Genomic DNA, 144179 nt, shown 5'->3' with positions numbered 1-144179 from the left:
AATATAACAAATATCATGAAACATTTACATTTTGTAGTCCATTGAAAAATTTAAATAAACATAAATGCAAATTTCGCATGTGGAAAAAGTAAGTACACCCTTGGCTCTCATAGGTGGTATTGCCCCCTTTGGCAAAAACAACCCCAAGTAGGCGTTTCTTATAACTGTCTACCAGTCTCTGACATCGACTGGGAGAAATTTTTGCCCACTCCTCCATGCAGAATTCTTTCAGCTGTGCGATGTTTGAGGGGTTTCTTGCATGCACAGCTCGTTTCAAATCCCCCCACAACATCTCGATAGGATTTAGATCCGGGCTTTGACTTGGCCATTCCAGAACCCTCCATTTCTTTCTTTTCAGCCATTCCTTGGTGGATTTACTGGTATGTTTAGGGTCATTGTCATGTTGCAAGGTCCACCTTCGGTTGAGCTTCAACTTTCCGACAGATGGCCTCACATTATCCTCAAGCACCCTCTGGTACAATGAAGAATTCATAGTGGATTCTATGATGGTGAGCTGCCCAGGCCCTGATGCAGCAAAGCTGCCCCAATCCATTATATTTCCACCACCATGCTTTACAGTTGGTATCAGGTCCTTGTGGTCAAATGCTGTCTTTGGTTTTTGCCAAACATGTCTTCTGGTACTGTGGCCAAATAGCTCTACCTTTGACTCATCTGTCCAGAGCACATTGTTCCAGAAGTGCTGGTCTTTGCCTAGGTGTTCATTGGCAAACTTTAGTCTGGCCCTGATGTTCTTTCTGGACAGCAAAGGAGTCCTCCTGGCACACCTCCCATGTAGATCTAATTTGTGCAGCCTCTTTCTAATGGTAGACTCGTGCACTTTGACATCAACAGTGGCAAGAGCTACCTGTAGGTCCTGTGATGACATTCTGGGGTTCTTAGAGACTTCTTTCAGCATCTTGCGGTCTGCTCTCGGGCTGAACTTGCTGGGGCGGCCTGGCCTGAACAAGTTGGCAGTTGTTTGGAATCTTCTCCACTTGTAGATGATCTTCGGGACAGTCGAATGATTGATTTCAAATTGTTTGGAGATCTTTTTTAATCTCTTCCCAGACTCGTAGGCATCTATAACCTTGTTTCTGAAGGCCTCAGACAGCTCTTTTGATCTAGGCATGGTGACGCCGCACACTTCAACAACAAAGAGCAAACCAAACTAAATGTCTGAGGTTTAAATAAGACACGTACCTCCAAGATCCTCTCCAACGATGTTCTAATCATTTGCACCTGAGTTGGTGCACCTGATTCCAATTTTAGGTATTTGAAGTAGTGATAAATGTAGGGGTGTACTTACTTTTTACACATGCTAAATTTGCATTTTTGTTTATTGAAATTATATAATGGACTACAAAATGTAAATGTTTCATGATATTTGTTATATTATATCACCTTTATCGATCAATATTGTTGAAATGAAGATCAAATAGCTGTATGTTGAAATATGTTGAAAAAGTCAAAACTTTACATGGGGTGTACTTACTTTTTCATGTGACTGTACATACATAAAAACATACATACACTTGCTCCATTATATGTAGCTTATTTAATTGCGATCGCTGTCTATATATGCATCTTGTTCCTTTCTTTTACAACACACAAATACTATTGATGAACCTGACTTGGTCTTGACTCATCCTGCTTGCTCACGATGGCACCATCTGGTGGCTATGTGGCAAATCTGCTCGAGATAGCAATTGGCGTGGTCACAAACCACTAAGTTTTCAGCAACACGGGATACTGGTTGCTCGGCCAGAGTATAACATCTGTTTTGTCTTTACCTCTGCACGTCATTTGCCTAGCACAGAGATTCTCATTGGCATGGTAACCTGACGTTGGGCGCGAGGACCCGGCCGGGAATATATGCGGTGGGCGACGGACGTGATGGCTGTATGACTTGCCAAATTCGGACCACGCATCTGGACCGACCAGTGGATTGTAAATTTCTTTTTATTTTGTTTAGTTTTAAATTTACAGAGCACATTAGGCAGAGCACAGACAGAGCAGGGGGAGCAACGCCAGAGAGGAGTCGGTAGAAGACAGAAAGACCACCAACCTGCCTGCGGTGAGTGAGTGAAAGGCCCTCATAATCAGCTTCATTGCGGGAGATTCCAATGATTCTGAAAGCTTTGGTTTCAACAGCGTGAAGCCGAGCTAGGTGTGAGGAAGGAGCACCAGCCCAGAGGGGAGAACAGTATTCCATTGAGCTACGGAGAAAGCCTTGTATGTGGTGAGGAGCTCAGGTGTGCCAAGGAAGGACTTCACACGACGGAGGATGCCCTGTCGGTGACTGGCGTTGGAGAGCAGCTTGGAAATGTGTTTTTCCCAGGAAAGATCATGGCAGAGAGTGAGACCCAAAAGATTGAGTGACAGAATTTCTTGGAGAGGATTGTTCAGAAAGTAGATGGGAGGGTTTTCCAAACAATCTTTTCAGAGAGACATGGTAAGAGTGTGAGATTTGTCAAGAATGAAAGACATGTTTTCCTGCTTTTGCCTCACGCACGTTCCACCACCAAGTTTGGCCTCGGATTGGAGCGATCCTTGGGGTTTTGGAAATGGCAAAGAACAGTTCATTGAACACAATGTCTGTGTCTTTTGTACCTGAGAAGGTGGAGAAGGTTATTTCAACCCTCGACTCGGACTCTGCTACTGGACTGGAAGGCATCAGCTCATGTGTCCTATAAACCTGCTCTGCTGCTCTGACACATCTCCTCTCCGCCCTTTTCACCCTGTCATTTATGTGAGGTCATATTCTGTCTGCTTAGAAATCCACCAACACCACTGCACTTCATAAAAATGGTACAAAAACTGATCCCCTTGATTACAAACCTGTCAGCTTACTTCCAATCATCAGCAAGGTCATGGAATCCATAATCACAGTTGAAATGAAATCCTTCCTTTTCTTCAACAAACTCATCTCAGATCACCAATTTGCTTTCAGACCAGGTCACTCCACCTTGGACATGCTGCTTATACTTCCCCAACAATGGATGGAGGCCCTCAATGTCAGACATGAGATCAAGGCTGTCTCTTTAGAAATATCTTGTGCTTTTGACACAGTCTGGCATCTTGCCTTGCTCTCAAAACTCTCTGCCTATGACATGCAAGGTCAACTCCGAACAAGGCTTGATGAATTATTCTACTCTCGTAGCCAACGTGTGGCGCTCAACAGAGGGTATCCTTTCATCGCCTCTCCCTGTCAAGGCTCGTATACCCCAGGACATTGTTTTGGAGCCAGTCTTATTCCTGATCTACATCAATGATCTCTCTGACTCTCTGGAAAATCCTCTATTTGCTAATGACCCCACCCTCTGTCACAATATCATTTAGACAGGCAAACTGCAGCTCATCCTTCAGACAGGAAGGCTGCAGCCTCTTCCCTCTCTTCAGACCTTGAAAAAATCACAAGCTGGTCAAACAATTGGAATATGTCTTTCAATCCTGAGAAAATCTCTCTCTCTTTCTCTCTTTCTGTCTCTCCAAAAGGACCATTTTGCATTCTGAAGCAAGTTTTCCTCAAGGAGTTGCCTGTATTTGGTTTTAATGAATTGTTCTCTCTATCTTTACAAGTCTTCCTGTCCCTGCTGCTGAAAACCATCCCCATAGCATGATGTTTCCACCACCATGATTCATGGTAGGGTTGATGTTAGATGGGTGATGAGCTGTGCACGGTTTCTGCCAGACGTAGCGCTTTAAATTCAGGCCAAAGAGTTCAATTTTCGTCTCATCAGACCACATAATCTTTTGTGTCATGCTCAGAGTCTCTCACTTGCCTTTTTGTCTGTCTGGGTTCACCTGAGCTCAATTGGGAGTTTCATAGCAAAGGGGTTGAATACTTATTGACTCAAGATATTTCAGCTTTTCATTTTTAATTATCTTGGAAAAAAATTCTAATAAACAAATTCCACTTTGACATTATCGGATATTATGTGTAGATCAGTGATAAAAAATAATCTCAATTTAATCCATTTTAAATTCAGGCTGTAACAACAAAATGTGAAAAAAGTCAAGGGGTGTGAATACTTTCTATAGGCACTGTATATATATGTACCTGTTACTGGCTCTTCCAGCTAAGGTAAGCTGCATAAATCAACCAAGAAAAGCTACACAAGGTGAGTCCTTTTTGGTGTTTCAAACCAAATTAGGATTCCTCTACAGCTGTTGACATTCACAAGTAGCAAATACATGAAAATCCCAATATGCTACATGCCCCCTCTGCTGACGGATGGGTTTCATCACATGTTGTCATTAGTGACAGTCTAAACTGAAATCCGCACCACTGAGGTTCCTAAGCATGTACCAATGCAAAATCAATAGCAGTTAACATATAAATAACAACACCCAATCATGTCTCTCATCCGTAATTGTAGGGACCAACCAATCAACTCCCACCGAATCAATTACCCCAGGAGGCTAGGATTTCACTTAATTAACCCCAATGTGCTTTCAGCCAAAGAAAGCTACATAAACGAAAAGCTCCACAAAAAGGGCTTATGCTGCTGCACAAAGGGCTTACACACACAAACACACACACACACACACACACACACACACACACACACACACACACACACACACACACACACACACACATACACACCCACAAACACACATTTACACACACACACACACAAACACACATTTACACACACACATTTACACACACACACACACACACACACACACACACACACACACACACACACGTAGGTGGATACATCGAGATCTGGGAGGGCGCTCCATACCCTTTCTGAAACCTACATGGAGAAATAACAAACAATGACACAAACGATCATTTCATTTTTGCTAATCGTCTGGCAAAACGAACATTTGAAACAATTTTTTTTTTGTCAAACCATTAAATCCTCTTTTAATAAACACCATATTTCATAAAGATATTATTTGATGCCGAACAGGTTAATTGTCATGGATCTTGGTCAGTATAACATTCCCAACCCTGCTCATTTTCAGTGATGGGGATATCTGCCTGCCCTTCCTCGTCTGGTATTTGTTGGGACATCAATTAAAATACCACCGATCATAAGGTAATGCTGAAAGTTAAAATAAAACATTAAATTAGCTCATACTCTGGACATGGACTCTACTCTGGACATGCTGCTTCTGCTGTCTCAACAATGGATGGAGGTCCTCAATGCCAAACAGGAAATTAGAGCTGTCTCGCTTGACATATCACGTGCCTTCGATACGGTCTGGCACCCCACTCTGCTCACAAAACTCTCCTCTTTTGGTATCCAAGGAAATCTCCACGCATGGCTTGCGGACTTCCTCTCTGGTCGTAGTCAACGTGTGGCCCTGAATGGGTTTCTCTCATCTCCTCTTCCTGTTCAGGCTGGAGTTCCCCAAGACAGTGTGCTGGGCCCTGTGCTTTTTCTGGTCTTCATCAATGATCTCTCCGACTCTCTGGAAAATCCTCTCTTTCTCTTTTCTGATGACTCCACTCTCTGCCGCTCCATTCCTCATCCCTCAGATCGGCAGTCTGCAGCCGCCTCACTCTCTGCAGACCTGGACAAAATCGGACTGGTCAAACAAGTGGAACATGTCTTTCAATCCTGACAAATCTCACACTCTCACTTTGTTTCTCCGAAAAGACCGACTGGACATCCCTCCCATCTACTTTCTCAACAATTCCCTCCAAGAAGTTCTGTCACTCAATCTTTTGGGTCTCACGATCTGCCATGATCTTTCCTGGGAAAACCACATTTCAAATCTGGCCTCCAAAGCCAGTCGCCGACTGGGCATCCTCCGTCGTGCGAAGTCCTTCCTTGGCACACCTGAGCTCCTCACAACATACAAGGCTTTCATCCGCATCTCAATGGAATACTGCTCTCCCCTCTGGGCCGGTGATCCTGCCTCACACCGAGCTCGGCTTCACGCTGCTGAAACCAAAGCTTTCAGAATCATTGGAATCTCCCGCGATGAAGCCGATTGTGAGGGCCTTTCACTCACTCACCGCAGGCAGGTTGGTGGTCTTTCTATCTTCTACCGACTCCTGTCTGGCCTAGCTCCCCCAGCTCTGTCTGTGCTCTGTCCCCCAAATACTCCTACAGGTCGCATAAGATCTGCCAGCAACCCTCTTCTGGTGAAATTGCCAAAATCAAGACTCTCTGCTCACCTTCACTCTTTCATGCCTCTTTTCTCCCACCTCTGCAACAAACTCCCTCACTCGCTTCAATCCCACTCCTCCCTCCAGGTCTTTAAAACAGCTGTTCACCACCATCTCTTATCTTCCCCCATCGAAAACCTTGAGCTTTTCTACCCCCGTTAATTCACGCCAAGCCCTATACCTCCCACAGATCTCCCGATGTCTGTGCTCTCAAATGTTGTGCTTGTGTGCTTCCCCCTCTCTCCCCATCTTTTCTCCCGTTCTCTTTATTTCGTCTTATGTGTCCGTTTGTTTTTTGTTCTTGTTTTTTGTCATTAATGTTAGCTCTTACACAATCCTCGATCTTGCATCCAAAAATTTTTTAAAAACACCATGGACCATAAATGTTGTTACCCAAACACATGTGCCATCCATCCTGTGTCTTGGAGATGCTGCTGAAACAGTTTTGATGGATGCCATACTTAGCATGGTTTGCCATTGCCTTCCCAGGATAAAATTAATAGGCAGGTATAGTTAGTTGGGTACCATTCAATTGGTAAAATAATATACCATGGGAATGTTAATGCCAACAGACAATGCTTTTCTTGTTCTGCTTTCAGTTTGAAGCAAATGAAGCATCCCCACCCCCACCGCCCTTCCCATGCCTCCTCCCCCCTAGCCCTCTCCCTCCCACAGATCTCCCGATGTCCCTGCTCTCCATCTTGTTCTCCCGCTCCCTTTATCATAAGTTTTATGTGTCAGTTTGTCTTTTTTGTGATCAATGTTATCTCTTACACGAGCCTCGACCTTGTACACAAAAAAAAACAAAAAAAAAAACTGGATGCCATGTCTTCTGCTCTCCTCCAAAGTCTGTTGTTCCCACAGGATTGGTTGCACATCCATTTTCATTCTCAGTCTTTTTTTCTTTTCTTTCTCTCTGTCTCATTCTTTTCTCCTTCCCGATGTTTCTTCTGACCAACTCCTAACAATATATTCTCTTATTCTCTCTCCGTCCTTTCGCTCCGCGCGTTGTCCTGACCTCCCAATCCCACCGCCTTCTCTTATGACCTTTGTGTCGTCAACTCTCCCAAACACTTTCTTTGTTTCTTCATGGACCTCTCCCACCATTCCCACTGGCCAAAGACTGTACGACTTGCCTTGATAGCAGCAGGTTGGGACAGCCTATCCCAGATCCATTACAGGCGGTCACCATCCACCTAGCCCCTGGGAACACCTGCGATTAGACATCTTGTGGAGAAATCCATTGTGCTCGTCACCAACACTATCTTGTACTTATTTATGATCTGCACTCAAAATGGTCTGAGGTTTTTCCCGATGGTGTCAGCCATCCACTTTGAACCATCACTTACACACTGGACACATTAAATTCCTACTGGGGATTGCCACATGCCACGACCACAGATCATAGGCCACAGATGATTTTCTTTTTTCAGTGAAATGGGATTAAACACATTGCTGAAACTACATATCACCCCAAGCCCATGGTGAAGGTGGGATTGGTGTAGGGTGGAAAAAGGTGAAATCAAATACTTAAAAAACATAGGGGCAATACCCCTGGTGCTCACCTGGTAGAATAAACAGTATACTGCACCGACTAAAGGTATTTTAAACCAATTTCAATGGTTGCTCGAAGACAGGGCAGCATGTAGAATCATACAAACATAATCATAAGACTTTAAACAAACAAACAAAAAAAAATACCATTTTGGGGGGCACTCCCCTCCCCCAACCTCATGTACCTCCTAAGACCCCATTTTTTCTAATGCCTTGAACAAACATTGGTACATCATGGGTGATTAAGGTTGGGGTGAAGTTTCATCGAAATTGCATGTGTAGTTTGTGAGAAGAAAACAAATACCTATTTTGGGGGGACCCACTTTGGTCCCCCCAAAATCTGGACCTGGACCCACTTTGGCCTTTGATCCCGGTAAACCCCCTTAGACCTCGGTTTTTTTTAATGCCGTGAAGGAACTTTAGTTACAACACAACAAATATCATTTGTGCCAAATTTGGTCGCAATCCCATCAGCGGTTTCAGAGAAGAAGTTTCAAATGTTTATGACTGTTGGACGGACTGACGGACAACGCATAAGCTCCCTTGTTCCAGGTGAGCTCACTAGAACGTCACTTGGTAGAGCACATACCTTTACCAGGCTGCTCGGTAGAGCGCATACCTTTACCAGGCTGAACAGTTTATGTTTTGTATCCCACTGATAGGCCGAATCTGGATTCGGACCTGAACCAAAATCTAATCGGCTTGTTCTTGTCGCCTAACCAACTCGTCCACCAAGTTTAGTCATAATCCGTCAATAACTTTGAAATATCATCCTGTGGCGGACACAAAAGCCCACTGGCGTGGTGACATCATTCCACGCACCAAGTGGGCGGTGGCCACGCCCGAGGGGTAGGCGTGGCCTCATGATATACACCGGGCGACCAGCCCGAAGGAGTTCAGTGTTACAGTGTAGTCTTACAATAAAGACGTTTATATGTTACCGCTTGTCCGCTTCCTCCTTGCTCACAAGCAGCGCGCGTAACGCCGCGCTTTACTGGTGACCCTCGACGTTGGATCTGCCGGAGCGATCCTTCCACACGCGACGCCATCGCCATGGCCGACTTCGTCAAACTTCCGGAATTTTGGGAGGCTCAGGCCGAAGTCTGGTTCGTCCAGGCCGAAGCCCAATTTCAGCTTCGGCACCTCACCGGCGATGACACGCGCTATTGCCACGTCGTCGCCTCCCTCGGGCCCGGCACGGCCGCTCGAGTTGTGTCCGTCCTTCGCCACCCACCGGACGGCCACAAGTACGAGGCACTCAAGCAGCTACTCCTAGCCACGTTCAGCCTCACGGACGACGCACGGGCCGACCGCCTCCTGGATCTCCCCGAGCTCGGTGAGACGCGCCCGTCGGTCCGAATGGACCATATGCTGTCACTGTTGGGCGACGAAGCCCCCGGTTCGCTATTCCGGGCGCTTTTCCGTCGCCAACTTCCAGCGCAGGTTCGCCTCGCGTTGGCCGGGACCGGGCTAACGGAACCCCGAGCATTGGCGGCCGAGGCGGACAAGTACTTCGCCGCTTCGGACACGCGGGCGAGCGTCGGCGTGGCCGTCACGGCCTTCGACGCTGATGTTCAGCAGCATGTTCCACAGCATCATCTTCTACAGCACGCTGATGTTCCACAGCATCATCTTCTACAGCACGCTGATGTTCAGCAGCATGCTGATACGCACCTCGTGAACGCCGCCACGCCCCGCCCACCGCCGCGGCGAAAACCGCCACCGCGGGGAAACCCATCGACTCCACCGGCCTGGCAGAGCCAGCCGCGCTCCTCCAGCTCCACCACCTGGTGCTGGTTCCACGCCAAGTTCGGCCACGAAGCTCGGCGGTGTCATCCGCCGTGCTCCTTCAACGGGTCGGGAAACGCCCGGGCCGGCGCTCAATTGTGGCGATGAGCGCCGGCCGTTCGAGCAGCCTGCTGTTCATAACGGACACCTTCTCCGGGCGCCGTTACCTGTGCGACACGGGAGCGCAGGTGAGTGTCATTCCCGCCGGCACGTCAGACAAGCACGCCGCGGGTGGGGGCCCCGCGCTGCTTGCCGCGAACGGGACGCCCATCCGTACGTACGGAAAACGCTGCCTCTCTCTGCGGTTTGGAGGGCAGGTTTTCCGATGGACGTTCGTCACCGCCGACGTGCCCATGGCACTGCTTGGCGCGGACTTCCTGTGCGCTAATGAGCTCCTGGTCGACGTCAAGCGCAGACGGCTTGTCCAGGCCGAGACGTTCAGCTCGCTCGCATGTGCGTTGCCCAGCTCAACGAGCGGCTTGCCAAGCGGCTTGCCGAACGATTCGGTTCCGGCCACGTTGGTCTGTACGCTTCCGGCAGCGGACGCATTCACCCGCCTCCTCGCCGGCTTCCCGGCCCTCACGTGGCCCACCTTCTCGGTGGGGGCCGTCAAGCACGGGGTGGCCCATCACATCCCCACCGTCGGGCCACCGGTCTACGCCCGGGCACGCCGCCTCGAGCCGACGAAGCTGGCGGTGGCAAAAGCGGAGTTCGCTACCCTGGAGCGACTCGGCATCGTTCGGCGCTCAGAGAGCGCTTGGGCGTCGCCGCTGCACATCGTGCCGAAGCCCGGTGGGGGATGGCGACCGTGCGGGGACTATCGCCGTCTCAATGACGCCACGACTCCCGACCGCTACCCCGTCCCCCACATTCAGGACTTTTCCGCCCGTTTGGCGGGCAGGTCCTTCTTCTCGAAGGTGGACCTCATACGCGGCTACCATCAGGTCCCCGTCAGGCCGGAGGACGTCCCGAAGACGGCGGTCATCACGCCATTCGGACTCTTCGAGTTCCTGCGCATGCCCTTCGGTCTGAAGAATGCGGCTCAGGCGTTCCAGCGACTGATGGACAGCGTCCTGCGCGACTTGGATTTTGTCTACGTCTACCTGGACGATATCCTCGTCGCCAGCGCGTCCCGCGAAGAGCACCTACGCCACCTCCGCACGCTCTTCGAACGCCTGGGCCAGCATGGCTTGATTGTGAACCCCGCAAAGTGCCGGTTCGGCGCCGCCACAATCGATTTTCTGGGGCACCGTGTCACCAGGCACGGAGCCGTCCCCCTGCCGGCCAAGGAGGAGGCGGTGAAGGGGTTTTCCGCGCCCCCACACGATCACAGGGCTGCAGGAGTTCCTGGGCATGGTGAACTTTTACCATCGGTTCCTGCCCCGTATCGCCCAGCTCCTGCGCCCCCTGCACGAAGCTCTCCGAGGTAAGCCGGGCAAAGGCGACGTTACCTGGACCGAGCAGATGGACACGGCGTTCACGGGCGCGAAGCTCGCCTTGGCTAACGCCACCATGCTCGCGCACCCGGCGCCCGATGCACCGATCGCCCTCACCACCGATGCCTCGGACTACGCGGTGGGCGCGGTGCACGAGCAATGGGTGCGTGGAGCTTGGCAACCGCTGGCGTTCTTTAGCCGGCAGCTTCGCCCGCCCGAACGCCGTTACAGTACCTTCGACCGCGAGTTGCTCGGACTTCACTTGGCGGTCAGGCACTTCCGCCATCTGCTCGAGGGCCGGGCGTTCACTGCCTTCGTCGACCACAAGCCGCTGATCTTCGCGATGGGCAAGGTCACCGAGCCGTGGTCGGCCCGGCAGCAGCGTCACCTCTCGGCCGTGTCCGAGTACACGACGGACATCCAGCACGTCGCGGGGAAGGACAACCCGGTGGCGGATTGCCTTTCCCGGGCCGTCGCCCACGCAGTCCACCTCGGCATCGACTATGCCCGGATGGCAGCGGACCAGGCCGCTGAACCCGACGTCCAGGCCTTGCGGACCGCCGTCACGGGCCTCCGCGTCACCGAGGTGCCGTTCGACGGCGCGGGCGCGGCCCTCTTGTGCGACGTCTCCCTCGGGCGTCCTCGCCCCATTGTGCCCGCGGGCTGGCAGCGCCAGGTGTTTGACGCCATCCATGGCCTGTCCCACCCGGGCGCAAGGGCCTCCCAAAGGCTGATCGCCGACAAGTTCGTCTGGCATGGCCTCCGGAAGGCCGTCCGCGGCTGGGCCAGGACATGCCTCGCGTGCCAGCGCGCCAAGGTGCACCGGCACACCCAGGCCCCGTTGGCCCCGTTCACGGTGCCGGAACGCCGGTTTGACCACGTCCACGTGGACCTGGTGGGACCTCTGCCCCCCTCGCGGGGTTTCACCCACGTCCTCACCATGGTGGACCACACCACCCGGTGGCCGGAGGCCGTGCCCTTGGCGTCGACAACGGCGGCCGATGTCGCGCAGGCTTTCATCGCCACCTGGGTCGCCCGGTTCGGCGCCCCCTCAGACATCTCATCCGACCGCGGCCCCCAGTTCACCTCGGAGCTCTGGGGGGCGGTTGCGCAGGGGCTCGGGGTCCGGCTGCACCGAACCACGGCCTACCACCCCCAGGCTAACGGCCTGTGTGAGCGATTTCACCGCTCATTGAAGGCCGCGCTCCGGGCCACCCTCCGCGACGGCGGCTGGGTCGACAGGCTCCCCTGGGTCCTGCTGGGCCTCCGGACGGCGCCCAAGGAGGACCTGCGCGCATCCGCGGCGGAGTTGGTCTTCGGGCAACCGCTGCGGGTGCCGGGCGAGTTCCTCCCCGACTCCACGGCACCATGGTCCGCGGCACAGCAGCGCTCCGCTCTGCAAGAGACCGCCCAGAGGTTCGCCCCGGTGCCAACGGCATGCCACGGGCACCCACCGACGCACGTCGCCCCGGAGCTTCGCACGGCGGAGTACGTCTTCGTCCGCCACGATGCCCATCGGACACCACTGCGGCCCCCGTAGCCCGTACGACGGGCCTTTCTGCGTGCTGGAGACCGGGGCGAAGCACTTCACCCTGGACATCGGCGGTACTCCTGACCGCGTTTCGGTAGACCGCCTCAAGCCGGCCCACCTCGATGTGGACCATCCACCGCCAGTGGCCCGACCCCCACGTCGGGGCCGCCCTCCTGCGGGCGGACCCCCGGCACCGCCCAGCCCCGCCGCCACGGCGCCCCCCGGTCCTGCACCCATCCCAGGGGCAGCCAGGGGCATCCCACCTGGTATCCCTGCACCCCGGACGCAGCCGATCGCCAGGGGGCGCTTCGGCCGGGTCATTCGTCTGCCCCGCAAACTGGCCCTCCAGGTGCGCGGGAATTCTGGGGGGGCGCGTGTGGCGGACACAAAAGCCCACTGGCGTGGTGACATCATTCCACGCACCAAGTGGGCGGTGGCCACGCCCGAGGGGTAGGCGTGGCCTCATGATATACACCGGGCGACCAGCCCGAAGGAGTTCAGTGTTACAGTGTAGTCTTACAATAAAGACGTTTATATGTTACCGCTTGTCCGCTTCCTCCTTGCTCACAAGCAGCGCGCGTAACGCCGCGCTTTAATCCGATATATAGTTTTTGGCCCAATTACTCAATGGTGAAGAATCACTTGAAAAATTTAAAAACTCTCAGATCTAGATCTATATTTGAATCTTCACCAAAATATAATATATTCTTCCTCGTCACACACCCAACCTATCCACAAAATTTCATCCGAATCTGTCCACAACTTTTTGAGATATCCTGCTATGTATCGTTTTTGGCCCGATCTCTCAATGGTGAAGAATTCACTTACAATTATTGTATCCGGATCCGAATTCAGATCTTCTCACCAAAATTCAATCAATGTGTCCTTGTCTCACCCCCAACCTATCCACCAAGTTTCGTCCGAATCCGTCCATACTTTTTTGAAATATCATGCAATATATCGTTTTTGGCATGATCTCTCAATGGTGAAGAATCAATTAAAAAACAAGAAAGAGCAATCAGAGATTGCAGACCCTCACCAGAATGTGTTATCAGTGGTTTTTAAGGCTTTTGTGTTGAAACAAATATGGCGGCCGAACCACGTGCCTGACAGATGACGTCATCGGTTGTTTATTTTCTCCACCAATTTATCCCTAGATTATGCTCAAGAAATTTCATCTTGATCGGATGAAGTTTTGTACTTATCGAATTATGACGTCATAATGGAGGCACCTATGACATCATCATTAACAGATGTTATTCCATATGGAGAGTTCTTTACAATGAGCCATGTCTCAATTTTTTCTATTCAGCGCTTTCGGAGATAGAGGTGCAAATATTTTCGGTTTTTCCAATATGGCGGCCGAACCATGTGATATGTGACGTCATAATTATCATTTAAAAATTATACCTATGAGTTGCACCTTTGGTGAAAATTTCCTGTGAATCGGACCAACGGTTGCAGAGAAAATCATATTTATTCTGTGCGGACAAACAAACAGACCGACAGACAGACAAACAAACAGACAGACAAATGTACTCAAATGAAATACCCTCTCCTCAGGCGAGGGTAATAAAAACTTCTCAGATCCAGATTCGTATTCGGACCTTCACCAAAATCGAATCAATTCTCCCTCGTCACACAGGACACACCCAACCTGTCCACCAAATGTCGTCCCAATCCATCCACAAGCTTTTGACATATCATACTCACGGACAGAAAGACAAACAGAGAGACAGGGGTGCAAATAGGCGGTGTGGTGGAGGGAGTAAAAACTCACTCGCTACATGTGTTTCATTCATTCATTCATCATCGTGGCTTTAGATTGCCATCTACTGATGAGAAAAAACCCACACGGCCACGGAGTATGGAAAATGGCTTTTATCACACATGCATGTGTGGGTGGGCACAACGCGAGCCAACACCTGTTTTTAAAGCAGTATGTAATAAGTAGACAATGTACGTAAGCATCAGCAATGATGGAGCAGCTCGGTACAAGAACACGATAAGGCAATGAACTAATCAACAGTCAATGAAATTTGAACTTAATGCTTTAGTAATATGTGTAATATGGAAGTACCAAGTTTGCCAAATCTACCAAACAGGGATTGTTTTTACAGTGTACGTATACGGCACAAAACACAATGGTGTGGCGGACACGAAAGCCCACTGGCGTGGTGACATCATTCCGCGCACCAAGTGGGCGGCGGCCACGCCCGAGAGAGAGGCGTGGCCTCAAGATATACACGGGGCGCGCAGCCCGGAGCAGCTCAGTGCTGCAGTTTGAGTACTTTCAATAAAGACTCTTTTATGAACCGCGTTGTCCGCTTGCTCCTTGCGTAAGCATTAGCGCGCGCAGCATCGCGCTTCATATGGTGACCTCGACGTTGGATCTGCCATAGCGATCCTTCCGAACACGACGCCATTGCAATGGCAAACAACAACGCAATGTCAATTAAACTTCCCGAATTTTGGGAGGCCCAGGCCGAAGTCTGGTTCGTCCAAACCGAAGCCCAATTTCAGCTTCGGCGCCTCACCGGCGACGACACGCGCTACTGCCACGTCGTCGCCTCCCTCGGGCCCGGCACGGCCGCTCGAGTTGTGTCCGTCCTTCGCCACCCACCGGACGGCCACAAGTACGAGGCACTCAAGCGGCTACTCCTAGCCACGATCGGCCTCACGGACGACGCACGGGCCGACCGCCTCCTGGATCTCCCCGAGCTCGGTGATACGCGCCCGTCGGTCTGAATGGACCATATGCTGTCACTGTTGGGCGACGAAGCCCCCGGTTCTCTATTCCGGGCGCTTTTCCGTCGCCAAATTCCAGCGCAGGTTCGCCTCGCGTTGGCCGGGACTGTGCTAACGGAACCCCGAGCATTGGCAGCCGAGGCGGACAGGTACTTTGCGGCTTCGGATACGCGGGCGAGAGTCGGTGCGGCCGTCACGGACCTCGAGGCTGATGCTGCTGATGATGCTGATCCACAGCATCAGCTTACACAGCATACGCAGCATGCTGATACGCACCTCGTGACCGCCGCCACGCCCCGCCCACCACCGCAGCGAAAACCGCCACCGCGGGGAAAACCGCCAACTCCACCAGCCTGGCGGAGCCAGCCGCACTCCTCCAGCTCCACCACCTGGTGCTGGTTCCACGCCAAGTTCGGCCACGAGGCTCGGCAGTGTCATCCGCCATGCTCCTTCAACAGGTCGGGAAACGCCCGGGCCGGCGCTCAATAGTGGCGATGAGCGCCGGCCGTTCGAGCAGCCTGCTGTTCATAACGGACACCTTATCCGGGCGCCGTTACCTGTGCGACACGGGAGCGCAGGTGAGTGTCGTTCCCGCCAGTACGTCAGACAAGCACGCCGTGGACGGGGGCCCCGCGCTGCTTGCCGCGAACGGGATGGCCATCCGTACGTACGGAAAACGCTGCCTCTCTCTGCGGTTCAGAGGGCAGGTTTTCCGATGGACGTTCGTCACCGCCGACGTGCCCATGGCACTGCTTGGCGCGGACTTCCTGTGCTAATGGGCTCCTGGTCGACGTAAAGCGCAGACGTCTTGTCCAGGCCGAGACGTTCAGCTCGCTCGCTTGTGCGCTGCCCAGCTCGTCGAGCAGCTCAACGAGCGGCTCGCCGAGCGGCTTGCCAAGCGGCTTGCCGAACGGTTCGGTTCCGGCCACGTTGATCTGTACGCTTCCGGCAGCGGACGAATTCACCCGCCTCCTCGCCGGCTTCCCGGCCCTCACGCGGCCCACCTTCTCGGCGGGGGCCGTCAAGCACGGGGTGGCCCATCACATCCCCACCGTCGGGCCACCGGTCTACGCCCGGGCACGCTGCCTCGAGCCGACGAAGCTGGCGGTGGCAAAAGTGGCGTTCGCTACCCTGGAGCGACTCGGCATCGTTCGGCGCTCGGAGAGTGCTTGGGCGTCGCCGCTGCACATCGTGCCGAAGCCCGGCGGGGGATGGCGACCGTGCGGGGACTATCGCCGTCTCAATGATGCCACCACTCCCGACCGCTACCCCGTCCCCCACATTCAGGACTTTTCCGCCCGTTTGGCGGGCATGTCCTTCTTCTCGAAGGTGGACCTCATACGCGGCTACCATCAGGTCCCCGTCAGGCCGGAGGACGTCCCGAAGATGGCGGTCATTACGCCATTCGGACTCTTCGAGTTCCTGCGGATACCCTTCAGTCTGAAGAATGCGGCTCAGGCGTTCCAGCGACTGATGGACAGCGTCCTGCGCGACTTGGATTTTGTCTACGTCTACCTGGACAATATCCTCGTCGCCAGCGCGTCCCGCGAAGAGCACCTCCGCCACCTCCGCACGCTCTTCGAACGCCTGGGCCAGCATGGCCTGATTGTGAACCCCGCAAAGTGCCGGTTCGGCGTCACCGTAATCGATTTTCTGGGGCACCGTGTCACCAGGCATGGAGCCGTCCCCCTGCCAGCCAAGGTGGAGGCGGTGAAGGGGTTTCCGCGCCCCCGCACGATCAGAGGGCTGCAGGAGTTCCTGGGCATGGTGAACTTTTACCATCGGTTCCTGCCCCGTATCGTCCAGCTCCTGCGCCCCCTGCACGAAGCTCTCCGAGGTAAGCCGGGCAAAGGCGACGTTACCTGGACCGAGCAGATGGACACGGCGTTCACGGGCGCGAAGCTCGCCTTGGCTAATGCCACCATGCTCGCGCACCCGGCACCCGATGCACCGATCGCCCTCACCACCGACGCCTCAGACTACGCGGTGGGCGCGGTGCATGAGCAATGGGTGCGTGGAGCTTGGCAACCGCTGGTGTTCTTTAGCCGGCAGCTTCGCCCGCCCGAACGCCGTTACAGTACCTTCGACCGCGAGTTGCTCGGGCTTCACTTGGCGGTCAGGCACTTCCGCCATCTGCTCGAGGGCCGTTCGTTCACGGCCTTCGTCGACCACAAGCCGCTGATCTTCGCGATGGGCAAGGTCACCGAGCAGTGGTCGGCCCGGCAGCAGCGTCACCTCTCGGCCGTGTCCGAGTACACGACGGACATCCGGCACGTCGCGGGGAAGGACAACCCGGTGGCGGATTGCCTTTCCCGGGCCGTCGCCCACGCAGTCCACCTCGGCATCGACTATGCCCGGATGGCAGCGGACCAGGCCGCTGACCCCGACGTCCAGGCCTTGCGGACCGCCGTCATGGGCCTCCGCGTCACCGAGGTGCCGTTCGACGGCGCGGGCGCGGACCTCATGTGCGACGTCTCCCTCGGGCGGCCTCGCCCCATTGTGCCCGTGGGCTGGCAGCGCCAGGTGTTTGATGCCATCCACGGCCTGTCCCACCCGGGCGCGAGGGCCTCCCAAAGGTTGATCGCCGACAAGTTCGTCTGGCATGGCCTCCGGAAGGCCGTCCGCGGCTGGGCCAGGACGTGCCTCGCGTGCCAGCGTGCCAAGGTGCACCGGCACACCCAGGCCCCGTTGGCCCCGTTCACGGTGCCGAAACGCCGGTTTTACCACGTCCACGTGGACCTGGTGGGACCTCTGCCTCCCTCGCGGGGTTTCACCCACGTCCTCACCATGGTGGACCGCACCACCCGGTGGCCGGAGGCTGTGCCCTTGGCGTCGACGACGGCGGCGGACGTCGCGCAGGCTTTCATCGCCACCTGGGTCGCCCGGTTCGGCGCCCCCTCAGACATCTCGTCCGACCGCGGCCCCCAGTTCACCTCGGAGCTCTGGGGGGCGGTCGCGCAGGGGCTCGGGGTCCGGCTGCACCGAACCATGGCCTACCACCCCCAGGCTAACGGCCTGTGTGAGCGATTTCACCGCTCATTGAAGGCCGCGCTCCGGGCCACCCTCCGCGACGGCGGCTGGGTCGACAGGCTGCCCTGGGTCCTGCTAGGCCTCCGGACGGCGCCCAAGGAGGACCTGCGCGCATCCGCGGCGGAGTTGGTCTTCGGGCAACCGCTGCGGGTGCCGGGCGAGTTCCTCCCCGATTCCACGGCACCATGGTCCGCGGCACAGCAGCGCTCCGCTCTGCAAGAGACCGCCCAGAGGTTCGCCCTGGTGCCAACGGCATGCCACGGGCACCCACCGATGCACGTCTCCCCGGAGCTTCGCACGGCGGAGTACGTCTTCATCCACCATGATGCCCACCGGACACCACTGCGGCCCCCGTACGACGGGCCTTTCCGCGTGCTGGAGACCGGGGCGAAGCACTTCACCCTGGACATCGGCGGTACTCCTGAGCGCATTTCTGTAGACCGCCTCAAGCCAGCCCACCTCGACGTGGACCATCCACCGCCAGTGGCCCGACCCCCGCGTCGGGGCCACCCCCCTGAGGGCGGACCCCCGGCACCGCCCAGCCTCGCCGCCACGCTGCCCCCCGGTCCTGCACCCATCCCAGGGGCAGCCAGAGGCATCCCACCTGGCATCCCTGCACCCCGGACGCCGCCGATCGCCAGGGGGCGCTTCGGCTGGGTCATCCGTTTGCCCCGCAAACTGGCCCTCCAGGTGCGCGGGAATTCTGGGGGGGCGCGTGTGGCGGACACGAAAGCCCACTGGCGTGGTGACATCATTCCGCGCACCAAGTGGGCGGCGGCCACGCCCAAGAGAGAGGCGTGGCCTCAAGATATACACGGGGCGCGCAGCCCGGAGCAGCTCAGTGCTGCAGTTTGAGTACTTTCAATAAAGACTCTTTTATGAACCGCGTTGTCCGCCTGCTCCTTGCGTAAGCATTAGCGCGCACAGCATCGCGCTTCAATGGAAACTTTTCAACATGTCAAAAGCTCCTTGGATTTATCTCTTCTTCATGGTCACCGATCTGGAGCAGCTCTTTCACCAACGTGGCGTTGACTTCAGCAACCATTTTGTGGATTTCCTTTCGTCCAAGATTATGTTCAGTGATTACATTTATAAACTACTAGCAGAAGTACCCGGCGTTGCCGGGGGGGCGGGGGGGGGGGGGAGGGGGGAAGGGGAGTGGCTCACATTTCTGAGTGAATGTGGCTCACGTTTCTGAGTGAATATGGCTCACGTTTCTGAGTGAATATGGCTCACGTTTCTGAGTGAATGTGGCTCACGTTTCTGAGTGAATGTGGTGTGGTGCTATGCACACACAACTCGTTTGCCAAGAAGGTAGGCCACCACGCGTTGAACAAAACCAAACACTTTATTCAAGGCTCGCACGTAAGCACTGGGCGGGCTCGACTTTCGAGCCCGCGTATATATCCCGAGGCCACGCCTCGCCCTCGGGCGTGGCCGGTCGGCCGAAAGGCGGGGCATGTACTCCAGTTCAACCCTGAGCCTCATGACTCTTTTGCCTTGCATCCACACCCGGACACTCGCGTCACCCACTGGTGCGCGGAATTATGACCCGCTGGCATTGTGTCCGCCACACGCGTCCCCCCAGAATTCCCGCGCACCTGAAGGGTGAGCTTGCGGGGAGGCCAGATGACCTGGCCGAAACGTCATCTGGCGATGCGTGCAGGGCTGGGGGTTGGCGGAACAGCGGGGGTGGGGGGTGCCGGGGGTCCGCCCGCCGGGGGACGGCCTCGACGCGGAGGCAGAGCTGCTTGCGGGGGGTGGTCCAGGTCGAGGTGGGCCGGCTTGAGGCGGTCCACAGAGATGCGATCTGGAGTACCGCCGATGTCCACGGTGAAGTGCTTGTCCCTGGTCTCCAGCACGCGGAAGGGCCCGTCGTACAGGGGCCGCAGCGGTGCCTGGTGGGCGTCGTGCCGGACAAAAACGTACTCCGCCGTGCGAAGCTCCGGGGTGACGTGTGAGGCCGGGCAACCGTGGTGTGCCGTTGGCACCGGGGAGAACCTCCTGGCGGTCTCCTGAAGGGTGGAGCGCTGTTGCATCGCGGACCAAGGTGCCGTGGAGTCGGGGATGAATTCGCCCGGTACCCACAGCGGTTGTCCGAAAACCAGCTCCGCCTGAGGACACGCGCAGGTCGTCTTTGGGCGCCGTCCTGAGGCCCAGCAGGTCCCAGGGGAGCCTGTCGGCCCAGCTGCTGTCGCGGAGGCTGGCCCGGAGCGCGGCCTTCATCGAGCGATGGAAGCGCTCGCACAGGCCGTTGGCCTGGGGCTGGTAGGCCGTGGTGCGGTGCAGCTTGACGCCGAGCCCTTGCGCCACTGCTCCCCAGAGCTCCGAGGTGAACTGGGGGCCGCGGTCGGACGAGATGTCCGAAGGGGCGCCGAACCGGGCAACACAAGTGGCGATGAAAGCTTGCGCAACGTCAGCCGCAGCCGTCGCCGCCAATGGCATGGCCTCCAGCCACCGGGTGGTGCGGTCCACCATGGTGAGGAGGTGGGAGAAACCCCGCGAGGGGGGCAGAGGTCCCACCAAGTCGACGTGCACATTGTCGAACCGACATTCGGGCACCGCAAACGGGGCCTGGTTGTGGCGGTGGACCTTTGCGCGCTGGCACGCGAGGCACGTTCTGGCCCAGTCGCGGACGTTCTTCTGGAGGCCATGCCAGATGAACTTTGCCGTGACAATCTTCTGGGAGGCCTTCGTGCCCGGGTGGGACAGGCCATGGATGGTGTCAAAAACCGGGCGCTGCCAGCCAGCGGGCATGATGAGGCGAGGCCGGCCGAGGAAGACTTCGCACAAGAGGGCAGTGCCCGTGACGTCGAACGGTACCTCGGTGACGCGGAGGCCCGTGACGGTGGTCCAAAAGGCCTGGACGTCGGGGTCGGCGGTCTGGTCCGCCGCCATCCGGGCATAGTCGATCCCGAGGTGGACGGCGTGTGCGACGGACCGGGAAAGGCAATCCGCCACCGGGTTGTCCTTACCCGCGACGTGTCGGATGTCCGTCATGTATCCGGACACGGCAGAGAGGTGACACTGCTGCCGGGCCGACCACGGCTCGGCGACCTTGGCCATCGCGAAAACAAGGGGCTTGTGATCGACGAAGGCCGTGAACGGGCGGCCCTCGAGAAGATGGCTGTTGTGTCGGACCGCAAGGTGGAGCCCGAGAAGTTCGCGGTCGAAGGTGCTGTACCGGCGTTCGTGCGGGCGGAACTGCCGGCTAAAAAACGCCAGCGGCTGCCAAGCACCATTCACCCACTCCTTGTGCACCGCGCCCACCGCGTATTCCGACGCGTCGGTGGTGAGGGCGATCGGTACATTGGGCGCCAGGTGCGCCAGCATGGTGGCGTTGGCCAAGGACAGCTTCGTGCCCGCAAATGCCACGTCCATCTGCTCCGTCCAGGCGATATCACCTTTGCCCGGCTTCCCCCGGAGGGCCTCGTGCAGGGGGCGCAGGAGCTGGGCGACGCGGGGCACGAAGCGGTGATAAAAATTCACCATGCCCAGGAATTCCTGGAGACCCTTGATCGTGCGGGGGCGCGGGAAACTCCTGACCGCCTCCACCTTGGCCGTTAAAGGAATGGCCCCGTGCCTGGTGATGCGGTGCCCCAGGAAGTCGATAGCAGTGACGCCGAACTGGCACTTCGCGGGGTTGATTATCAGGCCATGCTGGCCCAGGCGTTCGAAGAGCGTGCGGAGATGGAGCAGGTGCTCCTCCCGGGACGTGCTCGCGGCTAGGATGTCATCCAGGTAGACGTAGACGAAGGACAAGTCGCGCAAGACGCTGTCCATGAGCCGCTGGAACGCCTGGGCCGCATTTTTCAACCCAAAAGGCATCTGCAAGAACTCGACGAGGCCGAAAGGTGTCATAACGGCCATCTTTGGTACGTCTTCCAGTTTGACGGGCACCTGGTGGTAGCCCCGGATGAGGTCCACCTTGGAAAAAATGGTCGTTTTCGCCAACCAGGCGGAAAAGTCTTGAATGTGTGGGACCGGGTAGCGGTCGGGGGTGGTGGCGTCATTGAGCCGGCGGTAGTCACCGCACGGCCGCCATCCGCTGCCGGGCTTGGGCACAATGTGCAGCGGTGAGGCCCATGCGCTGTTGGAATGCCGGACGATGCCCAGTCGCTCCAGCATGGCGAATTCCGCCTTCGCAACGGCGAGCTTCGTTCGGGTCGAGGCGGCATGCTCGGGCATAGACCGGTGGTCCGACGGTGGGAATATGGTGTTCCACCCCATGTTTGACGGCCACCGCTGAAAAGGTGGGCCGCGTGAGCGCCGGGAATCTGGCGAGGAGGCGGGTAAACTCGTCCACTGCCGGAAGCGTACAGACCAACCTCGCCGGGACGGTACCGCTCAGCAAGCCGCTTGGTAAGCCGCTCGGTGAGCCGCTCAGCGAGCTGCTAAACGAGCTGCTCAGCGAGCAAGCGAGCGAGCTGAAGGTTTCGGACTGGACGAGGCGTCTGCGCTTAACGTCCACCAACAGCCCATGCGCACAAAGGAAATCCGCACCGAGCAGGGCCATTGGCACACTGGCGGTGACGAAAGACCATTGGAAGCACTGTTGCCCGAACCGCAGCGAGAGACAACGCTTCCAGAATGTGCGGATGGGAGTTCCGTTGGCGGCGAGCAAGGCGGGGCCCCGGCCCGCGGCTGCTTGCCGGACGCGGAGGCAGGGAGGACGCTTACCTGCACTCCAGTGTCGCACAGAAATCGACGACCAGACGAGGTGTCCGTGATGAAAAGGAGGCTGCCGGAATGGCCGACGCTCATGGCCGCAAGTGAGCGCCGGCCCGGTCGTTTCCCGACCCGTCAAAAGAGCACGGCGGGCGGCACGACCGGGCCTTGCGGCCTAACCTGGCATGATAATAGCACTAGGTTTGCGGTGGTGGCTGCCGCGTCGGTCGTGATGGCGGTGGTGGGTGGGGCATAGCAGCGGCCATGAGGAAATCAGGGGGCGCTGAAGCCTCCGCACCGGGATCCACTCCGGCAGCACTATACGTCAGCCGCATGTCGCAGGCCGCGAAAAATTTGTCCGCCTCTCTGGCCAGGGCGCAGGGTTCCGTTATGGCCGAACCGGCCAGCGCGAGCCGCACCTGCGCAGGTAGCTGGTGGAGGAAAAGCGCTCGGTACAGGAAATCTGGGCATTTGTCTCCAAGAAGGGACAACATATAATCCATCCGAATGGACGGTCGTGTGTCGCCGAGGGCGGGAAGGTCAAGGAGCCGGTCGGCGCTGTCGGCCTCCGTGAGCCCGAACGTGGTGAGGAGAAGCCGTTTGAGCGCCACGTACTTGTGAGTACCCGGCGGGTGCCGAAGGAAGGACACGACGCGGGCGGCAGTGCCGGCCCGAGTGCGGCGACCACGTGAAAGTACATGGTGTCGTCCGCCGTGATGCCCCTGAGCTGGAATTGGGCCTCGGCTTGTACAAATCAAACGTCGGCCTGTGCTTCCCAGAACTCCGGGAGTTTGACGGCGACAGCGTTGGTAGCCATGGCGCGTTCAGGGGTCAGCTACGGCTGAACAAGTCGGGGTCACCAGTGTGGTGCTATGCACACACAACTCGTTTGCCAAGAAGGTAGGCCACCACGCGTTGAACAACACCAAACACTTTATTCAAGGCTCGCACGTAAGCACTGGGCGGGCTCGACTTTCGAACCCGCGTATATATCCCGAGGCCACGCCTCGCCCTCGGGCGTGGCCGGTCGGCCGAAAGGCAGGGCATGTATTCCAGTTCAACCCTGAGCCTCATGACTCCTTTGCTCCGGGCGATGCCCGAGCCTTGCATTCACGCCCGGTCGCTCGCCTCACCCACTGGTGCGCGGAATTATGACCCGCTGGCATTGTGTCCGCCACAGTGGCTCACATTTCTGAGTGAATGTGGCTCACGTTTCTGAGTGAATGTGGCTCACGTTTCTGAGTGAATGTGGCTCACGTTTCTGAGTTACGTGTGATGCCAATCAGGAAGAAGAAGAAGCCGTACTACCAACTTCATACACTTCCGGAATTGTTTGATTTATTTGTATTCAAATGTCTGGTGATTGTTTTGTATTTATTTGTGCGAATATGTATTTGTATAATATAACTGTCATTCATTTTTAAAAGCTTAGGCACTATCGAGCGATTTTTTTTTTTTTACCTCCAAAAAAAACGATCTTTAAAAAAATAATAATAATAATTTTTTTTTGCCTAAAACACGCCCAGGCACTCACTGATGAACCTCTGAAAGTTTGACGAAGATCCGTTCAGTTATCTCTGAGAAAAATGGCGACACAGACAGACAGACAGACATCTCTCTTATTAGTCAGGGCCCTTAGGGATATTTTGGTTCAAATTCTTCCAAAAGCAACAAATTTGGCGCAGATGTTGCCCATGCCATACTCTTTCGATTTTTGACGGGCGCCAAGGGCGGTATGATCCAGGGACCATACCGGTCCATCCCGCCATGTCACCTGACCTATGACGTCATAATTAGGATATGCATCCAATCACATGGCGTACTATAAGTGGTCAAAGTTCAAAATGAATCGATCGAAAAATGAAGGCAGGGATCCATTTTTAAGGTTTTCATAAAATCCAATATGGCCGCCAGGTCACATGACCTATGACGTCATATTTATGACATGTATACAATCATGTATACATGAACCCGGATCATGATCGCACAAAAATTTAACACAAGGATATGGCATACAGTTCATAAAACATCAAAATCCGTACCTTTGTAATTAGACTGATGAACTGCATATGCCTGAAAATTAGGAAATAGACATGTAAATATTTCCTCTAATTGTCAAAAATAAGGTCAGAGTTCGATTACCCAACCCAGAAACATAAAATGGTGAACCTCGCGTAAATCTTGACAAAAAACTCAAAAACCGACATGTTTGACTCAAAAATGACCTTTAAGATGACCTTGAGGGTTGACCTTGACCTCGAATCATCAAAATAACATCATAATTGGATTCCTCGACCTCGAAAACCCCTGAAAAGTGGTATCATACATGATTCCAACCCTTTTGGTTATTTAACTGATTTTCCTCTAATCCGGGTGGTGGCCATTTAGTATTTCGCCAATATGGGGCCCCCGGGGAGGGGGGGGGGCGCCCGTCTTGGCGCCCATCAAAAATCGAAAGAGTATGGCATGGGCAACATCTGGGCCAAATTTGGTGCTTTTGGAAGAATTTGAACCAAACGGCCCCAAAATATCCCTAAGGGCCCTGACTATATATAGTAGAAGATATGGTGTTCAGAGAATACTTACCCTGCGCAGTCAACTTGATGCGAGCCAACTCTTCTGTTTTTGAACGGTTTTTGATTTGATGCAATATGGCTGCCAGACCACATGAGCGATGACATCATAAATTTACATTCTCCAATATAATTGTTGCGTAGATCACGCTCAATAAATTTCAAGCTGATCAGACTAAGCGTTGTCCCTGTGGAATTTTTTACGTCATAATTAAGGCACCAATGATGTCATCGTTAACAACATTTGTTCACCATGAGGAGTTCTTTACAATGAACCACGTTTCAATTTTTTCCATGGAGCGGTTTTGCAGATATAGAGGTGCAACGTTTTTTGATGATGGCGCCTTGCCATTTGACATATGACGTCATAATTATCATTAAAATATTCTACAGGAGGAGGCACTCCTCTGATGAAAATTTTGTGTCCATCAGACCAATAGTTAATCAACTAATCGATTATTTATTTATTTTTCTGGTTTTTCCAAGATGGCGCCTGTACCATGTGACCTATGCCGTCATAATTAGCATTACATATTCTGCAGGAGGAGGTGCTCCTTTGGTGAAAATTTTGTGACCATCAGACCAACAGTTGATCAATTAATCGATTATATTTATTTATTTTTCCAGTTTTTCCAAGATGGTGCCTGTACCACGTGACATATGACGTCATAATTAGCATTAAATATTCCACAGGAGGAGGTGCTCCTCTGGTGAAAATTTTGTGTCCATCAGACCAACAGTTGATCAATTAATCGATTATTTATTTATTTTTCCAGTTTTTCCAAGATGGTCCCTGTACCACGTGACCTATGACGTCATAATTAGCATTAAATATTCCACAGGAGGAGGTGCTCCTCTGCTGAAAATGTTGTGACCATCAGACCAACAGTTGATCAATGAATCGATTAATTATTTATTTTCTGTTAATTAATTTTCAAAACGTTACAGATTCGGATGAAACCCTGGTGGTTTCAGTATGCAATGAGCCAATTGATTAAGAAATTAATTTTTTTACGATTCCTATTTATTTATTTTAATTACGAAATTAATCAATCAATTATTATTGTACATCGCTCCCTCCCAATTCTGTCTCTATGTGCTGCACGGCAGCATTTTCTGGACGTTGGATATGTTATTTATTTATTTGGCATGTAGGCGCTGTACTTTGAATGTATCTTTATTGCCCTCGCCAGAGGAGAGGGTACAGTATTGCATTTGAGTCCGTTTATCTGTCTGTCTGTCTGTTTGTTTGTTTGTCCGCATAGAATAAATATGATTTTCTCTGCAACCGTTGGTCCGATTGACAGGAAATTTTCACCATTGGTGCAACTCCACCTGTGTAATTTTTAAATTATAAATATGACGTCAGAGGTCACGTGGTACGGGCGCCATCTTGGAAAAACCGAAAAATTTTGCTCCTCTATATCTCCGAAAGCGCTGCATAGAAAAAATTGAGACATGGCTCATTGTAAAGAACTCTGCATGGGGAATAAAATATGTTAATGATTGTCATAGGTGCCTCCATTATGATGTCATAATTTGACAAGTACAAAACTTCATATGATCAGGATGAAGTTTATTGAGCGTCATCTCGGGATAAATTGGTGGAGAAAAAGTATATGATGACGTCATCGGTCACGTGGTTCTGCCGCCATATTTGTTTTAACGCAAAAGCCTTAAAAACCACTGAAAATACGTCGTGGCGAGGGTTTGCAATCTCTGATTGCTCTTGCTTGTTTGTGTACTTTGTTTTGTTGCTTGTCTTTGCTTTGCTATTGTTGTACGTTTATCAATATAAGCCATTCTTCACTGGAAGTATGATTCATTCATTTGGTTATTCATCATTTTATTTAGAATCTTTATTTTACTATTAAACATCAGGATGAATAAACAAAATTTCCAAACCTCTCCCTCCCTATGCTTCCCTAAAAACCAAAAGGGGGCTCCTTATATAGCCCCCTGAAAAAGCCCTGCACAGAAAGCTACACCGATTAAGGAAACTTGCACCTGTGCAACTGATGACATAATTTGGTATTAAAGACATCTAGAAAGTCTTGATTACCATCATCCAATTCTGGACAACTCATTGAATCAAGTGACCTGTCAACCCACAGGCCAAAAATATAGGAAGAAAAAAAAGAGGAATCATTATCAAAGTAAACTTTACTTATTATGTTACACTTAAAGTTAAACAATGAGTAGTTTCTAACTACGTCATGCATTTCCATTTCTTCTGGTGTTCATGAATGGAGGGCAAACACCCTCAATGTTCCTCAGATTAAATAGTACTGTCAGTTGTTGAATTCAACAAACTATTTAGAGGAAATAAATTAGATGCAGTCAACAGACTGAACCATTGGGCTTCCAAAAGCAGTTGTTCCTTGGCTAGGAGGCCTAATCCTGGATGGGTCGCCAATCCGACACAGGTTACATGGGAGTGGCTCATTCATTCGCAGTAAGCTGGTACACATTTTGCCCACGTGGTGTTATTAGGGGCTCAAACTCAGGACCCTAAGATCTTAAGCCAACCACATTAACCGTTAAGCCAACACCAGACTTCAATAGACTGATCAGGAGATGGACGCGGCACATTCGTTGCGAGCTGAGGGTGCTGCCCGGTCCCAGGTTGCCAATCTAGACCGAATGCCGGAAAGGTAGAGGGATTGAGGGGGATTGGTGCCAGGCAACGACATCCACAAACACACGTGAGCGTGTTTCCTACCATTACAGACGAGAGTTCTCAGCAAGAAGACACTCTGGATAGCAACTTCACCAGAACCTCATCATACTCCATATTGGCTGCATCAATGAATTTACTCATCTTTTACTTGACTTGATGCATATCCTAAGGATGACGTCATAGTTCGTGTGACCTGGCAGCCATATTCGATTCAATGAAAACCTTTAAAACCATCTCCTTCATTTCTCGATTGATTGAGTTGAAACTTGACAGACACATAGTCCATCTCAAGACGAAGAACGCTCTTTTCTCCGGTTTTCGAATTTTTTGCTGATTAGTCTACCGCGGGTCAATTAAAAATTATGATGTCATCGGTCATTTAAAAAAAATTAATCTTGTGATTCCATTAATTTTGCATCAACCTACAGATCAAACTGTTATGCCTGGTGTTGGTTTAGCGGTTAGGGTGCTTGTTTGGGATCCTAGGATCCTGGGTTCGAATCCCGGTCGATCGCTGAATTAACGCCAAGGGGGTTGACTCAGCCCGTCATCCTTCTGAGGTCCGCAAATTGAGTACCAGTTCATTGGTAATTCCCTGTGTGTCGCAAGAGGTGACTAACAGGGTGGTGGCAGGAAGGGCATCCGGCCATAAAACATTGCTCAAAAAGGGGACCACGGTGCCCAAAAAAGGGACCACGGTGCCCCAAAAAGGCCGACCCCTGCTCTGTGGGGAAAAATGGCCTCTGTAGGTGGTTCTACAGGTCAAACTGTTAGTCAGGGGAACTTGAAACTTTGACCAATTATAGCATGGCACTTGATTGGATGCATATCCAAAATATGACATCATCGGTCATGTGACAATGTGACATTGTGGCCATATTGGATTTAATGAAAACCTTTAAAATGCATCTTTCCCATTTTTCAATCGATTGAGTTGAAACCTGGACCACTTATAGTATGCCCCTTGACTTGAAGTACATCCTCTGGATGATGTCATACGTCACGTGACAAAACGGCCATATTGTATTTCATGAAAACCTTCAAAATGCATGTCCTCCTTCATTTTTCGATCGATTGAGTTGAAACCTGGACCACTTATAGTATTCCCCTTGACTTGATGTACATCCTCTGGATGATGTCATACGTCACGTGACAAGACGGCCATATTGTATTTCATGAAAATCTTCAAAATGCATGTCCTCCTTCATTTTTCGATCGATTGAGTTGAAACCTGGACCACTTATAGTATGCCCCTTGACTTGATGTATATCCCCTGGATGATGTCATACGTCACGTGACAAGGCGGCCACATTGTATTCCATGAAAACCTTCAAAATGCATCTCCTTCATTTTTAGATCGATTCAGTTCAAACTTTGCATCATCGGATCCGGGCTGCCGTTGTCAATGACTGTGACGCACTTGGCCAATCAGAGTGGGGTGTCTTGGACCCTGGGACATCACCTTTAGCAGTTTAAATTATTATTATTTTGTATGTAGCCTGTGGCTGTTGGTTGCATCATTGCTGGGATCTCATATCTTCTATCAAAAAATTAAATATAATTCAGTAATAAGAATGTAATTAATTGGTAATTAAATAAATAATTAAGTAATTCAGCCAAGGTTCAGTAATGATAATTTGTACTGGTGTCAAAGCCAGTGACCAATTAACAGTAAGATTACAAGTACCTCGTTCATACAACTTTTTGGACACTTTGGCACCTTTAAGTGGGGAGGACATTGTTTGGGATTAAAAATGCTCAAAATCACATGCATATCCCACAGAGGCAAAGGGTTCATGGCTTGAACCATGATGAGGTAGGAATATGACACAACTCCTCTGTATTTATCTTGTTTAAGAAAAATGGAAATGAAAAATGTCACCGGTATTCCTGTGGTTTGCCATGGTGAAGATATTCTGTCCATGACCTTCTTGGATCTTGCCAGCTTGATCTGGGAAGCCCCTAAATATACACTTTGATAAATTGTGAAGAACATAGTGTTACAATTATATTGACCAGAAGTGGTGGCAGGATCTTACTGCAGGTACATACACGGACGGACAGTTACAAAAGAACCTGAATCCGGATAAGCTGCTGCATCTTATGCTCCGAGGTGTTAATCAAAGTGGTTTCATTTCCTGATTTTATTTGGAAGAGCTGAACTCTTTGCTATAATTTTAGGCTTGAGAGCGCATTGTCGGTTTCTCACTGACCACTGCTGTTATTTTATTTTCTGACTCCACGTTCGCTTGAGCAACCACCACTTTGGAGGGTTAGATGCACAACTGACCTCATTTGAGACGTCCTCCATTTACATAAGATGGCTAAACTGGTTGGTGGTGCAATTGTGCGAGATATTTACTTTGGAGTTTTTACACCCACCGAAGGTGGACGGAGGTTATGTTTTTACCCCTGTCTGTCTGTGAGCAGGATTTCTCAAAATGTTGTGGATGCATTCAGCCGAAATTTGGGGGAAAGGTTGATTGTGTGACAAGGATGAATTAGTTAGATTTTGATGAAGATACGGATACGGGAATTCCTACCACCCCCTCTCCCGTCCCGCCTCCTTACCCCACAAGCATTTAATTGGGGTGGTAGTAGCCTAGTACTACTACGAGTAATATTGGGCTTGTGGTAGTAGTAGTCGTAGTAGTAGTAGTAGTAGTAATAGTAGTAGTAGTACACTAATAGTAGTAGTAGACTAGTAATAGCATCCTAGTAGTAGTAGTAGTAGTAGTAGTAATAGTAGTACACTAATAGTAGTAGTAGACTAGTAATAGCATCCTAGTAGTAGTAGTAGTAGTAGTAGTAATAGTAGTAGTAGTAATAGTAGTAGTAGTACACTAATAGTAGTAGTAGACTAGTAATAGCATCGTAGTAGTAGTAGTAGTAGGTTAGTAGTAGTAGACTAGTAGTATAGTAGTCGTAGTAGTAGTAGACTAGTAATATGATCCTAGTAGTAGTAGTAGTAGTAGTAGACTAGTAGTATAGTAGTCGTAGTAGTAGTAGTAGACTAGTAGTAGTTGTAGTAGACTAGTAACATCATCCTAGTATTAGTAGTAGATTAGTAGTAGTAGACTAGTCATGGCATCCTAGTATTAGTATTAGTTAATAGTAGTAGCCTAGTAGTAGTAGTAGTCTCGTAATAGCATGCTAGTATTAGTAGTAGCTTAGTAGTAGTGGGCTAGTAGTAGTAGTAGTAGACTAGTAATCGCATCCTAGTATTAGTAGTAGATTAGTAGTAGTGGGCTAGTAGTAGTAGTAGTAGTAGTAGTAGACTAGTAATAGCATCCTAGTATTAGTAGTAGTTAGTAGTAGTAGACTATTAGTAGTAGTAGACTAGTCATAGCATCCTAGTATAAGTATTAGTAGTAGTTAATTGTAGTAGACCAGTAGTAGTAGTAGAATAGTAATAGCATGCTACTATTAGTATTAGTAGTAGTTAATAGTAGTAGACTACTAGTAGTAGTAGACTAGTAATAGCATGCTAGTATTAGTAGTGGGCTAGTAGTAGTAGACTAGTAATAGCATCCTAGTATTTGTAGTAGTTACTTGTAGTAGACTAGTAATACCATCCTAGTATAAGTAGTAGATTAGTAGTAGTAGACTAGTAGTAGTAGTCGACTAGTAATAGCATACTAGTATTAGTAGCAGATTAGTCATAGTAGACGTAGTACATTCGTAGTAGTAGTAGACTAGTAGTAGTAGTATACTGGACTAGTAGTATTGGGCTTGTGGTAGTAGTAGATTAGTGGTAGTAGACTGGTAGTATAGTCATAGTAGACTAGTAGTAGTAGTATTGGATTTGTGGTAGTAGTAGTAGTAGTAGTAGTAGTACTATAATAGTAGTAGGAGACAAGTAGTAGTAGTAGTAGTAGTAGACTAGTAATAGCATCCTAGTAGTAGTACCGTAGTAGACTAGTAGTATAGTCGTAGAAGTAGTAGTATAGTAGTACTAGTAGTAGGTCGTAGTCTATTAGTAGTCGTATAAGTACAAGTAGTATAAATTTTACTTTTAGCCTAATAAGGTAGTTACACCACGGAGAGGTAATTGCTATCAAGTCCAGGTAGGTATACACAGGTATTGTTGGGCAGCTTTTCACGCAAAGACCACGTGATTAGGGCAAGTTGGTGTTTTGATTCGATTCTGATGAAGCAAACACGACATGACACCAAATGACCAAACTCTAAATATACACAAAGAATTAAGTTAAGCACCCCCCCCGTTTTTTTACAACCTCGCACATTACAAGTTTGTTGTCGTCAAAACAGTGTAATATACCCATGATATTGCTATATTTTCTGGAGAAGTGATATTATGGTCACATAAAAACATAACAATCATGCCGTTTTCAATATTTTATTCTGAATAATTTAAGGTGAAATTTTTTGGGAATTTTAGGCATATTTTCACCTCAATTTAAGTATGGAGCTATAGGTCCATCACGGACAGTGTGGATGACGTTTATGTTTTCTAACGTACAGTCATTGTTCTGAGAAGACCTCTAGCGATCTTTGCGTCAATAACGTGTGTAGGACCCACGTGATCGGATCACTGACTCAACCCTACGTCTCATAGACCCTGTAAGCCGTCGTATGCGTTGCTGTGGCAGGTTGAACCCCCTCGAGCACGTTTGGGACATGTTGGGACGACAAATTGCGAAGATGGTCCCTCCAATAGCCAATCTGGATGAATTGGAACGTGCATTACATCGGGAATGGAACAACCTGCCACAGCAACGCATACGACGGCTTACAGGGTCTATGAGACGTAGGGTTGAGTCAGTGATCCGATCACGTGGGTCCTACACACGTTATTGACGCAAAGATCGCTAGAGGTCTTCTCAGAACAATGACTGTACGTTAGAAAACATAAACGTCATCCACACTGTCCGTGATGGACCTGTGGAAGTGTAACTCAGTGTAACATATTGATTGGCCCTGGTAACTTATTAATTAACCTGGTAACAAAGCAGATACATTTTATGTGTATGAACAATGTAATCTCTTGAAACACCTGGTCAAGGCCCCAGGCTAGAGCACCCCCCCCTGCTGTGATTTCCATTTACACAGCAGGAGGGGAGCGAGCTGATGCCAGGACTCGGTGCGATGCATGACCCCGGGACATTAGCGGAGAGGAGATTAAGTCCAGTTTGGCGATATAACGAGAGCAAACGTTGAGTAAAGTACACTTGTCCTCAGAGGCCCTGCCCGACGGAACGATGGAATGAACGAGTACTTGCTACGTGAAGCGCTGACCGAACGGGAGTGTCGGATGGAGAGAAGGACCAGCGAAAAGAGCTAACCTGATCCATTATATTATGCGGTATCATTTTGGTAATTGGATGAAGTGAATACAGTTTAATAAACGAGACCTTTTGTAACCTGTGTCCGGTCTTTGGAGTCCTGTGAGTCCCCCAGTAAATTCCCTGACAATCTTGGAGGCACCGCTGCGATCAATTGTACAAGCAAGTCTTCTTTAAAAGGTGAGTGTGTCTTGTCTTGTTCAATATGATTTATGAACTTGGAAGTTATGGGTACATACATGGGGGAGCAGGTGATCTGGGGCTTCTTTGCGCTGGTTATTAAAGGGCCTTACTGTGACCTGGAAGCGGGCGGAGCAAGTGTGCACCTTGCGACCGCTTGTTTCCAGGACGTGTAAGGCCGGTACACTCGTTTACCCACTCGCACACGGATAAAGTACTACTTTTTTTTGCACTTGTTCGAAGCACTTGACTTGATCGGCGCTCAGCGAGCGACAGGGAACCGGGAAACGGAATTATATTTATATATATATATATTTCCAATATGGTACACCGGCCACAACGATTTTAGCGATTATCCGAGTTTTTTTTTTAACGATTTCTGTAAATACGTATTTTTCCTGCGCTGTGTAATTCTTCTGACACGCGCCACGAAGAAACGCACCACTGATGTGCATGAAGCGACTTGTTTGCCGGTTCGGTAAGGTCCGTCCGTACACGTGTACAATCGTGTACACCCGTTTTAAATAGAGAATTTTTTTTTCAGTTTTCCCGCCATAACTAAAACTTGTTGTATTTTTTTGACGAAATTTGCTAGATAAATAGCATGGGTGACACGGATTAAATGATTTTATGATTATGAATTAATGAGGAAATGATTTTATATTTAAATATAAAAATTGATCTGCTTGGTGTTAATTTAAGGGCTGTTCCAAATTTATCTTGATTATGAGACAAAAACAGCAGAATGGGAATCAACAGACAATGGAACAGCTCGCGACGAGTGTTTGTGGGTAGCAACCACTCTCTGGTCGAGGCTCATAGAAAAAAAATTGATACTTATTGATTTGGCACGCTTACAATAGATATTAATGGCGAGGGTTCTGTGGTCGTTCGTTTTGGCTTTGCGAATGGACCAAAGAGACAAAGTGAGAAAGAGAGACAGACAGAGAGAGATAGACAGAAAAAGAAAGAAAGAGAGACATAGAGACAAACAGAGATAAAGATGATAGTCAGAGTCAGACACATAGAGAGAGACAGACAAAAAGAGATAGACAGAGTGAGACAAAAAGTGAGAAAGAGAGACAGACAGAGAGAGATAGACAGAAAAAGAAAGAAAGAGAGACATAGAGACAAACAGAGATAAAGATGATAGTCAGACACATAGAGAGAGACAGACAAAAAGAGATAGACAGAGTGAGACAAAGTGAGAAAGAGAGACAGACAGAGAGAGATAGACAGAAAAAGAAAGAAAGAGAGACATAGAGACAAACAGAGATAAAGATGATAGTCAGAGTCAGACACATAGAGAGAGACAGACAAAAAGAGATAGACAGAGTGAGACAAAGTGAGAAAGAGAGACAGACAGAGAGAGATAGACAGAAAAAGAAAGAAAGAGAGACATAGAGACAAACAGAGATAAAGATGATAGTCAGACACATAGAGAGAGACAGACAAAAAGAGATAGACAGAGTGAGACAAAGTGAGAAAGAGAGACAGACAGAGAGAGATAGACAGAAAAAGAAAGAAAGAGAGACATAGAGACAAACAGAGATAAAGATGATAGTCAGAGTCAGACACATAGAGAGAGACAGACAAAAAGAGATAGACAGAGTGAGACAAAGTGAGAAAGAGAGACAGACAGAGAGAGATAGACAGAAAAAGAAAGAAAGAGAGACATAGAGACAAACAGAGATAAAGATGATAGTCAGACACATAGAGAGAGACAGACAAAAAGAGATAGACAGAGTGAGACAAAGTGAGAAAGAGAGACAGACAGAGAGAGATAGACAGAAAAAGAAAGAAAGAGAGACATAGAGACAAACAGAGATAAAGATGATAGTCAGACACATAGAGAGAGACAGACAAAAAGAGATAGACAGAGTGAGACAAAGGGAGAAAGAGAGACAGACAGAGAGAGATAGACAGAAAAAGAAAGAAAGATAGACATAGAGACAAACAGAGATAAAGATGATAGTCAGAGTCAGACACATAGAGAGAGACAGACAAAAAGAGATAGACAGAGTGAGACAAAGTGAGAAAGAGAGACACACAGAGAGAGATAGACAGAAAAAGAAAGAAAGAGAGACATAGAGACAAACAGAGATAAAGATGATAGTCAGAGTCAGACACATAGAGAGAGACAGACAAAAAGAGATAGACAGAGTGAGACAAAGTGAGAAAGAGAGACAGACAGAGAGAGATAGACAGAAAAAGAAAGAAAGAGAGACATAGAGACAAACAGAGATAAAGATGATAGTCAGACACATAGAGAGAGACAGACAAAAAGAGATAGACAGAGTGAGACAAAGTGAGAAAGAGAGACAGACAGAGAGAGATAGACAGAAAAAGAAAGAAAGAGAGACATAGAGACAAACAGAGATAAAGATGATAGTCAGACACATAGAGAGAGACAGACAAAAAGAGATAGACAGAGTGAGACAAAGTGAGAAAGAGAGACAGACAGAGAGAGATAGACAGAAAAAGAAAGAAAGAGAGACATAGAGACAAACAGAGATAAAGATGAGAGTCAGACACATAGAGAGAGACAGAAAGTGAGAGAGAGACACAGACAGACAGAAAGAGAGACAGAAAAAGAGAGAACATTTTTGGGAACGTTTTTCACATTACTTTCCTGCAACATTGAAATAATGTTGTTGTAAAACGTTTCCACAACGTCGCCACAACGTTTCACTTTCGTTGTTGCAACGTTTTGCTCCAACGTTTTGGGAACATTCAAATGTTGTGTTTTGCTGATGCTAATTACCTGAGGTAATTACAGTAATTACAGTTCCGGTAATTACAGTAATTACAGTAATCATTACAGTAATTGCAGTAATCTTATTACAGTAATTGCATTACATTAACTCAGGCACCTGTTGAGTGAGGAGGCTGATGTTTGGACATGACACTGACCGGGTGAGGTGGCTGTCAAGGAAAATATTGATTTATTGATTAGTCATTTAATAAATTAACTCGTTGATTTATAAATGACTTATTTAATTAAAAGTCCTCAGAGATACATCTTCGGATGAAATACTTGCAGATTGGTTATGCTGTGAGCCAATTGATTAAGGAAAATATTTTGTGATGGCCATATTGGCAATTTCGTGGCCATATTCGTGGCAACTCAGTTAGTGCCACTGCACCTTTAAAATGCATCCCTGCGTTCATTTTTCGATCGATTGAGTTGAAATTTTGAACAATCGGATCTGGACTGTCATTGTTAACGACTCTAGCACGCACTCGTCCAATCAGGATGGAGCGGTATGGTCCCCGGATCATCACTGCCCGCAGTTTTAATTAATTTTACTTTTTCTCTTGGGCATATAATTTTGAAGACATGCATGTCATGATAGAGGAAATGTTTGTTCTGTTAAACGGAATAAATGTTGTTTATTTGTGTGGGTGTGTATTTTTGTGAACTTGGATATATTTTTCACGACTAATTCCAGTTAACATCCTGCACAATTTGCTCGTTTGCTGGCCGAGTCGAAATTGCGTTGAGTTTCTATGGCATGCGCCATTAAAAGCGCAGTGTAATGGTTGAGCTCCCTTTATTTCGTTTTGGTCATGCGGATGAGCAAACAAAGTGACAAATGCTGCGACTGGAGCAGTAAAGGCGATGTTTTTTAAATGGAAACGATTTTTGTGGGTGTCTATTTTGAGTATTTTGGATATATTTTCACGACTAATTCCAGTTATCGTCCTGCAAAAGGTCTGCTCGTTCTTTTCCTTTGAGTCGTAAATTCCTGTTGAACTCTCATTAAAAAGCGGAATTAAGTACGCTGTGTGATGATGGAGATCCTTGATGACGAATCAGGAATAGTGAATGAGCAGACAAATATCACGGATGGTACACCAGATAGGGAAAATGTAGATGAAACCCCTTTTGCTCAGGTGCTGTGTAGCGCTGCACAAAGATCCATATGAGCAGGGCCTGGGTGCTGTGTAATTAGTACACAAAGAACCAATTACTAGGGTGCTGAATAAACACAAAGATCCATTTTTGGAGCTGGTTCTCCCGGTGCTGTGATTTATTCAAAGAACCAAATCTTGCAAGAATTAAGATATGATTTGTCGACATTAGAAATACTTTAATATATGTAACGATTTTGTAACGATCATCCTGCAAAAGGTCTGCTCGTTCTTTTTCCTTTGAGTCGTAAATTCCTGTTGAATTCTCATTAAAATGCGGAATTAAGTACGCTGTCTGATGATGGAGATCCTTGATGACGAATCAGGAATAGGGAATGAGCAAACAAATATCACGGATGCTGCGGCTAGAGCAGTGGGAGCGATTTTTGAATTGTTCAATGATTATTCGATATTGTTATGACTTATTGTCAATAGGTATACTAAGTGGCCATGAGGTAGCCTGTTGCTATGTACAGTTTTATTCTATTGTTGATTATACCACATAATTGTGGTGATAAAGGAAATGTTCGTTTAAATAGATGATTATGATAGGACCATGACTATAAAATCATGATGATTATTATGAATGATATCATAGGGTTCAAATGCAGAATGATTGCATGAACTTGGGAAAGAACTTTCAAGCCCTATGGGATAAATTGGGTATTACAAGCGATGGAGTTTCAAAATTTAGCATGATTGAAGGAATTTGACAGTCCCATTTCAGGAGTTTTACGAAATTTATATTGCCAAGAGATTTTGGGTACTATTAAAAGGAAAATGATGAGATATTTTTCCCAAAGAACTTTAATATCTGCCATCCATTTTGGCTGTCTCACGAATGAAGGATGAGTTGCCTTTAGTGGTTGCAAAGAAAATTTGTGGAGACCAGGCAAAATGGGAAAATATGTCAGATATGACCCTAGGACAGGACGGCGATTCATCAATTGACATGAGGTACGAATCCGAGGTGACGACCGATGAAATTCGATCTCAGTCAATGGATGGACCTGTCCTGACATCATTGGGGAAAGGGCTTATGCAAGGAGTCATTCAAAATGATTAATTTGATTTATTGATGAATATTGATGAATTAATTGAAATTGAATAATTGATTGAATTGTTAATTGATTGAATCTAATTGATTGAATTTAATTGCATAAATTGAACTGAATAAATTGAATTGAATATATTGATTGTTTGATTGATGAAAATGCGGTCTCAAGAAAGAAGCTTTGATATCTTTGCGAGATATTATCAATGTGGAGACAACCTGGGAAAATTGAGCAAGGTGGTGAGTTTATATACAGATATATATGTGCGGTTACCATTGTGTGATTTCCCCGTCAAACAGAGCGGACACCTGAGGATTCACCCACTTCATACTGACCCTCCGGCTCATCTGCAAATACTGATCTGTGAGATTGGATTGTGCAAAAGCCACAGCTGAGGGAGATTCTCTGGAAATCACCGTGCGAACAGGTGGAGAGATCCTTCCTGGAGGTACGAGTGAAGCTTTAGAGGAACCTGGAACAAGCTACAACACATCCAACGCTACTTTGATAAAAGGCAGAATGGGAAATGGAGCCTGCAAGAACACACAAGGACAACCAGAGATTCCACAAAAAGGTACTTGTACACATCATATGTACGACCGTTATGGTGCCGAAGCTATAAGGCAGGTCGAGAATTGGTATTTGTGGACAAAGGGACATGATGAGGAGTTTCCAAGAGATGGTACATTTGAGCGAAGTCGATTGGAAAGATTGGAACAAAGATTGAAAGCCAGGAAGAGACAGAATCTAACGGTAGACTGGCTTGCATTCCATCTTTGGGATGGTGAATCCAGACAACGGGAACAGCAAGAACGGATAACGGAACTAGAACTTAAAATAAAAAGGATACAGGATACAGTGGAGGAGACAAATGCACAACTGCCCTCGAAATTAGGAATGAAAGTCACAGTTGTCCCATCTGATTTCCAGTTGTCTCCCCAAAAAGGACGGTACAGAGAATTTTTTCGTGTTTCAGGAGATAACGAGAGATTGCAGTGGCAACTCAGGGATGTAGAGATGCAGCCCAGCAATACAAGTGCACAGGTGCACAGATCAGACAACGACAGAAACCGGTGTTTCGAGTGTGGAAAGATGGGACATTGGAGAAGAAGATGTCCGTATGTCAACAGGAAGACAAGGTCATGGGGCAAACCAAGATCAAGGGTACCAGTGCTTACCGGTACCTCAGACAATGATTAGGCCTTCATTGCTGCAAATCCCAAATGATGATTGGCCTCAACAGATTCGATTACTGGACAAACATGAATAACTGTCGATGATTCTTGTGTCTGAAAAGTTTTCAGAGCAAGAATGATTCATTTTTTCTTTTTGCTTGTTAAACAAATTAATAATTAATTGATCAAATGCCAAAATTGGATCTTCTATTTTGGGCACAGCAATTTTAAATTTACAAAGTTTGGAACAATTGCGTTGCAATTTTTTTGGCAAACCAAGTGACAAGAGTCACATGATGATCAGGTGGGAATTTCGGACTATTGTTCCGCACGATTGATAGGTCAATGGTCGACTGACATGCAAATGGGTGTGTAGTCAAAATTTGGATAGATTATTGTGAAGGCTGAAAGGGTAATTTCAATGTGACATCATAAGGGTTTTCTAAGAATGGACTTTTGGTTTATTTGTCTATAAGCATTTTGGATTTGACTGACAAATTTTATGAAATTGAAATAAAATTGACACCCATCTGATCTGTAAATAATGGTTCCAACGCAAACAAATATGCATAATGCATGTGTGTGTGTGTTTTTGTGTATCAATCTTACAAGATTGTTGACACCGACAGTGTGCCTGTCTGGAAATGGATAGTTTTATGTGGATGGGATTGGGATATGTGGATGGGATTGAATATCCAGAGAATCCGTAAAATAAAATAGAAATATAATTTGATTATGAACATTATCTCTTTTGTCAAGGGAAATGGAATATAAAAAATTTGATGTGCTGGGTTATGAGCAGCCATTAATTAATAGTAAAATTGTGAGTAATTTTGGGATTCCATTTTTTTGAATTTTTGAATTTTTGAATTTTATCAGCATATAAATTGTGCTGTATGTATGGATGTGTTTTAGGCATAGATGATATGGGAAAATAGTAAAGAAAATTTTGCTGGTTTGAACTATTGTGGGTTTTCAGTTCTGGAGTTTAAACAAAGTCACTGGTTAACAGATGAGAAAGGATAGTAAATAAATTATTCTCTGCTGGGCAAATTAAGTACGATATTACTAAGACTTATGAGAGCTATTGTTCCGCCTTACAGCAGTGGAAAATTATTGGGAAAAAATTAGATCCAACATAATGAATCTATAAAAGAATGTGATAGGGATAATATCCTCAATTTGTACTAATTATTTGATTGTGGGTAAAGGAATTAAGTCATCGTAGTGGATTGTTAACAGCAGCCTGAAAATGTCCTGAGAGTGTGCATCCATGTAATCAGAAATCCCAGATTTGTTTTTTACAAACAACATTTTGGTAGAGGTCTTGTGTGGAACACTTCCTTGGTAGATAAAAAACGGTACTGCATGCTGGCAGCCACTGTTGCGGCCAGTTAGGCCAAACAAATTGAGAGGAAATTGTAGTTAAATACGTAAGTTACACATGGCTATTTGTAAAAAAGGAAATTTGTTGAGATGGGAAACATTTTTTCGAAGGTTTATTAAGGTGTTATAATATGACATGTGGCAAGGCAAACTATTGGATGGGAAAATTAGATCTGGCTATAGAATAAATTTATTGACCCCTTGAAGTTAATTCTTCGAATCATTGTTTCACTGGCATTTTTTGTTCAAATTGGAAATAGTTTGGTAGAGCTTTGGTTAAAACCTTTGGTTGCGGTATCTTGGAACGAAATGACAAACCATAGGAGATTGATAAGAATAGAAAAAAAAAGATGGACCCAAAATAGAAAGTTGGATTCATGCCCCTCATTGCAAACAAGCACATGGGGCTAAGGTGGACGATCCCACAGAAAATGAGGCTGCACCTAGCAGCCCAGCAGAACATTCAGTGGTAGATAAATGATAGTAGTGATTTACAGTCATTTGAATTACATTTTAACACCCCTTGCATTGATAAACATTACATTTTCAACATGTGATATTCCTACTTGGGATAGTGACATTTATTTGCCTACATGACATACAATTACCTGCTAATATTAATACAACATGAGTGAAAAATGTATCACAACTACACTCATGATCAGGGGATTGAGTTCAACCCCGGGAGATAGGGGGATCAGGGTAAGACAAATAATCTGATTATGTTACATATTAAGGGATTTTCTTTATTTACCTTTTAGGAAGCTTGTTAGTTTGGTATATAATGTTAAATGTCATCGACATATAACTATGTCATAGGTATGAATATATACAAGGAGTAGCAGACTTGTTTGTTGGTTTAGTAGTTATATTGGCAATTATTTTAGTGGTGGCTTGCTTGAAAGCCTTAGTGACGGTGTGTTTGAATAAGGTAACCAACAACACGATGATAACGCATGAAGTGACAAATGAGGAAAGAAATGTGGAACCAGAAAAGGAAGACTTTTATGGCGACATAAACAGTAGAATTAAGATAATGGCATAACGACAATGTTATGAGTTGTGTCAATTACAATATCAAGGAACTCATATCACCACGAGTGACACACTGTTAGGAAAAAAAAAAAAAAAAAAAAAAAAAAAAAAAAAAAAAAAAAAAAAAAGGAAAAGAAAAAGTGGAGAGGAATTATGGTAATACATTATGCTTAATTTGTTGGTTTGGGAAAATTGTTGTTGGGAATTAGGTATTCCCGTTTGTGATTGTAATCATATACAATGCTATTCTTAGTTTAGTAATAAAATACATACCTGATTGAATATTATTTGTGTGACGCATATAAATGAATATAACTTTTTGTGTTAAGGAAAAACAACAAATTGTTGAATGTGAAACTGTCGGAAGATATACATGATTATGCTGATTTCATGGTAAGATGTACCCTATCTGATTCAGTGTGTGTGGAAAGCAGATTCAGATGTGACTGAGCATAAGGATAAGACGAGATCACATTTTGAAGGGAGTGCTAACGGAATTGGGAAGAAGTTCGAGAAAGAAAATTTGTGGCTAAAAAATGAAGTTAATCGTGGCATACACCCTCTTTCTCAAAGAATGATGAAGACATTCTCCCGTGTAACTTGGAGATGAATGCTTACCTTCACCAAGGAAATTTATGTGACCATTTGCCTGGATCACACTGCAACATATGAAAGAAAGGCGATCACTTACTCTTGTTCGAAGACTTCGAACATTCACCACATCAGAAGTTGCAGGACAACGACATTTTACCTGCAACCTCTGTGAAATGCGGGGACATATGTTATTACTTCACCAACGTCCGGGGAACCAGCATGGAGCTGCAAAAAACGGCTGTGCCCTTGTCACAACAGCTGTGCACGATTCTGCTGGTTGCTCCTGGTAAGGACCATGAATGACCTGAACACCATGGTCCCAACATCATTGTGGATGCATCCGGCATCCCTGTTCCACATCTTGCTGGCCAATCAACGTCACACCAATACTTGCTGCCCACTCATAATGAGGGAAGAGGCAAGTCGACTACAACTGGGCGAAGGCCTTGTTCAAGGAATCATTATGGTTCACAGCAAAAAGTGGCAAGAATGCTACATGGAGAGAAGGGTCAGTCTATGACTCCGCAGTGTTACCACAACAGCGAAATCCTACACGAAGTAGTGCAGGAGCTATGAAGACATTAGGAGAAAATGTTTCATACCTGGATTCAAACACAAGTGATCAGCCCTTCCTTTCAAACAAAGTCAACATTTGTGTGGAGGCAAACGTTTTTGTGCCAGATGGTGCAGATGCTTTACAAAACTTGAAAATGAAGTGAAATTGTTGTATCTTGGTGATGGTGAAGTGTTGTTTTGAAAATATATTTGTGATGCAAATGCAATAGATTGAACGATATGGAAGAAGTCAATGACCAACGAAATGTTTTGTGATTCTTGCAGGATGACGGTGTATGCCTAAGGGAATTTGATAACCAAAGTGATTGATTATTTACTTATACTTGTAATGATGTTTACTAGTAGTGATTGATTATTTACTTATACTTGTAATGATGTTTACTAGTAGTGATTGATTGTTTACTTATATTGATGTTTAGATTAATGGTTAATATAAACAAAAACAAAAAGATGAGGGAATTGTGGAAGTGTAACTCAGTGTAACATATTGATTGGCCCTGGTAACTTATTAATTAACCTGGTAACAAAGCAGATACATTTTATGTGTATGAACAATGTAATCTCTTGAAACACCTGGTCAAGGCCCCAGGCTAGAGCACCCCCCCCTGCTGTGATTTCCATTTACACAGCAGGAGGGGAGCGAGCTGATGCCAGGACTCGGTGCGATGCATGACCCCGGGACATTAGCGGAGAGGAGATTAAGTCCAGTTTGGCGATATAACGAGAGCAAACGTTGAGTAAAGTACACTTGTCCTCAGAGGCCCTGCCCGACGGAACGATGGAATGAACGAGTACTTGCTACGTGAAGCGCTGACCGAACGGGAGTGTCGGATGGAGAGAAGGACCAGCGAAAAGAGCTAACCTGATCCATTATATTATGCGGTATCATTTTGGTAATTGGATGAAGTGAATACAGTTTAATAAACGAGACCTTTTGTAACCTGTGTCCGGTCTTTGGAGTCCTGTGAGTCCCCCAGTAAATTCCCTGACAGACCTATAGCTCCATACTTAAATTGAGGTGAAAATATGCCTAAAATTCCCAAAAAATTTCACCTTAAATTATTCAGAATAAAATATTGAAAACGGCATGATTGTTATGTTTTTATGTGACCATAATATCACTTCTCCAGAAAATATAGCAATATCATGGGTATATTACACTGTTTTGACGACAACAAACTTGTAATGTGCGAGGTTGTAAAAAAACGGGGGGGGGGGGGGGGTGCTTAACTTAATTCTTTGTGTATATTTACACAGCATGGTGCTGCCGAAGCAGCTTCTTAGCAAGGGTTACATTGGGTGGTTTGCCATTGCCTTCCCAGCGTTGTTTGTCCGCCGAACCACCGAACACCCAGGGCGGACGCTGCAACCATAACACCACCCAGTCTGGATCGTTACCGGATGGGTACTCCATGATGCTTGTTAACCTCACGTGCTGCTGACTCAGATACCAATGTATTTACGAATGGTTTGTTGAAGCCGGTAACACGCACGTGCCGGTACCTGACGACGGAGCAGTCTGAGCCACCGGGTTTGGTATGTTTGGTATGTTTGGTAAACGTACTCAGGGCAGTGGCGTACCTAAGGTATGGCAGGTATGGCACGTGCCCTGGGCGCCACTTGAAGGGGGGCGCCACTGAGCAGTTTCTATTAAAGTCAGACAAGCCATCCTCGGATAGTGAAAAAAGAATTTTCTTCAGATGTATTTGATGTCTTTGATTATCATGGGTGAGAAGCACTAGGATGGCTAGATTGTAAAACCACTCATATAAATTATTAGGTAAAAATACACTGCTGGGAGCTACATGACCACATACCTCACAGTACCACTGCTCAGTGCCAACTGGCAGTAAGACCATTCTCCTGCGCAAACTAGGGAGGTAGTCTAGAATTTTGTGCAAAATCTGTGAAATTTAATGTTCTTATTAAAAGTGCCATTTCCTTATTTCAGAGCATTGTGTAAGACCATGAAACGTTTCTTCACGAAGAAGAGGGAAGTGGAGCTGAAGGATGGAAGAAACGAAAGTTGGAGACGGAGGAAGCCAAGAAGTCGAGCAAGATCTTCACGCCCTTCTTTGAAAAGCCCAGAACAAGTTGTTCGACACGTTCCATGGAGTCGCCTGCACCTGCTGCAAGTTTGTTAGAACCCGAAGGTGGAACAAGTACAAATGCGTCACAAGCCGAGGAGGAAGTCAAGTCAGATAAATCCGAGTATGACAAGATTAAAAGTGAGGCTGCCAGAGAGAACGTGGACATGACAGGAGGGGGAAGACGATGGTGGTGGTGGTGATGTTGAGTTTATTGACGAGATTTTACCTGACGAGATTGAACCTGACGACACTGAACCTAGTGAACTGGATGGTGTCGAAGAGCCTCGAACTGTCATACCAGAAGTGATTGAACAGCATGACATTGGACTTCTGAAGTTCGACAAGGATACTGGAAAAGCAATTCTGCCTGACGCGTTGAGAACAGAAATAATAAAGCTGGGTTCGAAGTATTTCCAGAACGGTGAGGGGCCTTTCCTCCCAACAAATAACCGCTCAATGAACAAAACTTGGTTCAAGAGGAAATTGGGAAGGTCGTGGTGAGGAAGTGACTCGCTCATGGCTGGTCTATTCCCCTTCTAAAAAGTCTGCATTTTGTATCTGTTGTCTTCTCTATTCCCGTTCCCGGTCAGACCATCAATCCTCATTGGAGCAGGAAAGTGGATTCAACCAGTGGAAAGCACCTGAAAGGATTAGTGTTCATGAAAATGCTAAGAATCATCGGGAGTGCTTCACACAGTGGAAAGAAATGAAAAGAAATTTAGCTGAAAACAGAGGATTTATTGACGCGGAACTTCAGTCACAGGTTAAGAAGGAAAAGCAGAAGTGGCGTGATATCTTGACGAGAATCCTTCACTGCATAAAATTCCTTGCGACTCAGAACCTGGCTTTGCGAGGACACAGGGAGTCACTTCAGCTGGATGATGACTCCAATGTGGGAAATTTCCTTGGCTTACTGAAACTACTGGCCATCTTTGACCCTGTCATGAAAGAACACCTCACTCATGTGGAAAGTCATCCTGGATCCACGTCTTATCTTTCACCGGGTGTCCAGAACGAATTCATCCACATGATGGCATCCACTGTTCGCCAGAGTTTACTGAGAAGCATTCGTAAAGCCACGTACTATGGTCTCATGTTCGACTCGACTCCTGATCAGGCACACCGTGAGCAGATGTCAGAAGTAGTGAGGTACGTGGAAGTTGATTTTGAGAGGAAAACAGTCCGTGTTAGAGAGTCCTTCCTTGGTTATATCCGGATAAGCCAGAAGGATGCTGAGAGCTTGGTTGAAGACATCTTGAAACAGCTAGAGAAGGACGAAATGGAGCTACAAGATTGTCGGTCACAGTGCTATGACAACGCTGCTGTGATGGCTGGACACAGAAGTGGTGTTCATCAAAGAATAAGTGAAAAAAACAACCTGGCAGTGTTTGTGAATTGTGACAATCACTCACTCAACTTGGTGGGTGTACATGCAGCCAAGCAGGACACAATGATGGTCACGTTTTTTGGAACAATCGAAGCTCTCTACGTGTTCTTCTCTCGTTCAACACAGCGCTGGGAAAAACTCAAAAACGCCGTGCCTGTGGTTGTTAAGTCGGAGTCCGAAACCAGGTGGAGTGCAAGGACAGAAGCAGTGAAGCCCATCAACAAGTACCTTGAGGAGATACTTCAAGTTCTCAAGGACATGATAGACAATGAAAACGAGACCAGTGAAACAAGAAGTGATGCAAGGCAGCCGTATAACCGCATGTTGAGTTACAATTTTCTGACTTTGCTAGGATTTTGGAACAATGTACTCATTCGCATTGACCATATTCAAAAGAGGCTGCAGGATCCTAGCATGAACTTCCACGATGCTGCCTTGGATTTGAAAGCCTCCGAGATCATTTTGATGATGAACGAGAAGTGTTGGTCGGTGAGTCACTCGAAGAAGGACTCGGTCTCTGTCAAGAATGGAATATTGAAGTTGAAAGACGTCAGAGACGAAAGAAACGAATGGCTGATGAGAACTCGAGAGACGCTGGGTTAACAGCCAAGGAGGAAATGGAAAGAGTCATGAAGGGAACACTCGACCGTCTACACAGAGAAATGGATGAAAGGTTCGCTCATTTGCTCGACACTGATGCCACGTTTGGATTCCTTCTCGATGCCGAGGGACTGTGTTACGACACCGACAGTGACGACCTAAAGAAGAAGTGCGAAAAATTGGGCGAATTGTACAGCTCTGATGTTGATGGACATCAGCTATATGAAGAAATTTTGGATTGCAGAATGTTGCAATTGTGGCGGACACAACGACAGCGGGTAATAATTCCGCGCACCAGTGGGTGACACGAGCGACCGGGCGTGGAAGCACGGCTCGGGCCACGCCCGGAGCAAAGATGTCATGAGGCGCAGGGTTGAACTGGAATACATGCCCCGCCTTTTGGCCGACCGGCCACGCCTGAGGGCAAGGTGTGGCCTCGGGACATATACGCGGGCTTGAAAGTCGAGCCCGCCCAGTGCTTACATGCGAGCATTGAATAAAGTGTTTGGTTTTGTTCAACGCGTGGTGGCCTACCTTCTTGGCAAACGAGTTGTGTGTGCATAGCACCACACTGGTGACCCCGACGGGTTCAGCCGTAGCTGACCCCTGAACGCGCCATGGCTACCAACGCTGTCGCCATCAAGCTCCCGGAGTTCTGGGAAGCACAAGCCGACGTTTGGTTTGTGCAGGCCGAGGCCCAATTCCAGCTCCGGGGCATCACAGCGGACGACACCATGTACTTTCACGTGGTCGTCGCCCTCGGGCCCAGCACTGCCGCCCGCGTTGTGTCCTTCTTTCAGCACATGCCGGGTGCCCACAAGTACGCGGCGCTCAAACATCTTCTCCTCACCACGTTTGGGCTCACGGAGGCCGACCGCGCCGACCGCCTCCTTGACCTTCCCGCCCTCGGCGACACACGACCGTCCATTCGGATGGATTATATGTTGTCCCTTCTTGGCGACAAACGCCCGGATTTCCTTTTCCGAGCACTTTTCCTCCGCCAGCTACCTGCGCAGGTACGGCTCGCGCTGGCCGGATCGGCCATAACGGAACCCCGTGCCCTGGCCAGAGAGGTGGACAAATTTTTCGCGGCCTGCGACACGCGGCCGACGTATAGCGCTGCCATAATGTATCCCGGTGCGGAGGCTTCAGCGCCGCACACGCGACCGACGTATAGCGCTGCCGTACTGGATCCCGGTGCGGAGGCTTCAGCGCGGCGCCCCCTCATGGCCGCTGCTACACCCCGTCCACCACCGCCGTCACGACCGACGCGGCAGCCACCACCGGGGCAAACCTGGTGTTATTATCATGCCAGGTTCGGCCGCAAGGCTAGGGCGTGCTGCCCGCCGTGCTCTTTCGACGGGTCGGGAAACGGCCGGGCCGGCGCTCACTTGCGGCCATGAGCGTCGGCCATTCCGGCAGCCTCCTTTTCATCACAGACACCTCGTCTGGTCGTCGATTTCTGTGTGACACTGGAGCGCAGGTAAGCGTCCTCCCTGCCTCCGCGTTCGACAAGCAAGCCGCGGGCCGGGGCCCCGCCTTGCTCGCCGCCAATGGAACTCCCATCCACACATTCGGGAAGCGTTGTCTCTCGCTGCGGTTCGGGGGGCAGCGCTTCCAATGGTCTTTCGTCACCGCCAGCGTGCCAATGGCCCTGCTCGGTGCAGATTTCCTTTGTGCGAATGGGCTGTTGGTGCACGTTAAGCGCAGACGCCTCGTCCAGGCCGAAACCTTCAGCTCGCTCGCTTGCTCGCTGAGCAGCTCGCTGAGCGGCTCACCGAGCGGCTTACCAAGCGGCTTGCTGAGCGGTTCCGTCCCGGCGAGGTTGGTCTGTACGCTTCCGGCAGCGGACGAGTTTACCCGCCTCCTCGCCAGTTTCCCGGCACTCACGTGGCCCACCTTTTCAGCGGGTGGACCTCATCCATTTTTTCCAAGGTGGACCTCATCCGGGGCTATCACCAGGTCCCCGTAAAACCGGACGATGTACCGAAGACGGCCGTTATAACACCTTTCGGCCTCTTAGTCAGGTTCACTATGTTTTTTCGTTCAAAATCATGGTAGATTAGCAAACCTATACATTTTTGGAAACGTTATTACATGGAAAATCTGAAAATCAATGTTTACATTTGCCAATTCCGACCAATTCGATTCGACCAATTCGACCAATCGACTAATTCCATTCGACCAATTCGACCATTCGACCAATCGCTTCGATCGACCATTCGACCATTCGACCAATTCGATCGATTCGATTCGATTCATCGAATTCGATTCGATTGACCATTCGACCAATTCGATTTGCCAATCAATTTGACCGACCTTTGCTTGTGTGGAACGGACTGTGAAAACGATGCGGACTATATTGTCGGATACGACACACAGGACAGTGATGACGAACTCTAAATGGCATATTCTGTAATCGTGTATGTTTGATGCCATTGACTGCCTGTGTATATTTTGTCATTGACTGCCTGTGTAGATGTGAAGTTATACTGACTGCATGTGTATATATGATTTTGCTGACTGCCTGTGTATGTTTGGTGATATGAATTATTGTGACACATTTTGATGTTATTAACTGCCTGTACAAAATGATAACATGTATTTGATTATGCAACTTATCGCGAATATAAAGACAGTATTTTGCAATTCAAAACCTTTGATTCGTGTCTTACCATTCCCCATAGCACTAATTTGATACTTTCATTGGATTCCTTGTCCCTGAAAATATAGGTTTAGTATATTTTTAAAAGTTTTTAGGGTAATTAGAGGCAGAAATAGAACAAAATATGTATTTTACAGTGGCCATTTTGAAAATCAAAAATGGCCGCCATACAGGTATCTCTCCAAATGTAAACATTGATTTTTAGTTTCCTTATGCTATAACCTTTCCAAAAATGTATAGGTTTGCTAATCTACCATGATTTTGAACGAAATATAATTTATTGACATAGTGAACCTGACTATCTTCGAGTTCTTGCGGATGCCTTTTGGGTTGAAAAATGCGGCACAGGCGTTCCAGCGGCTCATGGACAGCTTCTTGCGCGACTTGTCCTTCGTATACGTCTACCTCGACGACATCCTAGTCATGAGCGCATCGCGGGAGGAGCACCTGCTCCATCCCCGCACACTCTTCGAACGCCTGGGCCAGCATGGCCTGATAATCAACCCCGCGAAGTGCCGGTTCGGCGTCACCGCCATCGACTTCTTGGGGCACCGCATCACCAGGCACGGGGCTATCCCTTCACCGGCCAAGGTGGAGGTGGTCAGGAGTTTCCCGCGCCCCTGCACAATCAAGGGGCTCCAGGAATTCCTGGGCATGGTGAATTTTTATCACCGCTTCGTGCCCCGCGTCGCCCAGCTCCTGAGCCCCCTGCACGAGGCCCTCCGGGGGAAGCCGGGCAAAGAGGATATCGCCTTGACGGAGCAGATGGACACGACGTTTGCGGGCGCGAAGCTGGCCTTGGCCAACGCCACCATGCTGGCGCACCCGGCGCCCGATGCACCAATCGCCCTCACCACCGACGCGTCGGACTACGCGGTGGGCGTGGTGCACGAGCAGTGCGTGAATGGTGCTTGGCAGCCGCTGGCGTTTTTTAGCCGGCAGCTCCGCCCGCACGAACGCCGGTACAGCACCTTCGACCGCGAGCTTCCCGGGCTCCACCTGGCGGTTCGACACTTCCGCCATCTTCTCGACGGCCGCCCGTTCACGGCCTTCATCGATCACAAGCCCCTTGTTTTCGCGATGGCCAAGGTCGCCGAGCCGTGGTCGGCCCGGCAGCAACGTCACCTCTCTGCCGAGTCTGAATACACGACGGACATCCGACACGTCGTGGGTAAGGACAACCCGGTGGCGGATTACCTTTCCCGGTCCGTCGCACACGCGGTCCACCTCGGGATCGACAATGCCCGGATGGCAGCGGACCAGACCGCCGACCCCGACGTCCAGGCCTTTCGGACCGCCGTCACGGGCCTCCGCGTCACCAAGGTACCGTACGACGTCGCGGGCACTGCCCTCTTGTGCGACGTCTCCCTCGGCCGGCCTCGCCCCATTGTGCCCGCTGGCTGGCAGCACCCGGTTTTTGACGCCATCCACGGCCTGTCCCACCCGGGCACGAAGGCCTCCCAGAAGCTTGTCGCGGCAAAGTTCGTCTGGCATGGCCTCCGGAAGAACGTCCGCGACTGGGCCAGGACGTGCCTCGCGTGCCAGCGCACGAAAGTCCACCGCCACACCCAGGCCCCGTTGGCCCCGTTTACGGTGCCCGAACGTCGGTTCGACCATGTGCACGTCGACTTGGTGGGACCTCTGCCCCCCTCGCAGGGTTTCACCCACCTCCTCACCATGGTGAACCGCACCACCCGGTGGCCGGAGGCCGTGCCATTGGCGGTGACGGCTGCGGCTGACGTCGCGCAAGCTTTCATCGCCACTTGGGTTGCCCGGTTCGGCGCCCCCTCGGACATCTCGTCCGACCACGGCCCCCAGTTCACCTCGGAGCTCTGGGGAGCGGTGGCGCAAGGGCTCGGCGTCAAGCTGCACCGCACCACGGCCTACCACCCCCAGGCCAACGGCCTGTGCGAGCGCTTCCATCACTCGATGAAGGCCGCGCTCCGGGCCAGCCTCCGTGACGGCAGCTGGGCCGACAGGCTCCCCTGGGTCCTGCTGGGCCTCAGGACGGCGCCCAAGGGTGACCTGCGTGCGTCCTCGGCGGAGCTTGTCTTCGGACAACCACTGCGGGTACCGGGCGAATTTATCCCCGACTCCACGGCACCTTGGTCCGCGGCGCAACAGCGCTCCACCCTTCAGGAGACCGCCAGGCGGTTTGCCCCGGTACCGACGGCACACCACGGTTGCCCGCCCTCACACGTCGCCCCGGAGCTTCGCACGGCGGAGTACGTTTTTGTCCGGCACGACGCCCACCGGGCACCGCTGCGGCCCCCGTACGACGGGCCCTTCCGCGTGCTGGAGACCGGGGACAAGCACTTCACCGTGGACATCGGCGGTACACCAGATCGTATCTCCGTGGACCGCCTCAAGCCGGCCCACCTCGACCTGGACCACCCCCCGTGAGCAGCTCTCCCTCCGCGTCGAGGCCGCCCCCTGGCAGGCAGACCCCCGGCACCCCCCACCCCCGCCGTCCCGCCACCCTCCAGCCCTGCACGCATCGCCAGAGGGCGTTTCGGCCGGGTCATCCGGCTTCCCCGCAAGCTCACCCTTCAGGTGCGCGGGAATTCAGGGACACAACTGTGGTGGCGGACACAACGCCAGCGGGTAATAATTCCGTGCACCACTGGGTGACGCGAGCGACCGGGCGTGGAAGCACGGCTCGGGCCACGCCCGGAGCAAAGGCGTCATGAGGTGCAGGGTTGAACTGGAATACATGCCCCGCCTTTCGGCCGACCGGCCACGCCCGAGGGCAAGGTGTGGCCTCAGGACATACAGTGGGGAGAACAAGTATTTGATACACTGCCGATTTTGCAGGTTTTCCCACTTACAAAGCACGTCAAGGTCTGTAATTTTTATCATAGGTACACTTCAACTGTGGAAGACGGAATCTAAAACAAAAATCCTGAAAATCACATTGTATGATTTTTAAGTAATTAATTTGCATTTTATTGCATGAAATAAGTATTTGATACATCAGAAAAACAGAACTTAATATTTGGTACAGAAACCTTTGTTTGCAATTACAGAGATCAGACGTTTCCTGTAGTTCTTAACCAGGTTTGCACACACTGCAGCAGGGATTTTGGCCCACTCCTCCATACAGATCTTCACCAGATCCTTCAGGTTTCGGGGCTGTCGCTGCGCAACACAGACTTTCAGCTACCTCCAAAGATTTTCTATTGGGTTCAGGTCTGGAGACTGGCTAGGCCACTCCAGGACCTTGAGATGCTTCGTACGGAGCCACTCCTTAGTTGCCCTGGCTGTGTGTTTCGGGTCGTTGTCATGCTGGAAGACCCAGCCACGCCCCATCTTCAATGCTCTTATTGAGGGAAGGAGATTGTTGGCCAAGATCTCGCGATACATGGCCCCATCCATCCTCCCCTCAATACGGTGCAGTCGTCCTGTCCCCTTTGCAGAAAAGCATCCCCAAAGAATGATGTTTCCACCTCCATGCTTCACGGTTGGGATGGTGTTCTTGGGGTTGTACTCATCCTTCTTCTTCCTCCAAACACGGCGAGTGGAGTTTAAACCAAAAAGCTCTATTTTGGTCTCATCAGACCACATGACCTTCTCCCATTCCTCCTCTGGATCATCCAGATGGTCATTGGCAAACTTCAGACGGGCCTGGACATGCGCTGGCTTGAGCAGAGGGACCTTGCGTGCGCTGCAGGATTTTAATCCATGACGGCGTAGTGTGTTACTTATGGTTTTCATTGATACTGTGGTCCCAGCTCTCTTCAGGTCATTGACCAGGTCCTGCCGTGTAGTTCTGGGCTGATCCCTCACCTTTCTCATGATCATTGAGGCTCCACGAGGTGAGATCTTGCATGGAGCCCCAGACCGAGGGAGATTGACTGTCATCTTGAACTTCTTCCATTTTCTAATAATTGCGCCAACAGTTGTTGCCTTCTCACCAAGCTGCTTGCCTATTGTCCTGTAGCCCATCCCAGCCTTGTGCAAGTCTACAAATTTGTCCCTGATGTCCTTAGACAGCTCTCTGGTCTTGCCCATTGTGGAGAGGTTGGAGTCTGATTGATTGAGTGTGGACAGGTCTGGAGACGGCTTTGCGGTCGGTCTTTGCGGTCTTTGTGGTCGGAGACGGTCTGGAGACGTCTTTTATGCAGATAACGAGTTCAAACAGGTGCAGTTAATACAGGTAATGAGTGGAGAATGGGAGGGCTTCTTAAAGAAAAAACTAACAGGTCTGTGAGAGCCGGAATTCTTACTGGTTGGTAGGTGATCAAATACTTATTTCATGCAATAAAATGCAAATTAATTACTTAAAAATCATACAATGTGATTTTCAGGATTTTTGTTTTAGATTCCGTCTTCCACAGTTGAAGTGTACCTATGATAAAAATTACAGACCTTTACGTGCTTTGTAAGTGGGAAAACCTGCAAAATCGGCAGTGTATCAAATACTTGTTCTCCCCACTGTATACGTGGGCTCGAAAGTCGAGCCCGCCCAGTGCTTACGTGCGAGCATTGAATAAAGTGTTTGGTTTTGTTCAATGCGTGGTGGCCTACCTTCTTGGCAAACGAGTTGTGTGTGCATAGCACCACACTATCAAGTAGGGCCAACATGAAAATATCAAGACCTGAAGAGCTTCTCGAATTAATTGTTCAGTATGAGAGATGAGAGCGTCTTCCCGAATCTTCACATTGCTATTCAGATAATGCTAACCATCGCAGTTTCCATCGCCAGCTGTGAGAGATCATTCAGCAAGTTAAAACGAATACTTTCGTATTTGAGAGCCTCCATGGGTCAAGGCAGACTCTGATCTTTCTCTGCTGAGTGTAGAAAGAAAAGAAACTGAAAAAACTCACTTTGAGCACATCATAGACCAATTTGCATCAGTGAAAGCAAGGAAGGTGCAGTTGTAATTTTCATGTAGTGCCATAATTTGTTAATTAAAAGATTAACGAGCTTGACTTGTATTCTTGAGCTGATTTTATGGTAAAGTTATCTAAAAGATGGGTGTCAGATGTTTGGACAGGGGTGCAATTTTAGTGCTTACCACAGGCGCGATTTTCCGTAGATACTCCCCTGATTCAGGGGGTATTTAAGGGCGGGAAACTGATGTTTTCTGTTTACCTATCAGTGGGGTTGTATTTACTTGTAGCCGAAATAATGTCATCCAAACATTGCTCTGCAGACTGCAGATATTGCCATAATTGAGACCTGTGGCGCTCGTCTGCCTACGTCATTGTACCTGAAGTAGAAGAAGCTGAGGAGGAAGAAGATGCCATAACAATATTGAGAAGAAGAAGCTGCCGATGCGACAGGAGACCACGTGTTGCCGCCATTTTGTCTTTGTCCGTTTGCTGGGGCATCAGGCGCCAGGCGGCGCTCGCGGACGCATTTTTCCACCGTTTTCATCCTGGTTTTTCATCTTTTCCTTATCCCATCGACAGTCCTTCCTCGTCCGCCTTTTCGGTCCCGCTGTCCTTCCGCGTCACGTTCCTTTCCTGCGCGTCCTCTATCCGGGCGCTGCCGTCTTCTCGGCGCCGCTTCGTAGATGTCTACATCGCCCCCGGGCAAGCGGCGCTGTCTGCACCCGGTCTCCGGCGGCACCGCGGACACGGCGAGCAGGCCGCACCGGGACGCGGTCAGTGTACGTTCCACCAACGGCCATTTCCCCCCCTCCCTCTCACCCGGTCATTCCATCCCATCTCCCCGATCCATAGCGAGCCGTCCGGGGTCTCGGCCTTGCGAGGACAACACCTTTTTATTGTGTTCGCGGTCTCGCTCCAAACAAAGACCCCTTTTTGCTTTTGGCCTTCCCGACCGTCTGAGGGAACCATTTTACGGGATATCGTGACCCGTTCCCCATTTGTGTTCCCGATTGGCATTTCCCAGGACGTGATACTGATAGATTGCCAGGAAGACCGTCCAGGTTGGGTCTGTCCGTAACAGACTAACAGTACCGAGTTAGTATGGCGGACACAAAGACCTGGAATCGTGCACGGATTTTACATGAAATGGACCAATTGGAACCGGGGAAGGGATTTCGGTCTGAAGGATTTATATATTACGTACAAAAGATAGACGGATCCTTTCACGAGTCCTGGGTGAATTGCTCGGACAGGTAAGCCGCAAGGTAAACCCTTCGAAGTTCGTTTGGGGAAATGAAGGCCTTGCCTTGGTGTTTTGATGATTCACGTTCGTTCATCGGGTGGGCGGGGCTTGTACGTCACTTGAGGGCGTGGTCTGCGAACAACCCGACGGGAAGTGCTTTTCATTTTCTAATCGTCCAACTGTTGCGAGCCGATGACAGAGCAAAACTCGGTATGTACTCGCTACGGAGCTACCCCATCGGACGAGACGCTCCCCGCTACCCCACTTTGCTCTCTTTCTGTAATGACTAATGTGCTTCCCGCTTGCCCCCTTTCCCTGGTCCATGTGCCCCCTTCGCCTGGTCGATGTGCCCCCCTATCACTGGTCGATGTGCCCCCCTTTCACTGGTCGATGTGCCCCCCTTTCACTGGTCGATGTGCCCCCCTTTCACTGGTCGATGTGCACTTTCCGTGATCGGTGCGCCCCCTTTCCGTGATCGGTGCGCCCCCTTCCGTGATCGATGCGCCCCCCTTTCCGTGGTCGTTGCGCCCCCCTTTCCGTGATGGGTGCGCCCCCTTTCCGTGATCGGTGCGCCCCCTTTCCGTGATCGGTGCGCCCCCTTTCCGTGATCGTTGCGCCCCCCTTTCCGTGATCGGTGCGGCCCCCTTTCCCTGGTTGAATGCCCCCCTTTCCCTGGTCGATGTGCCTCCCTTTCCCTGGGCGATGTTCCCCCCTTTCCCTGGTCGATGTGCCCCCTTTCACTGGTCGATGTGCCCCCTTTAACTGGTCGATGTGCCCCCCTTTCACTGGTCGACGGGCCCCCATTTCACTGGTCGATGTGCCCCCATTTCACTGGTCGATGTGCCCCCATTTCACCGGTCGATGCGCCCCCCTTTCACTGGTCGATGTGCCCCCCTTTCACTGGTCGATGTGCCCCCCTTCACTGGTCGACGTGCCCCCCTTTCACTGGTCGACGTGCCCCCTTTCACTGGTCGATGTGCCCCCTTTCCCTGGTCGATGTGCCCCCTTTCCCTGGTCGATGTGCCCCCCTGTCCCTGGTCGAATGCCCCCCTTTCCCTGGTCGAATGCCCCCCTTTCCCTGGTCGAATGCCCACCTTTCCCTGGTCGAATGCCCCCATTTCCCTGTTCGAATGCCCCCCTTTCCCTGTTCGAATGCCCCCTTCACTGGTCGATGTGCCCCCCTTCACTGGTCGATGTGCCCCCATTTCCCTGTTCGAATGCCCCCCTTTCCCTGTTCGAATGCCCCCTTCACTGGTCGATGTGCCCCCCTTCACTGGTCGATGTGCCCCCCTCACTGGTCGATGTGCCCCCCTTCACTGGTCGATGTGCCCCCCTTTCCGTGGTCGATGTGCCCCCCTTCACTGGTCGATGTGCCCCCCTTTCACTGGCCGATGTCCCCCCTTTCACTGGTCGATGTGCCCCCCCTTTCTGTGGTCGGTGTGTCTCCCCTTTCCGTGGTCGGTGTGTCCCCCCCTTTCCGTGGTCGGTGTGTCCCCGCCTTTCCGTGGTCGGTGTCCCCCCTTTCCGTGGTCGGTGTGTCCCCCCCTTTCCGTGGTCGGTGTGTCCCCCCTTTCCGTGGTCGGTGTGTCCCCCCTTTCCGTGGTTGGTGTGTCCCCCCTTTCCGTGGTCGGTATGTCCCCTCCTTTCCGTGGTCGGTGTGTCCCCTCCTTTCCGTGGTCGGTGTGTCCCCTCCTTTCCGTGGTCGGTGTGTCCCCTCCTTTCCGTGGTCGGTGTGTCCCCCCCTTTCCGTGGTCGGTGTGTCCCCCCTTTCCGTGGTCGGTGTGTCCCCTCCTTTCCGTGGTCGGTGTGTCCCCTCCTTTCCGTGGTCGGTGTGTCCCCTCCTTTCCGTGGTCGGTGTGTCCCCTCCTTTCCGTGGTCGGTGTGTCCCCCCCTTTCCGTGGTCGGTGTGTCCCCCCCTTTCCGTGGTCGGTGTGTCCCCACCCTTTCCCTGGTCGATGTACCCTCCCTTTCCCTGGTCGATGTACCCTCCCTTTCCCTGGTCGATGTACCCTCCCTTTCCTTGGTCGATGTGCTCCCCTTTCCTTGGTCGATGTGCCCCCCTTTCCCTGGTCGATGTGCCCCCCTTTCCCTGGTCGATGTACCCTCCCTTTCCCTGGTCGATGTGCCCCCCTTTCCCCGGTCGATGTTCCCCCTTTCCCCGGTCGATGTGCCCCCCTTTCCCCGGTCGATGTGCCCCCCTTTCCCTGGTCGACGTGCCCCCTTTCACTGGTCGACGTGCCCCCTTTCACTGGTCGACGTGCCCCCTTTCACTGGTCGACGTGCCCCCCTTTCACTGGTCTGCGTGCCCCCTTTCACTGGTCTGCGTGCCCCCTTCACTGGTCGATGTGCCCCCCTTCACTGGTCGATGTGCCCCCCTTTCACTGGTCGATGTGCCCCCCTTTCACTGGTCGATGTGCCCCCATTTCACTGGTCGATGTGCCCCCTTTCACTGGTCGATGTGCCCCCTTTCACTGGTCGATGTGCCCCCCTTTCACTGGTCTATGTGCCCCCCTTTCACTGGTCGATGTGCCCCCTTTATGTGGTCGAATGCCCCCCTTTCCCTGGTCGAATGCCCCCTTTCCCTGGTTGAATGCCCCCCTTTCCCTGGTCGAATGCCCCCTTTCCCTGGTCGAATGCCCCCTTTCCCTGGTCGAATGCCCCCTTTCCCTGGTCGAATGCCCTCCTTTCCCTGGTCCAATGCCCCCCTTTCCCTGGTCGAATGCCCCCCTTTCCCTGGTCGAATGCACCCCTTTCCCTGACCGAATGCCCCCTTTCCCTGGTCCAATGCCCCCCTTTCCCTGGTCGAATGCTCCCCTTCACTGGTCGATGTGCCCCCCTTCACTGTTCGATGTGCCCCCCTTTCACTGGTCGATGTGCCCCCCTTCACTGGTCAATGTCCCCCCTTCACTGGTCGATGTGCCCCCCTTTCTGTGGTCGGTGTGTCTCCCCTTTCCGTGGTCGGTGTGTCCCCCCCTTTCCATGGTCGGTGTGTCCCCCCCTTTCCGTGGTCGGTGTCCCCCCTTTCCGTGGTCGGTGTGTCCCCCCCTTTCCGTGGTCGGTGTGTCCCCCCTTTCCGTGGTCGGTGTGTCCCCCCTTTCCGTGGTCGGTGTGTCCCCCCTTTCCGTGGTCGGTGTGTCCCCCCTTTCCGTGGTCGGTGTGTCCCCCCTTTCCGTGGTCGGTGTGTCCCCCCCCTTTCCGTGGTCGGTGTGTCCCCCCCTTTCCGTGGTCGGTGTGTCCCCCCCTTTCCGTGGTCGGTGTGTCCCCCCCCCCTTTCTGTGGTCGGTGTGTCCCCCCTTTCCGTGGTCGGTGTGTCCCCCCTTTCCGTGGTCGGTGTGTCCCCCCCTTTCTGTGGTCGGTGTGTCCCCCCCTTTCCGTGGTCGGTGTGTCCCCCCCTTTCCGTGGTCGGTGTGTCCCCCCCTTTCCGTGGTCGGTGTGTCCCCCCCTTTCCGTGGTCGGTGTGTCCCCCCCTTTCCGTGGTCGGTGTGTCCCCCCCTTTCCGTGGTCGGTGTGTCCCCCCCTTTCCGTGGTCGGTGTGTCCCCCCCCTTTCCTTGGTCGGTGTGTCCCCCCCTTTCCGTGGTCGGTGTGTCCCCCCCCCTTTCCGTGGTCGGTGTGTCCCCTCCTTTCCTTGGTCGGTGTGTCCCCACCCTTTCCCTGGTCGATGTACCCTCCCTTTCCCTGGTCGATGTACCCTCCCTTTCCCTGGTCGATGTGCTCCCCTTTCCTTGGTCGATGTGCTCCCCTTTCCTTGGCCGATGTGCCCCCCCTTTCCCTGGTCGATGTACCCTCCCTTTCCCTGGTCGATGTTCCCCCCTTTCCCTGGTCGATGTGCCCCCATTTCACTGGTCGACGTGTCCCCCTTTCACTGGTCTGCGTGCCCCCTTCCACTGGTCTGCGTGCCCCCTTTCACTGGTCGATGTGCCCCCCTTCACTGGTCGATGTGCCCCCCTTCACTGGTCGATGTGCCCCCCTTTCACTGGTCGATGTGCCCCCCTTTCACTGGTTGATGTGCCCCCATTTCACTGGTCGATGTGCCCTGCTTTCACTGGTCGATGTGCCCCCTTTCACTGGTCGATGTGCCCCCTTTCACTGGTCGATGTGCCCCCCTTTCACTTCGATGTGCCCCCCTTTCACTGGTCGATGTACCCCCCTTTCACTGGTCTATGTGCCCCCCTTTCACTGGTCTATGTGCCCCCCTTTCACTGGTCCATGTGCCCCCCTTTCACTGGTCCATGTGCCCCCCTTTCACTGGTCTATGTGCCCCCCTTTCACTGGTTGATGTGCCCCCCTTTCACTGGTCGATGTGCACTTTCCATGATCGGTGCGCCCCCCTTTCCGTGATCGGTGCGCCCCCTTTCCGTGATCGGTGCGCCCCCCTTTCCGTGATCGGTGCGCCCCCTATCCCTGGTCGAATGCACCCCTTTCCCTGGTCGAATGCCCCCCTTTCCCTGTTCGAATGCCCCCCTTCACTGGTCGATGTGCCCCCCTTCACTGGTCGATGTGCCCCCTTTCCGTGGTCGGTGTGTCCCCCCTTTCCGTGGTCGGTGTGTCCCCCCCTTTCCGTGGTCGGTGTGTCCCCCCCTTTCCGTGGTCGGTGTGTCCCCCCCTTTCCGTGGTCGGTGTGTCCCCCCTTTCCGTGGTCGGTGTGTCCCCTCCTTTCCGTGGTCGGTGTGTCCCCTCCTTTCCGTGGTCGGTGTGTCCCCCCCCTTTCCGTGGTCGGTGTGTCCCCCCCTTTCCGTGGTCGGTGTGTCCCCCCTTTCCGTGGTCGGTGTCCCCCCTTTCCGTGGTCGGTGTCCCCCCTTTCCGTGGTCGGTGTCCCCCCTTTCCGTGGTCGGTGTGTCCCCCCTTTCCGTGGTCGGTGTGTCCCCCCTTTCCGTGGTCGGTGTGTCCCCCCCCTTTCCGTGGTCGGTGTGTCCCCCCCCTTTCCGTGGTCGGTGTGTCCCCCCCCTTTCCGTGGTCGGTGTGTCCCCCCCTTTCCGTGGTCGATGTGCCCCCTTTCACTGGTCGATGTGCCCCCTTTCACTGGTCGATGTGCACTTTCCGTGATCGGTGCGCCCCCCTTCCCGTGAGCGGTGTGCCCCCCTTTCCGTGATCGGTGCGCCCCCTATCCCTGGTCGAATGCACCCCTTTCCCTGGACGAATGCCCCCCTTTCCCTGTCGAATGCCCCCTTTCCCTGGTCGAATGCCCCCTTTCCCTGGTCGAATGCCCCCCTTTCCCTGGTCGAATGCCCCCTTTCCCTGGTCGAATGCCCCCCTTTCCCTGGGCAAATGCCCCCCCTTTCCCTGGTCGAATGCCCCCTTTCCCTGGGCGAATGCCCCCTTTCCCTGGGCGAATGCCCCCTTCCCTGGTCGAATGCCCCCCTTCACTGGTCGATGTGCCCCCCTTCACTGGTCGAATGCCCCCCTTCACTGGTCGATGTGCCCCCTTTCCTTGGTCGATGTGCCCCTCCCCCCGGTCGATGTGCCCCCCTTTCCCTGGTTGATGTGCCCCCTTTCACTGGTCGACGTGCCCCCCTTTCACTGGTCTACGTGCCCCCTTTCACTGGTCGATGTGCCCCCCTTTCACTGGTCAAGGTGCCCCCCTTTCAATGGTCGATGCGCCCCCCTTTCACTGGTCGATGTGCCCCCCTTTCACTGGTCGATGTGCCCCCCTTTCACTGGTCGATGTGCCCCCCTTTCACTGGTCGATGTGCACTTTCCATGATCGGTGCGCCCCCCTTCCCGTGAGCGGTGCGCCTCCTTTCCGTGATCGGTGCGCCCCCCTTTCCGTGATCGGTGCGCCCCCTTTCCGTGATCGGTGCGCCCCCTATCCCTGGTCGAACGCACCCCTTTCCCTGGCCGAATGCCCCCCTTTCCCTGGTCGAATGCCCCCCTTTCCCTGGTCGAATGCCCCCCTTTCCGTGGTCGAATGCCCCCTTTCCGTGGTCGAATGCCCCCCTTTCCCTAGTCGAATGCCCCCCTTTCACTGGTCGAATGCCCCCCTTTCACTGGTCGAATGCCCCCCTTTCACTGGTCGATGTGCACTTTCCGTGATCGGTGCACCCCCTTCCCGTGAGCGGTGTGCCCCCCTTTCCGTGATCGGTGCGCCCCCTTTCCGTGATCGGTGCGCCCCCTATCCCTGGTCGAATGCACCCCTTTCCCTGTTCGAATGCCCCCCTTTCCATGGTCGAATGCCCCCCTTTCCCTGGTCGAATGCCCCCCTTTCCCTGGTCGAATGCCCCCCTTTCACTGGTCGATGTGCACTTTCCGTGATCGGTGCGCCCCCTTCCCGTGAGCGGTGTGCCCCCCTTTCCGTGATCGGTGCGCCCCCCTTTCCGTGATCGGTGCGCCCCCTTTCCGTGATCGATGCGCCCCCTATCCCTGGTCGAATGCACCACTTTCCCTGGCCGAATGCCCCCCTTTCCCTGGTCGAATGCCCCCCTTTCCCTGGTCGAATGCCCCCCTTTCCCTGGTCGAATGCCCCCTTTCCCTGGTCGAATGCCCCCCTTTCCCTGGTCGAATGCCCCCCTTTCCCTGGTCGAATGCCCCCCTTTCCCTGGTCGAATGCTCCCCTTCACTGGTCGATGTGCCCCCCTTCACTGTTCGATGTGCCCCCCTTTCACTGGTCGATGTGCCCCCCTTCACTGGGCGATGTCCCCCCTTTCACTGGTCGATGTGCCCCCCTTTCCGTGGTCGGTGTGTCCCCCCCTTTCCGTGGTCGGTGTGCCCCCCCTTTCCGTGGTCGGTGTGTCCCCCCCTTTCCGTGGTCGGTGTGTCCCCCCCTTTCCGTGGTCGGTGTGTCCCCCCCTTTCCGTGGTCGGTGTCCCCCCCTTTCCGTGGTCGGTGTCCCCCCCTTTCCGTGGTCGGTGTCCCCCCTTTCCGTGGTCGGTGTCCCCCCTTTCCGTGGTCGGTGTGTCCCCCCCTTTCCGTGGTCGGTGTGTCCCCCCCTTTCCGTGGTCGGTGTGTCCCCCCCTTTCCGTGGTCGGTGTGTCCCCCCCTTTCTGTGGTCGGTGTGTCCCCCCCTTTCCATGGTCGGTGTGTCCCCCCCTTTCCGTGGTCGGTGTGTCCCCCCCTTTCCGTGGTCGGTGTGTCCCCCCCTTTCCGTGGTCGGTGTGTCCCCCCCCCTTTCCGTGGTCGGTGTGTCCCCCCCTTTCCGTGGTCGGTGTGTCCCCCCTTTCCGTGGTCGGTGGGACCCCCCCTTTCCGTGGTCGGTGTGTCCCCCCCTTTCCGTGGTCGGTGTGTCCCCTCCTTTCCTTGGTCGGTGTGTCCCCACCCTTTCCCTGGTCGATGTACCCTCCCTTTCCCTGGTCGATGTACCCTCCCTTTCCCTGGTCGATGTACCCTCCCTTTCCCTGGTCGATGTGCTCCCCTTTCCTTGGTCGATGTGCTCCCCTTTCCTTGGTCGATGTGCTCCCTTTAACTGGTCGATGTGCCCCCCTTTCCCTGGTCGATGTGCCCCCCTTTCCCTGGTCGATGTACCCTCCCTTTCCCTGGTCGATGTGCCCCCCTTTCCCCCGGTCGATGTGCCCCCCTTCACTGGTCTACGTGCCCCCCTTTCACTGGTCGAGGTGCCCCCTTTCACTGGTCGACGTGCCCCCCTTTCACTGGTCTGCGTGCCCCCTTTCACTGGTCTGCGTGCCCCCTTTCACTGGTCGATGTGCCCCCCTTTCACTGGTCGATGTGCCCCCATTTCACTGGTCGATGTGCCCCCTTTCACTGGTCGATGTGCCCCCCTTTCACTGGCCGATGTGCCCCCCTTTCACTGGTCGATGTGCCCCCCTTTCACTGGTCCGTGTGCCCCCCTTTCACTGGTCGATGTGCCCCCCCTTCCACTGGTCTATGTGCCCCCCTTTCACTGGTCGATGTGCCCCCCTTTCACTGGTCGATGTGCCCCCTTTCACTGGTCGATGTGCCCCCCTTCACTGGTCGATGTGCCCCCATTTCCCTGTTCGAATGCCCCCCTTTCCCTGTTCGAATGCCCCCTTCACTGGTCGATGTGCCCCCCTTCACTGGTCGATGTGCCCCCCTTCACTGGTCGATGTGCCCCCCTTTCCGTGGTCGATGTGCCCCCCTTCACTGGTCGATGTGCCCCCCTTTCACTGGCCGATGTCCCCCCTTTCACTGGTCGATGTGCCCCCCCTTTCTGTGGTCGGTGTGTCTCCCCTTTCCGTGGTCGGTGTGTCCCCCCCTTTCCATGGTCGGTGTGTCCCCGCCTTTCCGTGGTCGGTGTCCCCCCTTTCCGTGGTCGGTGTGTCCCCCCCTTTCCGTGGTCGGTGTGTCCCCCCTTTCCGTGGTCGGTGTGTCCCCCCTTTCCGTGGTCGGTGTGTCCCCCCTTTCCGTGGTCGGTGTGTCCCCTCCTTTCCGTGGTCGGTGTGTCCCCTCCTTTCCGTGGTCGGTGTGTCCCCTCCTTTCCGTGGTCGGTGTGTCCCCTCCTTTCCGTGGTCGGTGTGTCCCCCCCTTTCCGTGGTCGGTGTGTCCCCCCTTTCCGTGGTCGGTGTGTCCCCTCCTTTCCGTGGTCGGTGTGTCCCCTCCTTTCCGTGGTCGGTGTGTCCCCTCCTTTCCGTGGTCGGTGTGTCCCCTCCTTTCCGTGGTCGGTGTGTCCCCCCCTTTCCGTGGTCGGTGTGTCCCCCCCTTTCCGTGGTCGGTGTGTCCCCACCCTTTCCCTGGTCGATGTACCCTCCCTTTCCCTGGTCGATGTACCCTCCCTTTCCCTGGTCGATGTACCCTCCCTTTCCTTGGTCGATGTGCTCCCCTTTCCTTGGTCGATGTGCCCCCCTTTCCCTGGTCGATGTGCCCCCCTTTCCCTGGTCGATGTACCCTCCCTTTCCCTGGTCGATGTGCCCCCCTTTCCCCGGTCGATGTTCCCCCTTTCCCCGGTCGATGTGCCCCCCTTTCCCCGGTCGATGTGCCCCCCTTTCCCTGGTCGACGTGCCCCCTTTCACTGGTCGACGTGCCCCCTTTCACTGGTCGACGTGCCCCCTTTCACTGGTCGACGTGCCCCCCTTTCACTGGTCTGCGTGCCCCCTTTCACTGGTCTGCGTGCCCCCCTTCACTGGTCGATGTGCCCCCCTTCACTGGTCGATGTGCCCCCCTTTCACTGGTCGATGTGCCCCCCTTTCACTGGTCGATGTGCCCCCATTTCACTGGTCGATGTGCCCCCTTTCACTGGTCGATGTGCCCCCTTTCACTGGTCGATGTGCCCCCCTTTCACTGGTCTATGTGCCCCCCTTTCACTGGTCGATGTGCCCCCTTTATGTGGTCGAATGCCCCCCTTTCCCTGGTCGAATGCCCCCTTTCCCTGGTTGAATGCCCCCCTTTCCCTGGTCGAATGCCCCCTTTCCCTGGTCGAATGCCCCCTTTCCCTGGTCGAATGCCCCCTTTCCCTGGTCGAATGCCCTCCTTTCCCTGGTCCAATGCCCCCCTTTCCCTGGTCGAATGCCCCCCTTTCCCTGGTCGAATGCTCCCCTTCACTGGTCGATGTGCCCCCCTTCACTGTTCGATGTGCCCCCTTTCACTGGTCGATGTGCCCCCCCTTTCACTGGTCGATGTGCCCCCCTTCACTGGTCGATGTGCCCCCCCTTTCTGTGGTCGGTGTGTCTCCCCTTTCACTGGTCGATGTGGCCCCCTATCCCTGGTCGAATGCACCCCTATCCCTGGTCGAATGCACCCCTTTCCCTGACCGAATGCCCCCCTTTCCCTGGTCCAATGCCCCCCTTTCCCTGGTCGAATGCTCCCCTTCACTGGTCGATGTGCCCCCCTTCACTGTTCGATGTGCCCCCCTTTCACTGGTCGATGTGCCCCCCTTCACTGGTCAATGTCCCCCCTTCACTGGTCGATGTGCCCCCCTTTCTGTGGTCGGTGTGTCTCCCCTTTCCGTGGTCGGTGTGTCCCCCCCTTTCCATGGTCGGTGTGTCCCCCCCTTTCCGTGGTCGGTGTCCCCCCTTTCCGTGGTCGGTGTGTCCCCCCCTTTCCGTGGTCGGTGTGTCCCCCCTTTCCGTGGTCGGTGTGTCCCCCCTTTCCGTGGTCGGTGTGTCCCCCCTTTCCCTGGTCGGTGTGTCCCCCCTTTCCGTGGTCGGTGTGTCCCCCCTTTCCGTGGTCGGTGTGTCCCCCCCTTTCCGTGGTCGGTGTGTCCCCCCCTTTCCGTGGTCGGTGTGTCCCCTCCTTTCCGTGGTCGGTGTGTCCCCTCCTTTCCGTGGTCGGTGTGTCCCCCCCCTTTCCGTGGTCGGTGTGTCCCCCCCTTTCCGTGGTCGGTGTGTCCCCCCTTTCCGTGGTCGGTGTCCCCCCTTTCCGTGGTCGGTGTCCCCCCTTTCCGTGGTCGGTGTCCCCCCTTTCCGTGGTCGGTGTGTCCCCCCTTTCCGTGGTCGGTGTGTCCCCCCTTTCCGTGGTCGGTGTGTCCCCCCCCTTTCCGTGGTCGGTGTGTCCCCCCCTTTCCGTGGTCGGTGTGTCCCCCCCTTTCCGTGGTCGGTGTGCCCCCCCTTTCACTGGTCGATGTGCCCCCTTTCACTGGTCGATGTGCCCCCTTTCACTGGTCGATGTGCACTTTCCGTGATCGGTGCGCCCCCCTTCCCGTGAGCGGTGTGCCCCCCTTTCCGTGATCGGTGCGCCCCCTATCCCTGGTCGAATGCACCCCTTTCCCTGGACGAATGCCCCCCTTTCCCTGTCGAATGCCCCCTTTCCCTGGTCGAATGCCCCCTTTCCCTGGTCGAATGCCCCCCTTTCCCTGGTCGAATGCCCCCTTTCCCTGGTCGAATGCCCCCCTTTCCCTGGGCAAATGCCCCCCCTTTCCCTGGTCGAATGCCCCCTTTCCCTGGGCGAATGCCCCCTTTCCCTGGGCGAATGCCCCCTTCCCTGGTCGAATGCCCCCCTTCACTGGTCGATGTGCCCCCCTTCACTGGTCGAATGCCCCCCTTCACTGGTCGATGTGCCCCCCTTTCCTTGGTCGATGTGCCCCTCCCCCCGGTCGATGTGCCCCCCTTTCCCTGGTTGATGTGCCCCCTTTCACTGGTCGACGTGCCCCCCTTTCACTGGTCTACGTGCCCCCTTTCACTGGTCGATGTGCCCCCCTTTCACTGGTCAAGGTGCCCCCCTTTCAATGGTCGATGCGCCCCCTTTCACTGGTCGATGTGCCCCCCTTTCACTGGTCGATGTGCCCCCCTTTCACTGGTCGATGTGCCCCCCTTTCACTGGTCGATGTGCACTTTCCATGATCGGTGCGCCCCCCTTCCCGTGAGCGGTGCGCCTCCTTTCCGTGATCGGTGCGCCCCCCTTTCCGTGATCGGTGCGCCCCCTTTCCGTGATCGGTGCGCCCCCTATCCCTGGTCGAACGCACCCCTTTCCCTGGCCGAATGCCCCCCTTTCCCTGGTCGAATGCCCCCCTTTCCCTGGTCGAATGCCCCCCTTTCCGTGGTCGAATGCCCCCTTTCCGTGGTCGAATGCCCCCCTTTCCCTAGTCGAATGCCCCCCTTTCACTGGTCGAATGCCCCCCTTTCACTGGTCGAATGCCCCCCTTTCACTGGTCGATGTGCACTTTCCGTGATCGGTGCACCCCCTTCCCGTGAGCGGTGTGCCCCCCTTTCCGTGATCGGTGCGCCCCCTTTCCGTGATCGGTGCGCCCCCTATCCCTGGTCGAATGCACCCCTTTCCCTGTTCGAATGCCCCCCTTTCCATGGTCGAATGCCCCCCTTTCCCTGGTCGAATGCCCCCCTTTCCCTGGTCGAATGCCCCCCTTTCCCTGGTCGAATGCCCCCCTTTCACTGGTCGATGTGCACTTTCCGTGATCGGTGCGCCCCCTTCCCGTGAGCGGTGTGCCCCCCTTTCCGTGATCGGTGCGCCCCCCTTTCCGTGATCGGTGCGCCCCCTTTCCGTGATCGATGCGCCCCCTATCCCTGGTCGAATGCACCCCTTTCCCTGGCCGAATGCCCCCCTTTCCCTGGTCGAATGCCCCCCTTTCCCTGGCCGAATGCCCCCCTTTCCCTGGTCGAATGCCCCCTTTCCCTGGTCGAATGCCCCCCTTTCCCTGGTCGAATGCCCCCCTTTCCCTGGTCGAATGCCCCCCTTTCCCTGGTCGAATGCTCCCCTTCACTGGTCGATGTGCCCCCCTTCACTGTTCGATGTGCCCCCCTTTCACTGGTCGATGTGCCCCCCTTCACTGGGCGATGTCCCCCCTTTCACTGGTCGATGTGCCCCCCTTTCCGTGGTCGGTGTGTCCCCCCCTTTCCGTGGTCGGTGTGTCCCCCCCTTTCCGTGGTCGGTGCGCCCCCTTTCCGTGATCGGTGCGCCCCCTATCCCTGGTCGAATGCCCCCCTTTCCATGGTCGAATGCCCCCCTTTCCCTGGTCGAATGCCCCCCTTTCACTGGTCGATGTGCACTTTCCGTGATCGGTGCGCCCCCTTCCCGTGAGCGGTGTGCCCCCCTTTCCGTGATCGGTGCGCCCCCCTTTCCGTGATCGGTGCGCCCCCTTTCCGTGATCGATGCGCCCCCTATCCCTGGTCGAATGCATCCCTTTCCCTGGCCGAATGCCCCCCTTTCCCTGGCCGAATGCCCCCCTTTCCCTGGTCGAATGCCCCCCTTTCCCTGGTCGAATGCCCCCCTTTCCCTGGTCGAATGCCCCCTTTCCCTGGTCGCATGCTCCCCTTCACTGTTCGATGTGCCCCCCTTTCCGTGGTCGGTGTGCCCCCCCTTTCCGTGGTCGGTGTGTCCCCCCCTTTCCGTGGTCGGTGTGTCCCCCCCTTTCCGTGGTCGGTGTGTCCCCCCCTTTCCGTGGTCGGTGTGTCCCCCCCTTTCCGTGGTCGGTGTCCCCCCCTTTCCGTGGTCGGTGTCCCCCCTTTCCGTGGTCGGTGTCCCCCCTTTCCGTGGTCGGTGTGTCCCCCCCTTTCCGTGGTCGGTGTGTCCCCCCCTTTCCGTGGTCGGTGTGTCCCCCCCTTTCCGTGGTCGGTGTGTCCCCCCCTTTCTGTGGTCGGTGTGTCCCCCCCTTTCCATGGTCGGTGTGTCCCCCCCTTTCCGTGGTCGGTGTGTCCCCCCCTTTCCGTGGTCGGTGTGTCCCCCCCTTTCCGTGGTCGGTGTGTCCCCCCCCCCCTTTCCGTGGTCGGTGTGTCCCCCCCTTTCCGTGGTCGGTGTGTCCCCCCTTTCCGTGGTCGGTGGGACCCCCCCTTTCCGTGGTCGGTGTGTCCCCCCCTTTCCGTGGTCGGTGTGTCCCCTCCTTTCCTTGGTCGGTGTGTCCCCACCCTTTCCCTGGTCGATGTACCCTCCCTTTCCCTGGTCGATGTACCCTCCCTTTCCCTGGTCGATGTACCCTCCCTTTCCCTGGTCGATGTGCTCCCCTTTCCTTGGTCGATGTGCTCCCCTTTCCTTGGTCGATGTGCTCCCTTTAACTGGTCGATGTGCCCCCCTTTCCCTGGTCGATGTGCCCCCCTTTCCCTGGTCGATGTACCCTCCCTTTCCCTGGTCGATGTGCCCCCCTTTCCCCCGGTCGATGTGCCCCCCTTCACTGGTCTACGTGCCCCCCTTTCACTGGTCGAGGTGCCCCCTTTCACTGGTCGACGTGCCCCCCTTTCACTGGTCTGCGTGCCCCCTTTCACTGGTCGATGTGCCCCCCTTTCACTGGTCGATGTGCCCCCATTTCACTGGTCGATGTGCCCCCTTTCACTGGTCGATGTGCCCCCTTTCACTGGTCGATGTGCCCCACTTTCACTGGCCGATGTGCCCCCCTTTCACTGGTCGATGTGCCCCCTTTCACTGGTCCGTGTGCCCCCCTTTCACTGGTCGATGTGCCCCCCTTTCACTTGTCTATGTGCCCCCCTTTCACTGGTCGATGTGCCCCCCTTTCACTGGTCGATGTGCCCCCCTTTCACTGGTCGATGTGCCCCCCTTTCACTGGTCGATGTGCCCCCCTTTCACTGGTCGATGTGCACTTTCCGTGATCGGTGCGCTCCCCTTTCCGTGATCGGTGCGCCCCCTTTCCGTGATCGGTGCGCCCCCCTTTCCGTGATCGGTGCGCCCCCTTTCCGTGATCGGTGCGCCCCCTATCCCTGGTCGAATGCACCCCTTTCCCTGGTCGAATGCCCCCCTTTCCCTGGTCGAATGCCCCCCCCTTCACTGGTCGATGTGCCCCCCTTCACTGGTCGATGTGCCCCCTTTCCGTGGTCGGTGTGTACCCCCTTTCCGTGGTCGGTGTGTCCCCCCTTTCCGTGGTCGGTGTGTCCCCCCTTTCCGTGGTCGGTGTGTCCCCCCTTTCCGTGGTCGGTGTGTCCCCCGTTTCCGTGGTCGGTGTGTCCCCCCTTTCCGTGGTCGGTGTGTCTCCCCTTTCCGTGGTCGGTGTGTCCCCCCTTTCCGTGGTCGGTGTGTCCCCCCTTTCCGTGGTCGGTGTGTCCCCCCTTTCCGTGGTCGGTGTGTCCCCCCTTTCCGTGGTCGGTGTGTCCCCCCTTTCCGTGGTCGGTGTGTCCCCCCCTTTCCGTGGTCGGTGTGTCCCCCCTTTCCGTGGTTGGTGTGTCCCCCCCTTTCCGTGGTCCGTCTCCCCCCCCCCCCCCAAACCCGACCCCTTGCCGGTACTATGTACTTTTCTCTCCTCCATTGTCACAGCACTCTGCACGTCCTCTCATTGACTATTTTTTTTCTTGTGTTGGGTGTTACTTTGGACTTTATTTTCATCTTCGCTATCTTTCCAACTTTACTACAAAAGTACATTTAGTTGTAATATGTAGGTCCGTTTCACACTGTTTGTGTTATTTTTGCATATACCTTACTGTGAAAAAGGGTACCATGGTTTTTATTTTTGTGTCACATTCAGGAAATGGCAAAGAATGGAGGAAACGAAACGGACATTGATGAGGACTTGTATTCCCGGCAATTGTGAGTGTTTGAATTTCCCGCTGTCCTTTGAAGTTTGGTATTTGTTCACGTGTTGACATTTCACACACATTCCAACAGACTCGCTTCATCATGGAATGAATGCTGATTTGGGGCTGTGGGGAAGGGAGGATGGGTGAAAAAAAAGTGTGCATTTCACGTCGTCCTTGCAGATATGTACTCGGCCACGCGGCCATGAAGCGAATGCAGTCATCGGCAGTCCTCGTGTCCGGAATGCGTGGACTCGGTTTGGAGATAGCCAAGAATGTCGTCTTGGGTGGTGTCAAGGCTGTGACGGTGCACGACCAAGGAGTAGCTTCCTGCGCTGACCTGGCCTCGCATGTAGGTGATGGTTTCTTTTTTAATCCAATTGGCCAAGCTCCGATTCCTTTTGTTCAATTGGTTGGGTCACATGATCTCAAATTGATTTTTTTTTTTCTTTCTTTTTTGACATGATCTCAAATTGATATTTTTAAAATATTTTTTATATATTTTTTTTGACATGATCTCAAATTTATATATTTTTGTATTTTTTTTTTTTTTTTGACATGATCTCAAATAGATTTTTTTTTTTTTTTTTTTTTTTTACGATTTTTGATTTTTTTTCACATGATCTCAAATTGATATTTTTTTTTCACGATCAAAATCAGCCGTACCGCACCTCGTGCTCTTTGTTGCCGCATTGCCCCACAGAGTGCCCGACTCCTTGCCGTTGCAGTTTTACCTCAGAATGGAAGACCTAGGGAAGAACCGAGCCACTGTGACCCAGTCTCGACTCGCCGAGTTGAACTCTTACGTCCCTGTCAATGCTTATAGCGGGGAGCTTACCGAGGACTTCCTCACAGACTTCCAGGTGAGTGGAGGGGCAGGTCCTGGGAAGGATCCGGCGTTGGTGGTTCAACAACAAAGCATGTTCATTCAAAATATCATGTTATTTGCGAAGACCCGAGCCGAGCCGTCAGCTTTCGTATCTGATCAACAGGCTACCTGGGAAACGAGCCTCTGGTTTGGGATGAACAGATGGTGGGAGGGGGGTTTGGGGTGATCGGGTGGTCCTAGGTGTGGGGTTGTGGGTTTATGGGTGGTGGGGGTGGGAGGTGTTGGGAAATGCCAGTCTCTCTTTTGATTAAACCCGTCAGCGAAGCGACGAGCAGGATTGGAATGGAAATGAGAAATGTTACAACCTGCACAAAAACAAAGCAATTCCTGGACTTGGCGGCATGGCCTAGAGGTGCGCACACTTCCCGCTGAGCTATCTCGACTCTGTTTGAATCCAGACCCAGCTATAAACTGTCATCCTCGTGTTTCACAGGCCAGGTGATTCATCGATGCGTGTGCCGTCCCTCCGCCGGACGTTAAACCGGGCGTCCGCCAGCATTAGTTGGTGGAACGTTAAAGATCCTACAGTGTCCTTCGTGAAAGGTAGGCGAGAACACCCGGAGCAAAGTCCAAATTTGTGCTCTTATCCACAACTCTAACATCAGCTGCGCAGTCGCGCCCCCCACTCCCCCCCCCCCCCCCAGCAATGACGCAAACCAGCAATTGCATGAAATTAATGAATTAATGCGGATCATTCATCGTGACCTGGTGTGATTGCATTCTGAAGGAATTCCTCTGCCATGTGAAAGTGTTATTGATCGAGGCTATTCCGTACCGATTCTTATGGGTTGAGCCATTTCCTTTCTCTTGTATTGACTGGTAACTCTGTGTTTGGCCTTCATAACCTCCCCTAAAAGGTGGTCGTGTTGACAAACTCCAACATGAATGAATACCATCGCATTGGGAGCATATGCCACTCGAGAGGGATCAAACTTGTGCTTGCAGACACAAAAGGCCTGTTTGGGTAGGTATTTGACCCCTGGATATCATGTAGCTGACAGTGCCTGTCACATCACTCACACACACACACACATCACACACATCACACACATCACATACACATCACACACATCACACACATCACACACATCACACACATCACACACATCACACACATCACACACACATCTACATCACACACACACACACACACACACACACACATCTACATCACACACACACACACACACACATCTACATCACACACACACACACACACACACATCTACATCACACACACACACACACACACACACACACACACACACACACACACACACACACACACACATCTACATCACACACACACACACACACACACATCTACATCACACACACACACACACACACACATCTACATCACACACACACACACACACACACACACACACACACACACACACCTACATCACACACACACACACATCTACATCACACACACACACACACACATCTACATCACACTCATTTAATCCATTTGGCAAAGCTCTGATTCCTTTTGTTCAACTGGTTGGGTCACATGATCTCAAATTGATTTTTTTTTTCCCCCACCTTGCTCCATACTTTATGTGCTATACTGGCAAAATCAGCCATACCGCACCTCATGCTCTTTGTTGCTGCATTGCCCCACAAAGCGCAGTTGCTGCATTACCCCACTCACAAACATACATCATACTCACACACATACATCATACTCACAGACATACATCATACTCACAAACATACATCAATACATCATACTCACAGACATACATCATACTCACAGACATACATCATACTCGCAAACATGCATCATACTCGCAAACATACATCATACTCTCAAACATACATCATACTTACAAACATACATCATACTTACAAACATACATCATACTCACAAACATACATCATACTCACAAACATACATCATACTCACAAACATACATCATACTCACAAACATACATCATACTCACAATCATACATCATACTCACAAACATACATCATACTCACAAACATACATCATACTCGCACACATCACACACATACATCATACTCACACACATACATCACACACATACATCACACACATACATCACACACGTACATCACACACGTACATCACACATGTACATCGCACACGTACATCGCACACGTACATCGCACACGTACATCGCACACGTACATCGCACACGTACATCACACACGTGCATCACACACGTGCATCACACACATACATCACACACATATATCACACACATACATCACACACATACATCATACTCACCGCATCACACACATCGCATCACACACATCGCATCACACTCACCGCATCACACACATCACATCACACACATCGCATCGCATCGCACACATCGCACCGCATCACACACATCGCACCGCATCACACACATCGCATCACACACATCGCATCACACACATCGCATCACACACATCGCATCACACACATCGCATCACACACATCGCATCACACACATCGCATCACACACATCGCATCACACACATCGCATCACACACATCGCATCACACACATCGCATCACACACATCGCATCACACACATCGCATCACACACATCGCATCACACACATCGCATCACACACATCGCATCACACACATCGCATCACACACATCGCATCACACACATCGCATCACACACATCGCATCACACACATCGCATCACACACATCGCATCACACACATCACATCACACACATGCATCACACCACACACACGCATCACATCACACACATTACACACACGCATCACATCACATCACACACATTACACACACGCATCACATCACACACACACATATCAACACATATGCACATCCCAACTTTGTCTTTGGTAAATTCTGGTTTTGGTGATGGCTTCAGTTGGTGGTTTCTGCACCGCACGCACATCACACACGCACATCACACACGCACATCACACACGCACGCATCCCACAGACACATGCTTTTTCTGCTACTCCGATGTTAGTGTTGTAGGTTTGCCGTACTTTCCACAGGTATTTGTTCTGTGATTTTGGAGACGAGTTTACGGTGCTGGACACCAATGGGGAGCAGCCATTGAGTGCCATGATATCGGCCATCACCAAGGTCTGTGCTGGGATTTGTGTTTGCTTTGTTTGGTTACGGCACCATTTAAGTTCTTGATTTATTCATTCCCTTCGCTTGCCTCTCAAATTGCTTGCATACATTGACTGTCACATAGACTCGCACATGATAATGAAAACTGCTCCTTTGTTGGTGTTTATTGTCCCCCGTCGCACCGCGGAGCGAAAGGGGGACTATGGTTTTCCCGTCCGTCCGTCCGTGCATGCGTACATGCGTACATGCGTGTGTGCGTGCATGCGTGCGTAAGCGAAGGACCGCATTCGAATTTGGTGTGTGGGTGCAACCCACGTCAAAATCCAAGATGGCCGCCGCCATGTATGCCATTTCAAAAAAGTTTGAAATTCCCGCCGAACAAAAAACGACTCCTGCGAACAATTGACGACGCTTCCGAACCCCCGCGCATGTTTGGCGAACTTTTGGAGCCTAAAATACGAATGTTGGACTTTGCCATTTTTTCGACATTCGCATCCTTCGCGAACCGTTCGCGTGTCCCGTGAAAACCCACCTGAAGGGACTTGAATAATCTACTCGCATTTTAATTTAAAAAGCGCCTTCAAGATTGATGTACATTGGTGGGGGGAGTGGAAGGTCTTTGGGGAAGGTCATTGGTGGGGGGAGGGTCTTTGTTATGACCCGGCCGGTGTTTGAACCGTCGACCTCCCAGACTCGGAGCGGACACTCTAGCCATTACACCACTGAGTCTGGTGTTGCATCAAACCTTGAGAATTATCAGGGAAATGATGTGGAAAATGCCAAATTTCCTCTGATGTCAGCCATGACAAGTCCTCTTGCATCATAGGGTGTACTAAAATGATGACGTCTGAGAGGGCATCTTACCTTTTCATTTTCTTACAAGACGAGTGTAGTATTTGCCTGGAATGATCACACGCAGTCCGGTTGGTTCGCGTAATATTGACAGCCGCCGGTCTTTCCGGTTGCTCGGTCCGAATCTGGAGGACTATGCAACAGTCGACCACTTCAAGACCTCCCTGCTGGATCTGTGTCTGATGACCGTGTTACTGTGTGGATTGGAAATCTTAGTCGCACAGTGCTGCTCCGATATGCATCACGTGACTGATCTAATCATAGGCTGAGCAACCTAAGTCATGTGACGCCATATTTAAGCGTTGTAGAGACCGGGACCAATCATCCCCTTGACGGGTCGTTAGAAACCACCAACTGAAGCCATCACCAAAACCAGAATTTACCCAAGACCAAGTTGGGTTTATTATAACGAATAGCAAATGGCATGGGGAGAGGAAGAACAGAAGGAAGCAATGCAGCAAAATGGTATGTAATAAATACAGATTTGGCATTTAATATGGAATTTTTTTTTTTCCTTGACTTGGGTTTACTTTCTGAACTCAGTATATCGATCTGGTGAGTTTCTTTTACGCTTCGGTGATTTCTTTGTTAAAAGAACCATGTCACCGATTGTCTGTCGCAGCAAGAAGTCAACAACAGGATTATATCACAGGTGGCGTGACAAAATGTACAGACAGGTACATTTGACGATTGGCTTCACAATCGGGTATATAAGGGTTGTGTTCTGTATTAGTGGAAAACAACTGCTGCACATCTACAAAAGTTATTGCCGCTTCCTCTGGAGATGGTCCGTCAACTCGACAATGCTGTTTGTCATGAGTGGTGGCTTTACGAACTTCCGGCATGAAACAGCGTGCTACTGCTCGGCAGTATGGCATCACTCAAGGTCAGGTGGCAAAGATCCTGAAACGAAATGCTCAGAGGGGTGTCCCTACTCCAATACCGAGGCCAGGACGTCCCCCGCAGAACCACAAGGAGGGATGATCGCCAGCTGCACCGGTTAGTCCGTAATGGCCGTACCAAAGTCAGCTAATCTGCTTAGGGCTGAGTGGCAGCAACTGACAAATGTGCCTGTATCCAGAAGGCTAGTCAACCAACGACTGGTTCAAGCAGGCTATCGTGCCAGGCGTCCCCTGAGAAAGCCACGTCTGACCAGACAACACCACCAGCGCCGATTGCAGTGGGCCAGAGAGAACCGTTAATGGCAGCCAGGACACTGGAATCACATGATCTTCAGTGACGAGTCCAGATTTCTGGTCTATCGTCAAGATGGCGGCTTTCGAGTGCGCAGACAAGTGCATGAAGCCTACAACGAAGAGTGTATAGTGCCAAGAGTCCAAGCTGGAGGTGGTGGGGTGACCGTTTGGGCTGCTTTTCTTGCATGGGGCAAAACTGACTGGGTTGTTCTGAATGGAAACCTGAACCAGTTCAAGTACAGGGTCATTCTGGAAGAAACATTGCTTCCATTTGCTCGTGCAGCCTTTCGAGGAAACTTTGTCTTCCCAGATGACAATGCAGGCCTCATCGTGCTCGCATGATCCAACACTTTCTTGCTGACCGTGTTGTAGGGCATATGGAGTGGCCTGCCATGTCCCCGGATATGAATCCGATAGAGAACTTGTGGGCAGAATTAACGTGTCAAATCGACAACTTGGACCAGCAGCCTGCCTCTGTGCGTGAATTGCAGCAGGCTATTGTCACTGCATGGCAAGCGATTCCTGTCCAAACCTTGGCAAATCTCGTGAACAGCATGCCTCGACGTGTACGTGCTCTCCTGAATGCTCGTGGGGATTACACGAAGGACTGAACTGTAATTTTACTGTCCGTAATCCCAGTCGTAATTTAACTTTTGTTTTTGTTAAAAAAAAATTTGGCTAATGTGCAAAATAGAGATACTTCTGGAAAACGTACAGAAGTTTAACACAGTACTGTCCGTGAATTGAGTTCGATATCAGCTTACATCACTTTCAAGGATCAATTTATTTGCTTCGAAATGTCAAATGTGGTTTTTGTTTCTTTTAAAGGTCACATTAACAAAATCTAGAATAATTTCAACATAATTCTAATGAACTTTTGGTTCTAAGTCATCTTGAAAAGTAAGTTCACCCCCACAAAAAGAAATTCCATATTAAATGCCCAGTCTTTAAATGCCTTATCCCTCTACCACTCTACCAGTCTACCTGATCATATGGGTGCACAAAATTGATGATGAACAGGATTCTTTCATTGTTTTTCTTAAGCCTCATGCACACACGACAGAGATAGGGGAATTCTGACAAGACAGAACGAGTTGGCGGGCAAACCCGATGCAGAGTTGGTGAGGGCCGAAACCAGGTCCGGCTGCTCCGGCTTGGAATGGGGCCACCATGTCCTGCGGCTTGGTTTATGAGGAGAGGGCATGGCTCAGGCCGGGGGAGCCATGTCTCGGGCGCAGCAGCATGGGCTAAGTCCATTGCTCTTTGAGCCGATTCCACACTTCCTCTTGCATGCTCTTTTACAACTCCTCGCTTCCACCTGTGCACCTGCCCTTATAACCTCCCTCCCGTACGTCATCCATGACACGTCATGCCCCGCCCGTCCTACTCGCCATTGACGGCTGTTGGGCCAGGTGGGTGGAGCGACCCTTCGCAGACTCACACCTCGATGGATTTGGTGTTGCGGGATCACAGTCGGACTTTTCCCACCCATACCTTGAACGCATATTAATCAACTTGACAGTCAGTGTGGCATCATTGCTCTGGACATAGACATCCTTACTATTATTATTATTCATTCTTATTCCAGGTTGGTGGGCTAGCGGCTAGGGTGCCAGCTTAGGATCCTAGGATCCTGGGTTCGAATCCCGGTCGATCGCTGAATTAACGCCAGGGGGGTTGACTCAGCCTGTCATCCTTCCGAGGTCGGCAAATTGAGTACCAGTTCACTGGTAATTCCCTGTGTGTCGTAAATAGGCGACAAACAGGGTTGGCGGCAGGAAGGGCATCCGGCCGTAAAACATTGCTTCAAAAAGGGGACCAAAAAACAACAACAACCACGGTCCCCGAAAAAGGCCAACCCCCGCTTGCGGGGGAAAATGGCCTCTAAAGGTGTTTTTTTTATTTATATATATATATAATTATTCCAGGTTCTAAGGTTCATGGAGAGCCGAACACGCAGAAAACACTTGACTTAACTTCACACGCACAGCCGGCGATCTTGAGGGAAGTGACGTAACTTCCCGGAGTCGACTTGGTGTCACCTTTCTCTCCATAGTCACTGCGGCGTAATCGATCCGCGCTCTGTCTCAATTCCGCGCATCGAGTGAGGAATGTGCTATTTTAAGTCTTTAGTATGATTCTGCTGGGGTCATAATTGAACTGCCGACTTCCGAAACTCGGAGCAGATGCTCTAACCAAAATGTCCTCTGCATGTCAAAGTGGTGCCCATTTAGCAATCGTAACTGCAAAGGTCTGACTCGCTTTAGTGAGGGGATCATGGCGAATTTAGCCCACTGAGATCGTGGAGCACCTTCACCTAGTAACAGTTTACTTCTTACTCCTCATCTGATGATTTGGATCTATAATTTTTTTTTGAATTTCCGCTTGCTGATCCTTTAAGAAGATGGTCCGTCAACTTTTCTCCTTTTTCTTCCCCCGACTTTTAGGATACCCTTTCATGACGTATGCCAGACCAACGTCTTTTGTATGATTTTGTCGGGGTCAGAATTGAACTGCCGACCTTGTTTACATTTCTGGGTATGCGGATATTTGAGTATGTGGGTGTCTTCTGATACCTCATGGAGATGGATGCCCTTGCCTTGCAACCCAAGGTCACCTGTGGGCAAGGTGTTGTACCTGTCAGCCCCCCTTACCAGGGTAACGGTCCACAGCCATGCGGTTTAAATGGTAATGGCTCTGCACATGTGGTGGATGAGAGTCCAGTCGACTCAAACAGCACGGGCGGAATAGGGTGAATTCACCAACGGCCAGCAGAGAGATGGAGACGAGTGGCGACCCCTGTCTGTACCGCACACTTTCCCGTGTGTACCAGCCATAGAAAGGCAATGTCATCATTGCCCAAGGAGACTTGACATAATCATCGCATTTCTGTACAAAAAATGTCAAAACGGTTCATGAATCCTTTAAGCCGAGCCACTTTCTAATGTCACCCTTTCTTTCTGCGGAAAAGCTTGTGATTTACAGCATATAGTTAATCAAACCCTTTGGGATTCATTTCGCATCTGTGTTCGCATTTCGCATCCATATTGGACAGATCAGAGTAGTGATGGCAATGTACAAAAGAGCGCGCACAGCTGTAAGGACGAAGGACGGGAACAGTGGTGAGTTTGAGGTGAAGGTGGGAGTGCATCAGGGGTCGGTACTAAGTCCACTACTATTTGTAGCTGTGATGGAGGTGCTGGCTCAGAACGTAAAGGAGGGTTTACCGTGGGAGTTGGTGTATGCAGATGATCTGGTGTTGATTGCGGAAAGTATGGATGGACTGAAGGAAAAGATGAACAAGTGGAAGGAATGTATGGAGACAAAAGGTCTGAAGGTGAATATCGGAAAGACGAAGGTGATGGCAAGTGGTAAAGCATGTGGTGAGGTGGAAAGAACTGGGAAGTGGCCGTGTGCTGTGTGCAGGAAGGGTGTCGGAGTGAACTCCATTCAATGTACAATGTGCGCTGAGTGGGTTCATCAAAAATGTAGTGGTCTGAGAGGGTCATTTACCAGTGTGGCAGCTACATTCAAATGTAAGGTGTGCACAGAGGGAGCTGCAGATGGAGGAAATGTTGAGTTGGATCTTGGAGACGGCGTGAAGCTGGAAGGTGTGAAAACATTTTGCTACCTCGGAGACATGCTGAATGGAGAAGGTGGATCAGACTCGGCAACGGTTGCTCGAGTGAGATGTGCATGGAAGAAGTTTCGGGAACTGAGTGGCGTGCTGATGAGGAGGAGAGTGTCGCTGAAGCTGAAGGGAAAGGTGTATGCTGCATGTGTGAGAAGTGTTATGATTTATGGGAGCGAGACATGGGTAATGAACGTAGAGCAGCAACGAAGGCTGGAAAGGGTGGAAATGCGAATGGTTCGATGGATGTGCGGAGTATCGTTGAGAGAGAGGAAGACAAATGATGAATTGCGAAAGATGATGGGAATATTGCCTGTGATTGATGCTGTGAAGAGGAACAGGTTGAGATGGTTTGGTCATGTGTTGAGGAAGGATGAAAGTGACTGGTTGAGAAGAGTGATGGAAATGAATGTAGAAGGAAGTCGAGGACGGGGAAGACCGAGAAAGACTTGGCTAAAGATGGTGGAAGAAGAAATGCGGGCAAGGGGGTTAACAAGGAGAGATGCAGAAAATAGGGCAAAATGGAGAAGATTGTCATGGGGACCGCAAGGCTAACCCCCGCTCTAGCAGGGAAAATGGCCTTAAAATGCATGTTGTGTTGTTGTTGTGTGCTTGCATGTTTATATATTATTTGTTTTGCTTGTTGCAGCCTCTTCACCGATTATATTTATTTATTTGTTTATTTATATTAATTAATTAATGTATATATTTATTTATTTATTTATTTTCTTCCTTCCTTCTTCTCCCTAGGACAGCACAGGCATCGTGACGTGTCTGGATGAGGCGCGACATGGTTTTGAGACTGGCGACTTTATCGTGTTCTCCGAGGTGCAAGGCATGACCCAAGTGAACGGCTGCAAGCCACGAGAAATAAAGGTTCTTGGTATGTCCTCTTGGTTGTTTTATTTTATTGTTTGCAAACTGCTTGTGCAAGCCAATGCAGAGGTGATTAGCTCCGATATATTTTTTTAATGTGAACTGACAGGGGTTAACTGGGGATGGGTGGATGCAAGATACCCGGCACTGCCCAGTTAGGTCACCATTTCCTGGCGGTGGTTTTGAGACATGTTGGACATTGAAAAGCTGTGGCGTTATCGGCCTCATAATGGTTACGTTTTGCCTGCGGACCGGCGGAAGCACTGTCTGACCCCAAATCCCAATGCACACTTTATAGTGGCCTCAAAGCGGACATAAAGGCCAAATTGTGGAAGCTTAAAACCTTGTGCAGATTCTGAAGTACCTACACCCCAAATTTGGAGCCCCAAGGTGCAATGGCTTGGCCGCCAAAGAATAGCGCAAAAATGCACAAACGAACGCATGAAAATATTTACAAGATAAATAAAAAGGCTTCGACAGGACAGACGTCTCGCTCATGAGTCAGTCTCTGACTAACCCATTCGTTAATATATTAATATTATCCGTTTATGATGTCACCTGAGATATGTTTATTTGTTGTCATTTGACAAGACCAAGTGCTTGCTTGTTGAAAGAGTGATATTTGAATGAAATATTGTGAATAAAAACTGATGCTGTTCATCTATTTTGTCAATATTAAATTGGCACTGTGCTGATTTTCCAAGCTTTTCATTTACTGCCTCATCGTTACTAAATGGGTTCTGAAGTTAAGGATTGAGATAATGGGTTGTGATGTCATCTGTGGCCTAGATTACAAACCCCACAGGCTGTAAATATGTTCTTTTGTTTGTTTATTGGATGGAGATGTGTGTAGCAACCTTTACTCCTCTTCACATAATCTGCGGCGGTCGAAAACCCATTCACATCGCCTTGAAAACGGCGTATCAAAGTCATAAAATGTCCGCATCGAATTGTGACACATTTGCATGGACCGGACCATCTTCGTATTTGTCACGAGGTTACCCGTGACAATTCAATTCCCAGTGTTGTTTCGAAATTTGATTTGATGCTCAATAAAATGAAATTGTGCTTTGTTTCATATCCTCCCCACCAATCCTCCTCCTCGCTCCACAAATTGTAGATCACTTCGGGTAACTCTCATCGTTCCTTTAAAGTTTAAATTGTGTGGTTATTGTTGTGAATTTCATGAGCGATTCCCCCTGCAGGCCCTTACACCTTCAGTATCGGGGACACGACGGAATTCTCGGATTACGTCCGTGGAGGGATTGTTACTCAAGTCAAGATGCCGAAGAAAGTTTCCTTTGTAAGTTTCTCTCAAGTTAGGGTTTTGTTGTTGGTGTTTGTGTTGGTTACTCCATTATGTGTGGCTGCTCTTCTCTTCCTGCTCTTATGGAATGGATGTGCAGAATTTTCCTAGGATCCCCTCTTCTTTTGTATACAGCATAAGGCAGATGTTCAATAGCTTTCCTGAGCATCCTCCATTGTCTGATTCATTTCATTCATTCATTCTCCATTGTCTGATTCATTTCATTCATTCATTCATTCTCCATTGTCTGATTCATTTCATTCATTCATTCATTCTCCATTGTCTGAGGGCGCGACTGTGCTGCTGATGTAATGCACTCCGAAGGTTAGGGCAGGAATTTGTAAACTTGTTCATGTTGCCAGTGATGGCTCACCTCTTTGCGAAGGATGCCATGGATCCTTAATGTCATCCAACTAATGCTGGATCCAACGCCAATCCAGCGCACACCCATTGATGAATCGCCCTACCTGTGAAACACCGGGATGACAGTTTACAGCTTGTTTGGGATTTGAACCCAGACTAGACAAGCCTGGTGCCTGGAGCCTGGTGTTGGCTTAGCGGTTAGGGTGCCAGCTTGGGATCCTAGGATCCTGGGTTCGAATCCCGAACTGAATCCCGCTGAATTAACGCCAGGGGGGTTGAGTCAGCCTGTCATCCTTCTGAGGTCAGCAAATTGAGTACCAGCTTGCTGGGATGAATGGTACCCGTGTGTACCCCGGGTTAGAATAGGTACACCGTATCCCTGCGCATCGTAAGAGCGTGACCAAGGGTTGGCGTCAGGAAGGGCATCCGGCCATAAAAACATTGCCTCAAACAGGGGACCATGATTGTCATTGGGCCCGCAAGGCTAACCCCTGCTCTAGCGGGGAAAATGGCCTTAAAACGATCATTCATTCATTCATTCATTCACTAGACAGTTTGGAGACGAGTGTGCGTACCTCTAGGCCGTACTGCCTGCCTTCTCCTGGGATGGTAAGGTGGTTTAATTAATACCCTCTGCTCGCTTGAGGATTTGCCATTTTTTACGATTGATTCTCCCTGGAGCAAGATCACCGAGAAACTTGTTTTGCTGCGGCAACAACAGGCGTCCTTGCCTAGTGGAATGTTCATCTTCATTGCAGAGAATATATAGCCACCTGTGTTTATGATATCACGTGTAGATATTGATTCCACAATATATTGAAAATGAGGCTAGGCTCATGGACTGGTATGGACGGACACACACGGAAACACGGTTTGCAGCAAAGACTGATAAATGGACCAATATATAATGTAAGAACAGATGTTATACCATTTGATACCATTCGTTGTTTTTGTTCATTTTCAACAATGGTAGGTTCGCATTCAGATCTCATTCAATTTGAAAAGAGCCTTTTTCAAAATTATATTTGAGTTGTCACTTCCACTATGTATAAGTACATGACAATTAAACCACGCACCCAATCACTCGTGCTGCTTTACTCGAAATTGGGCTCCACTCGGTTGTTATAGAAACTCGTGACGTCGGGCGGTGGACGACATCATGACACAAATTTTTTTTGTTCAATTCCAAAATAAAAATATAATAGTTGTACCTGCACAACGACGCTGATGGACTCGGGTGGATATCATACCGTTATGGAAGATCGTGCCTGTGTTCCTGGCCACTCCTCCATTTTCCTCCCACTCTGACCACGTGCGTAATGGTGGCTTGGGGCCAGCAAACAAACCAAAAAGGGCAGCGAACGGCTACTGGCACTTTGGAGAGAGAGAGAGATGATTGGGGATAATTGAAGGGGCCTATCTTATTTGATTAATACAACGCAGAGTCAAACTATTGGAAACAGATCCTCAACTGAAACTGGCTGAGGCCAGGAACACAGGAACACTAGCCTGGTGTTGGCTTAGCGGTTAGGGTGCCGGCTTGGGATCCTAGGATCCTGGGTTCGAATCCCGGGCGATCGCTGAATTAACGCCAGGGGGGTTGACTCAGCCTGTCATCCTTCCGAGGTCGGCAAATTGAGTACCAGCTCACTGGTAATTCCCTGTGTGTTGCAAAAGGCGACTAACAGGGTTGGCGGCAGGAAGGGCATCCGGCCATAAAACATTGCTTCAAAAAGGGGACCAAGGTGCCCGAAAAAGGCCAAACCCTGCTCTGCAGGGAAAAATGGCCTCCAAAGGTGGGTTTTTTTTAATGGAAGATCGTGATGGGTAGGGAATTCCCCGATAGATACTTGTACCAGTTGTACCCTGTATCTTTCTACCCTTTCACCACATCGCATCGTTGTACACTGCATCTGTATGCAATCTGTAAGCAGGTGAGTCTGGTTTTATTTAGGAAGGTTCAAGAGTGACCTCCACATGATGGAAGGTCGGTATATTTATTGTATGATGACTTGTATAAAAAAAAAATTTGTTAGGAAGGTTACACCTGACAAATCCATAAGTGAACGGATGTCGAATAGCTTTTCCACCTCAAGTGCTACCCAAGCTCGGAACAGTCTTGCTTGATGAAGGAGGATGTTGAACATTTCTTTTTTTTTAAGCGGTGAAGCCGATTCAATATTTGGCTTTGTCCGTCCATCAATAAATGAGGAAGAAGAACCCTTATAACTCACCACGTTTAATTCTCAAAGGTTCTAAAGGGTAATTGTAATGGGTTTTGTTCGTTTCTAGGCTTTGCCTATTTCATCTTACTATAATTCACCAAATGTCCGTCCATCCGTCTGTCTGTCTGTCTGTTCAAAGGTACCGCAAAAACGGCTGAACCGATCGCAACGGTATTTTGGGTGGGTAATCCTCGGACCCCCTGGAGTAAAATAGGCTATATTGTTTTTCCAATTTTTCCAAACTCGATGGAATAATATTTACCGATATGAACAGTGATGTGGCTTTTATTGAAATTCTACAAATACTGTTTAGAATTTGATGAGAATTACGAACCTGCAGCAAATCCGGAAGTAGACGGATGACGGCAATGCGCGGGTTTGATAATATCCCAATACAACCGTCATTCAATTGTAATGTTTAATCATTAAACGTTAATCGTGTTAATCGTTTTGTTAAAGTATCAATTGATGATTGGAATTGAGTGAATACAATTACGATTTTGAATTCGTAATTGTGTTCACCCAACTGTACGGAACTTCACATCAGGATTTAAATATTTGTTTATGTCACGAATGTTGTTAAAAGTTTATTTTTTATATTAATGGTATTTCATTTGTGATTGGAGTTATGCTGTTTGGAATGAAAAAAGAGATATCGAGTTCAAGTGAATGACGGAATGCCGTGATGGTTTCTACTTTCTAAACGTGACGTTCGCGGATCGCCATATGCAGATTCGCCATTGACTGGGTATGGAACAAACGTACCTGTTTGTTTGCAAACGGTACGTTTTTCGTGGAAGTCCTTCACGAACTTGCTGTCCATGTCTGACGTGCGACTGAAGGTGCTACAGGAATGTGGAATTTATTGGTTTCATGCTTTAGCATTCGCCGTATCTGCATTGTCTGTTTGCTTCTGGCCTCCCACCCGTTTGTATAGTGGGGCGGCTTAGCCCAAATATTCAAAAGAATTGTGCATTTTGTGATACAAGCACCAAATTTGGCACAAATGTACATTAATATGTTGCGAACATTTTCAGATATTGGGCCACTTGAAATTCCGTAATTTTTTTTTTCAAATTTCGTAATTTCAAATTTTTCGGGTGACACCGTCACAATTTCGGTCTTCGAGGCCGGCCGATAGGCAAAGTGTGACCGGAAGGGACGAGGTTCTCCTGACCACGTGGCCCTCGATCTGGGAAGCGAGAGGCGTTCCATTAGTGGACGCGCCCCTCACGCCCGACTTTTGGGCGGCCCCGGCAGGCCGTTTGTTTTGACGTTCCGTGACAGGCCCCGCACCCCCACCTCCGGGCCGACCGGAAGCTTGTGCTGAGTACATCATACCTGAACAACTCAGTGAGGCAGAACACAGCAGTGCACACCAGGGTGACCCCTTCAGTGCATAAACCAATTAACCTGTCCACTGCAGGGCATATAGAAATGAAGTTATTTTCTGCATATAATAATAATATAAGTTCAGTTCTATATAACAATTTCTGTTATCACCACTACCACTACAACTACCACTACTACAAGCTTTGTCTGGAATTTTGTGGACTAACAGACAAACAGACATACAGACAAGCTGGGATCAAAACATTACCTCCTTCCACCATTGAGTGTAGAGGTAAACATCATGGAAATTATATCATGCCCTAGATTTAATTCATGCTTACCCGTGTATTTGCTTCACTGGTTCACAAGGTCTTTTGCATACATGTAATTCAGACTCTCGTCTTCATTGCTGACCACACAATGTTCGCAACATATTAATGTACATTTGTGCCAAATTTGGTGCTTGTATCACAAAATGCACAATTCTTTTGAATATTTGGGCTAAGCCGCCCCACTATATCGGCCGGCCTCGAAGACCGAAATTGTGACGGTGTCACCCGAAAAATTTGAAATTACGAAATTTGAAAAAAATTGAAAAAAAAAATTACGGAATTTCAAGTGGCCCAATATCTGAAAATGTTCGCAACATATTAATGTACATTTGTGCCAAATTTGGTGCTTGTATCACAAAATGCACAACAGGTTTGCTATGCTGTTACACTAGTAGCACGAGTACCTCACTAGTATTTTAAATGCGGACTGTACCGCTTCCTTCGGACTTGGGTGGTGTTTTTATTTATTTATTTACTTACTTATTTATTTTTCGTATGTTGAAGGCTCCAGTCACATACTATATTGTCTCATCAAGGCCAGACCTTAAATAAAATAAATGCATAGACAGAAAAGTTAAGCAAGAGAATAGTCCAAGTATTTTGGTATTTTGTGGTCTTGCTAATGGCAGAAGTATACAAGCAGCAAGTTCTTTTGAGCAGAAACCAATAATATCTATATTATAAAAGGAGCCCTGTCTGTTTGTTTGCCTGTTTGTCGTGTTATAACCTGAGAACGGATTAACGCATTTCAATAAATCCAACTACGGTGGATTCAGGTAACTTCCTGGAATGTTTGTGATCCAAATTTTTTTTTTTTTTTTTTTTTAATAGTACATGGACACGCGTGTCAAAACTGCAAATGCCAACACGTGACGTTGTTATCCCTGCACGGAGAGCAGGATCTCCCAGGAATCCTTCTTTCCCCCCCCCCCCCCCCCCCCCCCCAAGATTAGCCATCGCAGCAAAGATTGGTATTTCCGTCAGCGAAGCGATGGGTCTTATATTCTAGTCTATGTTGTAAAAGGAGCCGTGTCTGTCTGTCTGTTTGTCATGCTATAACTTGAGAACGGATTAACGGAGTTCAATGAAATCAATGGCGGTGGATTCAGGGAACTCCCAGGAAGGTTTGTGTATGGGTACATAGACACACGTGGCAAAACTGCCAATGCGAACTTGTGAAGCTGGCTATCCCCACACAGAGGGCAGGACCTCCCAGGAATCTTTTTTGTCTGTTTTTGCTCCATAGATTGGCCATCACTGCTATGCCAAGAAAACGGAAATCCCCGTTTTATCAGCATTTACGCAAAGGCAGAGACGAGGAGACCTCATAGATTGTTTCCTTCTATGACCCATGCTTAATACAACCCTGGACAGTTTGATCAAAGAAAAGAGAGGGAGTGGGTGATAAATTATTTTTATTTTGATCCTCCTTTTAATGTGTTGTTGTATATTATTCGCAATTCAGCATCTAAAAAGGCTGCGATGAATATCCCATTAACACCGCCCTCCAACCCCTCTCCCCCCCCCCCCCCACCCCATCCCCCTTTGCTCCCTGATATAGAGCTGGCTGGCTTGGTCTCTATTGACCGCCGAATTTTATTTTGTCCCATTAACAACAATTTTTTTATATTTCAGATTGGTACTGTAGACGGGGCTTATAGTGTCGGGGCTTATATTCTAGACTGAGAAAGAGAAAAGAAAGAGAAAGTTGCAGTCAAAATGTATAAGAATGACCTCAGCTCGGGGCAAGCCTCAACTCCACCATCAATGACACCATCAAATCTGTCCTCATTGCTACTTTGTTGAAATTTAGCCTTCCCCTATTGGAAAGTGGAATGCTGATTGCTATTCTAGAGTTTGTTCTATAATTAACGCTCCCAATTTTTAATGATACCATATAATTTCTTACTAAACCACCATTTAGAAAATTGTTTCATGTATTTATTTGCTTTTCTTCCCGCACTCCCAACACTCGCAATATCCAAACTGCTTCTTGGAGCCGGCTGGGACTTTTTAAATGAAATTTTGCATCAATAATGGAAATAAAAACTAAGCAGTGTTACCCTAATTTTTTTATGCCTGCGCCGACGAAGTCTCCAGAGGCATTACCCTGGAATGTCCCTCATGTCCCCATTATGTTAGGAAAGAATGCTCTAGGCAGCTCACCAACACTGAAATGTTCAAATTACTTTTCACTTTATTTGAAAAGCATTTCAGTGCAACGGTAAAAAAAACCGTGCTTTTGTCACATATATCCACACATGTTCATCACCGACTGCCCCAGCGGAGATGATGCAACGCATGAGTGGAACATAAATATGTATGCGGCAAACATGGGCGGAGCATAAATATGCATGAGGCAAACATGGGTGAATCATAAATGTGCATTAGCATTCAATCTTGGTCACAGCGCAGGCATTACGTTTTCGGGTTGTACGTGCGCCCGTCACAGGTTTTCGTTACCACGATAACTTGAGAACAGCTAAAGGGATTAAATCAAACTTGGTACAAATATGTATAATGTGGGTGGAAGCATATCAGTCGAAGAATGCTCTTCTTGTTTGACATTGACCTAATTTTAAGGTCATGACCCAATTATAGACATTTTAACATTTTTCACCAAAACTCAACTGAGGTTTGTCCGATCAGAACGAAATTGCCCTCTAGATAGCGTTGAGCAAGTCACATTTACACTTTATTTACATCATGCCCCTCTGGGTTAAAGGTCAAGGTCTTACACCCCTAGGAGTACTAAACCAACATTTAGGTTTGTCTCCTTTTCTGCCAATGTCGAAGCTGTATCTGATCCGGCAGGGACTTTCGGAATGAAATTTTGCATCAATAATGAGAATAAAAAGTACGCGGAGTTGACATTACCGTAATCTAATTTTATGTCATGTCCCAATTATAGTCATTTTGACGATTTTCACCATAACTTGACTGAGGTTTGTCCGATCAGAACCAAGTTGCCCTTTTCAATGGCCTACAAAAGAATAACGTGGTCACGGTGAAATGGCACATATTTTGTCATTGCTCAATTTTGCCAATGCGGAATCTCAAAGACCACTTGGCCTTCCAAGATGTTCTTGCAACATAATAGTGCACCTGCACATATGGTGTGCACCTGATATTTGATTTGTGTGCTTGACCTACTTTGTTTTCAGATTGTGACCTAATTAACCAAAAAAAACCCACCTTTTTCATCATAACTTGAATAATTCTCCACCAATTTTCATGATGCTGAGTTTTATGGATAGATTGTAGATTGTGACATATTTTCTTAATTTACACTACCCCTAAATGTTGAAGGTCAAGGTCATGGTGGTCCGAAGAAAATATGGCCATCATTGGATCACGGGTGATTGCCAAGGATAAGTCGCGGGTGAACGTCAAGGATAAGCCACCCCCCCGCTGAGGAATGCTTACTTTTGGCAATCGCTTTGAAATCGCAGACGTCTAGTTTTGTTTGGACTACAAGGTCCCACTATTTTTCTGTTTGAAAAATGCAAATCTTGGGACGATGTCGTGTTGTGGTGATAAAGAATACGGTACTGTACATAAAATTCACATCCCTCTGCAAAAAATGATTTTCTGTTGCATTCAAGAAGCGAAACGTTTGTACACATTTTGTTTTTTTGAACATAGGTCAATAATAGACATCTAAAGAATGAATGATTGTTTTAAGGCCATTTTCCCCGCTAGAGCAGGTGTTAGCCTTGCGGGCCACATGACAATCATGGTTTCCTGTTTGAGGCAATGTTTTTATGGCCGGATGCCCTTCCTGGCGCCAACCCTTAGTCGCCTCTTACGATGCGCAGGGATACGGTGTACCTATTCTAAACCGGGGTACACACCGGGATCATTCATCCCAGCAAGCTGGTACTCAATTTGCCGACCTCGGAAGGATGACAGGCAGAGTCAACCCCCCTGGTGTTAATTTAGCGATCGACTGGGATTTGAACTCGGACATAGGATCCCAAGCCGGCACCCTAACCGCTAAGCCAACACCAGGATGAATAATAGACATCTAAAGGATGAAGTGATAAAAAGATATAAAGTAAAACAAAGTTTTACCCCACACACAACGCTGAAACCTCATTACAATGCACTTATTGTCCAAATTAGCTTTCCTGTCATTTATAAATACTAGGACGTGCCCGTACGTGGGTGCCCGTACGTGCGTGCAAAAAAACATGCGTGCAAACAACAACAAAAAAAAACTTTGAAACCACGTGGCAGTAACGACCACAGAACCCCCCCCCCCCTCTATTTACATGAAATGGTTTGGTCCATTCGCAACGACCACAGAACCCCCCCCCCCCCCCCCCTCTATTTACATGAAATGGTTTGGTCCATTCGCAAAGCCAAAGCGAACGGCGAACGGCTAAATCGCCATAGCTCGGTAACTACTTCTCCGATTAATATGAAACCTTGAAAAGGCACATCCTCATGTCCCCAGCAATATACCTGGCAAGTTTCAAGTATATCGGACCCGTGGTTGTCGAGAAACAGCGGTCACAGACAAACACACAGACATACACACAGACATACACACAGACATACACACAGACATACACACACACATACACACAGAGATTACTGGAATTATAGATAGATGATGTAATAAGTGTGTATACTGGGTACTTGTGACACTAAATAACAAACCATTTGCATTGCAATGTTAGCCAGGCATGATGGCCTAGAGGTACATACACTCACCTCTAAGCTGCCTAGCCTGGGTTAGGGCTGCCAGATGGCCTAGAGCAGGGGTTCTTTACCTTTTTTGAGTCATGGACCCCTTTGAGAATCTGGTGAAAGCTACGGACCCCTCCCCAGAAAAATGCACATAAGCACATGAACACAAAATTTTGCATGCAATGAATAAATTTTATTGCATAGGAAAATTATTTCCTTCACGTAGTCATAATCAGAATTAAAAAAACCAATCTTTACAAAGAATATATCTCACTTTTTTCATGCAAAAATCAATGACCATTCCCTGAATAAAATGAAATATATCCAAATTGTGCAAATTAAACAAAAATTAACTTCAATTCTGCTCAAAAGTACATTTCAGTGAGAAGGCTGTTGTTGTTTGGCTTCAATAAGAAGATGAAATTGGGAGTGGCCTTTGACAAGGCAACACGCATGTCATGTTTGACATGCAATCGATTTCTACTTTTCGTTTTGATGGTAACAGGTGCTGAAATAATTTTTAATGCGCCTGGTTCACGGACCCCCTTGAAGCCCATCCACGGACCCCAAAGGGGTCCATGGACCACAGGTTAAGAACCCCTGGCCTAGAGGTACGCACGCACGCTTGCCTCTAAGCTGTTTAGCCTGGGTTTAGGGTGCATTGTTCGCATTGCTTCGCAGGCAGGGTGATTCATCAAAGTGCGTGCTGTCCCTCGGATGGAGGTTAAACTGGCGTCCCATCTGCCTGCCGGCATTAGTTGGTGGATGCTAAACATCCCACGGTGTCCTTTGTGAAGAGTCGGTGAGCTAACGCCGGCACTCTGAACAAATTACATATTCCTGCTCTAACCTACAGAGGGCACTGCATCAGTGCATCAGTGGCACAGCCACCAGCAAATGATGCTACTTGCAGCCATGTACTGCACACAAAAGTATGAGGAGAAAAAGAACGTATCCTTGCATTTTCTGTAATGTGTGCATAACTGAAATTATCTTGCGTCGACTACGGCTGTCTAGAATGTTTTGAAATTAGTCAAATTTAGGCCTGTAGACTGTTTTGGGCCCTGTTTATTTCCATGCTCTAATCCACTTCGCTCCATATGTTGCCTTGAGTGCCAGACAGGTAAGCGAAGTCCTATTGTATTTGGTTAACTTTATTGTACTTGATGTGTGAAGTGTGCAAGTAATCTGACCATCCTTGCCTTATTCGCGCGTTCCTCGTGTCACACTCTATGCAAAATACCCATGACATCCCGTAGGGTTTTCTGGCATGCCAACACAAGTTTCATTCCCTTTCCTGAACTCAAAATAAACAAAGAAGTAATTCTAAATGGACCTTTCACTATAAGTCCCCGGAACAGATAGTTGTTTGAATTTTTGAGAGTTTGCTGCATTCGGTTTTACTTTCAAAATGACGGAATCCACCCCAAAATGCTCGGCGCCATGTGCAGAAACCCCTAGAAACAGCGGTGTATGGGACATGTTAAGTTGTATTATGTGTGGCAGATAAGGATTACCTAAAATGTCTCGCAAAGCTTCTAAAAGAAGCTGAAAATACCTGAGATAGGGTTGGACACCGGATATCGCATCATGAATTAGTTGGAGGGAGACACCGTATCTGGCTTTTATGCTTTTGAACACCAATGGGAAGATCATAGCTGAGGCTGTGAGGCCCACCAGCGGAGCTGTGAGGCTTTCGATAAATACATTTTTTGTTTGGTTCCTGGGCCACAGGAGATTATCCTAGATTTTTGCATCTATTGCTAAAAAGAAGTGTATCTGTTTCCAAGTCTGCGTCTGCCGCTGCTCGCTTGTACTGTATTGACAAGAAATGGTAGGAACTCGACACCTCACATCCACAGGTATTTCCTGTGTGATTTTCATTCAGGAACACAACAATTATGGCTAACTATTTTGTAATGGCCACCCTTTCTTTGAAATGGTGAACATTATGTTTAAAGGGCGATTTGAATTACAGATGCCACCCCAGCAACGTCAGGTTAATTGGTTAAAATTGGTGAAGATCCACATACTATAATTACCTCCGCCACCGAAGGTCGATGGAGGTTATGTTTTCACCCCTGTCTGTCTGTCTGTCTGTCTGTTTGTTTATTTGTCTGTCTGTCTGTGAAGAAGATATCTCAAAAATAAGTTATGGATTACTTATGACAAAACTAAGTGAATGGGTTGGTTAGGTGGCAAGAACAAGCCGATTAGATTTTGGTTCAGGGTCCGAATCCAGATCCAGCCTATCATTGGGATGCAAAACTGTTCAGCCTGGTGGAGGTATTCACTCTTCCGAATGCCGTTCTGGTTTTTTTAAAGTGGTTCTTCACCATTGAGAGATGGGGCCAAAAATTATGTGTAACACCATATTTCAAGAAAGTTTTGGACGATCCGATTCGATTTTGTTTCAGGCCTGAATCCAGGTCGGGCCTAGCGATGGGGTACAAAATGTAAACTGTTCAGGTATGCTCTCTACCGAGTGCCATTCTAGTTTTCCTTCGTGTTATTATTTTCTGTTATGCAGGTGAAATTAAAACATTTGGTAACTACATTCTCTTTGGTGTGAGATATCCTTGTCGTGATAGTGTGACATTGGTGTTGTGTGCTGCCACAGAAATCTTTTCGGGATTCGTTGAAAGAACCATCCTTCATCATAACGGACTTCGCTAAGATGGAGCGACCTGGGCATTTGCACATCGCCTTCAAAGCCCTGCACGAGTACGTTGGAAAATATTCGCGTCTTCCACAACCTAGGAGTGAGGTATGTCCATACCTTCTGACATGAATTATCACTGTTGTGCGTGCATGTGCGTGTGTGTATATGTTACAAAGCCAAATCTAGGCTCATGGAAGAGCATGATGACAGACATTGACAGAGGGTAAAATGCAGTGATAGTGGGGCAATAGTTGGACAAAAACAGCAAGAAAATGAACACAGAGGGAAAGGAAACAATCACCTGTAAGTTGGATGGTTAGGGTAGGGGTGAGAATGTTAACTGGGTAGAAAAGATGATGTGTTTGGGAGTGGCATGTGACATAAAATGGTGATGCAGCCAATTTGAAGCTGAGAGGGTGGGATTGAACCACCACAGGGAGGTAGTTCCACAGACAGAAGGGAGGAACGAAAGAGTGGAGGTGGGCGGGCAGTCCTGTATATTGTAAATTACTGGATGAATGCATGTGTACTTTATTTGCTGGGAGGATTTGAGGGCAAGGGGAGCTAGACCGGAATCTTTTACAATTCCGATGAAACTTGGCCACATCACCTGTGATGTACCAGCGTTTGTTTCCAGCATTATAATAATTGGGTCTAAGGTGGTCTACTACTGGGATGAAGGAGTGGGGTGGGTTGTTGTCCTCCCTCCCTCCCTCCCCCCCCCCCCCCCCCCCCCAAAAAATATTTGTTTTAAAGTCTCATTATTACATTGGTATGATTCTGCCCTGTTTTCTAGCAACTGTTGAAATTGGTTTAAAACACCGTGATACTGTTTAAAATACCTTTAGTCAGTGTAGTATACCGCTTTGTTATACTATGTGAGTGCTCAGCAGTGTTCGGAAAGAAAATGATTTCGTAAAAGTTGCTTCAAATTGATTCAAACGGCGCCAATTGGGATTCTGAGCATTTTATGGTCGCTTGTGGTGCCTTTTCTGTTTTTTTTTTGTTTTTTTTTGTTTTGGTTTAATCGCGGGTGGGGGTTGGGGGGGGGGGGGGGAGGAGAGGGTCATTTATTTTGTGTTCAGTCCAAAAATAAAGGAATAGGAACAAAATAAATCTAAGTAAGCAAGAAATTAATAGGAACCACAGTCAAATGACCTAAAAATTAAATCAAGTGTTAAAGTGATGAGAGCAGCAGCTGTACGTCAAAAAACGACGCTCCAAGTTGCTACCGTTTTACCAAGAGGGAAAAGGCAAATATAACATTGGAATTCCTCTATCTTTTACAGTCGAGTCCAAAGCAACATAATAGACTGAAAATAATGTCTGAAAATGTAAAATTAAGGTGAAAATGATCGAGATGGTCGGCCTGTTTGCAGCGAACTTGCGTCAACCCAAAACCCCCGGTGAGAGGGTGAGTGGGGAACCAGGAAGCTGCAACCTTTGTTTTGAGGAGTTATGACGGGCCTTCAGTCCTGCTAATTGTCGCACCGCGCAGCGAAAGGGGGACTATGGTTTTCCCCTCCGTCCGTGTGTCCGTCTGTGCGGGCATGCGTGCGTGCGTAAGCGAAGGACCGCATTCGAATTTGGTGTGTGGGTGCAACCCACGTCCAAATCCAAGATGGCCGCCGCCATGTATGTCTGATGCCATGTATGTCTGAACCTTGAGCTGAATATCTTGAAAAATAAGCGAAGTACCAACTTCTAATCCGGTGTGTGGGTGTATCTCGGCATAAGGAAGAACACTATTGAAAATTGGGTCGCCACGTCAAAATCCAAGATGGCCGCCACCATATATATGTCTGAAACTTGTGAGCGAAATATCTTGAAAAATAAGCGAAGTACCAACTTCTAATCTTATGTGTGGGTGTATCTACGCATAAGGAAGAACGCTATTGAAAATTGGGTCGCCACGTCAAAGTCCAAGATGGCCGCCTCCATGTATGTCTGAACCTTGTGAGCGAAATATCATGTCATAGCATGTTTTCTGCGTCTTCCACTTTGTCAACTCACATCACTTCCCCGACGGGTGACCGAGGCGTAACGCTTGTTTTGGTTTGAGATTGGATAAGTATCGAGCAGAGACAGACACCAAATTGCATATTTTAGCTCATCCCCGTCGCTTGTTGATGATTACTATTACGAGACGGGCCCTCAAGTGTTGTCATATAGTGCGATCAAGTGTCAGTCTGCGCGTGCTATGGAGCACGACGCAATGCGGAGCGGTTGTGCTTGGATATAAATAACTATTGTTACGGGGTCGTCGCCGATCTCCTGGTCTCGGTAAACCTCCGAACCCCGCGAGGAGCCCCGGCAGAAAAAATATGTTATCCTGTGTCAAAAACAAATCGATAGTGGAACCACACCCAAAGATTATAAATGAACAGATTGTATTAAAAGCACACAGGAAACCATACAACAATGAAAGCAATCCGTCATACAATTAATCTCAAGATGGTACCACCTTATTAAGTAACATAAACTCACAGATCTCAGTCCCAGCTCAGCAGCAGCTCGACAGTGATCCGCGCTCCCAGTGAATGGAGCCCAACCCTTCAATGTCTCTATAACTCAACGGAGATGAGGCGAAGAGGCGAGTACGGCGGTGTAGGCAAGGCATGGACCGTCACGTGGTCTAATCCAACAGCACCTGACCGTGGACAGGGAATCCCAAATAAGCGTTCCGGATGTGCACCTTCCCCGTTCAGTCAACGAGAACCACAGGGCAATCTTCCGACGCCGCTTTAGTGCACACACCTATTTCGGTAAATCACCGGATGGCGGGACGCGCGGATGCGGCAAACCCAGGTTCCGCGAACGACGCGCGAGGTCCCGGTAATGGCGGCTGGCTCGTCCTCGAGCCGTCGCTGCTAGGCGAAGATTCTCCGGAATCACACCTGTACCTGGCTTCGCAGGCTTTTCCACAATTCCAGCGATCACCAATCGCTCAAGATTCCCTTCCCGGACTCAAAAGTTCTCTCGCCATGTAAGCCCGCCCACGCCAGGTGCGGAGCTTCGTCGGAACACCTCCTTTTTCCTTTCTCTCACGTCGTCCTCTTCTTCCCTCGACCTCTTCCGGCCCACTATGCCATTTCCGGTGTTATTTTATCATGAGCGCTTTTAAACCTTTGAACTATAATAACCCTTTCCCTTCAACCACAATCACCAGAATACTTAGAACCAACAACAATGATCATAACAACAATCATTAGTGCCGAATCTGCAACACTATGTTTGGGTGGTACGGCAATAATGTTACCAATGTTCCTAAAAAGCATACAATCTAATAATATTACACTCCATCGGTAATGAATTTCTCATTAAAACCCCGATGTACTAAATCAGTTGCAAGGAAAACTGCTTCATCATCCGTTGTGAGTACATACACACATTTTCTTTTTTAATGTCCTCCCGCCTCCCACGTACCCCACCGATCGACACCCAAGGTGCTAAGTCGCAGATTGATTGCTTATATTTTCCTCTTTGGGAGGTGGTTGATTGTTTTCGTGGCAAAGAACCATTCCTGGACAGATGACCACTCCGTTACAGGACGGGGCTATTTCGGCCGAGCAGTCATGAGGACGATGCAACAAGGCTTTACCCTTTGCTCCGGGCGTGCTATTCATTTTAATACGTAGTCAGCAATGACAGCGCTATAGTTCGGTGGAGAGTGCATTAACGACCGTGCAATTGTGCAGTAATAGTTTTGTGTTAACGATATTAAAACCACCGTCAAAATGGCTATTTGTCGTTGTTGAAACATTTCGTGCCATCGATTTACAAGCTGTGGCTCCTCTCAGACTTTGTCGCGTCACACCGTCTTTGTCAGGCCGACGCCACTGATTTGGTGACGCTGGCAGAGGAGGTCAATGCCCACGTACCACCTGCAGTCCATGTGGAGAAGCTCGATGTTGAACTGGTCCGCCAGTTGGCTTTCTCTGCGACAGGGGACCTCGCACCCATCAACGCCTTCATCGGAGGAGTAGCTGCTCAAGAAGTCATGAAGGTGAGTCGTTTTGGAAGTTGTCGCTGCACATCGTTGATCAGAATGAATGAATTAAGTAGCATTTTTAAAGAGAAAGGTTTGATTTCGCTGTTCACAATATGTTGTCACCCGTTGCCACCCACGGTGTTTGGCCACTGTATAATAGAGCCGTTGTCCCTTAACCACAACATACATCTATTTGCTGTATGCAGGTTTTTGCTTCAGACCTTGTTGTTTCATGCACAGGGTGTTTAATACTTTAACCACTTGCTTTCTCCTATTTGCAAAACTTTTAAAACTTGCATGTATACTTGCTAAAGCTTGCATGTATACTTGTTAAAGCTTGCATGTATACTTGTTAAAGCTTGCCTGTATACTTGTTAAAGCTTGCATGTATACTTGTTAAAGCTTGCATGTATACTTGTTAAAGCTTGCATGTATACTTGTTAAAGCTTGCATGTATACTTGTTAAAGCTTGCATGTATACTTGTTAAAGCTTGCATGTATACTTGTTAAAGCTTGCATGTATACTTGTTAAAGCTTGCATGTATACTTGTTAAAGCTTGCATGTATACTTGTTAAAGCTTGCATGTATACTTGTTAAAGCTTGCATGTATACTTATTAAAACTTGCATGTATACTTGTTAAAGCTTGCATGTATACTTGTTAAAGCTTGCATGTATACTTGTTAAAGCTTGCATGTATACTTGTTAAAGCTTGCATGTATACTTGTTAATGCTTGCATGTATACTTGTTAAAGCTTGCATGTATACTTGTTAAAGCTTGCATGTATACTTGTTAAAGCTTGCATGTATACTTGTTAAAGCTTGCATGTATACTTGTTAAAGCTTGCATGTATACTTGTTGAAGCTTGCATGTATACTTGTTAAAGCTTGCATGTATACTTGTTAAAGCTTGCATGTATACTTGTTGAAGCTTGCATGTATACTTGTTGAAGCTTGCACGTATACTTGTTAAAGCTTGCACGTATACTTGTTAAAGCTTGCACGTATACTTGTTAAAGCTTGCACGTATACTTGTTAAAGCTTGCATGTATACTTGTTAGAGCTTGCATGTATACTTGTTAGAGCTTGCATGTATACTTGTTAAAGCTTGCATGTATACTTGTTAAAGCTTGCATGTATACTTGTTAAAGCTTGCATGTATACTTGTTAAAGCTTGCATGTATACTTGTTCAAACTTGCATGTATACTTGTGAAAACTTGCATGTATACTTGTTAAAACTTGCATGTATACTTGTTAAAACTTGCATGTATACTTGTTAAAACTTGCATGTATACTTGTTAAAACTTGCATGTATACTTGTTAAAACTTGCATGTACGAGGTGTGTTCAAAAAGTATCCGACCTTTGTTCATAAAAAATACTCGTATCCAGATACAACAAACTTATACTAATGTCCTTCAAAGTAGTCCCCTTGGGCTGCCACACACTTCTCCCAACGGTTCTGCCACTGTCGGAAGCAGCGCTGGACGCCTCTTTTGGGATGGCGCGCAGCTGGTCCGTCGCATTCCGCATGATATCTTCTCTGGACTGAAATCTGGTCCCTTTCAGGGGCATTTTCAGCTTGGAGAAAAGCCAGAAGTCACATGGAGCCATGTCGGGAGAGTAGGGAGCCTGACGAAGCACAGGTGTGTTGTGTTTGGCCAAGAAACTCTATATCAAATGTGAAGAATGGGCGGGTGCGTTATCGTGATGGAGCTGCCAATTGCCCGCTGCCAACAGGTCCGGCCGTTTGCGTCGCACAACGTCACGAAGGCGACGCAGAACCTCTTAGTAATACTCCTTGGTGATGGTTGTGCTGTGTGACATGATGACATGGCTCCGTGTGACTTCTGGCTTTTCTCCAAGCTGAAAATGCCCCTGAAAGGGACCAGATTTCAGTCCAGAGAAGACATCATGCGGAATGCGACGGACCAGCTGCGCGCCATCCCAAAAGAGGCGTTCCAGCGCTGCTTCCGACAGTGGCAGAACCGTTGGGAGAAGTGTGTGGCAGCCCAAGGGGACTACTTTGAAGGACATTAGTATAAGTTTGTTGTATCTGGATACGAGTATTTTTTATGAACAAAGGTTGGATACTTTTTGAACACACCTCATATACTTGTTAAAGCTTGCATGTATACTTGTTAAAGCTTGCATGTATACTTGTTAAAGCTTGCATGTATACTTGTTAAAACGTGCATGTATACTTGTTAAAACTTGCATGTATACTTGTTAAAACTTGCATGTATACTTGTTAAAACTTGCATGTATACTTGTTAAAACTTGCATGTATACTTGTTAAAACTTGCATGTATACTTGTTAAAACTTGCATGCATACTTGTTAAAGCTTGCATGCATACTTGTTAAAGCTTGCATGCATACTTGTTAAAGCTTGCATGCATACTTGTTAAAGCTTGCATGTATACTTGTTAAAGCTTGCATATATACTTGTTAAAACGTGCATGTATACTTGTTAAAAGTTGCATGTATACTTGTTAAAACTTGCAAGTATACTTGTTACCTGCAATTGGTATAATTAATCTGACTTCGTTGTTTAAAAGTACAATCCAAAGGTTTGTTGCATCATACAACTGTGACCACCATGTACATTGGAAGCATTGATGATAAAACAGAAACCATCATACTTTGGACACGTTATATGTGCAGAAAATAAAGGTTTGGAGAAGTCAACCATATGCTGGGTGTGGTCGAGGGAAGGGAAACGTAAGAAGTGGACCATGCATGTGCTGGATGGGTTGGGTAAAGGCTGCAACCGAGCAGTCTCTGCCAGAGCTTTGGGAAGCGAAACAGGATAGGGATATTTGGAGAAATCTGATCATGAATGTCACCAGATAACTAGATAACTAACAATTCTGGGCCTTACAAATAATTGAGCATTTTCTCTTTGAGGTGCCATCAATATTTTAGGCAAAGGGGAAAAAAAAATCCACGGGCATACGTTAGATGCATATGTCAAAGGTCCAGGCTTCAAATGTGCGGCTGACTGAAAGTGTGGACACGAGTCCGTTGAAGATGACTCCTGTTCAGGATGGCTGTCCTGAACTGAACAACCTGGAAACTGTTGCCAAGTTTGAGGATTGCCACGTTGTCATGACAAAGTCACCAAAGATATCCACTGAGTTTTGGAATTGTCAGGGCAGCTTTATTTTGCCATAATCCACTTTGGCATGTCTAAGGTCTTCGCAGGGATGCGTTCCCTTTGAACCATCAACAGTTGGCATCATGCCACAAGCTTCTTGAAATTGTATACTCAGATCCTGCTGAGTTTATCGCTCACCCAGTACTTGGTAACGCGTGAAGAAATCTGGCCTCGCTATGAGAATCCCAAGAACAAATTGAACTCAAGGCAATGGAAGCACAAGAGATCATTGCCGCCCAATACATTTTGTGCACAACCCTTAGTTGGCAATATCACAGCCTCATGTGTCTTGGGGGTACCAAGGGAATCCTGCTGATTGCCAAAACGCAATCACAGGGGAATATCATGCCAGCATCATGGAAAATTGCAGCAGATGCTGCATTATAAATAAAGTTTCCATTTCTTGGAATACTGTGAGCATCTTATTCCTGGAAAGTATGAACACCCCTTGTACTTCTGTGGTCGACCTCGGCTAGAGGTATAGTTCAGAGGGAGCCTCCCTCTCAACAAGAACGTTAATCTCTTCGCTGCCACTGGTTTGGGATTCTATGTTAGCTGTTACACGAGCCTCGATCTTGTACACAAAAAAAATATTTAAAAATGCAGTGCAAAGTCCTTCCTCTGCCATATTCAGTTTATAACCATGCATGTTCCAGGCCTTGATCTGCAGTGTCGTGAAGTCTGGTTGGCCCTCCTCTCAACGAATGCCGCTTCTTTTCACCTTTCTCCCTCGAGGATGACCAACTGTTGAGTCTAGGGCCTTAAACATGACTGGAACCCTTCCCATGAACCCTGTAGTCTTGAGTCTCGAGGCCTGCTTCTTGCTCACCACAAGCAGATAAATGGCCTCCTCACCAGCTCTTTTGGTGTTGCTTCTCTTGCCACTTTACCGCTCTGCCCAACCTCTGCACCTGCAGGTCACATGTTCATGCAGAAACCCTGACCATCAGTTTCCATCCATTCATTCCCTTATTGTCTCATGTGGAACCATCTTCCAAAGTCTAATTATTCTTTCGTTCTTCTTGCCAAGACCTGCCAACGTCATGATCTCTTGGCGTGTGACCTCCGAGCTTTTCAATACCTGCTTGAGGCCCTGTCCACTCGTTCAACACAGATTATTTTCCTTGTGCCATGGTTCAGACACTTCTTGGAGCCTTGTTTTGCTTTTTCTATCGTGTTGTTTCTCGTTGTCAGTTAACTTGAACGACGAGTTGGGTTTTTATACGTTCCTTTGCAGTTGAAAAGTTATCCTTTTTTTACAATTTGTGGTGCTGTGTGTAGGCCTGCACTGGGAAGTTTATGCCCATCATGCAGTGCCTTTACTTTGATGCCCTCGAGTGCCTGCCGGAGGATCAGAGCTCGCTCACCGAGGAGAACTGCCAACCGGTGCGTTCCTTTCTCTATCACTCATTGCTGCATTGGGCGATCGCTGCGGGCTCTTTGCCGTTTTTGAATGACAGTTAAAAGGAGTGTCTGCTAGCTATCTTGGACATTTATTATATTTATTTAATAATGCACATTTTAAATTGGCAACATTTTTTTGCAGCAAAACTGTCGCTATGACGGACAGATTGCGGTGTTTGGAAAGTCATTCCAGCACACGTTGGAGTCGCAAAACATATTTCTGGTGAGTTTGTCACGTCGCACACCCGATCCTGCCCCATGTGTTCGCCAACCTGCAACCTGTATTTGACCTTTCGGAAACTGTCAATTTAAAATTGCCTGGCCAATTAATTGCGAGAACATTTTACTGATTTATTGAATGCTATGACCTCTTTGCTGTCTGATTATAAATCTTGACTTTAAAGTGGGGCGAGAGAGGGGTGGGGTGGGAGAAATACAAATCCAAAATATTGATTAAAAAAAAAAAAAAAAAATTAAAATAATTTTTTTACAACCTTTAAAATCTTTGTTTTATTTCATTTTGAATTATATACTTGAACATTATGGATTTTTGATCTCCTTTTTGACACTTTAAAACACTTCCGTTTAGCAGAACTTGGATAAAATGTTGCGCCATTTTACATCACAACAACAACATCAACATGCATTTTAAAGGCCATTTTCCCTGCTAGAGCGGGGGTTAGCCTTGCGGTCCCCATGACAATCTTCTCCATTTTGCCCTATTTTCTGCATCTCTCCTTGTTAACCCCCTTGCCCGCATTTCTTCTTCCACCATCTTTAGCCAAGTCTTTCTCGGTCTTCCCCATCTTCTACTTCCTTCTACATTCATTTCCATCACTCTTCTCAACCAGTCACTTTCATCCTTCCTCAACACATGACCAAACCATCTCAACCTGTTCCTCTTCACAGCATCAATCACAGGCTCTATTCCCATCATCTTTCGCAATTCATCATTTGTCTTCCTCTCTCTCAACGATACTCCGCACATCCGTCGAACCATTCGCATTTCCACCCTTTCCAACCTTCGTTGCTGCTCTACGTTCATTACCCATGTCTCGCTCCCATAAATCATAACACTTCTCACACATGCAGCATACACCTTTCCCTTCAGCTTCAACGACACTCCCCTCATCATCAGCACGCCACTCAATTCCCGAAACTTCTTCCATGCACATCTCACTCGAGCAACCGTTGCCGTTGATTTTACATCATCACGACCAATCAAATTTGCTGCTCGCAGACCCCACCCATGTTTCTCAAGGCTGCGCAGGGGAAGGTGTTCTGTGAACTCTCTGGTTTGCTTATTTATTTTGGTATGCTGCTGTAACATTTATGCCTGACAACATGACAAAATCGGAAGACTGATGTCTATTCACCAACTTGATTTGCGTTTCGCAACCAATTTGTGTTCTGGAGGTCGAAATTGGGTGTTAATTGAACCGATGTCGGTTTTAGGAAGAGAATAATGTCACACCTTTGAGGCCACTCGGTATATGTCTCAAATTAATTTCCTTTTATCTTTGAATATCCTTCAAATAATTGCAATGACTTCGACAATGAGAGGATTGACACCACTGTGACCCCAGGTTGGGGCAGGTGCCATTGGTTGTGAATTGTTGAAGAACTTTGCCATGATGGGAATTGGCTGTGGAAACGGGGGAATGGTAACCGTCACAGATATGGACTGCATCGAGAAATCCAACCTCAATCGGCAGTTCCTCTTCCGCAGTTGGGATGTGCAGGTACACGGCGACCATCACGCCAATGGGAAACTGTTGTTCTCTCGACTTACCTCGCCTCGCCTTTCTTTGAAAGGCGTAGATACTGTTACTGGCTTTGAGGTTTCGTTTTTCTGTTTTAGAAAATGAAATCTGAAATTGCCGCTGTGGCTGTGCTTCGCATGAACCCAAGGATGCACATCACGCCGCACCAGAATCGCGTGGGCCCCGATACGGAGCGTATCTACAACGATTCCTTCTTCCAGGGCCTGGACTGCGTTACCAATGCCCTTGATAATGTGGATGCCCGTGAGTTTTCTGTTCGCCTGCACTTTAAGTGTATCTCTGTGATTTTTATGCCTCCGCAGCCAAAGTCCGCAGGCGTTGTTTTCGGGTAGTCCAAACGCCCGTCGTCGGGATACCGCAACCCCCCATGAACCCATGAACTTGCTAAAAGCATGGACTGTAGAACGAAGATAAACGGATTCTATTTTGGGTTTCAAAGATGAGAAGTCAAAGGGCATGAGCTTTTAATTGAAAATGACGTATCTACCCAAATAATTTGTAAACCACTGGAGGTATTTCAACTATTTCAATTCAACTTATAATGGGTATTTCAATATGGGCTGCAACACAAAGACTAACTGATTCGACTTTGGGTTCATACAACCAAGAGAAACACCAACGAACCAACCAATCGGCGTGTGACCGGCTGAGTGATGTCGTGAGGTAAACTCGTGCAGGCCAAAGTCCATGCAGCAATAACTTGACACCATAGTGTACACTTCACACGGACAATTAGAGGTGAAATATAGCACATTTGAAGGCAAAACAATGCGGATTGGTTATAGGGATCACTAGGTGTTATGTAAATAAACCCTTTGTCTCTGGTGAGGCTAATTAGGGTTGTGCTGGCTGGCCTGGGTTTTGTCAACCCAGTTATAAACTGACGTCCTGATGTTTCACATGCATCAATGTGTGTGTGTGCGCGTCATCCATCGGAGTGATGTTAAGCCTGAGGACCCATCTAGATCCCACGCTCTTTAAGGCCATAGGGGCATGTGATCAACAGTACAGCCCTGCTCCCAGCTTCACTGCAAATGAACAACCACTTGCTGCAAATTGATGAATATTCATGATTGGGGATCGATTTTTCTTTTTTTTGAACTGTCCTTTAAAATTTTGACGAGCTTATTGATTTTTACCTTGGCCAGGACAACTATCATCCATCTGATACTTTTTACTTCAGATTTATACCTGTTTAAGTACCTTCTTGCAAAAGTTTAATATTCAGAAGAGCTCGCCAGGTGCTTGTTTGCATTCCGCTCTTTCTCCTGGAAATGTCTCGCCATGTGCAGGTATGTATATGGACCGCCGCTGTGTATACTACCGTAAGCCCCTGCTGGATAGTGGCACGCTGGGCACAAAGGGTAATGTGCAGGTGGTGCTCCCATTCCTTACTGAGTCCTACAGTTCAAGCCAGGATCCTCCTGAGAAGTCCATCCCCATCTGCACCCTCAAGAATTTTCCCAATGCTATTGAGCATACTCTGCAGGTATGTGTGTCCACTGCACTGCGCATGTTTGGAAAGGTTTGTTTTGTCCTTTCCAGCTTTTGCGCACCGTACCTTGTGTGTGGTTTTGCCGCACGCTTTGATGTAAGTGGAAATCCATGTCTGCTTCCAGAAATAGTTTTGTCTACATATGAATATTTGTTTTTTTGTGAACTACTCTCTGCACAGTGGGCAAGAGACGAGTTTGAAGGACTGTTCAAACAACCGGCAGACAACGTCAATCAGTACTTGCAGTAAGTGAAGGAAAACGATTGAGTGTTGCACACATGGGATATTGAAAGTGTTATTTAAAAAAAAAAAAATTGTTTATCCAGGGTGGAATGATTAGAATGATTAATTTATACGGCCAATTTGATTCTTGATTTTGGCTACATGCAGGCTTGTTATGAACGGTTTCTTTGCCGTGCAGGGATTCGAAGTTCATGGAGCGGACAATGAAGCTGCCTGGGAGCCAGCCTTTAGAAACTGTGGACGCATTGTATCGTGCACTTGTTTCGGAGCGCCCGGCAAATTTTGCCGACTGTGTGAGCTGGGCACGGCGCCACTGGCAAACTCAGTACAATGACAACATCCGACAACTCCTTCACAACTTTCCACCAGAACAGGTGCCACTGTAGTCACTCATCTAATATATGAAGCTCTTTCTAATCATTGACTGACACGCTCACTAACGCACTCACTGACCCACACTCACCGCACTGTCTGGCCGACTTGCTCGCTCACTCACCCCACTGTCTGGCCGACTCGCTCGCTCCCTCGCCCCACTGTCTGGCCGACTCGCTCGCTCGCTCACCGCACTGTCTAGCCGACTCGCTCGCTCACCGCACTGTCTGGCCGACTGGCTCGCTCACTCACCGCACTGTCTGGCCGACTGGCTCGCTCGCTCACCGCACTGTCTGGCCGACTGGCTCGCTCGCTCACCGCACTGTCTGGCCGACTGGCTCGCTCGCTCACCGCACTGTCTGGCCGACTGGCTCGCTCGCTCACCGCACTGTCTGGCCGACTGGCTCGCTCGCTCACCGCACTGTCTGGCCGACTGGCTCGCTCGCTCACCGCACTGTCTGGCCGACTGGCTCGCTCGCTCACCGCACTGTCTGGCCGACTGGCTCGCTCGCTCACCGCACTGTCTGGCCGACTGGCTCGCTCGCTCACCGCACTGTCTGGCCGACTGGCTCGCTCGCTCACCGCACTGTCTGGCCGACTGGCTCGCTCGCTCACCGCACTGTCTGGCCGACTGGCTCGCTCGCTCACCGCACTGTCTGGCCGACTGGCTCGCTCGCTCACCGCACTGTCTGGCCGACTGGCTCGCTCGCTCACCGCACTGTCTGGCCGACTGGCTCGCTCGCTCACCGCACTGTCTGGCCGACTGGCTCGCTCGCTCACCGCACTGTCTGGCCGACTGGCTCGCTCGCTCACCGCACTGTCTGGCCGACTGGCTCGCTCGCTCGCCGCACTGTCTGGCCGACTGGCTCGCTCGCTCGCCGCACTGTCTGGCCGACTGGCTCGCTCGCTCGCCGCACTGTCTGGCCGACTGGCTCGCTCGCTCGCCGCACTGTCTGGCCGACTCGCTCGCTCGCTCGCCGCACTGTCTGGCCGACTCGCTCGCTCGCTCGCCGCACTGTCTGGCCGACTCGCTCGCTCGCTCGCCGCACTGTCTGGCCGACTCGCTCGCTCGCTCGCCGCACTGTCTGGCCGACTCGCTCGCTCGCTCGCCGCACTGTCTGGCCGACTCGCTCGCTCGCTCGCCGCACTGTCTGGCCGACTCGCTCGCTCGCTCGCCGCACTGTCTGGCCGACTCGCTCGCTCGCTCGCCGCACTGTCTGGCCGACTCGCTCGCTCGCTCGCCGCACTGTCTGGCCGACTCGCTCGCTCGCTCGCCGCACTGTCTGGCCGACTCGCTCGCTCGCTCGCCGCACTGTCTGGCCGACTCGCTCGCTCGCCGCACTGTCTGGCCGACTCGCTCGCTCGCCGCACTGTCTGGCCGACTCGCTCGCTCGCTCGCCGCACTGTCTGGCCGACTCGCTCGCTCGCTCGCCGCACTGTCTGGCCGACTCGCTCGCTCGCTCGCCGCACTGTCTGGCCGACTCGCTCGCTCGCTCGCCGCACTGTCTGGCCGACTCGCTCGCTCGCTCGCCGCACTGTCTGGCCGACTCGCTCGCTCGCCGCACTGTCTGGCCGACTCGCTCGCTCGCCGCACTGTCTGGCCGACTCGCTCGCTCGCCGCACTGTCTGGCCGACTCGCTCGCTCGCTCGCCGCACTGTCTGGCCGACTCGCTCGCTCGCCGCACTGTCTGGCCGACTCGCTCGCTCGCCGCACTGTCTGGCCGACTCGCTCGCTCGCCGCACTGTCTGGCCGACTCGCTCGCTCGCCGCACTGTCTGGCCGACTCGCTCGCTCGCCGCACTGTCTGGCCGACTCGTTCGCTCGCTCGCCCCACTGTCTGGCCGACTCGCTCGCTCGCTCGCCCCACTGTCTGGCCGACTCGCTCGCTCGCTCGCCCCACTGTCTGGCCGACTCGCTCGCTCGCCCCACTGTCTGGCCGACTCGCTCGCTCGCCCCACTGTCTGGCCGGCTCGCTCGCTCGCCCCACTGTCTGGCCGGCTCGCTCGCTCGCCCCACTGCCTGGCCGGCTCGCTCGCTCGCCCCACTGCCTGGCCGGCTCGCTCGCTCGCCCCACTGCCTGGCCGGCTCGCTCGCTCGCCCCACTGTCTGGCCGGCTCGCTCGCTCGCCCCACTGTCTGGCCGGCTCGCTCGCTCGCCCCACTGTCTGGCCGGCTCGCTCGCTCGCCCCACTGTCTGGCCGGCTCGCTCGCTCGCCCCACTGTCTGGCCGGCTCGCTCGCTCGCCCCACTGTCTGGCCGGCTCGCTCGCTCGCCCCACTGTCTGGCCGGCTCGCTCGCTCGCCCCACTTTCTGGCCCGCTCGCTCGCTCGCCCCACTGTCTGGCCCGCTCGCTCGCTCGCCCCACTGTCTGGCCCGCTCGCTCGCTCGCCCCACTGTCTGGCCCGCTCGCTCGCTCGCCCCACTGTCTGGCCCGCTCGCTCGCTCGCCCCACTGTCTGGCCCGCTCGCTCGCTCGCCCCACTGGCCGACTCGCTCGCTCGCCCGCCCCACTGGCCGACTCGCTCGCTCGCCCGCCCCCTGGCCGACTCGCTCGCTCGCCCGCCCCCTGGCCGACTCGCTCGCTCGCCCCACTGCCTGGCCGACTCGCTCGCTCGCCCCACTGCCTGGCCGACTCGCTCGCTCGCCCCACTGCCTGGCCGACTCGCTCGCTCGCCCCACTGCCTGGCCGAATCGCTCGCCGCACTGTCTGGCCGACTCGCTCGCTCGCTCGCCGCACTGTCTGGCCGACTCGCTCGCTCCCTCGCCGCACTGTCTGGCCGACTCGCTCGCTCCCTCGCCGCATTGTCTGGCCGACTCGCTCGCTCCCTCGCCGCACTGTCTGGCCGACTCGCTCGCTCCCTCGCCGCATTGTCTGGCCGACTCGCTCGCTCCCTCGCCGCACTGTCTGGCCGACTCGCTCGCTCCCTCGCCGCACTGTCTGGCCGACTCGCTCGCTCGCTCGCCGCACTGTCTGGCCGACTCGCTCGCTCGCTCGCCGCACTGTCTGGCCGACTCGCTCGCTCGCTCGCCGCACTGTCTGGCCGACTCGCTCGCTCGCTCGCCGCACTGTCTGGCCGACTCGCTCGCTCGCTCGCCGCACTGTCTGGCCGACTCGCTCGCTCGCTCGCCGCACTGTCTGGCCGACTCGCTCGCTCGCTCGCCGCACTGTCTGGCCGACTCGCTCGCTCGCTCGCCGCACTGTCTGGCCGACTCGCTCGCTCGCTCGCCGCACTGTCTGGCCGACTCGCTCGCTCGCTCGCCGCACTGTCTGGCCGACTCGCTCGCTCGCTCGCCGCACTGTCTGGCCGACTCGCTCGCTCGCTCGCCGCACTGTCTGGCCGACTCGCTCGCTCGCCGCACTGTCTGGCCGACTCGCTCGCTCGCCGCACTGTCTGGCCGACTCGCTCGCTCGCCGCACTGTCTGGCCGACTCGCTCGCTCGCCGCACTGTCTGGCCGACTCGCTCGCTCGCCGCACTGTCTGGCCGACTCGCTCGCTCGCCGCACTGTCTGGCCGACTCGCTCGCTCGCCGCACTGTCTGGCCGACTCGCTCGCTCGCCGCACTGTCTGGCCGACTCGCTCGCTCGCCCCACTGTCTGGCCGACTCGTTCGCTCGCTCGCCCCACTGTCTGGCCGACTCGCTCGCTCGCTCGCCCCACTGTCTGGCCGACTCGCTCGCTCGCTCGCCCCACTGTCTGGCCGACTCGCTCGCTCGCCCCACTGTCTGGCCGGCTCGCTCGCTCGCCCCACTGTCTGGCCGGCTCGCTCGCTCGCCCCACTGTCTGGCCGGCTCGCTCGCTCGCCCCACTGTCTGGCCGGCTCGCGCGCTCGCCCCACTGTCTGGCCGGCTCGCTCGCTCGCCCCACTGTCTGGCCGGCTCGCTCGCTCGCCCCACTGTCTGGCCGGCTCGCTCGCTCGCCCCACTTTCTGGCCCGCTCGCTCGCTCGCCCCACTGTCTGGCCCGCTCGCTCGCTCGCCCCACTGTCTGGCCCGCTCGCTCGCTCGCCCCACTGTCTGGCCCGCTCGCTCGCTCGCCCCACTGTCTGGCCCGCTCGCTCGCTCGCCCCACTGGCCGACTCGCTCGCTCGCCCGCCCCACTGGCCGACTCGCTCGCTCGCCCGCCCCCTGGCCGACTCGCTCGCTCGCCCGCCCCCTGGCCGACTCGCTCGCTCGCCCCACTGCCTGGCCGACTCGCTCGCTCGCCCCACTGCCTGGCCGACTCGCTCGCTCGCCCCACTGCCTGGCCGACTCGCTCGCTCGCCCCACTGCCTGGCCGAATCGCTCGCCCCACTGCCTGGCCGACTCGCTCGCCGCACTGTCTGGCCGACTCGCTCGCTCGCTCGCCGCACTGTCTGGCCGACTCGCTCGCTCCCTCGCCGCACTGTCTGGCCGACTCGCTCGCTCCCTCGCCGCATTGTCTGGCCGACTCGCTCGCTCCCTCGCCGCACTGTCTGGCCGACTCGCTCGCTCCCTCGCCGCATTGTCTGGCCGACTCGCTCGCTCCCTCGCCGCACTGTCTGGCCGACTCGCTCGCTCCCTCGCCGCACTGTCTGGCCGACTCGCTCGCTCCCTCGCCGCACTGTCTGGCCGACTCGCTCGCTCGCCGCACTGTCTGGCCGACTCGCTCGCTCGCCGCACTGTCTGGCCGACTCGCTCGCTCGCCGCACTGTCTGGCCGACTCGCTCGCTCGCCGCACTGTCTGGCCGACTCGCTCGCTCGCCGCACTGTCTGGCCGACTCGCTCGCTCGCCGCACTGTCTGGCCGACTCGCTCGCTCGCCGCACTGTCTGGCCGACTCGCTCGCTCGCCGCACTGTCTGGCCGACTCGCTCGCTCGCCGCACTGTCTGGCCGACTCGCTCGCTCGCCGCACTGTCTGGCCGACTCGCTCGCTCGCCGCACTGTCTGGCCGACTCGCTCGCTCGCCGCACTGTCTGGCCGACTCGCTCGCTCGCCGCACTGTCTGGCCGACTCGCTCGCTCGCCGCACTGTCTGGCCGACTCGCTCGCTCGCCGCACTGTCTGGCCGACTCGCTCGCTCGCCGCACTGTCTGGCCGACTCGCTCGCTCGCCGCACTGTCTGGCCGACTCGCTCGCTCGCCGCACTGTCTGGCCGGCTCGCTCGCTCGCCGCACTGTCTGGCCGGCTCGCTCGCTCGCCGCACTGTCTGGCCGGCTCGCTCGCTCGCCGCACTGTCTGGCCGGCTCGCTCGCTCGCCGCACTGTCTGGCCGGCTCGCTCGCTCGCCCCACTGTCTGGCCGGCTCGCTCGCTCGCCCCACTGTCTGGCCGGCTCGCTCGCTCGCCCCACTGTCTGGCCGGCTCGCTCGCTCGCCCCACTGTCTGGCCGGCTCGCTCGCTCGCCCCACTGTCTGGCCCGCTCGCTCGCTCGCCCCACTGTCTGGCCCGCTCGCTCGTTTGCCCCACTGTCTGGCCCGCTCGCTCGTTTGCCCCACTGTCTGGCCCGCTCGCTCGCTCGCCCGCCCCACTGGCCGACTCGCTCGCTCGCCCTCCCCCTGGCCGACTCGCTCGCTCGCCCGCCCCCTGGCCGACTCGCTCGCTCGCCCCACTGCCTGGCCGACTCGCTCGCTCGCCCCACTGCCTGGCCGACTCGCTCGCTCGCCCCACTGCCTGGCCGACTCGCTCGCTCGCCCCACTGCCTGGCCGAATCGCTCGCCCCACTGCCTGGCCGACTCGCTCGCCCCACTGCCTGGCCGACTCGCTCGCCCCACTGCCTGGCCGACTCGCTCGCCCCACTGCCTGGCCGACTCGCTCGCCCCACTGCCTGGCCGACTCGCTCGCCCCACTGCCTGGCCGACTCGCTCGCCCCACTGCCTGGCCGACTCGCTCGCTCGCCGCACTGCCTGGCCGACTCGCTCGCTCGCCGCACTGTCTGGCCGACTCGCTCGCTCGCCGCACTGTCTGGCCGACTCGCTCGCTCGCCGCACTGTCTGGCCGACTCGCTCGCTCGCCGCACTGTCTGGCCGACTCGCTCGCTCGCTCGCCCCACTGTCTGGCCGGCTCGCTCGCTCGCCCCACTGTCTGGCCGGCTCGCTCGCTCGCCCCACTGTCTGGCCGGCTCGCTCGCTCGCCCCACTGTCTGGCCGGCTCGCTCGCTCGCCCCACTGTCTGGCCCGCTCGCTCGCTCGCCCCACTGTCTGGCCCGCTCGCTCGCTCGCCCCACTGTCTGGCCCGCTCGCTCGCTCGCCCCACTGTCTGGCCCGCTCGCTCGCTCGCCCCACTGGCCGACTCGCTCGCTCGCCCGCCCCACTGGCCGACTCGCTCGCTCGCCCGCCCCCTGGCCGACTCGCTCGCTCGCCCGCCCCCTGGCCGACTCGCTCGCTCGCCCCACTGCCTGGCCGACTCGCTCGCTCGCCCCACTGCCTGGCCGACTCGCTCGCTCGCCCCACTGCCTGGCCGACTCACTCGCTCGCTCGCCCCACTGCCTGGCCGAATCGCTCGCCCCACTGCCTGGCAGACTCGCTCGCCCCACTGCCTGGCCGACTCGCTCGCCCCACTGCCTGGCCGACTCGCTCGCCCCACTGCCTGGCCGACTCGCTCGCCCCACTGCCTGGCCGACTCGCTCGCCCCACTGCCTGGCCGACTCGCTCGCCCCACTGCCTGGCCGACTCGCTCGCTCGCCCCACTGCCTGGCCGACTCGCTCGCCCCACTGCCTGGCCGACTCGTTCGCTCGCCCCACTGCCTGGCCGACTCGCTCGCTCGCCCCACTGTCTGGCCGACTCGCTCGCTCGCTCGCCCCACTCTGGCCGGCTCGCTCGCTCGCCCCACTGTCTGGCCGGCTCGCTCGCTCGCCCCACTGTCTGGCCGGCTCGCTCGCTCGCCCCACTTTCTGGCCCGCTCGCTCGCTCGCCCCACTGTCTGGCCCGCTCGCTCGCTCGCCCCACTGTCTGGCCCGCTCGCTCGCTCGCCCCACTGGCCGACTCGCTCGCTCGCCCGCCCCACTGGCCGACTCGCTCGCTCGCCCGCCCCCTGGCCGACTCGCTCGCTCGCCCGCCCCCTGGCCGACTCGCTCGCTCGCCCCACTGCCTGGCCGACTCGCTCGCTCGCCCCACTGCCTGGCCGACTCGCTCGCTCGCCCCACTGCCTGGCCGACTCGCTCGCTCGCTCACCCCACTGCCTGGCCGAATCGCTCGCCCCACTGCCTGGCCGACTCGCTCGCCCCACTGCCTGGCCGACTCGCTCGCCCCACTGCCTGGCCGACTCGCTCGCCCCACTGCCTGGCCGACTCGCTCGCCCCACTGCCTGGCCGACTCGCTCGCCCCACTGCCTGGCCGACTCGCTCGCCCCACTGCCTGGCCGACTCGCTCGCTCGCCCCACTGCCTGGCCGACTCGTTCGCTCGCCCCATTGCCTGGCCGACTCGCTCGCTCGCCCCACTGTCTGGCTGACTCGCTCGCTCGCCCCACTGTCTGGCCGACTCGCTCGCTCGCCCCACTGTGTGGCCGACTCGCTCGCTCGCCCCACTGTCTGGCCGACTCGCTCGCTCGCTCCACTGTCTGGCCGACTCGCTCGCTCGCCCCACTGTCTGGCCGACTCGCTCGCTCGCCCCACTGTCTGGCCGACTCGCTCGCTCGCCCCACTGTCTGGCCGACTCGCTCGCTCGCCCCACTCTCTGGCCGACTCGCTCGCCCGCCCCACTGTCTGGCCGACTCGCTCGCCCGCCCCACTGTCTGGCCGACTCGCTCGCTCGCCCGCCCCACTGTCTGGCCGACTCGCTCGCTCGCCCGCCCCACTGTCTGGCCGACTCGCTCGCTCGCCCGCCCCACTGTCTGGCCGACTCGCTCGCTCGCCCGCCCCACTGTCTGGCCGACTCGCTCGCTCGCCCCACTGTCTGGCCGACTCGCTCGCTCGCCCCACTGTCTGGCCGACACGCTCGCTCGCTCGCCCCACTGTCTGGCCGACACGCTCGCTCGCTCGCCCCACTGTCTGGCCGACTCGCTCGCTCGCTCGCCCCACTGTCTGGCCGACTCGCTCGCTCGCCCCACTGTCTGGCCGACTCGCTCGCTCGCCCCACTGTCTGGCCGACTCGCTCGCTCGCCCCACTGTCTGGCCGACTCGCTCGCTCAATCATATAAATGTTTAGTACTTTTTCAGTGTGCTGGAATGTTGAAATATTGCATACTGATGTATCTCAAATCCAAGATTGCAGGAAAAAAAAAAAAAGTCACAAAACTCTCACACGAAAATATCCGTAAACAAGTCGGTCAGTGCAGCTTCACTCTCACGCATGGTCACGTGATAAAGACATTGGCACGTCATGTGATCCTGCATGGGCACGATTGTTCCCCCAGGGGAGCAGGTGTTTCTCTGTTTTGTGGCAGTATGATTCGAAAAGTGCCTGTGGGATTTTGTCATTTACGGACGGTGTACAGTGGTAGGAAGCCATAAACGATTGTAAACAGGCATTCCTTCTTCATTACACCATCTATTCAAAGCATTATAAATAACCTGTGCTGTTCTTTACTGTGTTTATCATTGGGTCGGAAATTTGACCCAGATCAGACAAAGAATTGCTCTCCATCTCGAGCAGCCTGTCACACAATCATGAAAACGGGAAGATGCTAACTTAACATGACAACTCAAATTGGCACTGTTGTTAACGATGTGCAACGTGGGAATAGCTACAAGAATATGACGAGCACTGTGTTCGAATTTGGTTTGTAATCCCCACCCCATGTTTGTCTTCGACTTAGAACCATAAACTCCGTCTCTTAGTATTGCCTAGCAACCAATTATAACTTAAACTCTTTGCTCGTTTTTTATTTACTCGATTTATTTAGTTGCTTTCAGCTTACACACCCACAATCCACTTCATCAAATACATAAATCTCGTTAACAATCTAATATATTTGCATGTAGGATACACCCCAGTATCTGCTTGCAGTGTGTGCGTGTGCGCGTGTCCGTCCGTCCGTCCATCCCAATTCCTGGAAGCTAACTGAATTGTAAGTCCCTGTAATAAGAGAATTGGGCTGCACACCCTAAATATTCACTCAATTTTGTACGTATTTGCGATTTGATCTCCTTTATGTTTGCTTATTCATTTTCCCGTGATGTCATTTAATGAATGAATTTCGACTTGTTTTATGGTTGCATTTTTCTTGCGATCCGTACTCTTCACCACCCACAGCTAACCAGTTCTGGAGCTCCGTTCTGGTCTGGTCCAAAGCGCTGTCCTCGTCCACTGACGTTTGACGTTGACAATGTGAGTTGACGGTGCGAGGGCGACTTTGTCATCATGTCATTGTACAATTACCCTCTGTGTCATTGTTTTGCTGATAATCCCTTCCTTCCCCTGTGTTACCTTCCCTAGCCCATGCACATGGACTACATTGTATCTGCAGCTCAGCTCCTGGCGCAGTCGTACGAGCTTCCGGGCAACAGGGATCGGGCTGCTGTGCGGGATGTCCTCGAACAGGTGCGCGTGCCCGTGTTCACGCCTCGGTCTGGCGTTCGGATTCACGTCTCGGATCAAGACCTTCAGAGCAATCAGATCACTCTGGGTAAGGTTTGAAGATGCATTGTTAAAGGCTCAGGTTTATAAAACTATTGGTTCACGAGTTATCAAACAGAGTGACCACTATATTCGTCATGGGTGTGTGTCTGTCTGTCTGTCCGCAGCATAACTACCCGATGATATCATCCGATCTTGATGAAACTTGGGTGGGAGGTTGATATCATGATCTAGTTGTGTCCTGCCTAGAGTGGGCGTATTGCGCCCATTGTGGGCGGAGCGACACCCGAAAAAGATGTCTTTTTAGGGGGTAATCGAGTTCAAGCTACATCTTCTCCAAGGGAGTTGGTGGAATCTGACAGGGGTTTCGGTATTTGGTTCGGCCAATGTCATGTGTCTAGCCCCACGAAGCTCGATCTTTCATTTTCGCCCCAAGGTCAAGGTCACAAGGTCACAAAATTTAGAAACGTTGATTTTTGATTGTTTTATTACTTTGTTCGCTTCCTGATAGGGTGAAATGTCGTACATGATCTTATATTATCACATACATCATGAAATACAAGTTTTCCAACAAATTTCAGAATCTTCGATCTTTGACCTTTGAAGGTCACAAAGGTCAAATTTTCAAAGTTGCCGGAATCGAACCTAATTTTCGGTATTGTGTAGCTAACTAACCTCATAACTGATTATACATTATTTTCTATCTCATTTCAAGGTCAGTAACCTTCGTTTTGACATTTCCGGGCCTGTTTCGGTTATAGTCCGTCCTTTGTCATTGAATACCGCTCGCTCGTGAACCATCGTCGTCTCCTGACTTGTGTGATTCTTTTTCAACTAATGTCACAAATGTACTTATTAATTTTTCTTTTCCAGATGATGCCAAACTAGAGGAGCTGAAAAACTCTCTTCCACCACGCGATTCTATAAATAATTTCAAGATGGATCCCATCGAGTTTGAGAAGGTATGACTTGGGGTTGTTGTTTTTGTTGTCTTTGTTTCGGAGTCCCGTTTTCATTCGAGTCGATGAATTGAGGCTTGGAGTTGCTGAAATCTTCCTCAAATTATCACTGAACCACCTGCAGACGAGTGTTATGTGTGCAAACAGGATGATGAGACAAATTTCCACATGGATTTCATCGTGGCAGCGTCCAACCTGCGTGCAGAGAATTACAGCATTGCACCGGCGGATAGGCACAAGGTGAACCGATTGCATGCTGTGTGCAAAATAAACATACCATTATATTAAAGGGACGTTGTTGCAGGGTCCATGTGTTGTTGGATCAGGAATTCTAGGTTTGAGTTGATTTTGTAACTTATCGCGCGAGTGTTGACTGCTTGCCGTTATTAGGAAATTCAACCAGAGACGTCTCTTGTTCATCGGCCATTTGTCCCTTGTTTACCGAGCCTTGCAATAATTGCCCCGTCACACTTTTTTTTTTTTTTCTTTTTTTTTGTATACTGAACCGAGGCTCGTGAAAGAGCTAACATTTATTTCACAAACAAATCAACCAGACAAACAAAATATACAAAAGAGGGAGCGGAAGCCAAGATGGGGAGAGAAGGGGAAGCACACAACCACAACATTTGAGAGCAGGGAGAAGTGTGGGAGGGAGAGGGCTTGGGGGCAGGAGGCGTGGGAAGGGGAGGGGGGGGGGGGGCACTTACGCACTTACTTACGCAGCACTTAAATTATTTTACGTGTCATTCCCAAATCGTTAGTTTTGACTGGCATTGAAAGGCAAGTTTTATTAACCTGCGCACGCGAGTCGAAGAGCGGGGTTAAGCAATATGTTAACTTCTGTCTCTCTGTTCGTCTGCAAGTGTTGGTTTATGGTTGAGGAACAATTTAATTTCAATTGGATGTTACATTTTGAACAAGAATCGGAACACAAACCTGTAGCTTAGCAGTACTTTGGCTATGAGTTTGTCCCGATCGCACATACGCAGAGAGGAGTGAGATAATTTTTTGCAAATTACCTTGTCTGCCTGTCTGGCATTCAAACAAATTTTAAATGAAACAGAAAACCAAGTACTGCATTGGAGTCATCAGAAGAAACCCAAAAAAAAAAGTAGAGCAAAGATGGAGTCATCAGGAGGAACCTGCATAGGATTTTGGTTTCAGCCGCTACTCCTCTACCCTCAAACCCATCTAAGCGCAGCTAAGTGAGAATGAATGATCGTTTTAAGGCCATTTTTCCCCGCTAGGGCGGGGGTTAGCCTTGCGGGCCCCATGACAATCATGGTTCCTTGTTTGAGGCAATGTTTTTATGGCCGGATGCCCTTCCTGACGCCAACCCTTGGTCACGCTCTTACGATGCGCAGGGATACGGTGTACCTATTCTAAATCGGGGTACACACCGTGATCATTCATCCCAGCAAGCTGGTACTCAATTAGCCGACCTCGGAAGGATGACAGGCTGAGTCAACCCCCCTGGCGTTAATTCAGCGATCGACCGGGATTCGAACCCAGGATCCCAAGCCGGCACCCTAACCGCTAAGCCAACGCCAGGCTTTTACCTGCAAACCTGCAAATTAGCAAACCAATGCACATACATTAGCACAACAATGTGCATGACTTCACATTTTAATAACATAACCATGTATACATACATTACATCATATTTTGCATGCGTCAAACAAAACAATGTGCGCACAAATGAGCATTTAGCATTGTGTGCATGAATACAGGTGACTATATCTACGAGTCAGGTAGTCAGGTTTGGAGGTGTGGTTTGCTGTCAAAAGGCAGAGGATTCCCTGCCCGGCAGCACCTGAGATGTTGCTCTGTGGTCTCCAGTCGCATCAAGCGCAGCTAAGTGAGACTTGCAGGAAAAAAAAAAAAATCTTCAAGAATTCACTTCGCCGAAGACAGATAGATAAAGAAAGAGAGAAATAAAGAAGAAGCAAGAATTAGAATGAATAAAGAGAAATATGTAAAAGTAGAAAGAAATGTGAAAGGAACAAAGATCCCTAACTCCTAGCTCTAGCTCCTTCCCTTGACTCCTAGCCCTGAGCCCCAACTCCTAGCTCCTAGCCCCAACTCCTAGCTCTTAGCCCTAACTCCTAGCTCTAGCTCCTTCCCTTGACTCCTAGCCCTTAGCCCCAACTCCTAGCTCCTAGCCCCAACTCCTAGCTCTTACCCCTAACTCCTATCCCTTAACTCCTAGCCCCAACTCCTAGTTCCTAGCCCTTAACTCCTAGCCCTTAGCCCGAACTCCTAGCACCAGCTCCTGGCTCCTAGCCCCAACTCCTAGCCCCAACTCCTAGCTCCTAGCCCTTAACTCCTAGCCCTTAGCCCCAACTCCTAGCTGCTAGCCCTTAGCCCCAACTCCTAGCCCCAACTCCTAGCCCCTAGCCCTTAGCCAGAACTCCTAGCACCAGCTCTTGGCTCCTAGCCCCAGCTCCTAGCCCCAACTCCTAACTCCTAGCCCTTAACTCCTAGCCCTTAGCCCCAACTCCTAGCTCCTAGCCCTTAGCCCGAACTCCTAGCACCAGCTCCTGGCTCTTAGCCCCAACTCCTAGCTCCTAGCCCCAACTCCTATCTCCTAGCCCTTAGCCCAAACTCCTAGCCCGAGCTCCTGGCTCCTAGCCCCAACTCCTAGTTCCTAGCCCTTAGCCCAAACTCCTAGCCCCAACTCCTAGCCCAAAATCCTAGCTCCTAGCCCCAACTCCTAGCTCCTAGCCCTTAGCCCAAACTCCTAGCCCCAGCTCCTGGCTCCTAGCCCTTAGCCCAAACTCCTAGCCCCAACTCCTAGCCCCAAATCCTAGCTCCTAGCCCCAGCTCCTAGCCCTTAGCCCAAACTCCTAGCCCCAGCTCCTGGCTCCTAGCCCCAACTCCTATCCCCAGAAAGTTGTTTGGAAGAACCCCAGATAGATAGATTTCAGCATTTCTTCCTCAGGCAAAAACGCAGCAACAGTTACAAGCTACCAGAGGTCTATCAGTGGGGGAAATCATTCCGAACAGGAATATTACTGTTTTGAAGGAGGATGTCATAATGGACACAAAAAACAGGCATGAAGAACTAATGTAACATGTTAAATAAGGTGGTGTCATAGACACTTCCCAAATGAATTTTTTACATGATCTTTAAAATATTTATTTTATTTCAATTTAATTATTTATTTGATCACTGCATGAGGTAAGGTGTTCTATGAACTCTCTAGTTTGTTTTGCAATCCATGATTGGTTGTTAATTATCCAGTCATTTGGTTCAAATTTAGTAAACAGGTCTGGAGATGCCGATGGACATCCAAGAGCTGTAGACGTAAACCCTAGACACGCGGAAGATATATATTGCCAGAAAACTAGTCGCGTTCTGTATGTGTTGGCCACATCTTGCTCTCCCCAATGGGCGCGACATGAAAATCGATCTAATTGAAGCCGAAGTTCGAGATACCAGTGTAGCCGGACAGAGGGTTGTTTGTTGGGTTCATTTGTGATGAAACGACGGTGTGCCGATCCACTGAACGATCTCCGGACGTCACCAAAAAAGATGATGTCACAATGCGACTGTATTGAGATGTGGCGACATCGCATGTTGGTCAGTTTCCACTAACGGGCTTGGTAGAGAATGCACCTTTGAAAAGGCAAAATAAAAGGTAACGCAAAACGTCGACCACTGAGCAGTACAGTAAACCCTCGTCTTCACAACTCGGATTTGTTTATACACGTGGGGACAAATGCAAAGCTTATTTCTCAAACGCACACACGGGTTTGAATGTGGCGCTGTGACCACGTCGTGCACTGAGGTGACATCTCCCACCATCTTCTATTACCCATGCTGTTTTCAGTCTGCATAGCGCCACGGTCAAGTGAGCTTGTGCCCAGAAGATTTCTCTAACTCTACGTTATTTAGCCGCGTACTGTACCCTTAAATACAGTATGCCTCAGAAACGTCAGGCCCTCTCCAAGTGGTAGTGGAGTGAAGAAATTCCACAAGGTTATGACATTAGCAGAGGAAATCGTGATTTTAGTGTGCGTCTGCCAGGAGTATCATGTGAACGAGTCCACCATATTCACCATTCATTCAAGTTCGACCGACTTTCTGGAGCTTATAACAGAAAAAAGCCTTGCCCCTGGATAGATGTTCAACTGAAAAAACAGGGCTTTTCTACAATAAAATGGGTAACAGGATGTACATCTCCAAGGAGCAGAAGGGAGCACATGGGTTCAAGTCTTTCAAGGATGATCTTGCACTTCTGTTTTTGTGGAAATGCATTCAGCGACTTTAAATGCCAACCTTTCCTGCCGCAACACGCCCACCACTGACGATGATTCTTCGGCCTCAAACATTCAAACCCCCGGCCCGCCCTACAAACTTAACCCCCATCCTGCAAAATTATATACAGTACATGTATTATAGGTATTACATCTGAGGTGTTTATCATACTAAAATACACACTTTGGTGCCTGTCTGTCTGTCTGACGATTTTTGACCGCGATACATTCAGTCGTTACTTATCCAATCTCAACCAAACTTGACAGGAGGACTAAGGGTCACACAATGAAGGTTGTAGCAAATTCATTTGCCCACCTCCCCAAGGGGGTTTTCCCCGCCAATGAGGTTGGTGTTGAGGTGTATATCCGTGTTACGATAGGTTTATCATGGTGTTTTCGTGAGAGCACCGGCACCCACCAGAAGTAAAAAAATTTATAAACCACACAAACGTATGATTACCTTTTTAAACAGTGGCTAATGCTGTTTAACACTAAACTGAAAGAAATTTGGAGGAATCCTGACATCCGTGAGGCAAATTTTACTTGTGGAACTAAGCAAAGATCTACTGTAATCTATATACCCCACAAGAGCTAATAACATGACCCTTACTGCTGCTCCCGTAGTGAGCGGGTGTACTAATAAACAGAAAAACGTATGAAATATTCTTGTCTGTTAGGTTTCGTGGCCACATTCCCTTATCCCTATTTATCACATAAGATATTAAGCTGGCGCAACACTGTTTTGCCAAATGCGCCGTTTTCCAAAAAACTAACCCCCACGTTGGACAAGGGTCTACTGTATTGCTTTGCCAGTGGAGGTTTCATGTAACACTATTACCTCATCCACAGAGCAAGCTCATCGCTGGGAAGATAATTCCAGCAATTGCCACAACGACTGGTGCTGTAGTTGGCCTCGTATGTCTCGAGCTTTACAAAGTGCTTCGCGGCGTCAAAGACCTGGATTCCAACAAGAATGGCTTCCTTAACCTGTCACTGCCTTTCTTCGGCTTTTCTTCGCCCATCGCGGCTCCCCGACATCAGGTGCTTTTCCTCCCCAGTACCGAAGTTTTTTTCCTTTTTTTCTATTTTTTGAAGAATAATTGTCTTGGCCTTAGTTGTTCTTCATTATTTTCTGATGCTAATTCTTTGTCCTGTAAGCACCCTTGGCTTTTGTTGCATCGCTGCTCAACCATCTGTCTTGCGCTTTGACGTGATGCCTGCGTTTTATTTGTATTTAAATATGTATATATATATATTCTCGTAGTACTACGAGGAGGAATGGACTTTGTGGGACCGCTTTGAGGTGGATGGAATCAAAGCAGATGGTGAGGAAATGACTCTACAAGAATTCCTGGATTACTTTCAGGTAAGGTTTTATCTTTTCGCTCCTTATTCACGCCTTCGACTTCATGTTTAGATCTTAAGATGCATTATGAAGCACCTGTAGTGCTGCCGTAGGTACTTTTGTGCAATTCAGTTGCTGTTTTTTTCTGCTCAGAGTAACTGTGGTTAATTTGATCTTTCACTCTTTATTTATATGGTCAATTAAAAATTCTTTTTGCTCGCCAAAAAATATGGGTTTTAAATTTTTTTCCCAAACCTGACTTTTGTTAACCCCACAACCGGGCGTCAGCCTGATTTTGGGATCGGAGCCAAAAGTAATGTGACCCACCTTCATCATCTGTTTGAACGAGCCGTGGAAAATATCTTGGATGGCATCAATGGGAAAATCACTACAATAATGCCATTAACATTTTACCATCATCGCTTACCATTGGTCGGTTATCCCTTGGATCAGATTGGCTGCTGTGCATACGATTCTGAACACCCTGCTTTTGATTGGTCATCCAGCATAGCCCACCACCTCATTCGCATTTATATGGGAGGGAAATTGAGAAGTTTTTTTTTTTACTCCTGAGGAAATTCAATGGAACATTATCGTTAGAAAGTCTACTTTTTGGATACCTCAAGTGGGACTCAAAGTGGGTTTTTTGAGTAATAGGTTCCTTCTTGCCACCCTACCGTACAGGCCGGACTTGTTGAGTGCTTGGGATATTGTTTTCGCATGCACACAGTGACCAGTCTTTGCCATAAAGGCCTGTAGCTCTTTCAAAGTTGCCATTGGCCTCTTGGTGTCCTCTGATCAGTCTCCTCCTTGCTCGGTCATCCAGTTTGGAGGGACAACCTGATCTAGGCAGGGTCTTGGTGATACCATACACCTTCCACTTCTTAATGATTGTCTTGACTGTGCTCCAGGTGATATTCAAGGACTTTGAAATATTTTTATACCCATCCCCTCATCTGTGCCATTCCACAACTTTATCCCGGAGGTGTTTTGAAAGCTCCTTGGTGCTCGTGGTTGAGCCTTTGCTTTGAAATGCACTTCTCAGCAGAGGAAATCTACAGGAACAGCTGATTTTATTCTGAAATAATCAGAATCACTACAATTTAACACAGGTGGAGAGGCCAGTTATCTTGGTGTGTGATGAAGGTGATTGGTTACACCTTAGCTAATTCACAATTGGTATTATAATGGGGGTGGACACTTATCCAACCACGATATTCTCGTTTTGTATTTTTAATGACTTATGAAATTTGTCGAATTTTTTTTTCACTTGGAAGTTGTGGGTTACGATGTGTAAATATAGGTGGAAAAAGTCCGATTTAATGCATTTTAATTCCAGGCTATAAGGTAGCAAAAGGTGGAAATTTTTAAAGATGGTGTAGACTTTATATCGGCACTGTGTTGTGACTTGAGCTATTTTACATGCAAATGTCATATACACATCACATTTTAAGGTGTCTTCAGTGATGACGTTCATACTTTGATGTTGACTTGCATAGTTTCAAGTCTGATAGGACAAAATGATAAATCACATGGTGCATTTGCTTTGCAGAACAAACATAAACTTGAAATCACAATGCTCTCTCACGGAGTCTCCATGTTGTACTCTTTCTTCATGTCGCCTGCCAAACTTGCAGAGAAAATGGATCAGAAGTACGTTTTGCACCCACCAGCATGAGCCATTGGTTTACCTCGTACACCTTTTCTATGGAAAATTCCATGTTGTTGAAATGCCATTCTTAGATTGTAGAACAGTTTGGATGTTTTTATGGGAAGGGAGAGGAAATGGCAAATGGGATTGTAATGTAATGGGAACCGGTAGAAGCAATGGTGATTGATATTGGACTGGCAGGTTAGCCCGGAGGTGCACTCGATCTTCTCTAAACTGCCTTGCCTGGGTTCAAATCTCTTTCGCTATAAACTGTCATCCTGGCGTTTGTCTGCTGGCATCAATTGGTGGATGTTAAAGATCCCTTGGTATCTTTTTCTATTCCTCCCTCCTCACCACCCCCCTACCCCCCCCCCCCCCTCCCATACACATACATACATACATACATATACACATATACATACATACACATATACATACACATACATATATACATACACATACATATATACATACACATACATATATACATACATACATACACATACACATATACATACACATACACTGCCGATCAAAAGTTTTAGAACACCTCAGTTTTTCCAGTTTTTATTGAAATTTACGCAGTTTAATGTCTCAATGTACTCTGAAATTAAGCATAGAACAAATAAACAATTGGAGATAAAAAAGAAATCATAGAATCATTTTGTTTAACAAAATGTAATTTAAAATTTTGACTCGGCAAAGTAGCCACCTTTTGCAGATATAACCGCCGAACACACTCGTGGCATTCTTTCTACAATGGAAATCAAATATTGTTCGGGAAGATCTTCCCAACACTGTTGCAGAAGTTCCCACAAATGTGTTGCACTTGTAGGTTTCTTTGCTTTCACCCTTCTGTCCAGTTCATCCCAAACCAGCTCGATGGGGTTTAAGTCTGGAGACTGTGCTGGCCATTCCATGATTTGAAGCCTACCGTCTTGTTCTTTTCCTCGAAGGTAGTTTTGACATAGCATGGGGGTGTGTTTAGGGTCATTATCTTGCTGTAGGATGAACCCCTGACCAACTATACCAGAGGGTATTGCATGGCGCTGCAAAATGCTGTGGTAGCCCTTTTGGTTCAGGGTGCCAGTCACTCTGTGCAAGTCGCCGACTCTGGATCCAGCAAAAGAGTCCCAGACCATCACGCTTCCTCCTCCATGTTTGACAGTTGGTGTCACACACTGAGGAACCATCCTTTCGCCTACTCGACGGCGTACAAAAACCCTGCGTGATGAACCAAAGATTTCAAATTTTGATTAATCGGTCCATAAGACCTTCTTCCAGTCTTCAGTAGTCCACTGGCGGTGCTTCATGGCCCAGGCAAGCCTCTTTTTCTTATTTTGCCATCTTAGCAATGGCTTTCTTACTGCCACTCAACCTGTCAAACCTGCAGCTCGAAGTCTTCTCTTCACAGTTGAAACTGAGACTTGCTTACTTCAACCAGTGTTAAGCTGTGCTTGAAGCTGTTGTCCTGTGAGCCGCCAATCACGCAAGCTGTTGACTCTCAGAAACTTGTCTTCTGATTTTGTTGTGGCTTTGGGTCTGCCAGACCTCTTCCTGTCAGAGTTTCCTCCAGTTTCCAATATACTACTTCCTGCAGTGCAATATTGCCCAAATAATGCTTCGGAGGGTGTAATGACAGTCTGTTCCAATACTGCTTTTATACAGACAGGGGGTTTGTAATCAAGTAATCAGCAGAGGTTGGGACACCTGTAGGAATTTTTTGCATCAACTTTCAAGGCTTAATTTACTTACATTGCTACAGAACAGCTATAAGTTGTTAACCCATTACTTGTTCCCTTAAGAAGGCCTTTTTTTTTTTACAATATAACTGTGCAATTTACATTATTTTCGCGTTTTTGCTAACCTAAACTTTTTTTTTAACCTAGAGCAGTTTACTGCTTACCTTTGTACCATTTCAGGTTATTCACTGGACATTAAACTGCGTAAATTTCAATAAAAACTGGAAAAATTGAGATGTTCTAAAACTTTTGACCGGTAGTGTACATACACACACACACACACACACACACACACACACACACACACATACACATACACATATACGTACACACATACATACATACACATACACACATATACACATACACACATACATACACATACACACATACATACACATATACACATACATACACACACACTTTGTGTACTATAGAAGCTCCATTGCTGCATTCATCTGATTTGGTCAATAACAACCTGTGCCTCGCTCGTGCTGGTGTCATCATCTCTGTGCGGTCATGTGATTGTTATTTGCATTAATTTACAAATATATCTAATACACTATCACATCGTACAAATGCCTCCTTTTTCTCTCAATGTCAAACCTGTTCTCATTCTAGGATGTCAGATATAGTCACAAAGGTGTCTAAGAAGAAGATCGGTAAGCACGTGAGGTCCCTGGTGTTTGAACTCTGTTGCAATGACACGAGCAAAGAGGACGTGGAAGTGCCCTATGTGAAGTACAACTTCCGTTAAGTTACACGCGCGTCCCTCCGTACTTACGACCGCCCGTCCTCCGGCACCGTGTCTTGTTCACTCGTCACTCTTCGCTGTTCTCCAAGTTGGCTCTTTTGGGATTTGGTTTGTCCTATTGGAGGAGATGGGTCCTTCATTCAGGGGGGGGGGGGGGGGGTTCAACCCTCATCGTTCTTCCCTACCTTCTGCTCGCTCGCTGTTTTGATATGGCTGGTGTGTTAAACCTGTTTCAGTCAAACTTTCAGTAAACCGATGTGGAACATTCCGCCTGTCCCTCGTTGCCGCATCCTCTAATTTAAATGGATTTATTCTGCAGATATGCCCACTCAGCCATCCGTGGAGCATCCAATGGTTTAAGGGGTCCTGTAGACATTGCTACTGAACGCGTATTAGCACTGTCCTGTGTGTGGATATGACTCGAAGCTACAGGAAGCTTGTGTTGGCCTGGAAAAGGCCTTGCTTTTTCCTTATCTTGCTGTGGTTGAACCTTGAACAGAAGGGCTGTGTTTGTGTGCACCAAATTTCAAAAACTTCTGCTTTTTAAGGACTATAAAGATTGTGAGTCAAATAAAGTGGCATTTAAAAATTGTCCACGTTCTGCTTTTCTTTCTTTACTTTCTATGGAAGGCCATGTCTATGTTACGTGTACAAAGGCGCAAGTTTGGGGGTGGGGAGGGAAATCAGGCATGTTCTACACAATATTGTGGAAATAATTATTAACTCCAACACTTGTGTTTATTTCAATGAGATAGCGCTCAAGCTTGCATGTGAGGACAGGAGAAATGTTACATTGGAAAGCACAAAAATGTCAAAATCGCACCAAAATGATGTTGAGAATGAATGAGCATGACCACAGGCTCTTTATTGCCCTCTGTCGAATTAGTACACAAGGACGAACCCAAAAACGAGTACCAATGACCAGGAGAGGGAAGGAGCTGGGAAGGAGCAGCGTGCATACAGGATCGTGGGTGTGCAGGGAGTGACATGTGGTCATAAAAGGCGGCACATTTGAAAGACTGAAGTGCGGAGCATGAGAAAATAGGACACACAGACTATTGCACAATTTAGGAGAATATGGGGATGAATGAATGCAGGTGAGAGTTTAAGGATTTTTTTTTTTTGTATACCAAGTCTAGGCTCGTATGAGAGTCAACATATTGAACATAAAAAGGGAGTGGAAGACAAGAGCGGGTGAAAGAGGGAAGCACAACAACAGTAGGGAACAAGGACATCAGGAGACCTGTGGAAGAGAGAGGGCTGAGGCGGGGTACACGGGATAAACAAGATGGATACTACAGGGACTTTTAGGAAAGAAAACTGAATTTGAAGGAGGTGTCCGTTTTGGATTGGATTAACGTGGGTAGAAAAGATCAAGGTTTTGGATGGGGGAAGATAAGAGATGGTGGTGAACAGCTGTTTTAAAGACCTGGAGAGATGAGTGCGATTGAAGAGAGTGACGGAATTCGTTCCAGAGGTGGGAAAAAAAGGAGTGAAGGTGAGCAGAGAATCTTGATTTTGGCAATTTCCCCAGAAGAGGGTTGCTGGCAGATCGTGTGTGTCCTGCAGGAATATTTGGGGGACAGAGCAGGGGGAGCTAGGCTGGAGAGGAGTCAGTAGAAGACAGAAAGACCACCAACCTGCCTGCGGTGAGAGAGAAAAAGGCCCTCAGAATCAGCTTAATTGCAGGAGATTCCAATGATTCTGAAAGCTATGGTTTCACCAGCGTGAAGCTGAGTTAGGTGTGAGGCAGGAGCATCAGCCCAGAGGGGACAGCAATACTACATCAAGTGGTGGATGAAAGCTTTGTATGTGGTTATTAGCTCAGGTGTGCCAAGAGAGGACTTCGCGCGACGGAGGATGCCCAGTCGGCGACTGGCTTTGGAGGCCAGTTTGGAAATATGGTTTTCCCAGGAAAGATCATGGCAGATTGTGAGACCCAAGAGATTGAGCGACAGAACTTATTTGAGAGGATTGTTGAGAAAGTAGATGGGAGGGTTGTCCAGTTGGTCTTTTCGGAGAGACAAAGTGAGAGTGTGAGATTTTTCAGGATTGAAAGACATGTTCCACGTGCATGCGACTTGGAGTGGCTTTGAAAGGGTAGACGCAAGAGTAAGGCCAGACATAAGCTTGTGCATAATGGAGAGCCGACCAACTTGCCACCGGTGGGAAAGCGAGAAATTAGCTTCCTGTCCTGAAATGCTAATGGCGCAGAAGCTCTTGAGTTTTTGTGTTTTTTCTTACTGCCTCAAGAAGGGCAAAGTGGGGAGCTATACTCTGTGGCGCTCCTTATGAAAGCCTTGCACACCGTGACAAATTGAGTACATTCAGAATTGTCTTGGGTTTCATGAGAATATCCAGGTGGCGATTAGCATTTTCTGCTAACGTACAGTTAAAGCAGTCATCCCCTTTTAAAAAATCACATTGATCATAACATTCATTGTGCAGACATGAGAATGCTAAAAAGGCTTCCGAGATAGGATCCAACCTGTTGCCAAGGTCCACAAAGAGGTTGTGGGCATCGCAGATGTGATCCTGCCTGTTTCTGGGGTTCGCAAATAGGTCGCATGCCCCTGGGCAGGATCTATGGATGAGATCCTGTTCCTGGAGGCGAAGAAGAGGTCAGAAGTCATGGCAAGTGGCCCCATACCACACCTGATGACATCACAGGGCCGGTTGAGTTCCCTGGACAGGGTCGCATCTGTTGCTGTGTGCCATTCCACCTCACCTTTTCTGAGCAAGTGTAACTAAGTTATCCACTTTGCTCCAAGTCTGAGCTCTTATCGACCTTCAAAGGACTTCATCTACATCTTGGAGTACTGGATTGTTTGGACAGCTTGATGGAGCTCTCTCCCCTGCCTCGCATCTTGCTCAGCTTGACATACAGGAATCTTCCGTGATGAAGATGAGTATGAGCCTATCATTTTGCCATCACAGGTCGGTGCCCTCTTCTCCCACCTTTCTGGTCTTGTATCCTCTGCTTTTACCATGCTGCCCCACCCCAGATTTCTGTAGGGTGTAGTGGTCAACCAGCAAACCCCCTTCTGATGAAACTGCCAAAATCCTGAATCGCTACTCACCTCCACTCATTACCTCCACCACCAAAGGTGGATGGAGGTTATGTTTTCACCCTTGTCTGTCTGTCTGTGAACAGGATATCTCAGAGTTATGGATGGATTTGGACGAAACTTGGTGGACAGGTTGTGTGCGTGACAAGGAAGAATCGATTCGATTTTGGTGAAGATCTGAATATGGATTCGGATAAAAGTTATTTAATTTTTGAAGTGATGCTTCACCATTGAGAGATCGGGCAAAAAGCAATACATAACATGATATTTAAAAAAGTTATGGACGAATTATGACAAAACTTGGTGGAGGAGTTGGTTTGGTGACGAGAACAAGCTGAATCCAGAGGAAACTTGAACGCCACTCAGTCGAGCGCATACTCCCGTCGTGGGTCAAGTTGGAACAGTACGATTTCACAAAAGTTTGAGGGAGTAGTTCAGTGACAAGACAAGACAAGACAACACAAGACAGACACTGCACAGATATATTAGCCTATATATATAGAATATAAAGAAGATAATGTTAAAAAAAACAAGGCAATTTCACTTACACTTTCGGATTCAGCGTTCAATTCTGTATAAGTGAGTGTATTTTGAGGCATGTGTGACTTCAAATAAAATTGTAAGCCAGGAAAAACGTTCGTTTCATTCCTTAGGGATACAACATGTAAAACTGGCCCAAACGTGAAAATAAAACTCGCTCATTTTAAGTCGTACAAGCTAATGCGACCACTCATTCTTCTGGGAAGAATCCCGTGCACATGCTGGTCACACTTATAAGTTATAACTCACCTAAGTCTTTATAAGTTCATCAAATACTGACACCGCGATTGACATTCGCTGAGGTAAATGTTGATCTCTTCTGAGGTAAAAAAAGAAAAAGTTTTAAAGCATTATACGTATCAAACGATACATTTTATGAAACGGGGAAATAGAATACACACTTTGGTGGTTTTAAAATGACAGAATGTCTATTAGAAAAAAAAAAAAGAACCTTTAAGACGACGCTGTTAACAAAATACACCGCTCTAACATATAACCACGAGTTTAAACTACATTTACAACAAATATGAAAACTATTTTCATATCACAATGTTAAATATAGAATATATAGAAGATAATGTTTAAAAAAAATGAGCCCTATCTTCCAATGGTAAAAAAATCCTTCAAAAAATTCCTGGATCTGGAATAATATCCTGAGCTTCACCAAAAACTAATCAATTCTTCCTTATCCCAAGGGCAATCATCCCACCAACTTTCATCCAAATCCGTTCAGAACTTTTCTAGATATCTTGTTCACGAACACACACACACACACACACACACACACGGACGGACACGATCAAATGCATTACTCCCTGGTGGGAGTAATAAGTGCATCGATGCTTGGATCAGCCAGGCGAAGGAATCCCTCTATCTGACTGTAGCATTAAAAGTGTTGACGAAGGATTACAACACCGCACTGCTGCAGCTTCAGCATGAGGTGAAGCACCATATTGTACACAAATGTTCCAATGGACAACTTTACCTCTGTCATTCAGAAACGATGTGTGAGTTGCTCTCGTGTCAGGCGATCATTTAAAGACTTAACCCTCTCCCTGAAATGTCAAATTGTTAATTGCAATTATGTGAATTATTGTTAATTACAATTACAATTGTGTGTAATGTATGTGAAGTGTTGGTCAGTTGAGATATTGTCGGTAAATCATTTTAATAAATACTAAAATAGTGTGACAGAGTAACAATATATGCTCTATGCCACTAAAAACATTCACAATCGAACTAAAACTACAAGAAGCATTAATAAAAATCCTTGAAACATTCATCTTCATCATCTTGCAGATGTGTCCATTTATATGTACATCTATACCGATAAGAGGCAAATCTCTTTGTATGTATGTGTTCTATGCACAGTCACATCTTTCAAGTTACAAACTCTAAACTCAGGGTGCAAATACAACTTTGTGGAGGGGATAACATGTGGTATGTGGCCGCGGCCTCACGCAGTGGTGAGGGCGATAACAAATTCTCTATGTAAGCGTGTACACTGTAGCGCCACTGGTGGTGGTAGAGGGTATTACAATTCCCTTTTTTTCGTGGACAACGCTGAGGTTAAAGCACTCTTCGCACAGGTAAATTTATTTTGGCTAACAGGACGACTAATTGGTCCGTCAGCAAAGCGACGGCAGGCTCCGCTAGTACACTATAAAAGTGAATTTGTGTATTTGTTTACATATGCTTCAAAACTATGAACCAAATCAAACCATATTTTGCCTGTTGCCTAAGGGTACACCATGTATAGTTTCTGTCTTGGCAGCATATCTGGGGAAGGTGGTTCATGATGGGGGGAACATCTATGTAAATGTCTATTGTATCAATCAATCATGTCGAGTCTCCTCAGGCAATTATGATGTGGCAGACTCCACGATCCTCCATACTCGACCTGATTTCTGCAGCGGTCACAAGTTCTGTGTTCCGCCTCAGCTGGTCGACGTATGTCAAGTGATGCCCCCCTCTCGAGGCATGTCCATGCTCTGGTTCCCAGAGCACCAGCTTACTAACTGCTAGGTCCTTATGCCATTCGTAGCCTCCGAGTCCTGATCTTTTGAGAGACAGGTGGTCCTCTTTACAGTATGTTATTTTTGACATGATCTCTCCATGTCTCTCCATGTGTATTGTATAGCACCACCTTGAGGTATCCGGTGTTACAAATCATCATCTGGCATAAATAAAGTTTAAACAACTTGATAATATACATTACAGTGATGTTGAAATCTGAGTGAGAATAATTCGAAATTTTCAAAACGTTTCATTTCACTCATTTTAATTTTGAGAGGTTAAACCAAAGAAACCAAAGCTTTGCAGTGAAGCAGAAGTAGCAAAGGTAGGATTGAATAGGAAATAGTATCGACCGTGTGACGTGTAAGAGCATCTCGACGTACATAAGTAAGGAAAATGTAGCTTACGGTTGTGTTTAAACGTCATCATACGAGGGATGATGCCGTGTTAATTAGTAGTATGGGTTTAGGTTAATTTCCCCTGTTCGTAATACCCTGTGGCCATCCCGAACATTTAAAACGACTGCCGGCCAAGCAAAACAGCAGCCGGCTAGTATCCACGCTGCATGGACACGATATAGCAAAGACGCGCCCAGGAGAGGCGGGGATACTGTTTCAATGGGCAGGGAAAGGGACCGGCAGCACAAGCCCCAGGAGTGACGCGGCTGAATGACATGAGGATAGAGCGGGCGGTTCTGGAGAAGAAGCTTCGCAATTGGTTCGTCTGGAGCGAGAGCGCGACCAAGAAGCTTCGTCATTTTTGTGTCCTTGGAGGAGAGCGTTTTGTGTGGCGATCGTGAGGGAGCTTTGACTGCGGGCTCTTCAGGGGGCTGGAGGCCGTGCTATCCTTCCCCAAACGGAGGAGAAAAGAACAAGGGCCGTCTACGTGCTCGCCACCAGCCTCGATACAGAGCGCTTTCCGTGCACGGCCTACGACGTCGTCGCCATTTTTGCCAGGTTTTCCGCTGGGTTGCTGTGCGCTTCGACAGCCGCCAACTTTACCGACAGGATCCATTTTGGGCCAGCTAAGTGCCGGAGAGTGAACTGTTATTTCCATACTTTACCCTGTGTGCGTGTTTGTGTCCGTGAGGAGGTTCCTCAAGTTAGCATTTTTACCTCAGCTTTATTTTCGTTATTTTCATTACGTGCCTTTTTTTGCTGTAAATAATTATTGATACATTTTTGTTGTTTCGTTCTTGGTTGGGTTTCGGAATAAACCCGTGTGTTCGTGAAATTAAACGCTACGTGTTTCTTCCATCCCGCGCGCGTCATACAGTAACTGTAACCGCCAGATTGGGAGATCGCCTCGGGAGTTAAAGCTGGTTCGGTTCATTCGTCCAAGGCTGGTGATAACTAGCTGCGGACGCGACAATAAGTTGACTGACGAAGGTGACATTAGCTGTAGCTGACTTCCAGGCAGATGGAAGATTACCTCTGACAAATGATAGGGTGAACAGAGCAGAATGTTTGTGACGTACAACATGTTGCCCCTGGTGGTAGCTGGTATTTACAAATCATCTTATATAAAGATTTATAACACCTTTTTCTTCTTCTTCTTTAAAAGGATGCTTTCGACTTGCTCACCAAATCTACTCATTCCAAAAAAAAATTCCATCTCTTACAGTGCTTCTTTCATACATTCCCTAAACTCACCTGCACTCCACCCCCCCACCCCCCCCCCCCCCCTCTCCAGCGTCCTTAAACGTATTGTTGACTCGAAGGTCACAAGAAACTCATTTTGCAATAAATGTTCGCTTCCCATTAATCGTACACTTTCTAAAATCCAATCTCACCCCTCCCCTCCAGATCTCCCCCCTTGCCCTTCCCCTCCAAATCTTCCCCATCACCCATCTCTTTCAAATCTTCCCCCTTGCCCCTCCCCTCCAAATCTTCCCCATCACCCATCCCTTTCAAATCTCCCCCCTTGCCCCTTCCCTCCTAAACTCCCCCCACACCCCTCCCCTCCAAGACTCCCCCTCGCCCCTCCCCTTCAAATCTCCCCACACTCATTTATCCTCCATTTCCCCCCTCTCACCCCTCCTCCTCAAAGCGTCCTCCCTGCTTCTTTCCCCTTCCAACTCTCACCTCCATCTCCCCCAACCTTCTGCCTCGCTCTTCCCCCTCCTCAAATAACACCTCACTGTGCCTCACCCAATCAATATCAAACCCTTTGTCCGCACCATCATTCATTTTCTTCGAGCTATTCTGAAATCTCTGACACACCTTCAACAGCTCTCCCGACCTCTTCCACATCTTACCCTACCCCTCCCCCCCTGTTCTGTATCCGATGCTCGCTCTTCCTCTTCATTAACGGTATGGACCTCAAACATCCGGGGCCTTCGCTCAAACTTGACTGATCTCTCCATACAGGTTGCTTCTGACAAACCAGATGTGATCTGCTTAACAGAAACTTTCCTCCTTCATGATGTCTCTGATTCCTTGGTATCTCTCCCAGGTTACTCCCTCCTCCGGTATGATAGACCTCAGCCTCGTCCTGGAGGGGGGGGGGGGGGGGGTTGCTATCTTTATCAAAAACTCTCTTCCTCACTCGCCCTGCACTACCCTCTCTCCACCTCACCCCCAGGAATATCTCTGGCTACGGCTTCCCCTTCGCTCCCACCTTTTGTTCATGTGTGTTGTACCGTCCACCAAACAGTGATGACTCCATCTACATCTCGCTGTCTGATAATATGGACCAACTTCTATCTACTCATCCCAACTCTCTCTTCCTCATATGTGGTGATTTCAATTGTCACCATGCCAATTGGGTGGGTGTGGGTACCTCTCTCACCAGCCATGGCTCCTCAGCAAAGGACTTCTGCGATTCACTGGGACTGACACAATCTGTCAATTTCCCGACCCGGATCTCAGTCGGAGCATCTTCTCTTCTGGACTTAGTCATGACTAACTTCCCTGCAAATATCTGCTGCTCTTCTTCTGCTCCAATCGGCTCATCTGATCATGTGCTTGTTAAAGTGGACATCTCTCTGACCATCCTCAGAGAGCCTCCTCAGCGTTGACGAGTCTGGCATTTCACTCAGGCCAACTAGCACGGTCTTCAAGCAGCCATCAATCATCTGGACTGGTCTCCCATCTCTACCGCCTCTGACATCAACTCGTCCTGGGAATTCTTCCAAAGTAAATTGCTCTCTCTCATGCACAGATTTATCCCATCTCGTCTTCAGTTGTCATACCCTTCCTCCCATCCATGGTACATGGAATCTTGTGGTGAGGCTGTTGCCCAGAAACAACTTGCCTTCATCTCCTGGAAAGCAAATCCAACGGAAGGAAATCTCATTTCCTTTCACAAAGGCCGAAACAAGTGTGTGGCCACCCTCAGTAGAGCCAGGAACCAATATCTCTCCGTTCTCAAGACCGAACTCTCTTATCTCTCTCCCTCTTCCAAATCCTGGTGGCGTCTTGTCAAATCTGTTTCTGGTGTTTGTTCTCCCTCCATCCCCTCCCTTACCTCAAACGGCTACACAGCTGACTCCGCACGTGAAAAAGCTGAATGCCTCAACTCTGTGCTTGCCTCTAAATCTTGTGTCCCAAACCCATCCCTCGCTGTACCCAGTCATACTCAGCTGCTCCTGGACTCTGTGTCCTTTCCTCCTGACAAGGTGGAAAAGTTTCTGTCAACCCTCGACTCTGATTCTGCAACTGGACCTGACGGCGTCAGCCCACGGGTCCTAAAATCCTGTTCTTCCGCTCTTTCACTCCCTCTCTCTGTTCTCTTCACCCTCTCTTTTGCTCAAGGTCATCTGCCATCTGCTTGGAAATCGGCCAACATCATCGCTTTACACAAAAAAGGTGCAAAAACAGATCCCAGCAACTACAGACCAATCAGCCTTCTCCCAATTATCAGCAAAGTCATGTAATCCATCATTGCTTCAGATATGAAATCTTTCCTCTTCTCCAATGGCTTGATCTCTGATCATCAATTTGGTTTCAGACCAGGTCACTCTACTCTGGACATGCTGCTTCTGCTGTCTCAACAATGGATGGAGGTCCTCAATGCCAAACAGGAAATTAGAGCTGTCTCCCTTGACATATCACGTGCCTTCGATTAGGTCTGGCACCCAGCTCTGCTCACCAAACACTCCTCCTGTGGTATCCATGGAAATCTCCACGCATGGCTGGCGGACTTCCTCTCTAGTCGTAGTCAACGTGTGGCCCTGAATGGGTTTCTCTCATCTCTTCCTATTCAGGCTGGAGTTCCCCAAGGCAGTGTTCTGGGCCCTGTGCTTTTTCTGGTCTTCATCAATGATCTCTCTGACTCTCTTGAAAATCCTGTCTATCGCTTTGCTGATGACTCCACTCTCTGCCGCTCCATTCCTCATCCCTCAGATCGGCAGTCTGCAGCCTCCTCACTCTCTGCAGACCTGGACAAAATCACAGACTGGTCAAACAAGTGGAACATGTCTTTCAATCCTGACAAATCTCACACTCTTACTATGTCTCTCCGAAAAGACCGACTGGACAACCCTCCCATCCACTTTCTGAATAATCCTCTCCAAGATGTTCTGTCACTCAAGCTTTTGGGTCTCACTATCTGCCATGATATTTCCTGGGAAAACCACATTTCAAATCAGGCCTCCAAAGCCAGTCGCCGACTGGGCATCCTCCGTCGTGCGAAGTCCTTCCTTGGCAGACCTGAGCTCCTCACCACATACAAGGCTTTCATGCACAGCTCAATGGAATACTGCTCTTCCCTCTGGGCTGGTGCTCCTGCCTCACACCTAGCTCATCTTCACGCTGTTGAAACCAAAGCCTTCAGAATCATTGGAATCTCCCGCGATGAAGCTAACTCCGAGGGTGTTTCACTTCCTCACCGCAGGCACGTTGGTGGTCTTTCTGTCTTCCACCGACTCCTCTCCAGCCTTGCTCCCCCAGCTCTCTCTGGGCTCTGTCCCCCAAATATTCCTGCAGGTCGCACAAGATCTGCCTGCAACCCTCTTATGGTTAAACTGCAAAAATCAAGACTCTCTGCTCACCTTCACTCCTCTTTTCTCCCACCTCTGGCGGTCCTTGGTGTCCTTGTGTTTTATACTTCTCAACCCCCCCCCCCCCCCTTCCCACGCCTCCTCCCCCCAAGCCCTCTCCCTCCCACACACCTCCCGATATCCCTGCTCTCAAATGTTGTGTTTGTGTGCTTCCCCTTCTCTCCCCATCTTGTCTACCGCCTCCCTTTTTATATACTTTCTTTGTCTGTTTGATTTGTTTGTGTGATAAATGTTAGCTCTCTCACGAGCCTCGATTCTGTATACAAAAAAAAATTAAAAAAAATAAAAAAATTTAAACAACTTGAAATTTGATAATATTCATTATGGTAATTTTTTTTTTTTTTCTATACAAGATCGAGGCTCGTGAGAGAGCTAACATTAATCACACAGAAAGACAAACAAACACATAAAACATATTACATGGGGAGCGGTAGACAAGATGGGGAGAGGGGAAAGGACACAAACACAACATAATATAATAAATCTTTATTGTCCCATTTTCAGGGAAATTATTCTTTAACATTTGAGAGCAGGGACATCGAGAGATCTGTGGGAGCGTGATGGCTTTGGGGGGGGGGGGGAGGGGTAGGAGAGGGATAAAACATATAAAACATACACTGCAAGGACTTCCAGGAAAGAAGTTGGAATTTCAAACAAAGTGGATCTGGGGTGAATTCACGGAGGTAGAAAAGATCAAGGTTTTAGATGGGGGAAGATAAGAGATGGTGGTGAACAGCTGTTTTAAAGATCTGGAGGGAGGAGTGGGATTGAAGGGAGTGTGGGAGTTTGTTCCAGAGGCGGGAGAAAAGAGGAATGAAGGAGTGAAGGTGAGCAGAGAGCCGAGATTTTGGCAGTTTAACCATACAAGGGTTGCAGGCAGATCTTGTGCGACCTGCAGGAATATTTGGGGGACAGAGCCCAGAGAGAGCTGGGGGGGGGGGGGGCAAGGCCGGAGAGGAGTCGGTAGAAGACAGAAAGACCACCAACCTGCCTGCAGTGAGGAAGTGAAAGGCCCTCGGAGTTAGCTTCATCGCGGGAGATTCCAATGATTCTGAAAGCTTTGGTTTCAACAGCGTGAAGCCGAGCGAGGTGTGAGGCAGGAGCACCAGCCCATAGGGGAGAACAGTATTCCATTGAGCTGCGGATGAGTTGTTGTTGTTGTTGAAATCCGAGTCTGAAATGTTGAAATCTGAGTGAGAATAAGTCGAATTTTTTTTTTAATGAAAATGTTTAAATTCACTCGTTTTAAGTGGAGGTTCAAACCAAAGAATCCAACACGAAACGTCATGGTGAAGCGGAAGTGATTTTTGCTCACGCCATATATAAGCAGGAAGGATGGCTGATGAAGATGATGTTATGTTAATTTATTTCCAAGCAGATGGAAGATGACCTCCGGCAAACGATCGAGTGAATCGAGCAGAATGTTTGTTGGGTACAACATGTTATCTCTCGATGGGAGGGGTGGTAAAAAGGCCGAGTGTGTTGTTACGGATTCGTCACTTCCACCTTTGTTGATTATTTACTTGTAGGATTTTTAGTTTCAGGTAATATTGTTAAGATTTTTGTGTGAAATGGAGATGACTTTAGTAAAAGGTAAAAATAAATGTTTGTAAAGGAAAAACGCGGCAAAGAAACCGGAAGGGAGAAGAGGAGAGAGGAGATCAGCAGGGAGAGGAGGAGACAGCTGTGAGTCGCATCGAGGCCGCGAGCGGACTTTTTTGATATTGGTCGCAAATGAGTTGAGGCTTCCCATGAAAGGGATTGCCTGCGACATCGTCACATATTGCGATTGCAATTAAACCTGCGTCACGGGTTTTATCACCAAGTGTGAGCTATTGTTGGAGGGAAAGCAAGCACCTCCATTATAGACCAGGAGCCCAAAAGGTCTATTCAAGTGAAAAGCGCCGAAGCAACTGACCACGTGGGTTGAAAGGGTTATACCCCCACATCACAAAAATGCATTGCTGCCGGGACAGGGCCGGTGCCTTCCCGCCCAAATCGCCCAAAATAGGGACGCCATTACCGAAAATCCTATTTTCATCAATATCTGGAAAACTATACATGGCAGTATCACAAATCTGGTGTCTACACCCATGTTTTCATGGTCAATCATTATAAAAATGCATTGCTGCCGGGACAGGGCCGGTGCCTTCCCGCCCAAATCGCCCAAAATAGGGACGCCATTACCGAAAATCCTATTTTCATCAATATCTGGAAAACTATACATGGCAGTATCACAAATCTGGTGTCTACACCCATGTTTTCATGGTCAATCATTATAAAAATGCATTTCTCCTTAGCCAGGGTTGTGTCTTTCCCACCCAAAGTACTCAAAGTAAGGAAACCATTGCTGAAAATCCTATTTCCCTCAATATCTGGACAACTATACATGGGAGTATCACAAATCTGCTGTCTACACCCATGTTTTCATGGTCAATCATTACAAAAATGCATTTCTCCTTGGTCAAGCCCAAAAGCGCCCAAAGTAAGGATACCATTGTTTAAAAAAAAAAAACTTTCCTAATTATCTGGAAAACTATACATGATAATACCATATGCAAAAACAGTGTTTAGACTTTAAACACTTTTCTAAACATTATCTTGCACCACGTTTCTAAACATGTTTAAATTTATGCTAAACATGTTTAGGAAGTTGATGGCTTGTGTTTATTAAACAGACGGTGTTTATGAATTTGACATTTGTGTTTAGGTTTTAAGCATTTTTAGAAACGTTGTGCAAGAAAAGTGTTTAAAGTCACAAACGACGTGTCTACACCCATGTTTTCATGGTCAGTCATTACATTGACAACATTTACAGTGTTTAAAATATCTAGTTCACCATGCATTACCTCAACAATGGTGTATTATGGTATTTGCATCCAACTTGTGTCCTTAACTCACAACTTGCAGAGTCATTGTCCTTCAGAAGGAAAATAGTACTGTTCAATGACACTAGTTGTTCTGACATCTCTGCATTTTTACATGTCTACTCCGTCACTCTCATCACTAGTATTGCTGTCCTCACTCCAAGTACTATCGACGTCTGATTCCTCGTCATCTATGGAAGCTGCTCCAACTCTGTCTCTGTCATCCGTAGGTAGGCCTGTGAGGGACTCTGGTACTGCACTTCCTGGGTACCAATCTGGTTCAAAGCAGTTTTGAGTCAACTTCCATCCATAGTCTGTGGGACTTGCCCCGCCTGTTGGATCAGTCTGGTCAGCCCTCTTCCAGATTCTTGCCACATATCGGGCTCTTTTGATATGATTACCAAGTGTCTTGCTGCACCGGGGAAGAGAAGCACAGTTTATCTTCTTGATTCTGGCAAGGGGGGGCTCCTCATTACCACCACTCATGCGCATGAATGCCTTGTATCTGGCTTCATTAATGTCAAGAGGTTTTGAACCCATACAGCGAGCAGACAAAGGCGGTAACACCTGGAACGTCTACTTCCTTCGAAGTCAGAGATCGCAATGCCATCATATGAGCTGGATCTGATTCCATCTGCTGGAGGGGCTTAACTTTGCCCTTTCTGAAGAAACATGATGTGAAATCACAACCAGTCAGGGCATGAAGGCCGATGATTGCTTCAGTTATACCAGGCTGTTTCTTTTCAAGAATGGCAGCTACTTTAGAGACACCGATGTACTTTCGGTTGTTGCCAGATCCATAGTCCATGATGATGCTGATCCCTTCCGACCTTCCAGAGAGCCCAAGCAGAATGATGAAGACATCCGTATCGGTGGACCTCACCAGAATGTTACCAGTGGAAATGCTGTTTGCATGAAAGGCAATGAGTATCAGCCTCTTCATGTCGAGATTGGAGGTGATTCTGTTCCTCTATTTGCAGAAGATCATCCCCGTCATTCAGCAATTTCAAGAGTAGGATTTCAGCAATTGTTTCCTTACTTTGGGCGCTTTTTGGTGGGAAAAATATGACCCTTACTAAGGAGAAAACTGCATTTTTGTAATATTTGACCATGAAAACATGGGTGTAGACAGCAGATTTGTGATACTCCCATGTATAGTTGTCCAGATATTGAGGGAAATAGGATTTTCAGCAATGGTTTCCTTACTTTGGGTGCTTTTGGGCGGGAAAGACACAACCCTGGCTAAGGAGAAATGCGTTTTTATGATGATTGACCATGAAAACATGGGTGTAGACACCAGATTTGTGATACTGCCATGTATAGTTTTCCAGATATTGAAGAAAATAGGTTTTTCGGTAATGGCGTCCCTATTTTGGGCGATTTGGGCGGGAAGGCACCGGCCCTGACCCGGCAGCAATGCATTTTTGTGATGTGGGGGTAGAACCCTTTCAACCCACGTGGTCAGTTGCTTCGGCGCTTTTCACTTGAATAAACCCTCTGGGCTCCTGGTCTATTACAGGCCGATTCGCCACATTTTCCCTCGAGGAGAACGTCCACCTGGTGCATCATGTTTGTCGTTGGAATTCCCATATCGACATCATTGTGTTGATTGCCGTTGGTTTCCTGAAATAAAAATAAATAAATAAAACCACCTTTCGAGGCCATTTTTCCCCACAGAGCAGGGGTTGGCCTTTTTTGGGCACCGTGGTCCCCTTTTTGAAGCCATGTTTTATGGCCGGATGCCTTACCAGCCGCCAGCCCTGTTAGTCACCCCTTGCGACACAGGGAATTAATTACCAGTAAACTGGTACTCAATTTGCCGACCTCGGAAGGATGACAGACTGAGTCAACCCCCCTGGCGTTAATTCAGCGATCAATCGGGATTCGAACCCAGGATCCCAAGCCAGCATCCTAACCGCTAAGCCAACACCAGGCCAGGTTTTCACATCGGCTTGATTCCCATATCGACCTCTCACCTCGTAATTCCTCATCCACAGCCGCGCCAATACCGGCCTATTGTTTTTGCCGTTCTGCACGACTTCGACCATCAACCAGCGTGGGGATCCGTGCACTGACTTTGGGGAATGTTACATTCTACTCACGTATGGTGTTTCATGAGTTTATTGCTTTGAGAGCATTGGGGAATGATGGTACCATCATATGTATTGTACATTTGATGCAAGTGAAATTTTCATTGTACTTTCTTAAAGGTGTTGTTATTGTGTATGTGAGAGTTCTTAATACAATTACTTGTTGTTTTTCACAATTGCATGGGTGTGGTTTTACCATGGTTTATTAGAACACTCAAAATAACAAATCTTTCTGCCGTGTTCCCTCTCGAGACTCGGAGGAGCACCGTAACCGGGGTTTGGGGAGGTAATACGTAAGTGTAAATAGACTATTTTACATATATATGACAATCTAACAATCTATTCTACACAATACAAAACGAGAGAGGGTCTATTTCATGGTTTGGTCTGTTTTTAAAAACTTGAGTGAAGAAAAAAAAAAACTCGCCAGAAAGAGTTTTTGATGACCTATTTCGTGCACCATTCATGTCACGTCACAAGGTGCAATGAGGAATCTGAACTGTCTATTAATTACGTACAATTGAATTTTTTTTGGCTCGTGGAAGAGCTAGAATTAGTATAACTAGGGCATGCCCGTACTATATCTATATCTAAAATTATATCCCCCCCCTCTATTTACATGAAATGGTTTGGTCCAAAGCGAACGGCTTGCGAGTACGGTGACAATCCCCCCCCTCTATTTACATGAAATGGTTTGGTCCAAAGCGAACGGCTTCGGAGTTTGGTAAAGAAATCGCCATAGCGTGCCCAAACGCGCAGGAAAGCGAAAGAATCGCAAATTTAAGGAAATGTCCGTACTTCCGTAAGGAAGAGAAAAGAAATGAAAAGGAAAACATTCCAAACCGCGAGGGAAAACAACACGGCACGTCGACACAACAACGTGTCCTGTGATTGGCCGTACGTCGCTGCCAGTAGCTGCCCCCCAAAAAAAGCTTTCACCGTCCGGCGACTGAATTTAAGGGGAAAAATAAAACGCTCCGCTTAAAACAACGCCCTTCGCTCTGACTGAATTGGGACAATGTTTTTATGTTTTTAATTGAATTACTATCCGTAATGGCGCACGCTCTCACGGGAGCTCCGGAAGGTCGTATATCGCAGTTACGATGAATCGCAAATTAGTTTTTATTAGTTTTAAAACATAGTTTAACGCCAACATAGCGCCAACATAGTTTGCAAACGTGAAATAAATGAATACGCTCTCAAATGTGCCGTCCGAGGCAGAGTCTGTTCGCCACGTTCGGCACACGTGATAGCTCGCTGCTCTCTGATTGGTTTAATCGTTTTTTGGACATAGCTCGGTAACTGCTTGTCCGATTAATTTCAAACCTTGAAAAGGCACATCCTCGGGTCCCCAGCAATATACCTGGCAAGTTTCAAGTATATCGGACCGGTAGTTGTCGAGAAACAGCGGTCACAGACAAACATACATACAAACATACAAACATACAAACATACACACAGAGATTGCTGGAATTATAGATAGATGAATGCATCAGGACACACCAGGACAAAAGGAATAACTGAGAG

The 144179-nt window shown here is 49.8% G+C and overlaps 1 protein-coding gene across 3 annotated transcripts; it reads left to right on the top strand.

Annotated features, from left to right (window-relative positions):
• Positions 1–55325: 55325 nt before the first annotated feature.
• UBA1 (ubiquitin like modifier activating enzyme 1) lies at positions 55326–127661 on the top strand. 3 transcript variants are annotated; one of them, XM_068099412.2, is made up of 25 exons: positions 55326–55714; positions 70947–71008; positions 71179–71347; positions 71724–71858; positions 72742–72848; positions 74895–74985; positions 81406–81538; positions 82737–82834; positions 94405–94551; positions 98276–98452; positions 102876–102980; positions 103141–103221; positions 104585–104740; positions 104860–105025; positions 106075–106271; positions 106458–106522; positions 106699–106894; positions 116035–116109; positions 116218–116407; positions 117232–117320; positions 117465–117557; positions 122427–122618; positions 122842–122943; positions 124475–124575; positions 126937–127661. In XM_068099412.2, exons 1-25 carry the CDS (start codon positions 55625–55627, stop codon positions 127070–127072), a joined length of 3153 nt encoding a protein of 1050 aa, XP_067955513.1. In that variant the 5' UTR covers positions 55326–55624; the 3' UTR covers positions 127073–127661. The 3 variants fall into 3 exon arrangements, with proteins under 3 accessions (XP_067955513.1, XP_067955505.1, XP_067955521.1); XM_068099404.2 differs by having other exon boundaries at positions 55354–55720; XM_068099420.2 differs by lacking the exon at positions 55326–55714 and adding an exon at positions 56302–56394.
• The last annotated feature ends 16518 nt before the right edge of the window (positions 127662–144179 follow it).

Source organism: Myxine glutinosa, chromosome 1, assembly GCF_964187855.1.
Source record: "Myxine glutinosa chromosome 1, kmMyxGlut1.1, whole genome shotgun sequence".
Lineage (NCBI taxonomy): Eukaryota > Metazoa > Chordata > Myxini > Myxiniformes > Myxinidae > Myxine > Myxine glutinosa.
The sequence above is the reverse complement of the archived record's forward strand: the minus strand, read 5'-3'. Positions and strand labels throughout refer to the sequence as shown.

Excerpts from the sequence above, each read along its gene's own strand:
- UBA1 (XM_068099404.2), top strand. The coding sequence starts at position 55,625 with ATGTCTACATCGCCCCCGGGCAAGCGGCGCTGTCTGCACCCGGTCTCC. Across the intron at positions 104,741-104,859 it reads TCCGCAGTTGGGATGTGCAG|AAAATGAAATCTGAAATTGC; the intron begins GTACACGGCGAC and ends TTTCTGTTTTAG. Across the intron at positions 106,895-116,034 it reads ACAACTTTCCACCAGAACAG|CTAACCAGTTCTGGAGCTCC; the intron begins GTGCCACTGTAG and ends CACCACCCACAG.